General features: G+C 38.4%; 13 protein-coding genes, 1 non-coding gene and 1 pseudogene across 19 annotated transcripts in view; 9 read left to right on the top strand and 6 right to left on the bottom strand.

Moving 5' to 3' along the window:
- Nucleotides 1-3,072, top strand: part of prph2b (peripherin 2b (retinal degeneration, slow)) — a 5,340-nt gene extending 2,268 nt beyond the window's left edge. The window contains exons 2-3 of the mRNA XM_056395910.1: nt 664-910; nt 2,673-3,072. Coding sequence (XP_056251885.1) covers nt 664-910; nt 2,673-2,876 — 451 coding nt within the window. The 3' untranslated portion in view covers nt 2,877-3,072. The remainder of the gene's footprint in view (nt 1-663; nt 911-2,672) is intronic.
- A 19,746-nt stretch (nt 3,073-22,818) lies between these two features.
- On the bottom strand, nt 22,819-36,018 carry LOC130181605 (zinc finger protein 883). 2 transcript variants are annotated; one of them, XM_056395930.1, is made up of 3 exons: nt 35,703-36,018; nt 29,416-30,043; nt 22,819-26,996 (listed from the first exon to the last, which is right to left on the bottom strand). In XM_056395930.1, the coding sequence occupies exons 2-3, from the start codon at nt 29,991-29,993 to the stop codon at nt 26,054-26,056; spliced, it is 1,521 nt and encodes a 506-aa protein (XP_056251905.1). In that variant the 5' UTR covers nt 29,994-30,043; nt 35,703-36,018; the 3' UTR covers nt 22,819-26,053. The 2 variants fall into 2 exon arrangements, with proteins under 2 accessions (XP_056251905.1, XP_056251906.1); XM_056395931.1 differs by lacking the exon at nt 35,703-36,018 and adding an exon at nt 32,133-32,250.
- A 6,584-nt stretch (nt 36,019-42,602) lies between these two features.
- ncoa4 (nuclear receptor coactivator 4) lies at nt 42,603-55,079 on the bottom strand. Of its 3 annotated transcripts, none has more exons than XM_056395812.1 (11): nt 54,920-55,079; nt 48,819-48,948; nt 47,187-47,327; nt 46,733-46,824; nt 45,849-45,957; nt 45,663-45,743; nt 45,448-45,570; nt 44,578-45,333; nt 43,960-44,283; nt 43,749-43,841; nt 42,603-43,570 (listed from the first exon to the last, which is right to left on the bottom strand). In XM_056395812.1, exons 1-11 carry the CDS (start codon nt 54,955-54,957, stop codon nt 43,565-43,567), a joined length of 1,893 nt encoding a protein of 630 aa, XP_056251787.1. In that variant the 5' UTR covers nt 54,958-55,079; the 3' UTR covers nt 42,603-43,564. The 3 variants fall into 3 exon arrangements, with proteins under 3 accessions (XP_056251787.1, XP_056251789.1, XP_056251788.1); XM_056395814.1 differs by lacking the exon at nt 54,920-55,079 and adding an exon at nt 53,734-53,873; XM_056395813.1 differs by lacking the exon at nt 54,920-55,079 and adding an exon at nt 53,697-53,866.
- A 1,680-nt stretch (nt 55,080-56,759) lies between these two features.
- LOC130180894 (high-affinity choline transporter 1-like) lies at nt 56,760-66,494 on the top strand. Its single transcript, XM_056394535.1, has 11 exons — nt 56,760-57,229; nt 58,064-58,177; nt 58,273-58,428; nt 59,065-59,213; nt 60,059-60,202; nt 61,466-61,619; nt 62,185-62,402; nt 62,496-64,124; nt 64,666-64,785; nt 65,012-65,211; nt 65,310-66,494. The coding sequence occupies exons 1-8, from the start codon at nt 57,046-57,048 to the stop codon at nt 63,042-63,044; spliced, it is 1,668 nt and encodes a 555-aa protein (XP_056250510.1). The 5' UTR covers nt 56,760-57,045; the 3' UTR covers nt 63,045-64,124; nt 64,666-64,785; nt 65,012-65,211; nt 65,310-66,494.
- On the top strand, nt 64,681-69,925 carry LOC130181689 (proteinase-activated receptor 2-like). Its single transcript, XM_056396056.1, has 7 exons — nt 64,681-64,785; nt 65,012-65,121; nt 65,310-65,370; nt 66,704-66,875; nt 67,574-67,695; nt 68,258-68,457; nt 68,556-69,925. The coding sequence occupies exons 1-7, from the start codon at nt 64,681-64,683 to the stop codon at nt 69,052-69,054; spliced, it is 1,269 nt and encodes a 422-aa protein (XP_056252031.1). The 3' UTR covers nt 69,055-69,925.
- A 1,867-nt stretch (nt 69,926-71,792) lies between these two features.
- On the bottom strand, nt 71,793-73,509 carry LOC130181699 (G-protein coupled receptor 4-like). The gene is made up of 3 exons (XM_056396069.1): nt 73,193-73,509; nt 72,673-72,860; nt 71,793-72,533 (listed from the first exon to the last, which is right to left on the bottom strand). The coding sequence occupies exons 1-3, from the start codon at nt 73,424-73,426 to the stop codon at nt 72,026-72,028; spliced, it is 930 nt and encodes a 309-aa protein (XP_056252044.1). The 5' UTR covers nt 73,427-73,509; the 3' UTR covers nt 71,793-72,025.
- A 7,108-nt stretch (nt 73,510-80,617) lies between these two features.
- On the top strand, nt 80,618-82,096 carry LOC130181688 (ovarian cancer G-protein coupled receptor 1-like). The gene is made up of 3 exons (XM_056396055.1): nt 80,618-80,629; nt 80,747-80,934; nt 81,078-82,096. The coding sequence occupies exons 1-3, from the start codon at nt 80,618-80,620 to the stop codon at nt 81,580-81,582; spliced, it is 705 nt and encodes a 234-aa protein (XP_056252030.1). The 3' UTR covers nt 81,583-82,096.
- A 224-nt stretch (nt 82,097-82,320) lies between these two features.
- Nucleotides 82,321-84,339, top strand: LOC130181626 (ovarian cancer G-protein coupled receptor 1-like). Its single transcript, XM_056395974.1, has 4 exons — nt 82,321-82,497; nt 82,812-83,009; nt 83,150-83,337; nt 83,481-84,339. The coding sequence occupies exons 2-4, from the start codon at nt 82,827-82,829 to the stop codon at nt 83,986-83,988; spliced, it is 879 nt and encodes a 292-aa protein (XP_056251949.1). The 5' UTR covers nt 82,321-82,497; nt 82,812-82,826; the 3' UTR covers nt 83,989-84,339.
- Nucleotides 84,340-98,245: 13,906 nt separating this feature from the next.
- Nucleotides 98,246-99,731, top strand: LOC130181686 (ovarian cancer G-protein coupled receptor 1-like). The gene is made up of 3 exons (XM_056396054.1): nt 98,246-98,410; nt 98,535-98,716; nt 98,860-99,731. The coding sequence occupies exons 1-3, from the start codon at nt 98,246-98,248 to the stop codon at nt 99,365-99,367; spliced, it is 855 nt and encodes a 284-aa protein (XP_056252029.1). The 3' UTR covers nt 99,368-99,731.
- Nucleotides 99,732-100,226: 495 nt separating this feature from the next.
- On the bottom strand, nt 100,227-105,640 carry lhb (luteinizing hormone subunit beta). 3 transcript variants are annotated; one of them, XM_056395165.1, is made up of 5 exons: nt 105,591-105,615; nt 105,141-105,235; nt 104,699-104,820; nt 103,076-103,305; nt 100,227-100,241 (listed from the first exon to the last, which is right to left on the bottom strand). In XM_056395165.1, exons 2-5 carry the CDS (start codon nt 105,232-105,234, stop codon nt 100,238-100,240), a joined length of 450 nt encoding a protein of 149 aa, XP_056251140.1. In that variant the 5' UTR covers nt 105,235; nt 105,591-105,615; the 3' UTR covers nt 100,227-100,237. The 3 variants fall into 3 exon arrangements, with proteins under 3 accessions (XP_056251140.1, XP_056251141.1, XP_056251139.1); XM_056395166.1 differs by lacking the exon at nt 100,227-100,241 and having other exon boundaries at nt 102,980-103,305; nt 104,699-104,817; nt 105,591-105,640; XM_056395164.1 differs by lacking the exon at nt 100,227-100,241 and having other exon boundaries at nt 102,980-103,305; nt 105,591-105,613.
- On the top strand, nt 100,595-102,525 carry LOC130181215 (P2Y purinoceptor 8-like; annotated as a pseudogene).
- Nucleotides 105,641-106,370: 730 nt separating the features above from the next.
- On the top strand, nt 106,371-106,442 carry trnae-uuc (transfer RNA glutamic acid (anticodon UUC)). Its single transcript has one exon. It is a non-coding gene; the product is annotated as a tRNA-Glu (tRNA).
- A 1,170-nt stretch (nt 106,443-107,612) lies between these two features.
- LOC130181218 (cytochrome c oxidase assembly protein COX20, mitochondrial) lies at nt 107,613-110,284 on the top strand. The gene is made up of 4 exons (XM_056395167.1): nt 107,613-107,771; nt 108,340-108,454; nt 108,865-108,928; nt 109,016-110,284. The coding sequence occupies exons 1-4, from the start codon at nt 107,739-107,741 to the stop codon at nt 109,158-109,160; spliced, it is 357 nt and encodes a 118-aa protein (XP_056251142.1). The 5' UTR covers nt 107,613-107,738; the 3' UTR covers nt 109,161-110,284.
- A 906-nt stretch (nt 110,285-111,190) lies between these two features.
- On the bottom strand, nt 111,191-121,098 carry LOC130181214 (high-affinity choline transporter 1-like). The gene is made up of 8 exons (XM_056395163.1): nt 120,575-121,098; nt 119,600-119,713; nt 117,878-118,033; nt 116,479-116,627; nt 115,996-116,139; nt 114,972-115,125; nt 114,653-114,870; nt 111,191-114,493 (listed from the first exon to the last, which is right to left on the bottom strand). Exons 1-8 carry the CDS (start codon nt 120,756-120,758, stop codon nt 113,951-113,953), a joined length of 1,662 nt encoding a protein of 553 aa, XP_056251138.1. The 5' UTR covers nt 120,759-121,098; the 3' UTR covers nt 111,191-113,950.
- Nucleotides 121,099-129,229: 8,131 nt separating this feature from the next.
- Nucleotides 129,230-134,597, bottom strand: LOC130181575 (solute carrier family 22 member 7-like). Its single transcript, XM_056395885.1, has 10 exons — nt 133,800-134,597; nt 133,368-133,471; nt 133,045-133,199; nt 132,673-132,841; nt 131,847-131,970; nt 131,640-131,749; nt 131,327-131,541; nt 130,568-130,676; nt 129,666-129,872; nt 129,230-129,443 (listed from the first exon to the last, which is right to left on the bottom strand). Exons 1-10 carry the CDS (start codon nt 134,181-134,183, stop codon nt 129,359-129,361), a joined length of 1,662 nt encoding a protein of 553 aa, XP_056251860.1. The 5' UTR covers nt 134,184-134,597; the 3' UTR covers nt 129,230-129,358.
- Between the last annotated feature and the right edge of the window lie 8,013 nt (nt 134,598-142,610).

Here is a 142,610-nt window from a genome sequence, read left to right as displayed (position 1 = left end):
CTAGGGTTGCTGATACTATTTCCCATATAAATAAATGGTGTGTGCGGTTTTATGCAGATGATACTGTTGTCTATTGTTCTCCTTCATCAGCAGAACAAACCATTGACTTCCTGTAGTTTGACCGTGATGTTTAACTGAAAGGTTGTTTCTTATTGGTCGACAGCACCAAAGCATCAAAGTAAAAAAAAAAAAAGGCTGATTTATGTTAAAACCTTGAATTAATTTGCAGAGTATTGATTTGACAATTCGGCTGAAATTACTGGATTTAGCTGTTTTAAATGCAGCTGTAATGACGCCGTCTTTGTCTGTTCCAAATCAGAACCAAACAAATATTTTCAAAAGATAATCAATTCTGTCCAGAAGATGGCGCTAAAGAAAAGCTTCAGGGGTCACTGAAGGTATTTAAAGTTTATGGAAACCTTCTAATGGAGCCTCTATTCGAGGTGACTGTTTGCGTTTCCTGTTGGAAAGTCAATCACATGTCCTCAAAGAGACAAAAAGTGACTACAAGGAGATGTAAAACCACCTCAAACAGACACAGGCTGGGTGGTCTGGGTCTGGGGGTCTTGGTACTGCTCCTAAGTACTAGCCTGGCAGTGTGTGTGACCTTTGACCTCTCTGCATTATCCAGAAACATTAAACCTGACTGTCTCTGTCCTGCAGTCGTGTCCTCAGTAACGTGGAGGGGAAGTTCCTGATGGACAGCGTCCCATTCAGCTGCTGTAACCCCGGGTCCCCTCGGCCCTGCATCCAGCATCACCTGACCAATAACTCCGCCCACTACGACTACGATCACCGCACAGAGGAGCTCAACATCTGGGTCCGGGGCTGTCGCGAGGCCCTCTTCTCCTACTACAGTGGCATGATGAATAGCATCGGAGCGCTTGTCATCTTCACCATCCTCCTGGAGGTAAGAGTCGCACCCATAGCTGGCTTCAGCCAATCAGCATCCAGTCTGGTCCACACTGTCACTTAAAGGAACAGTTCAAATGTAGGTAAAATCCTCCTCCTGTCTTTCTCTGTGAGAGTCAGGTGTTCAGACCGACACTTTCATGTCTTTACAGGAAATAAGAAGCTACAGCCAGCAGCTGGTTAGCTTAGCTTAGCATGAAGACTGGAAACAGGGGGAAACAGCTAGCCTGGCTCTGTCCTCAGAAAAAAATCCATCCAGCTCCAAAGAGGAAACAAAACAAGCTGCAGTGTGAGGAGCTTTGAAAGCTAGCTAGCATGTCGGTAAAAGATTCTTGTCGTATTTGTGAGGAACATTTGTGCATAAAAGTCGCTCTTATGAATCCAAAACAGTCGGATCTCCATAGCTACCAGTAGCTCCTCCCTTACATATGCTGATTGGTCCAAACCTCTGTGGTTCAGCCACATGTGAGTAGCTTTGAACCCGGAAAGATGGATTCTCACTTGAGAAAAATCCAGCTGCATCACAAGGTTTGCCACCAACATGTTGATGATGGGGTGGCTGTTGGAAGGTTCATCAAGTTTTATATAAAAAAAGATTGAGCTTTTTGCTAAAATTAGGGTTAAAAATCGAAGGTTAGCAACACGGTGAAAACTCAGAGCTAAATCTGCCTCTCATCTGCTGATGTTTTTAACTTGGTAATTTGAACGAGTTGAGAATCTCGGAGGACTTTCTCCTGAAGGTGAATGCAGGATAAGCTTTTGATTTACAACAAGATAATCGCAGTAAATTAACTAAAGACCTCAAATGCACCAGGTTAACAGCATAATTGATTAGCGCGTGATTAGCGTTAGCGCTAAAGAAGAAGAGCTGATGTTTGTTCTGCTTCATGAAGAACAAAACCAGGTCCAGCTCGTCAGTCTGCACACACCAAACTGCATACACGAAAATTTAGTATTTTAAATATATTTTTGCAGCTTTGTATCATAGTAAATTTAAAGTCACATCTTTTTGTGTTTTAAGCTGCATTGTAGGCTGTAACAGCACCTCATGATAAAAAAACTATTTGTTCTCTCTCTCTATATATATAGAGAACAAATATATATATATATATTGTTTATATGAGTTATTTTACAGAAATATGACAGGAAACTGTGTCCGTGCAGCGTTCAGATGTTTCAGCTGTAGCTTGCGGTTGACTTGGGACTCGGCCGTAGATCGGGTGCCGAGGTGGCAGCGTGTTAAGCTGCCGAGCGGTGGTCAGGCTCACCGAGGATCAGTAACTATTTTTGGGGGGGTTAATCTGCCCGCAGCAGCAACAGGTTGCATTCTGGGAAGGTCAGGACGAGGAACAGTTCCTGAGAGTGAGAGGCGATTCAGTATCTGGGTCAAAACAACAAGTTTGACCTGAAGCGTGACGACAGGCGGCGGATTTAAAAACAACATCCTGAACTCAATCACTCAGGACTCGAAATGTTTGTAGGAACATCACGGACACTGGAGCTAGTCTCGGAGGCCTGGAGGAGTCAGATTTAGACTTTACTTTACCTGTAACTCCTCCCCCTGGTTTCTGAGAGCCCTCTGATTGGCTACTTACATTTTAATCCACTTGGACATCTGGATATATTAAAAGAACAGAAATAGGAATTGTCTGATTCTCCAGCTGCAGAAAGTTAAATTAATTCATGTAAATAATGATGTGATATATATGTACATGTTCTAACCCTGTGTGTGTGTGCGTGTGTGTGTGTGTGTGTGTCAGTCGACGGACATGGCGGGCTTGAAATACCTCTGCACGGCTCTGGAGACGATGGAGGACCCAGAGAACCCAGAGTGCGAGAGCGAGGGCTGGCTGCTGGAGAAAGGTGTGAAGGAGACGTTCGACGACCTGCTCTCCAAGGTGAAGACGCTCGGGAAGGGAAACCAGGTGGATGAGGGCGGGGACGCACCGGAGGCCACCACCTGAGAGCCCCGCCCTCCGCAATGGACTGAGGTCTACCCCATCTCCCCCCCATCCCCCTCTCAACTGCCGCCTCTCCCCCAGTAAACAGGGGGCGAGGAAGGAGAGGTCTTCTTCATGTGTTGTACATACGCCATCATACATGTATTTAAAACATGAATATCTCTCTCACACACACATACACACACACACACACACACACACACACACACACACACGTTCAAAGTGAACAAGTCATTTAAACTTACTGTGAATGTCGATATTTTCCATTCTGTAAATATGTTGAACAGAGTTTATTTTTAAACAGGAGGAACAGAAACCTGCTGCTGTAAATAAAACATCTGGGTTAGGATTCAAATTAAATTATATACAATCATTAAATTAATTTCCTGCCCCTCATCAATGCTTCCTGTCAGGCGGTCAGACCGTCGGACGCCATCAGGCCAGAAAGAGTCGACGCCGGTCTTCACCAGAGCCTGACCGATGCGTCATATCCAATATGTTTGAGACGGTTAAGAAACTGTTGCAGTTACACAGTTTGTCCAGCAGCGCGCAGAATATATAAAATATATTTTTAATTTGAGAGATTCTTGCCAAACGTGTTTGTTTATGTGAAGAATGAATTGTTATTGGCTGTTTGTGTCTCAGACGTCCAGCATCGGTCGGGCTCTGGTCTTAACTGTGGCTGTCTGACTCAGACATGGTTGGTTGACACGGAAACAGACAGCCTAAAAATGTTGGAGTGCTCAGTGCTGCCACTGCTGGTCAGTATGGGTACTGCAACAGTTGCAGTACCTCTCCTGGCCAGCAGGAGGTAAATACAGAGGTACAGTGGCGCTTGTAAGTTTGTGAACCTTTAAAACTGTCTATAATTCTGCATAAATAGGAACTTAAAACACCGTCAGATTTTCACACAACTCCCTGAAGTAGATAAAAGAACCCATCTAAACAAATGAGACAAAAATATTACACTTGGTCATTTATGTTTGGAGTAGACAAGTATGTGAACCTCTGGGACAAGCAGCTACTTTAAAGATGAAATTAGAGTCGCATTATTGCGATGGAGGCGAACAGGAGCCCCGTGAATTCTGAGAAAGAGTTGTTGATGCCCGTCAAGCTGGAAAACATTTGAACTCCACCAATCCACAGTCAGACAGGAGGTGTGCAAGTGGAGGAAATTCATTGTCACTCTGAGAGCGAGGCATGTAATAGTCAGTGAGGTCAAAAAGGAACTCAGGGTAAAGGCCTCTCTCATGACGATAAATCAGAGTCATGCAGAGAGATAACGACCCCAAGCACCAAAGGATGGTTAACGAAGAGTAAAGTAAATGTTTTGTAATGGCAAAGTCAAATCTCTGACCTTAATCCAACCACAGTGTTGGAAGGACCTGAAGCGAACAGATCCTGTGAAGAAACCTACCAACGTGCCAGAGTTGAAGCTGTTCTGAAATTCCTCCAAGTCCAGGACTGATCAGCAGTTACTTAGTTACACAAGGGGGTCACTCCCAGGGGAGAGAGCAAAGGTTCACATACTTGAACCAGTCACAGATATTCAATATTTAATCAGTTTCCTCAATGAATAAATGACTCAGTATAAAAAAAAAAAATCTAATGATGCTTGAGATCATATTTAGAAATATAAGAGGTTCTAAAGGTTCAAAAACTTGCAAGCACCACTGTCTAAACAGAGGAATATACAGGTATATACAGAATTATATACCAGTATAAACAGATGTGTATACCGGTATATACAGGTAATTACAGAGGTATATATAGAGGTATATACAGGTATATAAAGAGGTAAATACACATACATACAGGTATGTACAGAGGTACATATAGAGGTATATACAGGTACAGGTATATATAGGTATAAACAGAAGTATATACCGGTATAAACAGAAGTAATTACAGATATATAGGTATATACAGGTATATACAGAGGTACATACACAGGCACAAACAGGTATAAATAGGTATATACAGGTATATACAGAGGTAAATATAGGTATATACAGGTATGTACAGAGAGTGTATATAAGATTAATGCAGCTTCTTGAAATCCACTTGAACATCGTCTTTTTAACTTTTTAAATTTTTTAGTTTTTATTTTGAGTGCATGACTTCTATCTTCAATTCTTGACTTTCATACGTTGTGTTTTTTAAGGTTTGTCGATAAACTGATCAAGTCAAAGGAACGATAGCTAACACTCATGCTAACATCTGTCAACAGAGGTTGGTGTAGGGCTTGTTGGGGCAGGACTGAGCCTGGCAGACTGAGTTCAGGGTGAGAACATCCCACTTGGCCGTCTGGTTCCCTGTCAGAGCGACACTGGTTCAGACTGAAACGGGAACACTTTTTTACTCTGAAGTCGCAGCCCAACCAGCACACATGCTTTGATGAGCAATTTCATCAAACTTCATCAAACTGTACATTTACACTAGTCTTCAGTCGGTTCAACAGACAGGAAACTGCATCAAAGAGTGTGTGTGGATCTGGTCTGTGTCCAGTTTTACAGAGGTGAAGTCAGATCAGCTGTATAGTGAATAAAGAGTCAGTGTAAAGAGAAAATCAGCTTCAGTGACAGTTTGTAATATTTGTATGTTTCTGTTTTTTTTTTTTCTTTGTAACATGGAGAGTTGTGACGTTTTGTTGTGGGTTGGTCGGAGCTCGTAGTCGCTCCGCTGTGTATGATAAAACCTATAAAGAGATTGTGACTGACATAAACTGTGTGACTCATCTTTTATAGAACTCACCAACATTTCTCCCCAAGGTACATACAGGTGTATACACAGATATATAAAGAAGTGTCTATACGTAGAGATAGCTACAGAAGTATACAGGTGTGTACACAGGTCTACAGTGCATTCAGAAAGTATTCAGACCCCTTCATTTTTTTCACATTTTGTTTTGTTGTTATGTTAAAAGTAAAAATTTAAATATAACATTGACATATGTATTCAGACATTTTGCTATGACACTTGAAAAGTAGCTCAGATGCCTCCTACTCTACTGCCTGGATCCTTGGTTCTTCACCCAGGAACTCTGGAGCTTAGAGTGACCATCAAGTTCTTGGTCTCCTATCTTCTCCCCTGACGTCTCAGTTAGTCTGGGTCCAGCTCAAGAAGAGTCCTGGTTGTTTCCAGACTTCTTGGGAACCTTAAATGCAGCAGAAATGTTCCTTCATTCCTCCTCATTGTTTCTGCTGTGATCTGCATTGTCAGCTGTGAGACCTTATTTAGACAGGTGAGTGTCCAATCAGCTGAGTTTACCACAGGTGGAAGCCAATCAAGGTGTAGAAACAGCTCAAAGAGGAGACAAATGGAGGAAGCTGAACTAAACTTCAAGTGATGTCAGTGTGATATTTCAGTTTATTGTTTTTATTAAATTTGCTAAAATTTCTAAAATTCTGTTTTCACTTTGTCATTATGAGCTATGGAGTTTATTTTAGCATAAAACTGCAACATAAAAAGACGTGAAAAAATTGAAGGGGTCTGAATACTTTCTGAATGCTCTGTATGTAGTAGTATAGAGTATATAAAGGTATATGCAAGAGATGCAACAGGTGTAATTAATTTCACATGTACACATGTTTATGTTTATTTTCAATATAGACAAATATAACTTTTCATTTTGTTCAAATTGAGCTCGAACATGTTTCAAATTGGAAATGTGTTAAAATCTTTTTCAGAACATCTGGATTAAAGATGTTCTGAAAAGCGTCTTTGTGGATTCTGGAGAAAACTTCAGAAGAACAGGTGTTGATAAACCTCCTGTTGGTGTTTAGATATTAAAAATCAAGTTTGAGCGCTGTGACTCAAATGTGATGTTCATGCATGAGAAGAACAAACTGTTACCACTGATCTAATTCTGATCTGTTTGTTTGGTTCAGTTCATTTTAAATGAAAAAACTTTGTACAAATGACTCAGGTCCAGTTCCGCCGGGACCTTTTGAATCCAAACCATTTTACTGTGTTTTAGAGGGATTTGTGTTTTTACAGTGTGCAGGTCATTAACCAGCAGCTGAGCAGATCAACAGGTTTAATCAGCTCAGAGGAACGGATTAACCTGCTGGTGTCAGCTGACGGCCAAAGACAGCGGCCATGACGCAGGGAGGAACCCGGGGGGTCCTTTAAAGTACATGTTCACTGTGTTTGAACCAAGTCTTGTTAACGAAGCTGCAGTTAAACTCATTTATTCTCCACACAGCAGGAAGATCTGAAATCAGGTGCAGGTCTCTGCAGGTCCCTGCTGGGCAGCTTACTATGACTTTTATTTAACTTTTTAATGCCTTACTATACTATGACTTTTTTATGACTTTTTTATGCCTTACTATACTATGACTTTTTAAAAACTTTTTTTATGCCTTACTATACTATGACTTTTTTATACCTTACTATACTATGACGTTTTTATACCTTACTATACTATGACTTTTTTAAGACTTTTTTATGCCTTACTATACTATGACTTTTTTATACCTCACTATATTATTACTTTTATAACCTTAATATATTATGACTTTTTGTTTTACTTTTTATGCCTTACTATACTATGACTTTTTAAAAACTTTTTTGTGCCATAATATACTATGACTGTTTTATGACTATTTATGCCTTACTATACTATGACTTTTTTATGACTTTTTTATGCCTTACTACACTATGACTTTTTAAAAACTTTTTTTATGCCTTACTATACTATGACTTTTTTATACCTTACTATACTTTGACTTTTCAAAAAACTTTTTTATAATTTACTGTACTTTGACTTTTTTTGCATTATTGTATTATGACATTTCGTAAACTTTTTATGCCTTACTATAGAATGACTTTTATTTGACTTTTTGTGCCTTACTATACTATAACTTTTTTTATGCCTTACTATACTATGGCTTTTTTTGCATTATTATACTAAAACTTTTGTGCCTGACTATGCTATGACTTTTTCTAAAAACTTTTTATGTCTTACTATACTATGACTTTTTTGCATTATTATATTATGACTTTTCGTAAACTTTTTTATGCCTTACTATAGTATGACCTTTTTTTGACTTTTCATGCAGTATTATACTATGACTTTTTTTAATCCCTTACTATATTATGACTTTTATAACCTTAACATATTATGACTTTTTGTTTTACTTTTTATGCCTTACTATACTATGACTTTGATTTGACTTTTTTATGCCTTACTGTACAATGACTTTTTAAAAACTTTTTTATGCCTTACTATACTATGACTTTTCTTGCATTATTATATTATGACTTTTCGAAAACTTTTTTGTGCCTTACTATAGTATGACCTTTTTTTTGACTTTTCATGCAGTATTATACTATGACTTTTTTATCCCTTACTATATTATGACTTTTTTATTCCTTACTATACTAAAACTTTTTTATGCCTTACTATACTATGACTTTTTTATTCCTTACTATACTAAAACTTTTTTGTGCCTTACTATACTGTGACTTTTTTATGACTTTTTTAAGCCTTATTATATACTATGACGTTTTTATGCTTGACTACAATATGACGTTTTTATGCTTGACTATACTATGACTTTTTTATGACTTTTTCATGCCTTACTATACTATGACTTTTTTATTCCTTACTATACTAAAACTTTTTTGTGCCTTGCTGAACTATGACTTTTTTATTCCTTACTATACTAAAACTTTTTTGTGCCTTGCTGAACTATGACTTTTTTATGACTTTTTTATGCCTTACTATACTATGACTTTTTTTTTACTTTTTTATGCCTTACTATACTATGACTTTTTTATGACTTTCTTATGCCTTACTATACTATGGCTTTTTTATTCCTTACTATACTAAAACTTTTTTGTGCCTTAGTATACTATGACTTTGATTTGACTTTTTAAGCCTTACTATACTGTGATGTTTTTATGCTTGACTATAATATGATGGTTTTATACCTTACTATACTATGAATTTGATTTGACTTTTTTATGCCTTACTATACTATGACGTTTTAAAAACTTTTTATGCCTTACTATGCTATGACTTTTTTATTCCTTACTATACTAAAACTTTTTTATGCCTTACTAACTATGACTTTGATTTGACTTTTTTAAGCCTTACTATACTATGACGTTTTTATGCCTTAATAAACTATGACTTTGGTTTGACTTTTTCATGCCTTACTATACTATGACGTTTTAAAAAACTTTTTTATGCTTACTATACTTTGACTTTTTTATGACTTTTTTATGCCTTACTATACTATGACATTTTATAAACTTTTTTATGCTTTACTATACTATGACTTTTTTATTCCTTACTATACTAAAACTTTTTTATGCTTTACTATACTATGACTTTTTTATTCCTTACTATACTAAAACTTTTTTATGCCTTACTATATTATGACTTTTATAACCTTAATATATTATGACTTTTTGTTTTACTTTTTATGCCTTACTATACTATGACTTTTTAAAAACTTTTTTATGCCTTACTGTATTATGACTTTGATTTGACTTTTTTATTCCTTACTATACTAAAACTTTTTTGTGCCTTACTATACTGTGACTTTTTTATGCCTTATTATACTATGACGTTTTTATGCTTGACTATAATATGATGTTTTTATGCTTGACTATACTATGACTTTTTTTATGACTTTTTTATGCCTTACTATACTATGACTCTTTTATTCCTTACTATACTAAAACTTTTTTGTGCCTTGCTATACTGTGACTTTTTTATGACTTTTTAAAGCATTATTATACTATGACGTTTTTATGCTTGACTACAATATGACGTTTTTATGCTTGACTATACTATGACTTTTTTATGACTTTTTCATTCCTTACTATACTATGATGTTTTAAAAACTTTTTTATGCCTTACTATACTGAAACTTTTTTGTGCCTTACTATACTGTGCCTTTTTTATGACTTTTTTAAGCCTTATCATACTATGACGTTTTTATGCTTGACTACAATATGACGTTTTTATGCTTGACTATACTATGACTTTTTTATGACTTTTTTATGACTTTCTTATGCCTTACTATGCTATGACTTTTTAAAAACTTTTTTATGCCTTACTATTCTATGACTTTTTTATTACTTACTATACTAAAACTTTTTTGTGCCTTGCTATACTATGACTTTTTTATGACTTTTTTATGCCTTACTATACTATGACTTTGATTTGACTTTTTTATGCCTTACTATACTATGACTTTTTTATTCCTTACTATACTAAAACTTTTTTGTGCCTTGCTATACTATGACTTTTTTATGACTTTTTTATGCCTTACTATACTATGACTTTTTTTTTTACTTTTTATGCCTTACTATACTATGACTTTTTTTTGACTTTCTTATGCCTTACTATACTATGGCTTTTTTATTCCTTACTATACTAAAACTTTTTAAGCCTTACTATACTATGATGTTTTTATGCTTGACTATAATATGATGGTTTTATACCTTACTATACTATGAATTTGATTTGACTTTTTTATGCCTTACTATACTATGACGTTTTAAAAACTTTTTATGCCTTACTATGCTATGACTTTTTTATTCCTTACTATACTAAAACTTTTTTATGCCTTACTAAACTATGACTTTGATTTGACTTTTTTAAGCCTTACTATACTATGACGTTTTTATGCCTTAATAAACTATGACTTTGGTTTGACTTTTTCATGCCTTACTATACTATGACGTTTTAAAAAACTTTTTTATGCTTACTATACTTTGACTTTTTTATGACTTTTTTATGCCTTACTATACTATGACATTTTATAAACTTTTTTATGCTTTACTATACTATGACTTTTTTATTCCTTACTATACTAAAACTTTTTTGTGCCTTACTATACTGTGACTTTTTTATGACTTTTTTAAGCCTTATTATACTATGACGTTTTTATGCTTGACTACAATATGACGTTTTTATGCTTGACTATACTATGACTTTTTTATGACTTTTTCATGCCTTACTATACTATGATGTTTTAAAAACTTTTTTATGCCTTACTATACTGAAACTTTTTTGTGCCTTACTATACTGTGACTTTTTTATGACTTTTTTAAGCCTTATCATACTATGACGTTTTTATGCTTGACTACAATATGACATTTTTATGCTTGACTATACTATGACTTTTTTATCAATTTTTCATGCCTTACTATACTATGATGTTTTAAAAACTTTTTTATGCCTTACTATTCTATGACTTTTTTATTACTTACTATACTAAAACTTTTTTGTGCCTTGCTATACTATGACTTTTTTATGACTTTTTTATGCCTTACTATACTATGACTTTGATTTGACTTTTTTATGCCTTACTATACTATGACTTTTTTATTCCTTACTATACTAAAACTTTTTTGTGCCTTGCTATACTATGACTTTTTTATGACTTTTTTATGCCTTACTATACTATGACTTTTTTTTTACTTTTTTATGCCTTACTATACTATGACTTTTTTATGACTTTCTTATGCCTTACTATACTATGGCTTTTTTATTCCTTACTATACTAAAACTTTTTAAGGCTTACTATACTATGATGTTTTTATGCTTGACTATAATATGATGGTTTTATGCCTTACTATACTATGAATTTGATTTGACTTTTTTATGCCTTACTATACTATGACGTTTTAAAAACTTTTTTATGCCTTACTATGCTATGACTTTTTTATTCCTTACTATACTAAAACTTTTTTATGCCTTACTAAACTATGACTTTGATTTGACTTTTTTAAGCCTTACTATACTATGACGTTTTTATGCCTTAATAAACTATGACTTTGATTTGACTTTTTCATGCCTTACTATACTATGACTTTTTAAAAAACTTTTTTATGCTTACTATACTATGACTTTTTTCTGACTTTTTTATGCCTTACTATACTATGACATTTTATAAACTTTTTTATGCTTTACTATACTATGACTTTTTTATTCCTTACTATACTAAAACTTTTTTATGCCTTACTATACTATGACTTTTTTATGACTTTTTTATGCCTTACTATACTATGACTTTTTTTTATAACTTTTTTATCCCTTACTATATTATGACTTTTATAACCTTAATATATTATGACTTTTTGTTTTACTTTTTATGCCTTACTATACTATGACTTTTTAAAAACTTTTTTATGCCTTACTGTATTATGACTTTTTTATGACTTTTTATGCCTTACTATACTATGACTTTTTTTATAACTTTTTTATCCCTTACTATATTATGACTTTTATAACCTTAATATATTATGACTTTTTGTTTTACTTTTTATGCCTTACTATACTATGACTTTTTAAAAACTTTTTTATGCCTTACTGTATTATGACTTTGATTTAACTTTTTTATGCCTTACTATACTATGACTTTTTTATTTCTTACTATACTGAAACTTTTTTATGCCTTACTATACTATGACTTTTTTATTCGTTACTACTAAAACGTTTTTGTACCGTACTATACTATGACTTTTTAAAAAAAACTATTTTATGCCTTACTGTACTTTGACTTTTTTTGCATTATTATATTATGACATTTCGTAAACTTTTTTATCCCTTAATATAGAATGACTTTTTTATGAGTTCTTTATGCCTTACTATACTATGACTATTTAAAAACTTTTTTTTATGCCTTACTATACTAGGACTATTTAAAAACTTTTTTATGCCTTACTATACTATGACTTTGATCTGACTTTTTTATGCCTTACTATATTATGACTTTTTAAAAACTTTTTATGCCTTACTATGCTATGACTTTTTTATTCCTTACTATACTAAAACTTTTTTATGACTTTTATGCCTTACTGTACTATGACTTTTTTTATGACTTTTTTATGCCTTACTATATAATAAGACAATTTAATGACTTTTTTATGCCTTACTATATGATGACTTTGATTTGATTTTTTATGCCTTACTATACTATGACTATTTTAAAACTTTTTTATGCCTTACTATATTATGACTTTTTAAAAACTTTTTTATGTCTTACTATGCTATGACTTTTTTATTCCTTATTATACTATGACTTTTTATTCCTTACTATACTAAAAACTTTTTTGACTTTTTTAAGCCTTACTATACTATGACGTTTTTATGCTTGACTATACTATGACGTTTTTACGCTTGACTATACTATGACGTTTTTATGACTTTTTTATGACTTTTTTATGACTTTTTTATGCCTTACTATAATATGACTTTTTTATGACTTTTTTATGACTTTTTTATGCCTTACTATACTATGACTTTTTTATGACTTTTTTATGCCTTACTATACTATGATGTTTTTATGCTGTTACAACCCGGCTCACAGGGGAAAGGGAAGCAACACAAAAACCAGTTGTTGACAGGTGTAAAGTTGTTTATTGCAACATAAATTCGTGGAGGTAAAGGATAACAGGGACAAAATAAACCAAGGAAAAGGGCCGGTGGGTGATGTTCAAATCAAAACAGAATAGAACAAAAGGAGGACTCTCCATGAGCTACTACTTTCTTAGTTAACTAATTCATGTTAAAAGGAAAACAAAGGCTTACTACTAACGCTAACTAAGAACCAAAAACTAACCAAAAAACACAACAGAAGCAGCACCCCTGCACCTAGTGTGCTAACAAAAGCAGTGTGAACAGGTGGAGAAATCCGTAGTTTAGTCAGTATTTTATAGTCTAATCCTGGCCCCACTTCCAGGTTTTAACGAATACACAGACAGGACTTAACACAAAACAAGGTAACAATAGCTGTTATATATTCCACTTAATCTTAAATTCACCAGCTCTACAATACGACAAGGTGAGCTGACACCAACAGTCAGCCGCCCAGACTGACAGTCTGGCCGGGGCTTTATAGCTGGTGGTTCCTGATTGGGCGGCAGGGATTGGCCAGCTGCAAACGGGCCACACCAATCAGGCCAGAGAGGGTGGAGAATCCGGGGGGAGGGAGCAGGCAGCTCGGCAGGCAGCCTGGCAGAAAGGAAAATGAAACACAACAAAAATGGCCAGTGGCGGCCGTAACATATGCCTTACTATACTATGACTTTTTTATGCTTTACTATACTATGACTTTTTAAAAACTTTTTTATGCTTTACTATACTATGACTTTTTTATTCCTTACTATACTAAAACTTTTTTATGCCTTACTATACTATGACTTTTTTATGACTTTTTTATGCCTTACTATACTATGACTTTTTTATGACTTTTTTATGCCTTACTATACTATGGCTTTTTTATTCCTTACTATACTAAAACTTTTTTGTGCCTTACTATACTATTACTTTGATTTGACTTTTTAAGCCTTACTATACTATGATGTTTTTATGCTTGACTATAATATGATGGTTTTATGCCTTACTATACTATGACTTTGATTTGACTTTTTTATGCCTTACTATACTATGACTTTTTAAAAACTTTTTTATGCCTTACTATATTATGACTTTTTTATGATTTTTTTATGCCTTACTATACTATGACTTTTTAAAAACTTTTTTATGCCTTACTATATTATGACTTTTTTATGACTTTTTTATGCCTTACTATACTATGACTTTTTTATGACTTTTTTATGCCTTACTATACTATGGCTTTTTTATTCCTTACTATACTAAAACTTTTTTGTGCCTTACTATACCATGACTTTGATTTGACTTTTTAAGCCTTACTATACTATGATGTTTTTATGCTTGACTATAATATGATGGTTTTGTGCCTTACTATACTATGACTTTGATTTGACTTTTTTATGCCTTACTATACTATGATGTTTTAAAAACTTTTTTATGCCTTACTATACTATGACTTTTTTATTCCTTACTATACTAAAATTTTTTATGCCTTACTATACTATGACTTTTTTATTCCTTACTTTACTAAAACTTTTTTAAGCCTTACTATACTATGATGTTTTCATGCCTTAATAAACTATGACTTTGATTTGACTTTTTCATGCCTTACTATACTATGACTTTTTAAAAACTTTTTTATGCTTTACTATACTATGACTTGTTTATTCCTTACTATACTAAAACTTTTTTATGCCTTACTATACTATGACTTTTTTATGACTTTTTTATTCCTTACTATACTATGACGTTTTATAAACTTTTTTATGCTTTACTATACTAAAACTTTTTTATGCCTTACTATACTATGACTTTTTTATTCCTTACTATACTAAAACTTTTTTATGCCTCACTATACTGTGACTTTTAAAAAAAACTTTTTTATGCCTTACTATACTATGACTTTTTAAAAACTTTTTTATGCCTTACTATACTATGACTTTTTTTATGACTTTTTTATGCCTTACTAACTGACTTTTTTATGACTTTTTTAAGCCTTACTATACTATGACGTTTTTATGCCTTACTATACTATGACTTTGATTTGACTTTTTTATGCCTTACTATACTATAACTTTTTAAAAAACTTTTTTATGCCTTACTATACTATGACTTTTTAATGACTTTTATATGCCTTATTATACTATGACTTTTTTTATGACTTTTTTATGCCTTACTATACTATGACTTTTTTAAAACTTTTTTATGCCTTACTATACTATGACTTTTTTATTCCTTACTATACTAAAACTTTTTCATGCCTTACTATACTATGACTGTTTTATGACTTTTTTATGCCTTACTATACTATGACTTTTTAAAAACTTTTTTATGCCTTACTATACTATGACTTTTTTATTCCTTACTCTACTAAAACTTTTTTATGCCTTACTATGACTGTTTTATGACTTTTTTATGCCTTACTATACTATGACTTTGATTTGACTTTTTTAAGCCTTATTATACTATGACGTTTTTATGCTTGACTATACTATGACTTTTTTAAGCCTTACTATACTAAAACTTTTTTATGCCTTACTATACTATGACATTTTTTTATGACTTTTTTATGCCTTACTATACTAAAACTTTTTTATGCCTTACTATACTATGACTTTTTTTATGACTTTTTTATGCCTCTCTATACTATGACTTTTTTATGACTTTTTTATGCCTTACTACACTATGACTTTTTAAAAACTTTTTTTATGCCTTATTATACTGACTTTTTTATTCCTTACTATACTATGACTTTGATTTGACTTTTTTAAGCCTTATTATACTATGACGTTTTTATGCTTGACTATACTATGACGTTTTTATGCATGACTATACTATGACATTTTTATGCCTTACTATACTTTGACTTTGATTTGACTTTTTTATGCCTTACTATACTATGACTTTTTTTAAAAACTTTTTTATGCCTTACTATACTATGACATTTTTATTTCTTACTATACTAAAACTTTTTTATGCCTTACTATACTATGACTTTTTTATTCCTTACAATACTAAAACTTTTTTATGCCTTACTATACTATGACTTTTTTATACCTTACAATACTAAAACTTTTTTGTGCCTTACTATACTATGGCGTTTTAAAAAAAACTTTATGCCTTACTATAGAATTACTTTTATTTGACTTTTTATGCCTTAACCAAACTATGACTTTTTAAAAAAAAAATGTATGCCTTACTATACTATGATTTTTAAAAATCTTTTTTATTCCTTACTATGTTAAAACTTTTTTGTGCCTTACTATACTATGACTTTGATTTGACTTTTTTAAGCCTTACTATACTATGACGTTTTTATGCTTGACTATACTATGACATTTTTACGCCTTACTATACTATGACTTTTTTATGAGTTTTTTATGCCTTACTATACTATGACTTTTTAATTCCTTACTATACTAAAACTTTTTTGTTCCTTACTATACTGTGACTTTTTTATGACTTTTTTATGCCTTATTATACTATGACTTTTTTATGACTTTTTTATGCCTTACTATACTGCGACTTTTTTATGCCTTACTATATTATGACTTTTTTATGCCTTACTATACTATGACTTTTTTATTCCTTACTATACTAAAACTTTTTTGTGCCTTACTATACTGTGACTTTTTTATGACTTTTTTATGCCTTACTATACTATGACTTTTTAAAAACTTTTTTATGCCTTACTATACTATGACTTTTTTATGACTTTTTTATGCCTTACTATACTATGACTTTTTATGACTTTTTTATTCCTTACTATATTATGGCTTTTTTATTCCTTACTATACTAAAACTTTTTTGTGCCTTACTATACTATGACTTTGATTTGACTTTTTAAGCCTTACTATACTATGATGTTTTTATGCTTGACTATAATATGATGGTTTTATACCTTACTATACTATGACTTTTTTATGACTTTTTTATGCCTTACTATACTATGGCTTTTTTATTCCTTACTATACTAAAACTTTTTTGTGCCTTACTATAATATGACTTTGATTTGACTTTTTAAGCCTTACCATACTATGATGTTTTTATGCTTGACTATAATATGATGGTTTTATGCCTTACTATAATATGACTTTGATTTGACTTTTTTATGCCTTACCATACTATGATGTTTTTATGCTTGACTATAATATGATGGTTTTATGCCTTACTATAATATGACTTTGATTTGACTTTTTTATGCCTTACTATACTATGACGTTTTAAAAACTTTTTTATGCCTTACTATACTATGACTTTTTTATTCCTTACTATACTAAAATTCTTTATGCCTTACTATACTATGACTTTTTTATTCCTTACTATACTAAAACTTTTTTAAGCCTTACTATACTATGACGTTTTCATGCCTTAATAAACTATGACTTTGATTTGACTTTTTCATGCCTTACTATACTATGACTTTTTTTAAAAAACTTTTTTATGCCTTACTATACTATGACTTTTTAAAAAACTTTTTTATGCTTACTATACTTTGACTTTTTTATGACTTTTTTATGCCTTACTATACTATGACGTTTTAAAAACTTTTTTATGCTTTACTATACTATGATTTTTTTATTCCTTACTATACTAAAACTTTTTTATGCCTTACTATACTATGACTTTTTTATGACTTTTTTATTCCTTACTATACTATGACGTTTTATAAACTTTTTTATGCTTTACTATACTAAAACTTTTTTATGCCTTACTATACTATGACTTTTTTATTCCTTACTATACTAAAACTTTTTTATGCCTCACTATACTGTGACTTTTAAAAAAAACTTTTTTATGCCTTACTATACTATGACTTTTTAAAAACTATTTTATGCCTTACTATACTATGACTTTTTTTATGACTTTTTTATGACTTTTTTAAGCCTTACTATACTATGACGTTTTTATGCCTTACTATACTATGACTTTGATTTGACTTTTTTATGCCTTACTATACTATGACTTTTTAAAAAACTTTTTTATGCCTTCCTATACTATGACTTTTTTATGACTTTTTTATGCCTTACTATACTATGACTTTTTTTATGACTTTTTTATGCTTTACTAACTGACTTTTTTTATGACTTTGTTAAGCCTTACTATACTATCACGTTTTTATGCCTTACTAAACTATGACTTTGATTTGACGTTTTCATGCCTTACTATACTGACTTTTTTATTTCTTACTATACTAAAACTTTTTTATGCCTTACTATACTATGACTTTTTTATGACTTTTTTATGCCTTACTATACTATGACTTTTTTATGACTTTTTTATGCCTTACTATACTATGACTTTTTTATTTCTTACTATATTAAAACTTTTTTATGCCTTACTATACTATGACTTTTTTATTCGTTACTATACTAAAACGTTTTTTTGCCTTACTATACTGACTTTAAAAAAAAAAATGTATGCCTTACTGTACTTTGACTTTTTTTGCATTATTATATTTTGACATTTCATAAACTTCTTCATGCCTTACTATAGTATGACCCTTTTTGACTTTTCATGCCTTATTATACATGACATTTTTTTACTATATCATGACTTTTTTTTACCTGTTATCATACTATGATGTTTTTTTACTCTTTTATGCCTTCCTATACCATGACTTTTTTTTTAACTTTTTTATGCCTCACTATACTATGATGTTTTTACGTGTTGTTACAGTGCCTTATTTTACTATGACTTTTTTGTCTTATTATAGTATGACGATTTCATGCCTTACATATGTATATGATTTTGTAAATAATTTTTTATGAAATTTAATCATACATGTCTATCTTTTATATTTAAGAATATAATGAACATCTACTGACAGGCTTTTGGATCGATATATATTCTATAACATATATCTATAATATAAATGTATAAAATAAACAGCCGTACTAAAATCTATGTTTTTATTAGCAAGACATATATGTCAATACATGTTATTGTTCCAATTCCTAATAGATTTCATATGCAGTTTTTACACATATAGGTTATACTATATATACATATATAAATTCATTTCATATGGAAATATATTTCACATATGGAAATTCAACACATGCACATGTAACAAGTTTGAATATGGGCATTTCTGAATTTAAATTCAGATGTACAATGTTAATAATTTGTTTGGTTAATGGCAAAATTCAAAAGTCAATCATTTTGTTTTGGAGGGGTGGCAGGGTTGCTTCCTCTGTACCAATGTTGAGACCAAACCTACACCCTTGCAGAGAAGAAAGGTTCAAGTATGAGTAGATCAGACACGATGTAAAACTCTCCATGAACTGTCAATTTGTGACCACAGAGACCCTGCAGCTGCTCAACGGACCAATCACAGCCTGTTGCTGGGCAGAGTTCAGATTAGATCAGATTATCAGGTCACTGAGACGATCAAGTTAAACCTCTGAGCCAGAGAAAAACAGTGAGTCTGTTAGAGAAACACACTCAGAAACTCAGCTAACACTCCAACAGTCCTTTGATGAATCCTCACATCAAGATCCTCATGTTCAGTTTGGGTTTCACAATATTAATGTTTTAATTTATATTAATTAGGTATAGAAAAATAACACAGATCAATCACACTCTATGACACTGTTCTCTGTGTTTCTGCAGAAAAAATGTCAGCAGATGAATTTTATCTTAGTTATCTCTAAAACAAAAGAGAAACTCATGCAGGTTAAACCGAAGTCACTGAAGTCTGGAAATTCACCATTTAGTATGTTGGTAAGTGAATGCCTCACCTGCAGCCTGTCACTGTGATTAAAACAGTGTAAATAAAGTTTTGTGTGTATGAAAAATTTAATGGAGGCACACAAGTGTAAGTGTGTATGTGTGTGTGTGTGGGTGTGTGTGTGCGTGTGCATGTTTTCTTAGCAGCAGCTGTGATGAGATTAAACTGAACCTGAGGAGCAGATTAACACTGATCCTTTTAACACAGCACGCAACGCACACGCACGTACACACACACATACCCACACGCACGCGCGCACACGCACACACGTACACGCACACACATACCCACACGCGCGCGCACACACGTACCCACACACGCGCGCACACACATACCCGCGCGCACGCGCACACACACATGTACCCACACACGCGCGCACACACAAGAAAGAAAAAAGTAAAAAAGAAAGAAAGAAAAAAATCTAAAAAAAAATTTTAAATGAAAATTTAAAATAAATGTAAAAATAATAAAAACATAAAACAATGGAAACATATCAAAAATTTGAAAATAAAATTTGAAAATAAAAATAAAAAATACTAGTGTGGCTAATTTCCTTCAAGTTGTAAACCTTACATACATTAAAAAAGGTTAAATTTAATCACATTTAAAGCACAAACATGACCCTGAGTCCTTTGTTACCTTAACCTGTACTATGGAGAACTAGTGTCTGCTGAGATTGGGATTAGTGGAAAGAGGTTGTCTTATTATTTATGAACTGACAAACTAAAGTAAACATGTTATTCTTTATATGAGGAAAAATTGGAAATGTTATTTTTTTCTTTAAGTGAGTTAACTTTGTGTCTGTCAACGCCTGGAGAAGTAGGTGTATCAGTGCTGTGGTCAAATGTGCAGGTGACTCCATGGTGATAGGATCAGAGCGGCATCTGGGAATCCAAATCTCCAGGACCAGGACCAGGACCAGGACCAGGACCAGGACCAGGACCAGGACCTCCACCAAGGTCAACACCAGCTCTGCGTCCTGAGGCCCACCTGCCCTCCAGACCTGCAGCTGTAATATTTTACATGTAATACTGTTAATTTTCGTTTCATGACAGTGTTGATTAAAAATAAACTTAAAAATTTCACTGCATTGATTTTTTCATGTTTCATCATCTAAGAAAGTTACAAAAGTTATAAATCCGGACAAAACTGTTCACACCATCATTAATGTTACTGCTTCAGAGTTTGGTTTTTGCAGCAAAGCTCCACCTACCTGGTTAATTACCCAGACACCTGAGTGACGAGCTGTTACATGCAAGTAAGAGGTTATACCATGACATATGATATTATTGTGTTGTTATTACTGATTAATTAACATGTGAGCATCATTGTTTTGAGATGATGAGAATCCAGAGCTGGTTGATTTAACAAAACATCATATTTTATATGATGAAGAATCTGAAAAGTTACTCAGGTTATTTATCCAGTGAATGTGGTCGAGTAAAAAGAACAATATTACAAAGCGCCATAAAACGGAAATAGTGAAGTAAATTATCACAAACTTTTAAATACTGTGTCCACCACTGATTAAGAGGAAGATGAAGATGAACCTTAACCAGAACTGAGGCTGTTGCTCTAAATCAGGTGAAAGTTTCCTGACAACAAGATCCAAATCAGGCCTGAGATCAACAAGGCTTTTATCAGATCACTGATCAGACACACACAGATCTACTTTACCACTCACTTACTTCCTGAAACAGGAGCGATTAAACTGCTGTTTAACCCTGAAGACAACGTCTGAAGTCTGAACTATGGCGCGAAGAGTGACAGTGAAATCCAAAGATATTTTCATGTTTTTTGGCGACACCTTGTGGCCACTGTGTTTATCCAGATCTTGTGTAGGAGAGAAATGCAAAGAAATTCTCTATGTATTCTGATTTTTTTCATTGTATTCCGTATTGATTGTAACTATTTAACCTCATTCTCAATGTGTCATATCATGTACGTTTCTAAACACTAGGCCAGGAAAACTGTAGAAACCCAACAATGCAGGAGGGACAGTAAATCTAAGCTCATAGATCAGGGTTAGAAAACACTCTGACATCCTCAGCTGGCAGGTGGCAGCTGGGAGAATGTGTTATCACTCATAGCTAAGGTATTGTTAACAAAACTGGGAGGTTTGGCTCATCGCTCATCCTGGTTCGCTTCAGGTCTCTCAGGGGAGCCACTTGCTTGTTACATAGCTCAGTTTTAAAGCTCCTCCAGTGTAAAGGTCTGTGTCCATGTGTAGTGTGATTATAGATCAGCTCTAGCTTCTATATTAATACTGTGAAAGTATCAAAGCCTCAGTCCACAGAGAAATGCACACAGCCTGTATTCAGAAACTGAGACTTAAAACCAGCCGTCAGGACTTCTGTGACTTTGTGATGTCACAACAAAGCAGTCACCGCCCCCTCTCTCACCCTCTTCCGATCTTATGGATCAACACTTCAAATAAAACACAAGAGAAGTGTAAACTATGGAAACTTAGGTTGCAAGGTGCAGATATAATGGGAAATTGTAGTTTTTAAACAGGAGTGCTGAAAATCAAATTACATCGAATCCTATTTAAAAATTCAAAATCAACATCCGAATGTTGATTAAACTAAGGACGTTTCTCTGTTGCGTTTCATGTCGCATGTGTCACGTTCAAAATGATGCTTTGTGCACTGTCGCTATAGTAACAACGCTGCATTGAAGGGGTCCTAGCTGCAGAGGAAAAAAAGAACCTTGTCCAGTCGAGTCCATGAAACGGCTTAGGTCTCACTTCAGCCCCTCCTGGTCCAGCGGACTCGCAGACTCGATCCAAGGACTCTGCGGGTGAAGGTCTGGATCTGAACCCGGTTTACGGAGTGAACACACACAGAGGAAACTACTTTTAAAGGTTTATTACAAAACGCAAGACAAAACATGTCAACTGGGTTTATTCTATTCAAACACGATACAATGACGAACAACCTTCTATCTGCAGGTGAAGCTGAGAAACCACCAACCAAACGAAAACAAGCAACACAACATGGATCTAAATGCAAAACTCTGCTGTGGACAGGAGGAGAACGGCAGCTTCAAGGCCCGAAACGAGGAGAGAGAACCCGGAGCGTGGCGTGGGAGGGAGGGGGTGGAGCGTGGGGCACCGAGTGCTTCTTTTTCGTCTCTATGGGAAGTTTGTAGTGCGACTCCGACAACCTGCCGCCTACACACATTTATAAATAGGTCACCGTTAAATTAAGTCCAATCCAATTCACACAGGGAATCGTTATTCACAAACTCAGTGTCTGCCGCCGTCAGACGGCTCCACACGCAGGAAGCAAAAAGTTGTTGGGGGGGGGGGGGGGGGTTCAGGGTCCACTGACGTCCAAAGATGATGCTTTTATTTTGGTGAAAGCTGGTCCGTCTGTCAGGGAGGAAAAACTCTGAGACTCTGACTCGATGTTCCTTCATGTTTTGGTCCGAGACGTCCGACTCTGTAAAGAACCTCCAACAGTTTAAAGCTGACACCAGCCTTGACAGATGTTCTGTCACGTCCGCTTGAGTCCACATCTGTCATCAAATCACCAAAAACATTAACTTTGTGGAAACTCCTTTGTTAATACTTGTACCTTTGTCTTTTCAATGAACCAATAAAACAAAACAAATTCCCGTTTTGTTCCAATGTTTTTGCCCAAACGTCAGATTCAGACGTTGAAGTGTTTCCCCTGTTTCAGTCACAATTTCACTTTTGACTTTTTAACTCAAGCAATTTGTTTGGTCATTTTTGGTCCAGATGTTGTCTCAGACAGACGTGCAAACATCTGTCACCAAATCTCACAATAACAGCTGGTTCACAGAATTCACTAGACTTTGTCATTAATAAATGAGCTTTTGAAACATTTTGTCCAGATGTTGTCTCAGATGTGACGTCCACCTTGTTTACACCCGTACCTTCGTCTCTTCAATCAACTAATAAAAGCAACATTTTAATTTTTGTGTTATTTGACCGCTTGAGTCCAGAGGTCGTCTCAGACAGACGTCAACGTTCGATTCCAGATTTTCCCAAATCCCGTCTGTACTTCCTGAAAACTAAATGTAATTAATGAAACCAGTGTTTGCTCAGAAAATCTATGATTAAGTCGATGTTTGAAATCATTTTTGTCTGAATGTCGCCTCAGATTGTCGTCTCTGTTCGAGTCCAAATAAAATATCACACGTTCTTTATGGAAACGGCTGCTTTTTGTCAGACTGGGTTAAACTGAACTCTTGTTTGAACTCTTGTTTTGCTGAAGTCCAGATGTTGCCTCAGACAAACATCTGTTACAGTATTTTGTTAATGAACTGATTTGAAAACTTTAACTTGGAAAACGAGACGTCTGCTGAGTCTTTTCCTGTCTGCTGATGATGCTGATGATGATGATGATGATGATGATGACGATGCTAAACAATGAAGGTGACGGTGATGTTGCTACGGTAACGAGGGCAGCTAGGCCAGGCCTAGACACTCTCTTGATTTTTTTTTTTTTGTTTTTTTTTTTTAAACTTGTGAATCACATTTAAATACCATTTATATTTATATATTACAACATTGTTCCAAATTCATAAATAAGTAGTGCAGTTTCCCCGTCGACCTCCACCAACACCACCACTCTGCTGCTAAAACGAGAAACCCAAACATCAGACGCTGCGGATCGGTCATCAAACACACCCAGCTGAAAAACTACGAATATGGCCGACTAGCTGCAAGTAATAGTCTTCATGCATACATTAATGTGGAGGAACGCCAGCTCCGACCAATCGGCTCGTCTGCTCGGATTTCACATTTTAACCTTTTATAAAATGTCAAATACCAAAGCTATAACACAGTTAACCAATCAGAACGTTGTGCCAATAAGAACTTCAGCCAATCAAAATCACTCAGGGAGGAACTGGGCGGTGACATCCTAGAGGAAAACAAATTAAAAAAAAAAAAAAAGAGGAGAAAGAAAACAAACATGGAGACGAGTAAAGGAGCCGCTGCTCTGACGGGAACAAGATCGGACCTGTACGGAGGTTTATCAACGACAAAAATCAGCTGATTGTTGTTACTGTTCAGAAACATGGGAGAAAAAAAAATTCTGGTTCAGTTGGAAAATTATTTTTGCGCCGAAACGAAAAGTTGATCAACAGAAAAATTATCAATTAAGAATTAAATTCTAGAAAATCTTCAGATTCTTACTCTAAACTCTTCATAAGAGATCGAGGGCAAAGGGGACAAAAATAAATAAATAAATAACAATTAAAAAAAAAAAAAACACAAAAAAACAAATCCAAATTCTGAGAACCAAAAAAAAAATGTCTGAAAGTCTTTTTTCACGGTCCGGACTGATGATTCACTAAACTTTGAGAAAACCATAAACACAGAAACACAGAACTCGGGATTTCTCTCAAATAATAAAAATACTTTGTCGTTAATAAACTTCCATCAAACCAAACTGGCCTGATGTCGTCTGATCTCAGCTCTTTGATTATTAATCAGAAATATCAAACACAAACTGAATCTACAGGTTTCACTGTTGTTGTAAATCTTTTCTGTAGGGACTCAGTTTCCCATAATACTCTGCATGATGAACAGAGGTCCTGGGGCTGATGGGAAATGTGGTGGCAGGTGGGCGTGGCCTGAAACAGATGGACTAGCAGCTGACTCTGATTCCCAGCAGCTCTCCTCAGGTGGCTGATGGGAAATGGGGTGTGGACAGGGCAAAACGAAAGTGACCAGCGTCCTAACAGACAGGTGGAGGAGGGGGCGGGGCTGGGGGCGGGGCGGGTGGGGTTACACTTTAAATCTAATCCCATCCTGAAGAGCAATTAGCTAACGGTCAGTTATGACATGCCATACGACCATATATGGATGTCCTGCTGCTATCTACACCAGAGAAGAATCAACGTGTTCCAGTTCCCAAAACCTGGACGACCACGAGCGGCCCAGAATCTGTCCCCAACTGGTCCAGAACTGGTGGAGAGCTGGTCCAGAACTTTTCCAAATTAGAACTTTTCCAGAACTGGTCCCAAACCAGTCCAGAACCAGTCAATGCTGATTCAGAACCAACCCAGAACAGGTCCAGAACCGGTCCAAACCCTGTCCAGAGCCGGGCGACGTCACTCGGAGTCGGACTCCAGCGGGGCGGTCTCGTCTAAGATAGGTCTCTTCCGGCGTTTGGCGGCAGCGGCGCGGGCCCGCTGCTCCTCCTCCATGTGCGCCTTCTTGTGGCGGGAGAAGCTGGATGAGTGCATGAAGGTCTTGTTGCAGGCCGCACAGGTGTAGGTCTTGGTCTTGGCGGCGGGGAGTCCGGTCTTGGCGAGAAGCTGCTTCTGGTGCTGCTGCACCTTTCCCCGCCCGCCACCGTCCCCCACCCTATGGGTCTGCTGGTGCCGCGCCAGGCTGGAGGCGTGGCTAAACCGCTTCCCACACTGGCTGCAGCCGTGGCGACCGGCTCCTACTCCACCTACTCCTCCCACTCCTCCGTCTCCTCCTCCCCCCTCCTCCTCCTCAGAGGTGGCGGGGCCTCGTTTACCGGCCCGGCCCCCCCGGCGGCGGCGGTTCTTCTTACAAAGGGTGTAGAAGTTGGGCTTGTCGCGGGAGCAGAGCTTGAGGCGGATCTTGAGGTCGGACGAGGTCTCGCCCAGGTTCTCCTTGCCGGGCGTGTAGTTGTCCAGCAGCTCCTTGACGTGGGTCACCTGGTGTTTTGACAGCTGCGTGGACGTCCTGAAGCTCATGTCGCACTGCGGACAGGCGTAGAACTTATCGCCGCCCTGACTCTGAATGATGGCGGCCGCCATATGCTGCTGCTGCTGCTGCTGCTGCTGCTGCTGCTGCTGCCGCTGCTGCCTCTTGGTCTTCTTGTTCTTGCCGCTCGCCTTCAGCGAGTGGCGCAGGGCGGCCACGTTGGGGCCGAGGGCGACGTCCTTGGGGATTCCTTTTCCTTTCTTGTGGATGAGGCGGTGGCGCGACAGGCTGGAGCTGTGGTTGAACTCCTTCCCGCAGATGTTGCAGGGGTGGATCCGCCGCTTCCCGTGCAGCCGCAGGTGACTCCCCAGCATCCTGACAGGTGAAACAAACAAACAAACATTACATCAGTTAGCTGTAACGAATCATTATTGAGTAATCTGCAGAGTAATCAACAAATCATTTCATCTATGAACCATTTTTGTTTGAAACTGATTAATTATCAAAATAGTTTCAGATTTATTTTCTGTCGACCGACTGATTGATCATCACAGCTCCACTGATTTAAACCCCAAAGAACCAAGACGCATCGAAGAACATTATTCTGATTATTAAAATACACAGTGATGCGTCAGAAGCAGCAGTAATAGAGGGAACAGAGTCGAGGCTGCGGTTATCGTCCCAGATGTAAATGTAATGTCAAACAAAAGAGTCAGTAACAACCTGCCAATATTTACAGAGGAACTGTTTTAACTCTAAACTGGTTTTAATAATGTTCAGGTTCTAGTGGAACTAGAAGAATTAGAAGCAGAGCAGGAAATATCTCAGAGTATCTTCAGGAGTCATTATGAAATTCATCTGGGTTCAAGAACATTTGGGGTGGAGGGAAACAACAAACACTTTTGTTTCTATCATACACACTGTTTAAAGTTTAACCGATGTGTATGGTTTTAACCATTAAACTACCTAAAAAATATGTTTTCCCGTCATAGGAAATAAAAAAAGGGAAAATTACATTTTCAAAGAGCCAAATAAAGGAATAAATAAATAAAGGAACATTTCCTCAGTTGGACTGACTGAGGAATACAAAGTCATTTACCTCTGAAACTGTTTTCAACTTCACAATGAAGTAATATGAACCTTCAGTCTGAACATGAGGAAGCAAAAGAAAATGCAAATGCACCATCTACTGGTGACCGACAGTCATGTCATACAATCAGTAACGAAAGTTACTATTTTTTTTTAAGTATATTTTTTTGGGCTTTTTATGCCTTTATTGGACAGTATAGTGGAGAGAGACAGGAAACGGGGAGGCAGAGAGAGGGGGAATGACATGCAGCAAAGGGCTGTCCGATACGGGATTCGAACCGGGGACTACTGCAGCGAGGACTGTAGCCTCTACACATGGGGCGCCTGCTTAGACCACTACGCTACACGACGCCCCAGTAACGACAGTCACTATTAACATTCAAAAACCAAAAGTAGATGCCATTACAAAGATGCCTGTGTAAACCAGGTACAAGAGCAGAAGTGGGAAAGTTTGCAGCGGCAAAAATATTGGTATATATTGTCATTATGTTATGGAGGCTTTAATTTTGAAATTCAACAGACTGTCCTGATGGTGTCTGAGTGACACACTGAGGTGGTCTGCTATTATTCTGAAGGGAAACTGGTCTAATGTATTATTTATTATTCAGTTTGATTAATTATTCACACAATTTAAATCATTAAGTCTTGATTTTATTTATTTAATATCTATGAATTTTTTTTTATTTTGTTATTTATATATTTATATATTTATATATTTTTTATATATTTTTATTTATCTATTTATTTTTTTATCCACTTCTAAGTCGAGTCAATTAAGTTTTATTTATGGCACCAAATCACAACAGATATTTTACGTTTTATTAATAGAAAATCTGAGACGAAAATGATCAATGAAGATTTTAATTAAATTTATATGATAGATTTTCAAAATAAAAGTCGCTAGAAAATAAATGGATAGTAATCATTTCCTGTTCGACCCGACTCATCTTTAGACTCGACAGATTGACATGGATGGACATGAACCTACATCCAAACCATCTTTAAAACTTGCTCTTTCTTCAGTCAGCTCATGATCTTCACTGTGACCAGAGCTCACCTGAGCGTCTGCAGCTCACCTGTAGCAGCAGCCAACCAGGATCCTCCTAAATATAATATGAGCTGGCTGATGTACGTTTTTTTTGATTCTGCTACGTTTGAAATATTTAAACTATAAGTACTAACTTCATACAGATGTTCTTTCATCCCTGTCCAGACTCTGATCTCATCTGATTCTCAGACTGAACGTAAATGTAGATTAAATCCTTAAACAACAGCTGCAGAACCTAAATCTGACACAACTGATTTTACATGATGATTGATCAGTTTAAATGATTGATCTGATATGAATGAAAGTTTAACTGCTCCTGAAACTGACCTGAGATCAGCTGATGGTTTATTAGAGAGGATGTCTCACTCTGTTGAAGTTGTTGAAATACAGAAACACTCTGGTTGTACAGCGGTGTCACAGAGTGGAGCTTCTTCCCTCACAGAAGGTCTTTGGTCGAGTTCAGACAAGTTTCATTCTCCAGTTAAACTTTGATTCATATCAGATCAATAACTTTATAGATTAGAATCTGCAGCTGTTCTGTAACAGGTGCAGATTTAATCTACATCAGATCAGACTGGACCAGCAGATATTAAAGGACTCGGATCTGGATCAGGACAATGAACTCCACCGTGCAGAGGTGGAACAGAGAGTACGGACCTGCTGCCTTTGAAGCTCATCCCGCAGTGGGGGCAGGTGTAACGTGCATCCTGATGCGTCGGCTCCAGTGCCCGTTTGGCGGGCGGCGGCGCCCCGGTGCTCTTCCCGGTGTGCGTCTGCTGGTGGCGGTACAGGCTGGAGGCGTGGCTGTAACACTTCCCGCAGTAGCTGCAGCGGTACTGCCGCTCGTCCGGCTCGAAGTCAGCCTGGTCCGAGTCGGCCTCGCCGTCCAGCTGGCTGCTCCCTGCCTCCACCAGCACCTCGTGCTCCTCCTCGGTGTCTTCCTCATCCTCGTCAGAGTCTGTCTTTATCTCCACGCTCTGCTCCGTCACCTCGCAGGGGTAAACCTCCTCGTACGGAGCGAAGAAGGCCTCGTCCGTCTCGATCTTCAGCTGGTCAGCAGTCAGGTCCGACGGGTCGTCCGAGTCCTTCTTCACACAGGAGATGGTGAACTTGGAGCCGACCTCGGCCCACTTCACCACGTACTCGATGGGCTGCGTGTCCAGCTCCACCGTGATGAAGTCGGCTCCCAGGGCGTCCGACTCCGACACCGTCAGCTCCGTCTCCGTGTCCTCCATCCTGTACCGAGGTGGAGGAGAGGAAGAGCTTCAGAGGAGCAGCCACAGGCCTGAGGAAGAGGAGAGGGGGGTGGAGAGAAAGGAGAAAGAGGAGGGAAGAGGAGGAAAGAAAAGGGGAGAGGTCAGCATGTGCTGTCACCGTCCCTCTCTCAGATACTCAGAGCAGTTATATCACTGATCAGCTGATCAGTACCCAGAGTAGCGCTGTCAAAATGTTTGATTATTCCCTGTAAAGAAACACACAGGTTCCAACCATCCACTACAACAATTAACAATCACCAGCACATATGATAACACCATTACCTCTGGGTATAACTGTTATTATACAGCTGTTCATGGTCCCTCTCTCTCCTGCCCCTTTCTCGCAGATGGAACTGTTGCTAAGCTAACTGTGGCTTATATTGTTTTCTTTATCTCGAGGTTTTACAGTTTTGTGTCTACTGACTAAAATCTTACAGGTCTTTTTAGATTACTTTTTTGTGGTTGAGTTTGGGTGTGAGCTCTCTGCCGTCATAACCACACGGTTGTTGTGAAATCATTCGCTTGTTTCAGCTTGAGTTAAATTTTAAAATAAGGACAGTGGCCTTGTGTGACTCCTGTCTGTTCTGCATTCATTGCAGCGGACCAATCACAATCGAATGTTTGAATTTTTTTCTTTTTACATTCAATTTTATACAGTCATTCTGTTCAGCAAAGATATCTGTGAAGGACTGGAACACTTCCGTTATTCTCCAAGAAAGACATTTTTATATGAGCTTCATTTTCATATTAACAGTTTTAAGGTGCTTGTACTTTACTGGAGTATTTCCTTTTTCTGCTACTTGCTGTTTGCACTGCAGCACATTTCAGCCTCCTAACACCCTGAAGAAGCAAGTGGTGTTTTTGATTGATAAATGAATGAAGTTAATCGATCGACTGATCGTTTCAGCTCTGATGCTATGACTGTCCCACATCTGATATTCTCATGTTTGGTACAAAATCATGAAGATAATTAATCGATGAGTTAATTCACAAGATATTAAATCAATGACGATGTTGGATTCTGCAACGTGAGGCTTTAATTCTTTTCTCGGTTTTACCTCAGAGTGATCTGAGCATCTGTCAGCCTGAGTCTAATCTAATGAACCCACACGTATGACATCACTGTGACAGTAAAAGATGAAGGAATGTCAAAATAATCGATCAGTATCTGCAGCTCTGTTTACTGCAGCAACTACAGTAATCCGTCATAAGATATCATTAATGATCCAGAGAACAAACACGTCACTGTCATTACCGCGGACTGACACCAACATCCATATAAGGTCACCACTCTGACGTATCTGCACATCATAAACACAGATGACCTGTGACCTCTGTCAGACACAACAGCCGCCAAAAGGAAATGTAACGTTTATATAAATTTTTAATATGAGATTCATCAGAAGCAGCAAAGACGTTTCTGCTGGAAACTGATCAAATAAATAAATAAATCAGATTAATAAAAAAACAAACAAAAAAAAAAAACCCCTCCGGCTCCTCTGCTACACATTCATTCTTTCTTTTAACCAAGACAAACCGTCTCACCGAACTCCGTTCACAAATCAGTAATTTTTAATGTCTCCGAGCCTGCCGGGAGCCCGACATACGTGACAGGCAGACCTTTCCTTTAAACCCGATTGTTCCCCCAATATTGAGTCTTTGGCGCATTAAATAAAACAAGCTGCATCTATTCGACACTGAATATCAACATAGATGAAAGATTTCTTCATTATTCCCGCGATTATTTCCCACTAAATATTCCCGCGGAGGGCGGTTGCTAGCAGGGCATCCATTATTAAAGATGCCCTTTCTTCCACATTTTCAGCTTTTCAGTGTCTTATCTGAGCGCCGAAATTATTACATGAGTCTTTGATTACGCAAAACTTTTTAAATTTTCTTAAAAATGATTTTATCTTTGATTTAAAAAGAGGAGGTTTTAAATGGTGAATTTTCTGAGCGGAGTTCCGGGGCTCGGCCGAGCTCAGTCTCAGTGATGAGGAAGCAGAGGAGGGATTTTCTCTTCCTTCAACCTTAACTGTCAAAGTAAAAGATCAAACCGCCTAATTAACGGCGATAAACGGATTTGGCGGTGAAACGTTTCGAGATTCGGTTACTCACCGATCTTTAACGGCGGCACAGCGGAGAAAACGTTAAATTTTTACCGGTGGAGACGGTCACAATAAACAGGAAGCAGGGGACGTGGACACAAAGCATTGTGGGAAAGGATTAAATGGTTGCGAAGAACGGAAGTACGGTAGATTGGCTTTCACAATAAAGCATCGTAAGATAAAATAAAATGAAAAAATATCTATAAAATTAAATAAAGTAATGTTTAACAAGTTAAGCATAAAATAAAAATTAAAACACAAAATTAAATATAAAATACAATAAAACTAAAGTTAAATGAAAAAAATCTTCAATTTCTTTCTCTTATTTGATCTAAAGACTATTAGACTTATTAATGACTTATTGCTGTCACTCCCGGATAAAAATGAAAAAAAAAAATGTTTATACAAGCTTACGTGTAATGACAATTTATAGTCTATCTATTTATTAATTTTTAAAATCAGTGAGTAATATTACTCAAAAGAAATATTACAGTTAAAACTCAGAAATCTAGTGTTTTTAATGGGATTTTATTTTGAATTTTGCAAACAAAAGAAGCTCTTTACTTATTCTGCTCAGCTTGACAGATTGTCCTCTGTCTATCTGTCCGTAACTGTCTCTCTATAACTGTCTGTCTCTCTGTAACAGTCTGTAACCATCTGTAACTGTCTCTCTGTAACTGTTTGTCTCTCTATAACTGTCTGCCTCTCTGTAACTGTCTGCCTCTCTGTAACTGTCTGTAACCATCTGTAACTGTCTCTCTGTAACTGTCTGCCTCTCTGTAACTGTCTGTAACCATCTGTGACTGTCTCTCTGTAACTGTCCGTCTCTCTGTAACAGTCTGTCTCTAACTGTCTGTCTCTCTATAACCATCTGTAACTGGCTGTAACTGTCTCTCTATAACTGTCTGTCTCTCTGTAACAGTCTGTAACCATCTGTAACTGTAACTGTCTGTCTCTCTGTAACTGTTTGTCTCTAACTGTAACTGTCTGTCTCTCTATAACTGTCTGCCTCTCTGTAACTGTCTGTAACCATCTGTAATTGTCTCTCTGTAATTGTCCGTCTCTCTGTAACAGTCTGTCTCTAACTGTCTGTCTCTCTATAACCATCTGTAACTGACTGTAACTGTCTCTCTGTAACAATATGTCTCTCTATAACTGTCTGTAACCATTTGTAACTGTACCTGTCTGTCTCTAACTGTTAATGTCTGTCTCTCTGTAACCGTCTGTACCTGTCTGTCTCTCTATAACTGTCTGTAACTGTCACTCTCTCTGTAACCGTTGGTTACTGTCTGTCTCTCTATAACTGTCTTCCTGTAACCGTCTGCAACTGTCTATCTCTCTATAACCGTCCGTAACTGTCACCCCCTGTAACCGTCTGTAACTGTCTGTCTCTCTATAACTGTCTCTCTGTAACTGTCTGTAACTGTCTATCTCTCTATAAACGTCTGTAACTGTCTGTCCCTCTATAACTGTCTCCCTGTAACCGTCTGTAACTGTCTGTCTCTCTATAACTTCCTCTCTGTAACTGTCTGTAACTGTCTATCTCTCTATAACCGTCTGTAACTGTCTGTAACTGTCTGTCTCTCTATAACTGTCTCTCTGTAACCGTCTGGAACTGTCTGTCTCTCTGTAACCATCTGTAACTGTCTGTCTCTCTATGACTGTCTGTAACCGTCTGTAACTGTCTGTCTCTCTGTAACCGTCGGTTACTGTCTATCTCTCTATAAATGTCTCTCTATAACCGTCTGGAACTGTCTGTCTCTCTGTAACCGTCGGTTACTGTCTGTCTCTCTATAAATGTCTCTCTGTAACCGTCAGTTACTGTCTGTCTCTCTATAACTGTCTCTCTGTAACCGTCTGAAACTGTCTGTCTCTCTATAACCATCTGTAACTGTCTGTCTCTCTATGACTGTCTGTAACCGTCTGTAACTGTCTGTCTCTCTGTAACCGTCGGTTACTGTCTATCTCTCTATAAATGTCTCTCTATAACCGTCTGTAACTGTCTGTCTCTCTATAACCGTTGGTTACTGTCTGTTACTGTCTGTAACCGTCGGTTACTGTCTGTCTCTCTATAACTGTCTCTCTGTAACTGTCTCTGTAACCGTCAGTTACTGTCTGTCTCTCTATAAATGTCTCTCTATAACCGTCTGTAACTGTCTGTCTCTCTATGACTGTCTGTAACCGTCTGTAACTGTCTGTCTCTCTGTAACCGTCGGTTACTGTCTATCTCTCTATAAATGTCTCTCTATAACCGTCTGTAACTGTCTGTCTCTCTATAACCGTCGGTTACTGTCTGTAACCGTCGGTTACTGTCTGTCTCTCTATAACTGTCTGTAACTGTCTCTCTGTCTGTCTCTCTGTAACCGTCTGTTACTGTCTGTCCGTCTATAACTGTCTCTCTATAACTGTCTATAACTGTCTCTCTGTAACAGTCTGTAACTGTCAGTCTATATATATATATATATATATATATATATATATATTCTTACAATAACTGTATATAAAGATGGACATCACCCCCTGGTGGCTGGCTGCAGTATAGGTCATAAAATAAACCCCGCCCCCTCCATTCAAGCGGATGGGACATGGGCCAAACTAAAAATTCAAGGTACAAGTCAAATTCATTTTTCCCAAAGATGAGTTTCTGTCATTTTAGGTACAGTTGGAGGAAACAGGAAGTGAAATGATCTCCATTTATGGCAATAATATATGTTTTACTGTTTTACTGACTGACACAGGATTTGGGAGGTAAATTTGAGATTTGAATATATATATTTGAAGACAATCAAATCTATTCATTTTCCTTATCTGTAACACAACATGTTACATCAGTTTAACTCATCGTTTATCAGCTGACATACACACAGCTGATATTGATCGATATCTATCAGCCCTGTGGATCAATTCTGTATCTGTTTATATCTTTAATCTCATTTTTAGTGACAGTGTTATTAAAATATTACAGATCAGACACTTTACAGCTGGACATGTCTGCATAGCCGGCATCTTCATCATCTTCATCATCTTCATCATCTTCATCTAATCATATGGACTCTGTGGGTCAGATTATAATTTATTGTCTCAGTAGATTTGTCTTTATCACATTCAATATGAATATTTGTAGGTGATGGAAGTAGGTTTCAACACAGGAGGAGGAGGAGGAGGAGACGAGAGGATGAAGAGGAGGGGATGAGGATGAAGAGGGTGAAGAGGAGGAGGAGAAGAGGAGGAGAGGATGAAAAGGAGGAGGAAAGAAGGAGGAGAGGAGGAGGATGAAGCGGAGGAAGATGTAGAGGAGGAGGAGGGCGGTAAACCCTCGGGCCTCCGGTGTGTTGTCCGCTGCAGCGTCACCGTTTTTCTCTTAAATCGACATTTTGTGAACGGAGCCTTAACCGGGTTTGTCCCAATATTTCTCCACAGGATAATCATGTACCTCCGCGCGCGCGCGCGCCCCACACACACACACACACACACACACACACACACACACACACACACACCGCCGCTTTACCAGACACGCGCTGCGTTTCAGCCTTTCACCGCTTAAACCACCGAGATAATGTTCAACATAAGCACTTACGATTCAACCCGGAACGGTCCCCCTTCTCCCGGTTCGTCCTGGATGAGGTCTGGGTCTCGGTAGTCTACCGCACCTCTGTCACATCCCAACCGGAGAGCAGCGGCAGCCTGTCGACTAGCAACCGCTGCTGCGGCACGGAGCGGCAGGTCGCTGGGCAGAGTGGATCAGTCGCTGCGGGAGAGAGGCGGCGGGCGGCGGACCGCGCGGATCCTCTCTGATCTGTGATTGGCTGTGCTCCTGCGCAGCCTGCTCGGTGCATCCAATCTGATTGGACGGCCGCAAACTCTGCCTGCAAATGTCGCGAGGTGTCGTGAAGTTTCAGAACCGAAACCGGACGATTTCAAACTTAGAAAAGTTCATTTTTCCGGATTAATTTGTTTTTAAAGTTAAACCTTTCGCTACTGTGTCACATCAGGGTTTTTATTTCTGTATTTCTGCCTCTCAGATTATATTGTGTCTTCTCTCATTTACTGAAATAAACACCCTTGTCTCATAGGCGGAGCGAGGGGGGCGGTTTGTGGGGCTCCAGCCCCGGATGTTTTCCCAAAAGCGTTTAAAATAACATTATTTATATTTACATGGATATTTTAATGCAGCTCTATTAGAACTGTACTGGGGAAATAGCCATTTATTTTATTATTTATTTTTGGCGAGCTGGGCGAGTCATGAGGGAAAATGAGTAAGAGAGCGAGGGGACAGGACAGGACAACCTGTGGACCAGGAGAGGAAGCAGGAATAGAAAGGTGTGGAAAGCTGAAGTAAAGAGAAGAAGAGAGGAGAAAAATATGTGATGAGGAACCAGGAGGAGAGGGGTGGAGAACTGGTGGTAAGGAGACGGAACAGGAAGTCTGGATTTGAAGAGTGAAGAAGAGAGTAGAAAGGGAGGAGTGAGAAAGGAAGGAAGGAAAAGAATGAAGGAGAGAAGGGAAAATGAAGGTGCAGGTGAAGAGAAAGAGGGACGGGTATGGACGTAGAGTTTGTCTCAATATTATTTATGTGAGTAAATGTGTGATCTGTAAATATAAAACACCTTCCACAAATACAAAACATACATTTGTAAACTCACAAAAAATATCTTGCAAATATAGAACGGATCTACCAAACAAATTAAACAAATAAAAATATAATAAATGAAATGAAAAGCATTAGTAAATATCTTCTTAATATTTACAACTTTCAAACAAACATTTTTGAATCATTTCTTTACCATTGAGTTTATTGTAATCATTCAGTCCATTTGCTGTTCACAGCATAATTGGTATTTTCATGTATTCTGGCAAAGACTCGGCCGGGTCTGGGCCCAGAGATCCGGCTCATGTGATGTGATATCCACATGGTTTTCGGAGTCCAACAACCCACAACCAGGCCTGAAGCACGCCACCCGTGCTGGACGGCCATTACTGTTCTGGCGGTGAGCCTGAACGCTGTTTATTAATTTCCTGCTATTTTCCTCACGCCAGCCCTTCACTTAGATGCAGGATGGAATCAGATCATATAACATGCTGTTTTATTAAGACACATTTACACAACACAAGTACTCACATTCTCATGGACACGGAGTAAACCAGCGCGAAGTCCACAAGCAGCAGCAACAATCAATAAACTGCAGCTGTAAGTCCACCAGCAGCTGTGCACAAAGTTCAAGTTACTAATAAATAATAATCACAATGTTCATAAACGTACGGTTCATTAAATAGAAAGTAATTTTGACTAAATAAAAGGCTTAAATGTCGCATGTGTTACTCCAGTGCTGAAGGACAGTTAAATCTGAATTATCTGTCCTAAAGATAGAAATCACAGAGAATCCATAGATTAACACGAGGGGCAACAGAGTGATCCGCAGTAGATCAAATAAAATACTGTCTGATTATATTACAGTACATGTCCATGTTGTTTATCCTATGATGCTATTCTTTAAAGAAATGTAATATCATTAGAGTAAATGTTCTTCTGTTGGCCTAATAATCAGTTCAGAGTCATGAAGACATTTACTGTGTCAACTAAAATGTCAACTTTCTTTACTTGAGTTACTGCACTACCCGACGTTCCCGCCCTCCGCTGCGTCACTTATGGCTGAGGAAAATTGTCCATTTGAACATGGAAGATTGTTCTTGACCCTGAGATCAGAAAGTTTGACACGATAATAATGAGCTACTTGTACTTAACTAGAGTATTTCCATTTTATGCTACTTTCTATCATACTTCACCACATTTATCTAACTCTAGTCACTTTGCAGATTCATATCAATAAATAAAAATATAATACATCAACAAATTATGATGTAATTATGATGTATTAAAGGTTAAAATAAGGTTAAAATAAGGTGATACTCATTTATTTAGTCATTTAAATCCGCTCCATCTTCATCAGCTGCAACATTAAACTGATGAACACGCTGTCAGGGAGGGGGGGTCAAAGGGTACAAGCCCCCCCCCCATTATTTCGAAAATGGTACAGTCGAAACACTTGGCCAGTGAGATGTGCAGAACTCACATTTGCCGCGAACAGAGTAGCTGAGTCACCAACAATTAGTGTCATAAAAGAAAAGATGCAGTAAAGACAGAACAAGACAATGAAAGCAGAGGAAATTAAAGGCAAAATTTTAATTAAATCTATCAATCATAAAGCCATCAATAATCAATCCATCAGCACTTTGCTTTAAGTGACTCAGGTGTTCACAGTATCCTGGTTTTGTCCTCCAGGAACCAGATCCAGATCATAAGCAGGACACCAGTGTGAATGTAAACATACTCGGTAGTGTGAATGTGTGTGGTCAGCCAGGTCCAGGTCCAGGTCCAGGTCCAGGTCCAGGTCCAGGTCCAGGTCCAAGTCCAGGTCCAGGTCCAAGTCCAGGTCCAGGTCCAGGTCCAGGTCCAGGTCCAGGTCCAGGTCCAGGTATCAGTAACACCTGAACACAGTTGGGTGTCAGTCAGAGATCAGTTGTAGTGAGTCTGAGTGAGCAGCAGGTGGAGCTCTGTCTTCACTGTTTGTTTCCACAGTGACGACAGCTTGCAATGAATGCTGGGAAATGAAGTCTGAATGAAACTTAGCAAAGTCTCAGTTTGTTTGACTGGAAGAACTGAGCTGCTCAGATTGAAAACCCAACACACACACACACACACACACACACACACACACACACACACACACACACTGGTGTTACAGGTGAAAATGAGAAGGTAAAAATAATCAAATTAATAAAAAAAATACATAAATAAAAAGCTTATGTAATATTTGACCTAGTTCTGGTCATAAACACAAAACAAACAGCTGATCAAAGGTTCAAAATGATATAAGAAACAAATCCATAAAACTTTAAACATCAATAAACTCAGACTGGAAATAAAAAACAGGATAGAAACAAGAGTTCAAATCCAAAATAAAAGTCCATGTGCACACACGTGTCAGGTGTCCTCCTCTCTGTTCAAACACAGCTGTGTCCACTGATCCTCAGCGCTGTGTTGTCCCGATGACACTGAAGGACACGCACAAACACAGCTGTGTTAACTCACCTGAGTCTGGGCCGGTTGGAGGTCGAAGGTCACAACAGAGCTGAGCTGAACTTCACCTGAAGGAATATTTCCACAAATCTGACTGGGGTGATCAAATGTACTCAGCAGGTAAACAGGTGAACAGGTGATGTCTTCAGGTACTGTGACAGAAAACAGACAAACAGAGAATCTGACAGCAGAGGATGAAGCTGTTTCTGATTAATAAAATATTGATCAGCTCATCAATCGATCCTCAGAGTACCTGAGACCTGGGCAGAGTGTGGACCTGAGACTTGACTTGTAACTGGTCTCGGCTGACGTGTCTTCATTGACTTGTGCTCAGGACTTGACCCTCGACCCGTCTCGACCCAGGACTAAATTTAGACTTCTCATCTAACTAGATTAAGACTTAGACTATCGACCAAACCTGAGACCTGATCTGGACTCGTCTTGACTGACTTAAAACTTTACTTATGACTTGTCTTTATTGACATGGACTTAACTAACCTGAGACTTGGACTCTTGACCAAACAGAGACTTGACTTGAGACTCGACTTCTACTGACTCAAGACTTTACTTGTAACCTGTCTTTATTGAAGTGAACTAAACTCACCTGAGACTTGGACTAACCTGAGACTTGGACTTGAGAATTGGGACTTGACCATGACTCACCTCGACTGACTCAAGAATTTAATTGTGACTTGTCTTCGTTGATGAGGACTAACCTGAGACTTTAGACTCGATGGAGACTTGGTTGTTATAGAAACACAATTGTGACTCCTGTGGATAATAAACTGATATGTGGACAGAGTTCAGCTCTTTCACCTTCAGCTCAGTGTGAATGATCCCGGTGTAAACTGTCCTGAGGTCAGTTAATGATTCTCAGTAACAGGCTGTTGGCCACGTGTGGATCATCGCTCTGTGTTGAAGATCTTTGACCTTCAGACTTACCCGGACCTGTTTGATTGACAGCTGTAGGTAAACACCTCATCAGGTCAAAACAACAGGTTGTTTTAACAGGAAGAAAAACTGGACTCTGATCCCAGGTCTGTGTTTTCTTCAGAACTCAGTTGAACCTCAGTCGTCTATCTTTCATTACTGCGATGATAGAAACACAGAAGATCAGCAGCTCCACTTTCATTTCCTTTGGTCATTTCCTGTCTGTCTGTGGTGGTTTGTGTCTTTGTGGTGGTTTTGAGTCTCTTTCCTGTGGTTTTGTGTCTTTGAGGTGGTTTCTGTGCAACTGAAATATGAAGAAACACTTCAAAATAAACATTAATTGAATTCGGTTGCAGATGATCTATATGAACTTGCTGATCCAGATCAGGACCTTCATACAGGTCCCCTGACCCCTCAGGGTCCTGGTCCTGGTCCTGGTGGACCCCTTCACATCTTAATGTGAAAAGTAGCTGCAGCTGTTTGACGGTTAGTGTAAAGTAAATGTTCTCAGTTACTGTGGTAACTGGCCTCTGGGGCTGGGGGTGTGGTGAGTGAGGTCACAGTGATGTCATAACTCTGTCTATCAGTGTCCTCCTGGTGGTGGGTGTGACCTCGTCAGCTGCAGTAAACAGGAAGTTTATCAGCATGTTATCAATGTGTGTGTGTTCAGTCCATTTTAACTTGTTAATTAATTTAATGTGCCTGAAAGTAAAAAACAAATGAAGCAGAAAAGAAGAAACTGAAACAGTCAGTAAGAATGTGGAGGTGTCAGTGTTACTGGCATTAGTGGTTTCACTTGTGGTTAAACTGGTTTATGTCTGGATAGGATGATCATATTTTATAATAATGTGAAGAGTCATCAACAACATATATGAAGACTAGCGTCTCTGGTCCTGGTCCTGGTTTATCCAGGATATGGTTCATGTCTCTGTATCACTCTAACATGATCCAGGTTTTACCGAGCTGAAGGTTTTTCTCAGAGCTTGACTTTTGGTTGATTTAAACACATTTATGCTCCAATATTAAGTGTATGTGCGTCACAGTGGATGTGTTGTTAGTGAGACTCTCCTCAGCCTCAGGTAGCAGCAGGTTACAGGTGTGACTCACCTGGAAAATTTCACAGAAAAAGAAACAAAAGAAAAATCTGCAGCTGGTTTTTGTTACCGTCATGTTACAATGGACGCCTGACTTCAGAGACAATAAACTTCCTGCTCCTCTTCTGGTCTGGAAACTTCAGAATAAATTCCCCTTCAGTGTAATGGAAACTTATTTATTTCCTTCACCAGAAACCAGAATCTACTTCCTGTTTGATTCCAGTATAACATCAGCTGACGAGAACCAGCTGTACAATTACTGTGTTCAGGTAAAGGCTCACCTGACAGGAAGCAGCTGATTTTCAGTCTAATGTCTTTGTCTCTTGAGTGTTAAACTGTAGCAAAGTTATGATAATCCAATTAGTTGCGTTAAGTTTATTATTGACCTTCACATGACTCCATCCTCTGGACTAAATGTAGTTTAAAAATAAAATTTTAACACTGAATCATTATCATTAATATACTATTAATTTCAACTGTTCTACTAAATAATGTTGAAATATGGTCATTAATGCTGTTGGGTGAGAATTTCAAATGTTAATTAAGAAGAAAAAACGTCTGAAGTTTTAACCGGGAGGCTTTTTCAACTGGAAAACACCAAACTCTTTATTCCTGGTTCAGACTGTGAGGTTACAATAATTTAATCATTAATCAAATGTCTTCTCTGTTTGATCCGTTTCTTCATCTGCTGCAGCACAACTTTGTCCCATCAGGTCACAGCTGAATAAACATTTAAACATTTCAAGATCAAATTGCTGAGTGCTGTGGTTTAGTGGAGTGAGACGAGGGCTCTTCTCATTATTTACCCGTTGCCGTGGTGACTCGTTACCCAGGAGCTCCACTGACGACGACTGCCTTTTCTTTTCATTCAAAGCACGAACCTCAATCAGAATGAACCGACTCTGATCAGCTGTTCTCAGGGAGAGTTCAGGGTTCAGGATTAGCGTTGTGTTAGCTTAGCATTGATCCCTCTGTAATTTACCAAATTATATGATTCTTTCCAGGAAACTTCCAAAGAGGTTTTCTGAAATAAACTGGAATTTTCAGACCTGTCAAAGTGTTGCTGTCAACACTGCGGCAGGTAGAGGGGGTGGAGTCAACAACCTGTTTCTTCCTGTGTCATTAAAGAGTAAAAAGAGCAGAGTTTCCAGCTGCTCTTACGTTACAGATTCTGATCATTGGTACTCAATATAATCAATAACTGATGAGCTCCTCCTAAAATGATGAACACACGAATGGACGCAGAGTATTTCTACTTTACTGCAGTGAAAGATCAGAGTGATGTCACAGACACCGACATGATGTCATTATGTTTTATTACTGTAGGGAATCACAGACCACAGCAGAGAACTGATGACATCACAGAAGCCACCCCCCCCCCCCCCCCCCCCCAAAGACCACAGCAGAGCTTCAATAAAAAGCACCAATCGCTGCTGACAACAGAGTCATGACACCCGTCTGCTCACAGACTGCAGGCCGCCTCCACACAAGGCATTCTGGGAAAGGAAGTTCTTTCTCTTTGATCCTGTACATTTTCTGATTCAGGCTGTTAACGATGCCGCGTCACATAGAGAGAACAGGCATCGTCATGGAGACTAAAATCACATTTAAACTGAAGCTCAGACGGCGGCCGGCAGTCTGAGCAGACAGGAGGTGGAACTCTGAGGTTCCAGCAGGTTCACAGGAGAACGAAAGAAAAGGAATAAAAGTCTCTTAAAAACAGCTGTTAAAATAAGATCCATTAAAATAAAGGCTACTATATATATATATGTATATTTAGCTTTAATCCCACCCACCCCTGAGTTACCCCGCCCATTCTAGCATTAACCCCGCCCCTCTCCTCCTGTCAGGATCAGCTGATGACAAACTCAAAACAAACCTCAGCTGTCACAGATGTTTGTGACTTGATTAACTAATTAATAACTGATTTATAAGTAATCACTTAATAATAATAATCAGTTAAAGGGCTTTAAGCAGGACAGCAGATAATTATTTTCACTAATTATTAATCAGCTCATGATTTTCTGGATGAAGTGAACGAGGCTCAGTCCGTTACTCACATTCTTATTCTAAAAGCTTTTCCTGAGCTTTCAACCACATCAGTTCTGTTTTCCTTCCAGATGAAGACTGTGAGACGTGGTTGAAAGCTCCGACAGAGGTAAGGTTATTTAATCTCCACAGTTTGTATCTTAGTGTCCTGATCAGTCTGATCCTGATCGGAGGAGAGCAGCGGCTCGGCGTTGTGATGTCACAGGAGGAAGGCGATGGTTAGATTGTTATTGTCGTGTGCGCTGATCAGCGATCAAGTGAGAAGAAGAAACATCGTCATCGTCGTCGTCACATCTGGAGGGAAAGCAGAGACATGAAGGATGAGAAAAACCTGTTCTCACCTGTCGAGTTTCAGCTGCTCAGACACCTGTGCGCTATGACCAGAGAGCATTATACTGAGAGCTGTGCCTGTACAGGTGTGTACAGGTGGGATCATGTGTGTCTGATACACCGCTCTGTATTTTTAACTCACCTGTACAGGAGCTTTGTGCAGCCATTTTTCTTTGTCCCCGCCCACCTTCATACAGGAGAACAGGTCACAGACTGTAGGTAACGCCAGACGCTCCTGAGAACAAAGAACAGTCAGAACGGTCTAAACTGTGGAGCCTGAAGCTCAGACCCAACAGATCCAAATCCCTCAGTGAATTTTTCCGTTGCCATGACAACTAGTCTGGTCCTGTTACCTGAGCCTGACTCCTCTTCTTCAGCAGCCACTTGTCTTCCTCCTCGGCGGGGTGGGGCTGACCTCCTGACCCCGGAGCAGGAGTCTGAGTCTTTCCTGGGAGGACCCAGAGCTCTGGATCCAGAGGGCACTGGAACAGGGAGGAGGAGGGCTTGAAGTCAGAGCTGTGGTCCTCCCTGCTGGCCTTCTCCGTCTCAGGAGCCACCCAGCCGGAGAGAGAGGAGGTGAGAGCCTTCAGAGGAGTCCTGCAGGAGGAGGAGGAGGAGGAAGAGGAGGAGGAGGAGGTCTTGGTGGGGTGGAGCCAGGCCTCCAGGATAGCTTGAACCTGAGGAGAGAAGAGTCCACAGTCACTCTACAGTCATGTGGATCTGTTCAGTCTGAATCAATCGAACTTTACAGGCAGGAAGAGCTTTTTGATGTTGAGGTTGTTTTCTACACCAGCGTGTCACATGTGGGATGGGTATCGGTAAGACTTTAACGATAATCTATCAATACCACTTATCGATTGGGTGTTTTAATAGTTCTCTTATCAGTGAGAAAAAAACAGACAAATGAAGAACAGAATTAACATTGCTTATTTTTCTCATATGTTCTCAATTAACATTAATACCGTCGTTACCTTCTGCTCCTGCTCTCTGTGGTGCAGGGTGGGTGGGGCTGTTTTCAAGGGTGTGGGGGTGTTTTTTTCGGTTGTGGGGGCGTTCTTGACCACGGGGACTCCGTTCTTGTCTCGCCCGTCCTGCTGCAGCAGCCAGACGTTCAGAGCTTCTTTCCCACAGTTCTCCTCACAGACGCACTCCGAGTAGGCGGAGCAAAGCTCGTTGGCCCTGCAGGTCTGCTGCACCGGAACCGCCTGCTGCAGCCACGCCTCCAGGGCCGTCACCGGGGCGACCGCAGGGGGCGCCGGGGTGGTGGGGCTTGAGGCGGGGCTGGTGGCAGGCGGGGTCTTCAGGCACTTGAGCTGGCCCAGGTTCTCGATCTCCAAGGCTTTGGTGGTCTGACAGCAGGAGGAGCAGTCGCCGGCCGGGGGGCTTGACCCCGCCAGCCAATCAGTGCACGCCCAGCCGTCCTCGAAGGGCTTCAACACCTGCCGCCACCGCTCGGCGTCTGAAATGGCCTCCATGGCTACAGTGGGTGGGGTGATGAGCCAGTCGTTCAGCTCCTCCTCCCCCCCTTCCTCCTCCTCCTCCTCAGGAGTGACGGTGAACTCTGATTCGTCGATCTTCTCGATGGAGAAGGAGGAGGAGGAGCTGCAGCTGCTGCTGGTCCTCTCCCTGCTGACGGGGGCTTGGTCCCGGAGCAGCCACGCCTCCAGGTCCCTGAGCTGACCCCAGGCCTGCAGGAAGTCCACCGAGGCCAGGACGGGACAGGAAGTCTGCACAGACGCACAGGAAGTAATTAAGTAATCAATTATCATTCTCTGCCTCAAACTGATTATTAGTAACTCTTTATTTCATGGGTTCAAACCTTCTGACGACGTCTCTCTCACCTTGCTCTCCTTGTGTGACATCAACCAATCCTGAGGGTTCTTGCTGGACTGGTAACTAATAGGAGCGCTGCTGGTTGGACGGGTTCCCAGCAGCCAGTCGCCCAGAGCTGCGACCTCGGTCTTCTGCAGAGACACAGATCCACAACGTCAGATCAGACTGATCCAAATCACACACAGCCACACTTTTACTTCATCTACCTGCCGGGTGGAGTTACCTGTTTCTTGGCTGCGATTGGACAAGTCTGCAGCTGACCTCTCTGGTGGGCGGGGATCTGAGAAGACATACCCTCAACAAGCTGCAAACAGGAAGTAGAGAAAATACTTAGTCAGGATCACAGTCTACAGAACACCTGTGTGTGTGTGTGTGTGTGTGTGTGTGTGTGTGTGTGTGTGTGTCTTACCTGTGCAGTGATGCTGCCGAATGAGGTGATGGCCTGTCTCAGAGAGCGAGTGTCGGCTTGGAAACTCATCTCAGGTGTTTCCTCTGGTGTCAGACTCAGAGAAGACAACCTGCACACACAGGAGGAGAAAACAAACACACCCATCAGTTACACACACACACACCTTCATCATCATCATCATCCTCTACACTAGCCCATTGCATCAAGTTAGAAACACCTGGTTTTCTCACCTGCACTGAACAGTCTCATGTTTAGTCTGTATCTGCGCACACTCAGTCAAACTGTCCCTTTAAGAGCAGCCGAATCAGCTGGGATAACTTCCTGTTTGCAATGCATCATGGATGTTCAGACAACCATCACTGAATTACTGTGATACTGAAGGAAACAGCTTCTTTTCTCTGGTGTCTAATTAGATTTCTGGAGCTTCATTCTGAAGGGACGTCAGAGATAATGACATCATCAGGAAGTGGAATCTGCAGCTATTTTGGTGTTATTATTAATATAATATATATATAACATTATGTTCTATGATAACCAGGTCTAGGTCTGTATCCTGCAGCTTTCACCCACACAGGGTACAACTCTTGTTTTAGTGTCTGGACGTGTCTGAACAGAGTCTCTGCAGACGACAGACTTTAACTCCAGACTGATGAAAACAACAAGATGAACATTTACAGATGAGTGTGTGAGGACTGTAATTAAGAACAGAGAAACAGTCATTTAGTGAATCCTCCCTCATCCTTTGTGTTTGGTGTTGCTGTCTGAGGGAGGTTCATGGATTCACTGCTGTGGTTCAGTGTAGAACAGAAGGAATGTGTGTGTGTGTGTGTGTGTGTGTGTATGTGTGTGTGTGTGTGTGTGTGTGTGTGTGTGTGTGTATTTACTTCTCCATGCAGCTGGTCAGCTGGTTGTTCAGGTCGTTACTGCTGTTGGAGTTCTGCAGCTGATGAGCGATGATGTCAAACTGACCCCGGAGCTGAAACAGAGCAGAGAGTCAGGACCAGAGACATGAAGAGGAACCAGAACTCAGGACTTCTTCTGACAGACTGAAATGTGTCCGTATCACTGAGGATCAAAGACGTATTTCAGTCATGATTTCTCCAGTTTTACAGTGTTTTATTTAGAGCATGTTCTTGCTCCACTCTTTGTGTTCCTATTACCACATGTTCTAAATGTTTCACGTTCTTGTGCTGGCTCTGGTTATGATGAGCTGAAGCCAGTTTTCTCTGGGATCTCTGACTGAACTTGTCGTGTTAAGTTTCTTTGGATATCTTGAAGACATTCAAATAAAATGTGTGATAATTAATATTATTGTAATGATTATGATTGTTCAATTACCCAGTGCAGTTGGTGCAGCTGCTGCTGCAGAGTTTCAGCCTTGAGTTGTTCCAGCAGCTCGATCTGACCCAGCAGCCAAACCTCTCTGCAGCGCAGCGCCTCCTGCTGACGACTCACACAGCTCTGCAGCTCCGAACGCACCTGAGACACACAGGTGAGAGACACAGGTGAGACAGGTAATAATAAGGCTGAGCTGAGGAATTCCTAGAGAGGTTCTATAACAAAACAATGACTTGAGAAAATAATAAAGAACAAAAACAGGAACAAAAACAGACACGGGATCATCAGAGGAACTTCACTGCTGATCGTAGCTCTTCAGTTGCTGACCAAAGTCTCTTAACTGCTAACCTCCGTGTTCTACTATCACACACTCAGCAGATTAATCAGTGAAGAAAATAAGTGTTAGCTGCAGCTGCAGTCACATGACACAGTGCTGAACAATCAGCTCACACCGCGACATCACAGACAACAAGGTCTTTGTTTTTAAAAATGACAGTGTGAGGTTTCATTTACCTGTGAGCTCAACAACACTGAACTGAACCAGATCACAGAGTCCACAACACCGCACTGAAACAGATCACAGCAGAGTCCACAACACCGCCTGAACCAGATCACAGCAGAGTCCACAACACCGCACCGATCCAGATCACAGCAGAGTCCACAACACCGCACAAACCAGATCACAGCAGAGTCCAGAGTCCAGTAACTGAAGCAGTTCTCAGTCCATCAGTGATATGAGCTGGTCTCTCTCTCCTCCACTCTTTTATATTCTGACTCTACCACACCCTGCTGTCTCTCTCTACGCAGTCTTTAATGTGCTGACTCTACCAGCTCCACCTCCGGTCACGTTTCTTTATCACACACACACACAACATGATCCGACCTGTCAATGGGTAATGGAGCCTGGATTACCATGGCAACCGCAGGTGGAGGACAGAACAATGTGAGGACTTATGTAGGTGTTTCTGTGACCACACACACACACACACACACAGCGTGAGTCAGCAGTGATGAGGGGAGGCTGATGAATGTCTGACTGATGGAGGATCAGACTGAACCAGAACCAGCAGCAGCTTCAGCTATTGACGTCACCCAGTTCTAACGCTGCGACCCGGTTTCAATGAGCTAGCAGATTAGCTACAGGTTGTCGGCATTAATTAGCTTCATTAACGGTAATGGTGAGGGATGTCAGCTGATCACAGACCTGAACTGAAGCTTTATTTAAAACTTTATTCGCCAATAAATGATGAAAGTTGAACTTGATGAGAGTCAGTTCAGATTTACCGACACGTGACGTGAACAGAGAGTCAGCTGGTTCAGCTCCTGAACCTGAGACCATCACCTGTGTTTACAGGCTCTTATCAGCAGCTGATTCAGCAGCACAGGAAGGTACAGAGGCAGATACAGTTTCCTATTGGCCGCTCACTCTCGTTAATTTCTCTTTTTACTGCAGCTTTTTCCATTTTCATTTTCTTCTCCAACAAGTAAAACGACATGTGACGACAGCAGCAGCTGGAGTTTAAAAACACAGCATCTCCGCACGCTTCATCCAACTCTGATCAGCAGGTTTACACATTTGATTACAGACAGTGAGACATTGATGAGGATGATGAGGATGATTAAGGTGCTCACCTCTCGGGCGTTTTCTCTCAGCTGCTGCTCGGCCTTCGTCACACCATTGATGGCATCCTCCAGCTGACCCTGGGCCTGCCGGCACTGCTTCAGCCCGCTCGCTGCTGCTGCCGCCTCCACCGACGGCATCCTGGACAGGAAACAGGAAACAGAAAGGACACAGTGTCAAAATAAAAGAGGTCAAACTGGATCTGGACTCAAACTGAGACACAGACCTAAAGGAGACTCAAAGACCAGATTCCTCCTGAAGGTCATGTGACATTTTTCTGCTAAATTTACCAATTACTGTTTTAGTTTGTTTTAATTTAGTAAAATTGATCCTGTGATTGGATCAGTGAAACAGCAGCATGAGGCGGAAACTCAGTGCTTCTGTAAATAAATGTGGTGTTTGAGGGGATTTTACCAAAACTTCAGCTCAACACAAAACAACCTCTGTGTCCAAATCCCCTCCGGAGTTTAGAGTTAAAAGCTTCCTCTCAGTTCTCTCGCCTGAATGCTTCATGTTGTAATTTCTGTTTTCAACACTGATGGTGAAACAAAAAGGGGGAAACACGAGGAGAAAGTTTCTACTTTCTCTTCTGTTTTCTTGGCTAACACTGCACTCTATCCTCCTCCTTCACTTCTGCTCTTCACTTTATTTTAGTCAACATAAATATTATTTACAGCATCACCTGATTTGTTTCCCGTTACTGGCTCGCACGTTACTTTCTGCATTAAGAGTCTATCTTTTGTATTATGCCTCCACATATATGTATATCACAATATCTCCACCCTGAGCTACAGTGTTGAATGATGGCCGGAAAGTGTTTTTGGAGAACATTGTGATGTCACAGCGATGTTGACATTTGACCTTTTTGAATATAAAATGTCACTTCATTGTTTTATCCTGTTAAACATAAATTGTGTCATAATTATCAAATTAATTCTTAAGTTATGGCCAAAAAACATGTTTAGTGAGGTCACAGCGACCTTCATCTTTGACCTTTGACCTCCAAATTTTAATCAGTTCACCCTTGACTCCAGGTGAATGTTTGTACCAAATTTGTAGGAATTCACCCGAAGGCGTTCCCGTGGAAACGCCTTCAGGAGAACAGGACTGACGACCTGAGAACAGACGTCACATGATGTTTTTAGGGCGAATGAAAACTGATGATGTCACTGTGAGGTCACGTGATCACAGGCTGAATCCTGCGGGACTGAAACTTCAGCGCCTGTTGTGTTCAGGTTTTTCTGTCCTCACACTGCGACTGATCCAGCTGACCACAGATCAGTCTCAGCTGACACTCACGATGTTTGTAAACACAGCTGCTTTGTGCTCTGTGACTGGTCGGAGGACGGGGTGGTCACCAGGATCCACTGGGATTAAACCAGTTAAACCACTAAACTATTTTCAGACACGGTTGGTCAACGGTCCTCACTAATATAGAAACATCTGACAACGTCCAGAGACACTGGTTCAGTACTGCACAATGTACTGTCAGACATCATGAAGTACAATAGAAACATAATGGAGTACTACACAGACACTGGAAAGTACTTACAAACACGGTGGGGTACTTCCAGAGATACATGGTGGAGTACCTCCAGGTGTGGTGGAGTACTTGGTGACAAAGTACTTCAAAGACAGTGATGTGTTTTCAGACATGATGAGGAAGTACTCCAAGTGTCTGTAAAGACACAGTGAAGTACTTCCAGATACTGTGTACTTCCAACACAGTGAGGTACTTTCTGATATCGTGGAGTACTTCCACACAACTGAAGTACTTCCAGGTACCATGGAGTACTTCTTGAAGTGAAGTACTTCCAGATACCATGGAGTACTTCCTGAAGTGAAGTACTTCCAGACACCGTTGAGTACTTCCTGAAGTGAAGTACTTCCAGATACCTTGGAGTACTTCCACAGACAGTGAAGTACCTCCAGATACCATGGAGTACTTCCAGACAAGTGAACTACTTCCAGATACCATGGAGTACTTCCAGACAAGTGAAGTAATTCCAGATACCATGGAGTACTTCCACAGACAGTGAAGTACTTCCAGGTACCATGGAATACTTCCTGACAAGTGAAGTACTTCCAGATATCGTGGAGTACTTCCACACACAGTGAAGTACTTCCAGATATCTTGGAGTACTTCCACAGACAGTGAAGTACTTCCAGATACCATGGAGTACTTCTTGAAGTGAAGTACTTCCAGATATCTTTGAGTACTTCCACAGACAGTGAAGTACTTCCAGATATCTTGGAGTACTTCCACAGACAGTGAAGTACTTCCAGATACCATGGAGTACTTCTTGAAGTGAAGTACTTCCAGACACCTTGGAGTACTTCCACAGACAGTGAAGTACTTCCAGATACCATGGAGTACTTCCTGAAGTGAAGTACTTCCAGACACCGTGGAGTACTTCCACAGACAGTGAAGTACTTCCAGGTACCATGGAATACTTCCTGACAAGTGAAGTACTTCCAGATATCGTGGAGTACTTCCACACACAGTGAAGTACTTCCAGATATCTTGGAGTACTTCCACAGACAGTGAAGTACTTCCAGATACCATGGAGTACTTCTTGAAGTGAAGTACTTCCAGATATCTTTGAGTACTTCCACAGACAGTGAAGTACTTCCAGATATCTTGGAGTACTTCCACAGACAGTGAAGTACTTCCAGATACCATGGAGTACTTCTTGAAGTGAAGTACTTCCAGACACCTTGGAGTACTTCCACAGACAGTGAAGTACTTCCAGATACCATGGAGTACTTCCTGAAGTGAAGTACTTCCAGACACCGTGGAGTACTTCCTGAAGTGAAGTACTTCCAGATACCTTGGAGTACCTCCACAGACAGTGAAGTACTTCCAGATACCATGGAGTACTTCCAGAAAAGTGAAGTACTTCCAGATACCATGGAGTACTTCCTGAAGTGAAGTACTTCCAGATACCATGGAGTACTTCCACACACAGTGGAGTACTTTCTGATACTGTGGAGTACTTCTGGACACAATGAAGTACTTTCTGATACCGTGGAGTACTTCCACACACAGTGAAGTACTTCCAGATACCATGGAGTACTTCTTGACAAGTGAAGTACTTCCAGATACCGTGGAGTACTTCCACACACAGTGAAGTACTTCCAGATACCATGGAGTACTTCTTGACAAGTGAAGTACTTCCAGATACCGTGGAGTACTTCCACACACAGTGAAGTACTTCCAGATACCATGGAGTACTTCCAGACAACTGAAGTACTTCCAGACACTGTAGAGTACTTCTTGACAAGTGAAGTACTCCCAGATACTGTAGAGTACTTCCTGACAGAGTGAAGTACTTACAGATACCATTGGGTACTTCCAACACAGTTAAATACTTCCAGACAGAAGCAGTGAGGTACTTCTAGACTACTACTACATCTAGTACTCCACTGTGGTTGTACTGTCTAGGGAGTATGGAGCAATTACTTTCAGATGTTTTGAAGTACTTTTATATATCTCATTTCCTTCTTATTTATCATCCAGCTGTTGTCATTAACATACATTTGTCGATCTGTTGCTATGGAAACTACACTGATATGAAACTGATCAAACACATTGAATAATGTGTCTTGGCGGTGGTTGGTCAGTGGGGAGGAGGGCTGAGGGTGCGGTGGTGTTTCAGTATCAGCTGTGAACAGAGTCGGTCGGCAACTAAACGAGCCGCTGATAAGAACCACGCTTCACTTTCTCTGAGGGAAAACAACAGGCTGACCTTTGACCTCCACGCTGTGTTTACAACAGTGAGCAGATTAAACTGAAGGCTTGTCAAGCAGAGAAGGAACTTGAACTTTTTCCACTGTCACACTGTGAATAACAGAAACTCAGCAGGAACATTAACATCTAAAATTATTCATCAAGTACATTATTTTATTTGCAAAAACATCACATCTATGTCCGTACTTTCCAGCTGTGTATCATAATTATTCATAGTAATGTCATTTATCAATTAATGTGATCTGTAAAAATGTTTGAGCCCTTTGTAAAAGTTATTTAAGAATTTCTAATTCCTTGAAGAAACAGAGCTCAATGTTTTAAAGACATGAAAACCTGCAGACGCCTCGTTAAAGCCAAAACACAAGAACAACGACACAGACGCCTGGAAAAATGAAAATCGCTCAGAATACTTTTACAGATTAAACCTGTGACTAACGACGAGCTTTGATTCTGGTGAATCTTCAGATTATTTTCTATATTCTTCATGCAAAAGGTAAAAACACCCAAAGCAAATTCCCAGAAGTTTTTTATCTGAGTATTAACAGTGACAAAGTAACCGAGTACATTTACTCCAGTGCTGTACCCAAGTACACTTTACTTTTAGTACTTCTATTTTCTGCTACTTTATACACTTATATTTTATCTGACAGCTGGAGTTACCAAACCTGTAATTATTTCATAAACATGAAGCAGTGTTATAGATTAAACTAATTAACAGTAAATATAGCAGTTAAAATCACCTCCACCAGCTTCAACAGTACAGTACTACTTACACAGTACTGCATCCCTAATGATAACACATGATAACATACTGTACACTGTCACAGCACAGTTTGCTGATAACACCGGATCTTTACTTGTATCAGAGTATTTTGAGCTCAGTGTTTCTACTAATACCTAAGTAAACACTAGCTCAGATAATTATAAGCTTTATTTTATTTTAAACTTCAGTTTGAAAGACGAAAATCACATTATTTTCTGTCTCACAGCAGAGTTTCCCAATAACAGCACTGCAGCAGGTTCATTTTCTATCTTATCTGCATCTTATACAATCAATAACTCCAACAACAGAGCCATGTGGAAGCTAACCCGGCAGCTAACCCGGCGAATAAAGTCGGTAAATCCTCCGGTACCGTACCTCATGTTGCTGGTAAAAAAAATCACCTGGCACAGACCGTGAAAACAGACGCTTGTGTCGGATCCGGTTTCTGCGGCGGACACCGATATATAACCGGTCTTTGTTTGGTTTTCTTCAGTCGCGGTCAGAGTTCAGAGGAATGAGGAAACCATGCTCCGCCTGTCCGCCATCACTGCCTGTCGGCCCGCACGTACTCTCACCGGGGGGAGGGCCCAGCTGGGGGGGGGGGCGGATAACAGCGTGAACTCTTCAAGTATATTCAAGCCTAACATTAACGCCCATATTACATATGTTAGCGATTAGCTAAGATATGACAGAGCCCGGTGTATATAGCTGATAACTCTGCTGCACATTAACCCAGAGTGAACGTGACATGCAGCTGTCTCAGTTTCAGCTCGCAAAACTCCATACAAAAACTATACACGTTTATTTTTGTCAGGTTTTTCCGACAGGGTGCACAGCTGGAAGAACAACTGCACACTTTCCCTAAGTCTGAAAGGTTCCCCCAGTAAATTCGGCATACACATTATCCACCAGGAACCACTTTATTTATTAAACTTTTACAGCCAAAGTGCATGTCCCTTACCAAGGTCTCTGACTCGGGGTCACTTATCAGCTGTGAGTCGTGGTGGAAAGCGACAGAGATGAGGAATCAGACAGTAAAGGTGACATCTTTTTACAGAGTGCCGAAATACAGAGTGGATCCAAGTTATTAATAAAATAATTTTAAAAAACTGCTGTTACACCAAGCAAAACCTCCCCGATCAGCAGGGGATGCAAATGTGAAGATTTTAGAGGGAGTTTGGTTTCGGACTCCCACGTAACGAGAATGTGTGTATCGTGTTAAACCTGAGACAAAAACTGAATAAGTACCGGAACAGGAAGATTAAAACCGTTTTGATGACAGAAAATCTAGTTTATCACGAAATGTTTTGTCACCAGCTGGAGGTCACGCCGTATGTTTAGCTAGGTTAGCTCAGCGATGCTACATCATGGACTTTAGCAGTCGACAGGGACGTTATTAAAACTTAACAACAACTAAACACGGTGACATCTTGACTCTATGAAGTCAAATGAAACAGCATGGCTTCCTAAAGCTGGGGAGGTTCTGGTTCTGTAGCGGTCAGAGTTAGCGGCTAACTAACTAGCTAACTAAACTAGCTCCGACATTAGCGGCGTCACCGGAGCCGTTTTTTTTCTGAGCCGCAGCCGGTTAAACTCACCGCGTGCCTCTGCTGTGGACTCTCGACTTCGATGTCATTAATAATCCAGGTGAGATCTGCGACACGTTGAACTGAGAAAAACCTCCGTTTTGTGCCGGTTTTGTTTCCACCGGCCGGAACCCAATGTCACGATCACGTCAAGGAAAAAAAACAAAACATGGAAAGAACCACACAAACGAGGCGGGGAAGTATCGCGAGAACTGAAGCAACGTCTCGTTATTCAGTGCGAGCCTGCCCCCTGCTGGTCATCGGCTGCAGGAACATACTATTGAAAATAACCCAATACATTTTATACAAAATATTTATTATTTATATATATATAATTTTGAACGTTCCTTTACTTGCAGCTGAAGTTTTTGGATTTTGTGTATTTGCAGATCCGTTTTATGTTGGCAAGATATTTTTGTGAGTTTATATATACTTTTTTTGTATTTGTGGATACAGATTACACATTTACACACTGATTGTCATTTTGTTCACACAAATAATATTGAGACAAATCTACCACCATACTCAACAGTTTAATTGAACTCCACAAAAACACTAAGGCAGATGATCAATTTTTAGGTGTTTCCTTATACTGTAGGAACTAACAGATACAGCGGTAACACTGTATCTGCAGGCTCATCCCCCACAGCATTAAAAAAACAAAAAGAAATGTCGCTTTACAGGGGTTGCAGGATTTGTACAGCTTCAGCTGAACTGGGCAGATAAACTGAAAACAAAACTGAACTGTCACTGATGTTTATAACTCATATCTGCCTGGTACTAATATGCAATCTGTATCTGGATATCTGGATTAGGGAGTGCATGTTGATGCAGTAGTAAATGCACACGTCCGACATCAGATCAGACACATCTGGAGATGGTATCATGGAATTGTTTTACTTACAGTTACAACATTGCTCCAACAAAGAACACAAATGTCAAACATGCAGCTAAAAGTGTGTCACCAAACAGGCCTGAGTAACAACAATAACCTAAAAAAAAGGGCAAAACAAAAAATAAAAGTGTTGCTTTTTTTCTAGACAGATGTTATTTTAAGGGTAATATTGAAATCACAAGTAAATTTCATTGATATTTCATATTCTACAAACAAAGTATTGTTGACATATTGTATTTAATCTTCTGAGGTCGATGGATGTTTCTATTAAAATGCCTTTGCGATATAGAAATATGGTTTAAATGTTGTTAGAGTCTGTAGACTCTCCACTTTCCTTTACATATTCTTGCAAAATCAGTCGTGACTCATAGCCCTTTAAAATTTGGTTAAAATACAACACTATGACTCAGTGGTATTACAAAATGTCATTTTAGGCATTTATTATCCATTTACCTACTATTTCACCAATATATTGCAGTGTTTTTATGAACCTACAGACTTTGGTGAACACATTTCAAACACCAAAATAATGCATAAAGGCATGTTTTCACAAGATATTTTAAGAATTTAAAAAACCAGGCTTCAATTTTTCAGCATTTGGGGCAAATTATGTCTTTGCTCTGACAAAAACGGGCCTCATTATAGAAAGAGCTGGGATCGTTCTGAAAATTGTGACATAAAATACTCGGGTATAGTGTTATGTGTGAGAACCTTTTAAAGGTGAGTTTAAGACATAATGTAGAAATCGAGAAAATGCCCTCAGACCTTCACTCATTTCTTAGTTTGCTAGATATTAAATTTCACTTTATGTCTTTGATACGTAAGTATAAATATTGTTGGTTGATCTGTGTTTTCAACATTTAATCCATTCAGTGTGGAAAACAGTTTATTTATACCTCATTTATTTATTAGTTATTGAAATAAAAGAAAAATGAAACACACACACACACACACACACACACACACACACACACACACACACACACACAGTCCAGCCAAACGAGGTTTGCCTGGTCTTGTTCTCCTTTGTTTGTCCAGACTCCTGAGAAACGACATGAAGTGGGGGCTCAGCTTGACAATCATTCTTCCGCCCGGGGCTCTCTCTCAGCCACACCCGCCCCCGCTCACCACAAAGACTCTGGGCCAGCCAGTTCTTTCAGGTTGAGTGAGCTGCATAGCCGGTCTGCATGCTGCCTGGCTGTTGTCTGCACTGTGTGCTCTGCGCTGCTCCTGGACGGTCAGCATGGCTCTCAACGTCCCGGGACTGATAGTCACCATCATATTCTACCTGCTGGTGCTGGGGATCGGTATCTGGGCTTCCATCAAATCCAAAAGGGATGAAAACAGGACGCAGGCAGACCATGCAGACATGGCCCTGCTGGGGAACAGAAAAATCAGCCTGGTAGTTGGCATCTTCACTACGACCGGTGAGTGTGGGTCTGTGCTGCACCGCAGCAGCTGCTACCTGCAGGTTCGGAGGTATTTTAAATGAGCATCACAGGATGGGTTTGATTAAGTAGTTATTTTGAATTATTTGTATGAGGTCGATGTATCATGCTGATGTCTGCAGCTGATTTTTTGTGTCTGAATAATCGAGCGATCGACCGTGTGGATGACTAGACATGAACCATTCATTCATTCATTCATTCATTGATTGATGCCGACCATATTCCTAAATAATCTCTTTACAAACACAAACACGCCTTGATATATAACTGCAGGGAAGGACGAGGAAGCTGAGCAACACTGAGTGTTTCTCAACGGCGCGGTTCTGTCCCGCGGGGCCTCAGGAAATGTCACAGACCGTTGGAAGCAATACTTTTGACAGTTTAAGGTGGAATTACACCAAAGATTAACAAGTTGAAACTTGCAACTTCTTGCAAAAGTATTAGGTCTGCAACATTAAAACCAGCTGGTGGCCAGGTGTACTGATCTTTCAGACATATTTAGCAACTTTTTAAAGCCTCCAGCGATAAATCTCTCACTTTTTGAACAAACCTTAGCTTCTTTTGTTGTTTTGTCAGAAGACGTTATGGTTATAAAATCAGGATCAATGCAGCATGACATGAATTTTTGGCCATTGAACAACAACTTGTGCCTGAAGGAACAAACTGTGGCTGTGATCACACCCTCAGAGGTGAAACCACAACACTAATTATAACTCATAATTCATGATTAACACACAAGAACAACCCGACTCTCGTGTTTTTGTGACTCTGACAACTTTTCTAACAAGTTTTTTCAAATTGTGCACCGTGCAGCCACCTGGGTTGGCGGGACCTTCATCATCGGCACAGCGGAGACCGTGTACAACCCAAAGCTGGGCCTGATTTGGGCCGTGATGCCGTTAGCAGCAACGTTGGCCTTCACTGTCGGTAAGACAGGAGGAAGTGTTCAGGGTCTAAGTAAAGTCCAGCTGTGAAAACCACGGTGTCACATTTGACCCCTTCTGACCTTTTTCCCTCCCCAGGCGGCCTCTTCTTCGCCGAGCCCATGAGAGACAGGAAGTATGTGACCATGATGGATCCTTTCCAGATCAAGTACGGAAACGGACTGAGCGGACTCCTGTCCGTCGCCCCGCTCATGTCAGAAATCATTTGGGTGACTTCAACGCTCATAAGTTTGGGTGAGAATTTGACAAACTACGTCTCGAGCTGTCTGGACACGTGTCTGTGTCAATGTGCTTATGTGTCATTGTGTATTTATTTATTTATTTATTTATTATTTCTTTTAACTTGTTGGCCGTGTTTGCCTGTGAAATGCAGGATTGCTGTTTATTGGTCTTATTCCCAGATTCCCACGTGTTTCTGGAAAACGTTAAATTGTCTTACTGTCATTATTTTTGAACCACTAGTAACTTTACCCAATTGTGTCTTTTAGATCGATGCATAAACGCATCAATCACAAATTCAAATTCAATCCTGAACAATGACGTATTTATCACTCCCTCTTGTGTGCTATTGTTTTTATACAACAGTTCTATGACGCCATTTTAGTTAAATAAGCAACAACAGATGATTTGTTTGATTATTTCATCCTTTATTTGGCAAGGCTTTGCAAAATTGATTAACAGTTAATTGAACACCTGTGAAGTGGACGTGAAGTTAAAAGTCCCAGTGCTGTTATAACGTCCAATCAGATCACTTGGTCGGAGCTAACAGTTGTATAATATTCCGTGTTCCCTGAATGGGAATCCACATGCATGTGTGTGTGTTGGTGTGTTTTCAGGTGTGCACGGTAACTGCATGTGTATGTGCCATAGGTGTAACCATGAGTGTGATCCTGGACTTGTCCTACGCTGTGTGTATCTGGATCTCTGCAGCTGTGGCCATCACCTACACTCTGCTGGGAGGCCTCTACTCTGTGGCCTACACAGACATCATACAGCTCTCTCTCATTTTTATCACCTCGGTGAGTTAGTTTGGATTATCCCTCTGGAGTCCATTTTTATTTTATTTTTTTTAGTGCATTAAATTCTGTCTTTGTGTTCCACCTTTTGTTTCCTTTTTTATCCCGAGATACATAAAATATAACACGGGTACCTGTGAAAATGTTCATATCTTTAGTCATAATCAATTAAAATATCATTATAGAAAAGCTTAAAGTTGCAAAAACTATTGTTTTACTATTTTTACACACTAATATAGAAGAAATATGTAAGAAATGAAACTTATTTTTGTTCCTGTTTCATTGAAATGATAAATTCATTGTGAATCATGGAAAATATCAACAATTCAGATTCTGTGTGATCATGTGTAAAAGTCCCACATCAGCATTTTGAACGGATTTCCTCAGCTTGTCTCTACATGACATTTACAGTTACATAACTGTAAATAAAACAGTGGCCACAGACAGACTCGAGGTTCAATGTGAAATTTACCAAAATTTACAATTACAATTCAAAATTCAAAATATGTTATGAGTGATAATACACTCGATATTATCATTATTTAAAACATACATTTGTTTTCAAGGCCTAAACATTTGGAGAAATATAGATTTGTTGGATATATGTTGTGTAGTTATTTATCCAGGCAGAGATAACCCCCTGATGACATCACTATGACATCATCAGGGGGTTATTTCTCAGACTTTAGAAATCTGCTTCTGGAGCCACAGCTGACTCCATGTGATTAAAATAATTTCTATTGTTTCTATTTCCCAGCTCTATGGGATAGTAGAGGTGGGCAATAGAAACACATTAACCTTCTGTGTGTGTGTGTGTGTGTGTGTTAAATATCCCTCTCTCTCCTCAGTGGCTGTGCGTCCCTTTCGTCCTCATGAACCCGGCGTCCGTCGACATCACCACCACGTCCTTCAACCACACCTTCCAGGCTCCGTGGGTCGGCTCTCTGACCGCAGACAGAGCCTGGAGGTGGATCGACATCTTTTTGCTCCTGGTAAAGTCACGAAAAGCTTCAAGATTAAATCAAGACTGATGCACATGCTCAAAATATGTTTGATTTCAACTGAGATGTGCAGCCGTGGAAAAGGATGACTTAAAAGTGACAATGTTAATCTGATGTTTTAGGGGAAAATCGTGACGTTCAGTTTTATTCTTCTCTTCAAAAGACTCAGTAACTACATTGATGAGACACTAGATTATATATTTTCATTAAACAGCCAGAAGATGAGAGGAAGAGTTTCACTTCGCCTCTGGTTCAGTCTTAACAACCTCAAATTCTGGTTTCAATCAATACAGGAATTTTGTGTCTGAATTATTATTTATGTCCGATTACTGGAATTTAAAATTACAATATTCTGCTAGTATTAAAAAATAAAACTAAATTCCCCTCCTCGTGGTTGTCTGCCTCCGCTACTCAGACTAGTTTCAGGTTACATCCAGAGTCATTTAAAAGATTAACCATTAGTGTGAAATTTTGTCATAATTTCTGTGTGAAGTCTTGAGCTATGGCTTTGACCTTTGACCTTTGACCACCAAAGTCTAATCAGTTCATCCTTGAGTCCAAGTGAAGGTTTGTGCCTAATTTGGAGGGATTCCCTTGACGAGCTATTGCGTTCACAAGGCCATAATCATGTTTTGTGAGATCATTGACCTTTGACCTCTGGCCACCAAATTCTAAGCAGTTCATCCTCGGGTCCTGGTGAATGTGTTTACCAAATTTAAAGAAATTCCCTCGAGGCGTTACAGAGATATTGCAAGGCCAAGACCACGATTTGTGAGGTCACCGTGGCCCTGACCTTTGACCCCGAATATCTACTCAGTTCATCCTTGAGTCCTAATGAATATTTGTGCCAAATTTGAAACATTTCATCGAGGTGTTTCTGAGATATCGTGTCCATGAGAATGGGACGGACGGACAACCTGAAAACAAAATGGCCGCCGGCCCTGGCCATTGTTCAGTGGTTAAAGTGAATCTTTAGACATGTTATTGTAGTTTAATAATCTCGGTTTGAGTTTGTGTCTGTATCTAAAGTGAGTTTCTTTTTAACAAACCTTATTTTTTAATTATATAAATGACCCAGCTGGTCATTAATGGAGTAACTTTTCAGATTTGAAAACTTTAATATAAAATTTGTTATGGATGAAAAACTGGAGGAAAGAGTCACTCTCCGTTTGAATATAAGGTAACGGAGGTTTTTCTATACTGCGTACAGGATCATCGACACCCTCACACATCTCTGTTTCCTGCTTCTCCCAGAGTATAGGAGACCTCGGTTTTCAGGACTTCCACCAGAGGACGCTGTCGGCCTCCTCCTCAGCCACGGCCAAGCTGCGATGTTACGCTGCCGCAGTTCTCATCCCCACCTTCGGAATTCCTCCTGTGCTCATCGGGGCAGCGGCGGCATCGACAGGTAAACAGGTGAAATAATTTTACCATGAAATTTAAACTTAATTTTTATTGCATCAGTTAGTGATTAAAGGAAAGTAAGTGTTACTGAAAGAACTAGTGGACCTATATTTGGTTTACTGTACAGTAGGTAGCTGTAGTGAAGTTCTCAGTGAAGTCATTTGTTTTGATTTGTTTTTTTTATTCCTCGGCAGCCATATTGTTTTTTTTAGGTTGTGTGTCCGTCGCATTCTCGTTGACACGATATCTCAGTAAAACCTTGAGGGAACTTCTTCGAATTTGGCACAAACATTCACTTGGACTCAAGGATGAACTGATTAGATTTTAGTGGCTAAAGGTCAAAGGTCAAGGTTGTGGTGACCTCACAAAACACGTTTTAACCATTACTCAAGACTTCACACAGCAGTTATGTAGTTAATATTTTATGACTGTGGATAAACAGGGATGAAACCTGGAACTTGTCTGAGTGGCGGAGGGATACGACCAGGAGGAGGTGATTCTGTGTTTTATTTAGAGATGATACGTCTGACATTTCATTGACATAAATCCCGTCCTTTTCTATTTCTCAGACTGGAACGTGACCTCGTACGGATCGCCGCCTCCGTTTGAACGAGGTCAGACAGGTCTGATTTTACCCCTCTCCCTGCAACACCTGACCCCGCCCTACATCTCCGTCGTCGGCATCGGAGCTGTGGCCGCCGCCGTGATGTCATCAACGGACTCTGCCCTGCTGTCTGCGGCCTCCATCTTCTCCTCGAATATCTACAAGAAGAACCTGAGGACCGAGGTGAGGGTGCAACAAGACAATAACACAAGCAAGGGAGGGAATAACAGATTTCTTTGCTGCTGCTTTCATTATGATGGTTCGTTTGGTTTGCAGGCGTCAGAGAACGAGATCCGGTGGGTGATCCGAATCGCTGTGGTTGCGTTCGGCCTGGCGGGTACGTCGCTCACCTTCCTGCACACCGGTGTTATGGCTTTCTGGGTCCTGGGTGGAGAAATCGCCTACATTATGATGTTCCCGCAGCTGGTCTGCGTGCTCTTCTTCAACGTCTCCAATGGTTACGGTGCCACTGTGGGATTCCTGGCCGGGTTTCTCTTAAGACTTCTGTGCGGCGAGCCGTTGCTAGGGCTACCGCCTGTCATCCACTTCCCAGGATGCACCCTTGAAGAAGGTGTTTACGTTCAGTATTCCCCCATCAGGACCATCTGTATGCTGACGGCGTTTGCCACCATTTTGCTGGTCTCCTACCTGGCTTCTCTGCTCTTCAACAAAGGACTGATACCCGAGCAGTGGGATGCGTTTAAAGTCATTGCCCGACCACAGACTCAGATACCAACAGGTGGCGCCAGCAGCAATGAAAACAACTTACAACCTCTGTGTGAGAACGGAACCGCCTCAGATCCGATGGTGGAATCAACGTGTTGAAAAACACTAACTTAACACTAACAACATGTACCTCGATAAAACTATATCATGAACAGATTATAAAATATGATGGATTGTGATAAATTACACTATGAACAAAGTTGGTTTTCTTTGGGATCAAACAGTCCAGATCTCCTCATGTTTACAATAGAAAAAAATGAAGAGGTATGCGAACACTAACTCACAATATTAACTAAATACTGTTGCTTCATTAATCAATTTGTGCAGTGGAAAACAACAGCTGTATGGCACTGTCAGCTGTCACGTCACTCAGCTGTTGGTGGCTGCTGGAGTTAACACCAACATGTCCAGTCACATCATCAATTGCAAAAAAATAAACACCTTTTCTTACCTGAAGCTCTTCGTCAACGTCTTGCAGGTCGCACACACCTTTAACTTCACTTCATGTTTTTAGCAGCTTAAACTTTCTGTGGCGCCAGAGATGTGAGGAGACAAGACAAAGTGTGTCCCTTTGAATGGTTCATTAATGATTTAAAATGTAGGGTTTTCATCTCTTAGATTAATGCACTGTGGCAAAGCAAGGGGAATGTGTAAGGATATATCTCACTTCTTGTTGTTGTGATGTATATTTCTCCCCCTTCGTAGGTCAAAAGTACAACGATGGAGTGAATTGATGGTAAACTCTTTTGCAGTTACTAGTCTTGCCGCTAAATGTCGCCAGCTGTTTGCTCCTTCGTTCCTACGTTCCACCTGTGGGTGGGTGTACCACTCTAAGCGGTCCGACTATAATGTTGTGAGCCACATTAGTTCCAGCTTTCGCGTCAGCGCCGTATCGTCGCAGATAATCAATTATGGGCAGGCTCAGAGTTACAGGGGCTTTTATATCTACCCATCCATCCATCCATCCATCCATCCATCCATCCATCCATCCATCCATCCATCTACTAACTGCCGAATCGGAAGCTCCTTCAGCACCATTAAGCGAACTGATGATTTTATGAAATGCTAAAAGCAGTGAGGGTGATGTCATCAACTTTGTGAGGCTGGTGTGTCCAGCTGTTTAGAGCAACAACAGGAGTAAGAGACAGGGCTGTTTGAGCCGCAAGAACATACATCCAGGTTGGTAGAGTTTTTTTTTTAATTCTTATGTTTTTAAATGTGATTAAAGATCTAAAAACTGCTGGTTCATAATATTTATTACATGTAATAGTAACTGACAGTTGTCTGTGCAGCCAATGGTGCAAAGCAGGAAGGAGAGCTAATGCTAATGTACTGCACTGTTCATCCACCCAGCAGCTTCAGGTTGTTTCCATGTTGTAGGTCTGAGATGAATCCATTTGAATTGGCTTTAGATTATTAAGTATTGTGCCCTTATTTTATTTTTTCCTGTCATCTGATGCCTATATTGTTATAATTTAAAGCACAGGGTACAATATCCACTGGATCTCACAAGACTATTTATGCAGCAGAGTCGGAGCTCTTAACTTGAAAATATTGTCTGGACATTTTCACACCCAGATTTTGCCTCTTCATCTTGCTCATCCATAATTCCACATTAAAGCTCAGTTCGAACAAGAGGGTCCAAAAAACAGTGTCTGTTCCTCTGTGTGTGATGTCTTACATGGTGTGTGTACTTTATTTATGGGAACTTGTTTCACAGGAAACCAGCCGTAAGATGACGTCTGAATACCCCACTGATTTCTTGGCTGTGTTGTTCTGGATGAACATCGGCGCTGGCATTTCTTTGACTTTACTGGCCATCTGTTCTCTGTGTTGCCAGGTATGTAAATAATGACTTACATTTATGTGTCTGTCTCTGTGTGAATGATTACAATAATTCAAATTAAGGGAAATGCCTTAATCAGTGTCCTTTGCTGTGCTGAAAATACAAAGACATTACAAGCACCAAGTGCTTCCTGAGACAGGACAATATAAAATAATTACATGGAAGGAGTTAAAGTTAGAATATGTTAGAAACTTATCTTTTTCATGAATGTTTCCTGCAGCCTCGAAAGGATCAGCTCCCCATCACCTATGTCGCAAACCTCCTCATCTCCAATCTGTTTCAAATGTGCTCCACCATCCTCTGGGAGATACAACTCCCAGGAGAGGCTGGGTTTTGGATTTCACTGATGATCTCTGTATTAATTTTGTGCTATGGTGTCCTGACCAGTTTCTGCTTCAGGATTTGTGTCGCGCTGGAAAGGTAGCTGTCTGTATTTCCAGTATCATATTCTGAATCATCCTGAATATAAAATACTGTTCTGTGATAATCCAGAATATCTGTCTCATCTTTTCTTGCAGGTACATGGTGATCGCCTTTCCAGAACAGAACTGCATCAGACGACTCAGGACTTCTGTGTTGGTCTGTGCCGCGATCTGGATCCTTGTATTTTTCATATTTTTTTTTGCCATTTCCTCCTCGCAATATTTGATCATCCCCTTCCTCATCCTCGTACCTTTCCCCGTGTTCATCGTCTGTCTGGTTTTGACCCTCAGAGCGCTGCCTGCTGCCACCTATGTGCCCGCTGAGGAAAAACAAAAAATTGTGGGAGTTTTGGTTCTGTTGCTGGTTAATTACACTCTGCTGATCCTTCCTGCAATCATTATCCTTATTTTAATGATTTTGGATCACTCTAATATTTCAGGGTTCGTTCTGCCCCTGATTCAGCTCAGTGTTTATTTGGACTTGATTCTGGTTGTTCTCATGCGGGAAGGGCCCGTCAACAAGTTGCTGGCGCGCCTGTGCTGCTGCAGGACGGACGACGTTGCAGAACGTTCTGGTCTGAGGTTCCCTGGTGGTGGAACAAACTACCAAACACTGCCAGAGGAGGAGCGATCCTCTGCATCATCAACAGTCTCTTGAAGACTCGTCTCTTCAGAGAGCAGCTCGTCTCCTAACAGCTCTAACATTCCTAACTAGCTCTGACTTTGCACTTTCACTGCCCTTCTTTACTTGATGTCCTTGCACTTATTAAATAGATGTAGTACTCAGTACTTACGCCAAGGTTTCTTACTGCACTGAGGCTTTAGTGACGTCCCTCACTTGTAAGTCGCTTCGGATAAAAGCATCTGACAAAGTATTTGTAATGTGCATGTCAGTTCATATGCATATTGTTTTGTTTTCAATGTGCAAATATCAAATAATTAATAACATTCAATTTGTTAATTATTTTTTATTTTAGTGGTTTTGCTTTTTCATGTTTGCGAGCATGAGCTGTGTGTCATTTTTGTGGATGCTGGACCCCAGAACACATAAAGAAGGGGCTGGATTGAATTGTGTCGGCTGCTCTGCAGTTTGAATCATAATTTTGATATTTGTTATTATTCAGTGAATGTAAAGTAAATATACAAAAATAAAAGATTGCACCTGGAGAAGATGAAACGTGGTTAAGTATTTGCTTTCTGAAATATTGGTTGCTAATTCAAGAATAATTAAACGGGGGAAAAAAAATCTCATTCACTTGCGTTCCTGCACCATTCAGGTATCCTGGGAAATAAGAGAGCAGATAAACTGGCAAAGGAAGCAGTTAAAAAAAAGAAGCTGTTGATAGGTTGATAATAAATGATCGGGGGGGGGGGGGGGGGGGGGCTGCGCTGGAAAAACGCACTTAAAATGAATATCTTATAATAGTGAGGGGGGGTCAACTATAGGTGGTAGTAATGAGACACTTTGGATGCCAAGTAAAAGGCCTTAGAAGCAGCAGAGGAAGAAGAAGCAGCAGAAGAAGAAGCAGCAGAAGAAGAAGCAGCAGAAGAAGAAGCAGCAGAAGAAGAAGCAGCAGCAGGAGAGGCGGGGTGAGCCTGGTGTGTACACAACTCCGGGATTCACAGAGTTGTGTAGTTTCAGTTACGGGAACAGACGCTCAGGTTCGTAGAGGTTTTTATTTTATTTTATTTTAATTATTTTTTAATACTAATGTTTTTAAATGTCTTTGAATGTGTTAAAACTCAGTGTTTACAGCTTCAGTTTAGGAAAAGCTTGAAAAACAACAAGAACAAGTAGAAATTAAAACGTAACTGTATTAAAACAGCTGGAAATGCGTCTAAAATAAGTGTGTGTAATTATGAAATCAAGTAATTAGGAGGAAAGATGAAATAATTACGCTGCTGAACTTGCCTGAGAATCATCAGGTGTTTTAAGATTTATTAAGTTTCATAGTAATTCACTGACGGAGCCATTAAAAGCTATTAAAAGTAATGTGTCTTTATATATTTCCTCTGGTTTAATGTCAGTATTGTTATAAATTAAAAGCGCAGGATACAATATCCACTTGATGTTGAATATGAGGTTGTAGCTCGTTGTCTGCGTGAACACGGGAGGAAAGAGGCGTCGTCTCTGTTACTACACTGTTATTACACCATCCTTCACCGTTATTACTTATTGAGCCGGGAAGTTCAGATCAGAGAATTTATTTTACAACTTTACCCAAGTTTTCTCCAGGTAGTTTCTCGTTATCTCGGGATTAAGAGCTCTGTTATCTTCACATAACGGGATAAAAAAAAGTATGTTAGTTTTGGTTTTCCCTCATTAACAGGGATTTGTCTCACAGCTTTTCCCTCCACAGGAAAAACCAGCGGTAAGATGCAGCTCCACAGCCTCGATGATGCCGCTCGGGTTTTGTTCTGGATCGACGTGGGCGCTGGCCTTCCCTTTACTCTGCTGCTCCTCTGTTGTCTGTTCTGCCTGGTGCGTGAATAATGACTCATATTTATGTGTCTGTCTGTCTGTGAGTGAGTTCAAGGATTAAAACACGAAGTCATTAATTTGATGCCCGCGCACAAAATCAGTTGTTCTAATTTTAGACCTTTCAGATACATCTGACCTTTTTTTTGTAAAAGTATTAAAGGAATAGTTTGACAGTTTTCTGAGATGTAGATGTGAAGATCGATACCACTGTTATGTTTGTCTGTTAAATATGAAGCTGGAGGTGATCAAGTCCAGTCAGTGTCCTTTAAACTAATATAATATGCTGCTTATTAGTATCTCCACAACATTTGATGTAAAGATTTTTATTGTTTCAGCCAATGACTTTCGGACAATGTCGCATGTTTACTGCTCTGTTAATGTTAATTCTTATGATAATGAACTTTTATTCAAGAAATGCAGCCTCGAGTCCTGAAAATACAAAGACATTACAAGCATCAAGTGCTTCCTGAGACGGGACAGTAATAAAATAATTACACAGAAAACAAAGAGTTAAAGTTAGAATATGTTAGAAACTTATCTTTTTCATGAATGTTTCCTGCAGCCTCGAAAGGATCAGCTCCCCATCACCTATGTCGCAAACCTCCTCATCTCCAATCTGATTCAAATCTGCTTCTTGTGCATCTGGATCTTCTCTTTTCATGGATATAGCATGATGCTGATATTCCAAATAATCTCTACATTTGGTTTCTTCTGCGGTATGACGACCAGTCTCTGCTTCAGGATGTGTGTCGCGCTGGAAAGGTAGCTGTCTGTATTTCCAGTATCATATTCTGAATCATCCTGAACATATAATACTGTTCTGTGATAATCCAGAATATCTGCCTCGTCTTTTCTTGCAGGTACATGGTCATCGCCTTTCCAGAACAGAACTGCATCAGACGAGCTGGGACTTCTGTGTTTGTGTGTGTCGCGATCTGGGTCCTTTGTGGTATCATTATTTTTTTTTGCCTATACATGGTGCGTTTTTTATTCATCCCCTACCTCACCCTCGTACCTTTCCCCCTGTTCATCGTCTGTCTGGCTTTGACTCTCAGAGCGCTGCCTGCTGCCACCTCTGTGCCCGCTGAGGAAAAACGAAGAACTGTGGGAGTTTTGGTTCTGTTGCTGGTTAATTACACTCTGCTGATCCTTCCTTCAATCATAATGATTATTGTAATGTTAACGGATGCCACTGATTTCCCAGGGGTTGTTCTGCCCCTGATTCAGCTCAGTGCTTTTCTGGATTTGATTCTGGTTGTTTTCATGCGGGAAGGGCCCGTCGACAAGTTGCTGGCGCGCCTGTGCTGCTGCAGGACGGACGACGTTGCAGCAGATGATTGTGGAGAATCACAAGTGTGACTGATGTAGAATGTAGACAGGTGGGTGCATGTAGGCACAGAAAAAAAGAAAGAAAGAAAGAGACGCAGGGAAATTAAAATCAAGGCAGCATCTTTAACAGATGATGTTTGCATGTGGACACCTGACTGAAAAAAGGAAGCGTTTATGATGTTGACTGTTGGACACTGAAAATGAAAATGCAAATTTTATAATTACAGAAAGACTCCAGATATTATTTACATGTTTAACACAGAGAGAGAATCTTAACAAGTCTCAGCACTCCACCCACCTCTTAGTCCAGGCCATGGTTCTCTCTCACCTCACCTCCCTTCATTCACAGTGAAACCCGAATAGATAACAGCCCGTCTGGTCTTCGATCAGCCCGAAAAGTAACGAGTCACTCCTCTGCTCATCGACCTCCACTGGCTGCCCATGGCTGCCTGAATCAGATTCACGTCTCTAATGCTGCCTTCAGAGAGACTTCTGACTCCATCTACTTGAACTCAATCAGCTTTATGCTCCTCCTCAACCACTGCGTTCCTCCAGGGATCGTCGTCCGTCACAATCTCTTGGATCCTCATCTCTTCAGAGAGCAGCTCGTCTCCTAACAGCTCTAACATTCCTAACTAGCTCTCACTTTGCACTTTCACTGCACTTCTTTACTTGATGTCCTTGCACTTTTTAAATAGATGTAGTCCTCAGTACTTACGCCAAGGTTTCCTACTGCACCGAGGCTTTAGTGACGTCCCTCACTTGTAAGTCACTTTGGATAAAAGCGTCTGACAAATATCTAAATGTAAGAATTTGTAATGTGCATGTCAGTTCATATTCATATTCTTTTGTTTTCAATGTGCAAATAATAAATTCAATTCAATTTGTTTATTATTTTTCATTTAAGTGGTTTTGTGTTTACATTTTGTCTAGTATAACTCAATAGATTTTTGTTCAGGCATCTTTAGTTGCCACAGGAGGAATCCCACTGAGGTTGGTTGTTTGCTTTTCTTTTCTTTTCACCACGAGCAGTTTGACTTTTTTGTGGATGATGAATTATAATTTTGTCCTTATTCAGTGAATGTGAAGTAAAAATATAAAAATAAAAGCATGTGGAACTTCAATAGATAGATAGACAGGGTGCACTTTGGCTGAGAGTAAAGGAAATAGATGTGAACTTGTGTGTGTGCGTTTGTGTGCACGCAACATGGGATCCTACAGAGAACGAACTGTCTGAGCGGTGACGTGTGATGTCATCAACAGGAAGTGGTTCTGAGGCGGGTAAGTTGTTTTTTGTTTTTTATGCAATTTTTTAAAAAATGTGATGAAACTCAGTGTGTATAGCTTCAGTGTCGGGATGGCCTGACGAACAAGTAGGAATAAGAAGTTAATGGTAGTTAAAACAGCTGGATAAGCTGTGTTAATCTCTATACCCTTGGCTGTCTCAAATCAGTGTTGCTTTCACAGAAGAACTGTAATTATGTAATGTAATTCTGAGATCCAGATCTCATCATTAGGAGGAAAGATCTCATAATTATGCCCCAGAACAGTTTCGTAGTAGTTTCATTGTAATTCACTGACAGTTGTCTGTACACCCAATGGTGCATAGCAAAAATTTAGCTCTTAAAAGATAATTCAGTTTAGTTCATTTTCAAAATGTAAACAAATATAAGCTCAAGTTGTAACCCACACACTGTATATCCACTCAACAGCTTCAGCCTGCCTGTTTCCAAGTTGTAGATCAGAGCTGAATCCATTTAAATCACAAAGTATTGTGTCTTTATTTTATTTTTGCTTGTGTGATGTCTTAAAGGGTGTGTGTACTTTATTTATGGGAACTTGTTTCATAGGAAACCAGCCGTAAGATGACGTTTGAATACCCCACTAATGTCTCTGACGTAACATCGGCATTCCCTTAACTCCACTGTTTTGCCTCATACGTAAAGAATGACTCATATTTATGTGTCTGTCTCTCTGTGAATGATTTGAAGAATTAAAATAAGTAATTACTTTGATGCCTGTGTGGCACATGGGATAATTATGTAATATTATTCATTAATTTAGACATGTGTATGAGCTCATGTTCCAGTAGGTGTCACAACCTCACTGTGCTGAGTGCTGATGGCACCATGACGCTGTCCTTGGTGCTGAAGTAACAGACGGATTTGTACAAACATATTATTTGATATTAACTTGTCCTCTAAAACAGAGGCTTTCCAAGTCTGTGAAAGTGAGCCTCCCCTCAGAGAACATCTAGTTGGTCACCCCCCCCCCCACCCCCCTTTCTTTTGGTACACCATATGTCGTAATTTGTTAAAACACATTTTTAACATTTTTTTTAATAATTTCTATCTTTACTTTTTGAACATCTTTTGAACACAGTTCCATATCATACATTGTAAAGCTATTTTGCACAATTTTACTTCAGTCAAATTACTTACAAAGATCGAAGTAAGTCTTGACACCAAATGAAATCTTAACTGCACATCATTCACAGCGTTGCTTTTCATATCACTGTCACAGGTAGTTGAGATTTCTTATACAACGGAAACTGTTTCAACTTTATGTGTCAGGTTTTAATTAAACGAGCCAGTTATTTTTTTTTTTTAATCTAGAAACAGATTTTTAATTCAATTTTAGGAAAATGTACAATTTCATATTAAAAACACACACACACACACAGACAGATGTATTTGTATATGATACTGAATACAGATAAACATAGTATGTGCTGATTATCTCAGCTATTAAAATAATATAAGGTTTGTTTTTGTGATTAAAGCGTAATAATGATATACATGAACTTTTTATAGAACATTTTATGTACATGTCTTGAAGCTTTCACAGTGCACCGCAGCAAGTGAACCTACAGTTAGATGTGTTGTAGGAAATCATGTGAGAAGACGACAGTATCTGTCTTGTCTCTATTTCCTACATTTCTTCTTCTGTTTTTCTCTCTTTCTCTGACTACATGGAGCGAATGTGTATAAGTTGTCATCATTCATGCTGTTGGTCTGTTGCTATCATCACTGTCCATCCTGCAACGACACAGAGAGGCCAACAGCTTGTCTACAGCTCCTTTCCTACTGAAAACATACAGGAACACGTCTGCAAGAGGACTGAACCTTACAAACATGAAAGACACAACATCGAGGGCATCATTACATTGGACTTCTTCTACAAGGAACCAAATGATGGAGGGCAGGAACAACAGTGTGTAAATAAGTAGAACCAGAATCAAAACTGCCACAATTCTACGTTTTTCATTGAGAGGGACACTAATGGCTGCAGACAGGGCTTTAACGGTCCCACCCAGGAAGAATATGAACAGAGGGAAGGGAAGGAGGAAGAAGACTGCAAAGGGGATTAGCATGTCGACTAAATCAACCAAGAAAACCATAGGGAGAAAAATCAAAAGAGGAAGGGTCCAGACCACGACACAGACCACTACAGAGGCCTTGATGGTTCGTCTGAAGTGGTAGCACAGCGGCCAGGCGATGACCAGATACCTGTGATACAACATAGACACACAGATTCTTTGTAGAGCATCTGAATTATATCATGTATAATACAAACACTATATACAGTATACATATATAAAATGGTCAGACATGTAGCTTCACAAATACTGAATAAACTGATAGCTACCTTTCCAGGGCGACACACACCATGAAGCCAACACTCGCCATCAGACCAAAAATGTAAATAAAAAGGAAGATTTCTGTGATGATCAAATCTTCAGGTTGTACCACTTCAACGATCATGCAGCAGAGTTGAAGGAAGTCAGAAATGAGAAGGTTGATGATGAAGATTGGCGCCGTGTGATCGTTTCTGACCTGCAGGAAAACAGTGGTAAGAGTAAACACAGCAGTTGGAAACATGTTCTGAGCTGATGACATGTTGTCTTCTTGCTCTGACAACAATTGCAGTCAGAACCATGAATGCATATTCTCATCAAACTCTCATGAGTGCTGTCAGAAATATCAGATATGACACAAACACATGCTGATTAACAGGTTTTATGTCTTTCTGAAAAGTGCTGTACAAATAAAGTCTGATTGATTGTTGGATTGAATTTCACACGTTCTTTGAATTTTGTGGTGGGGAAAGAAACAATGCAACAAATAATGGCTAAAAAATAAATAAATCTCATTCATCATGTACTCACCAGAGAACAAACTCCATGGATGGCCAGGAGGGTCAAAGGAAGGCCGATACCAATGATAATGCATGTCACCACATCCATGATGAATATAACTTTTTCATTATAGTCATCTTCATAGTCACTGTCATCGTAGCTTCTGTTCTGTGAGGTGATGTCAATGTAATCATAGTCATCTTCATAGTCACTGTAATTGTAGCTTCTGTTCTGTGAGGTGATGTTAATGAAGGAATCTTCCATTCTTCACTGTGAAACCTGTTGTTTGAGAGATCAACAAGTGTTTTAACATTTACCTCACATTGTTCAGTGATAATACTAAAGCTGTGAAGTGCTGTTCACACAAATACAGTACAACTATAGTTCAGGATAAATCTGAGTGATCCAGCATTTTAGCACAAATCTCAAGTTACTGGTATTTAAGGCAAGAGAGGGTAAAAACAGAGACTAAAATACAACTGTAGATTACTGCACAGCTACAGTCCAGTCCCCTTGTTATGTATCAACACCTTTACAGTTTTAATGTATTAGGTTAAACATCGATGGATATAAATAATACAACACAAACTTTACCTTTGACAGCTCTTGGACCACAAAGTGGACGTGTTTCTTCTGCCCGGATCTGTAATTTTGTGTAACAAGTGTAACCAGATATGACATGGAAGAGGTTCCTGTTTATGTGATCTGTATTTCTAAGAAAGAGAGGCGTGTTTTTCTATAGAACTCATAACTGTGCTATTCTTGGTATAAACTATGCACGTTCTTGTTTTCTCTGTGCCCCTGTCTTCATCTGTTATTTTTATTGACCAACAATATATATTGTAACCAAAGCTTATTTGTTAATTGCCATTAACTGCCAACCTGCAGGTAAGATTTAACAAAGAGAAATGTTGTCAGAAAGGTGTGGGGGATGAGTGGGTGCTCAACCATCTGACAAGCAGTTCAGATGACAGTGATCATACTTTGCTCTGAGTGTAGCCACTCTTTTAAGCGCTTTTATGTAAAGTGGGAGACCACATTAAAGCTTCAGTGCAGCATAAAACAGTAACACAGTCTTTACAGTGTTTTACTTGTCTAACTAAAGCTGTCAAATAAATTTAGTTGAGTAGAACATACAATATTTCCTCTTGAGATCTAGTGGAGTGGAAGTATAAAGTAGTATAACATGGAAATACTATAGTAAAGTACAAGTACCTCATAATTGTACTTAAAAACTGTACTTAGCCTTCAGCACACATGGATTTTAACATTGTTCAATTACCCAAACAGGCTCAATCCAGTTCAATTCTATTTGTATAGCACCAAATCATACACACTCTTCAAATATGTATGAGAGCAAGGCCAGTCTCTCTATCTCTCTCTCTCTCTCTATATATATATATATATATATATACTGTATATATATACTGTATGTGGTGTTTATTTGCTGTACTATAATTGATGCTATATTCCAAGTTCGATTGATTCCGACGCATAATTCCATGTCTATGGTTTTGCTTTCCTCAGCTACAGCAGTTACATTCGCTACACATAAATCCAAAAATTGCACACAAAATGCAAAGTGCCACAAATCTGCTGCAAAATGAAAATACCATTGAAAATATCATAAAAACATCTAAAAATCAACAGCTCTTCTGTTTTCCATAGAATTGCATATACATTTCCACACAGTGTTCTACAGCGACAGGACAGTGATCTGTTGAGAGGTTGAAAACAGAACATAGTTATGTTTTAACATGTTACTGCTGTAACTGCATTACAGTGCTGTGTCTGAACATTTTTTACTGTATATTTTCAACAGTTCTTTTTCGAAAGTCAGTCAGGTTTTTTATCAAAACATCAAAACATTTGGCGTCTAAGTCTTGAAGCTCTGCAGCATCAGCTGTAGTAAATAAAGATTGTATCATTTACTAGGCAAAGAATTACGTCTCTATTTCTTCTGCAATTAAATGTAGAGAAAGGAAATATAATAATAGTTTTATATTATTATCATATCAATCATATGGTCAATAGTAATAATAATGATTAATTGTTCTATTAAGATGTTCTAAGAATAATATATAATATTATTTCTGAGAACTTAAACAGGAAGAGAGTCACTCCTATGGTTATCAACAAATTACTTGTGCGGTATAACACAACACAGATCTCATCTGTCCGAGGAAATGTTTTGAATGTTAAGAGGAAACAGCAGTTAGAAGACTAACTTCCTTACTGCAGTTAAAAAATAGGAACTCATAGGAATTCATGTCTATTTTTCCATCTTTAACTGGTCATACACTGCTCTCCTTGCTTGTCCTGACAGCATGCCACTACTACACAGAACAGACTTCTTCAGCATCTATCTGGCTCACTTCTTCCTCTCCTGTCATCCTGCAACAACACAGGGAGGCCAGCAGCTTGTCTGCAGCCCCTTTCCTCATGAAAACATACAGAACCAAGTCTGCAAGAGGACTGAACTGAAGGAATGATAAGTATACGCATGAATCATCGGCAATGTAATGTAAATGAACAAGGGCAGGAACAGCAGTGTGTATTTCAGCAGCACCAGGACTAAAGTTCCTAAGATTCTCTGTTTTTCTTTAGGAGTGACAGAAATGGCCGCAGACAGGGCTTTGAAGGTACCAGCCGAGAAGATGATCAGCACCTTTCCAGATCACAATGCATGAAATCATGTGGGAGGCGCTCGGCCCAACAATTTGCCAATTGTTCATGTTACGAAAGTCAAACTCTTCGAACATGTTGTAATTCACAAGGTCATAAAAATAGTACTCATAGGTGTAACTGAAGTGGGCAAAGTCGTTGAGGTAGAAATACTCCATCCTTCACACTTTGACCTGTTGTGTAACAGAGAAAACAGCAGCAGGTGTGTTACAGCTACTCATTTCTTCCTCCTCAAACCGCTGGAACAATACTATACAGTCAATGGTCATTACTACCGTTACTGCGGCAATATGACAATCAGTGACGGAAGAAATACTCTGATCTTTTACTTAATATGACAATGCAGAAATACTCAGTTGTAAAAGTTGTACATTGAAAATTTAACTTGAATAGAAAGAGCAATACATTTTATTTATAGACTTTCAAGGCACTCAAGGACTCCTTACAACACACAGTGAAGGAAGTTAAACTAGTACAAAGGTATTAGTAGGGAATTTACTTTAAGCAGTACTCATCGCAAAATAATACACATATATAATTGTATTATAATTATTGCTGCAGTAAAGTGTAGGCAACATTTGCATTTGCAGCTAGAAATGGTGTGGCTGTTTTTATCCTTTCTATACTGCCTGGTACCTTAATCTATAATAGTTCAACAGAATGTAGTTACTGATTATATTTTGTATAGCTAGATTATGCAAATCTGAAAAATTACTAATAAATAACCATGGAATTACTATTTAACTTACTGGTTAAGTGCCGCTGTACCACCAATGTAATGTGTTCCATGTACCATCGACTGCACTGTCATCTGCTTCTGAAAAGCTCTTACACAACTCAACTTCCCCTTTTTTTCTTTTGAGATCTTAAACACGATATGATTGGTTCGATAGATCCTGTGTGAGAACCTTCTTGATATTTAATGATTAATTTATTCCAACTTCTCAAATTCTTTGAGAAAATATGCATGTTGCAGCTGTTTGACACCAACTCTGGGAAACCTTTCATTAATCATATTGTCATTGAAGGAAAGATCAGCAGAGTGTAATTAAGCAGCAACAGAACCAAAAACCCCGGTTGAACGCGGTAATTTTTCACCCTCTTTACTGCAGTAACTTCTTTCAGATCACAGACCCTGTAGACACACCTGCCACCTGTCCAGCGCGGTGCTGTTCAACCAGAAACACAGCGGCTACACTGCGCACCGGCGGGGAAGAGTTAGCAGAGATTCAGAGCAAGTTTTCATAGCACACAGTAACTGATCGAAGTGTCTCACACGGAGGCTTCGGCGCGTTTTACAGTAACACAAACCCGGAGATGAGACCTGCCAGATCCGTTTAACCAGTTAATACGGCGGCTAGCAGCTCAAGATCAATGCGATTACAGCCGCATTAGCTAGCGTGCTAACAGCTAGCGTGCTAACAGCTAGCGCGCTAATTGCTAGCGCGGTAATCTTAAATCAACAACACTCACAATTTAACCTGGATTAACAAACATGTTCACACTTACTTTTTATCGGAGATGCACAGCTCTATATACAACTCACATAACTGGCTACTCACTCACTTCTTAAACTTGTAGCTGTGGCCTTGAACGCAGCATTACTAACCGGTGACGGGGATATTGAAGAATACATATGTTGGTCAGGGGAGACATCTATCTACAAGCTAGATTCATTCAGAAAAGCTGTGAAAAAATAAAGGCTTTTTACAACCTAAACAGAGCACGTCATTATGTCTTAGACTCACCGTCTTCCCGCCTCTGCCCTGAAGTGACGCCTCCATTTTGTTCTCAGAAAGATGACAAACAAGAGCAGACCCGCCAACGCAGCTGCAGATGGAGCATCACAGCGAGAGAGAGAAGTGAGGGAAACTAGTCTCTCGGTGGCTTTGGACTTTATCATGATGATATTCAAAACCTGGAACACTTTTATAAGGAAACGGTTTTGATGTTTGTGATCTGTGGACCTTGCGGACTAAAGGAATACAAGCAACGGAGGAATGGAGTGAGAATCGGACTTCTACACGTCCAAATGGTAGGTAGTCACCACGATGCTGGTTAATAAATTATATTTATTTAATATGGTTAGCGCATAATGAACGGAATATTTGAATTCTAACGACTCTAACCGATCTAAGGAGGAACAGCCTGTTTATATTGACAAACGTCTAACGGTCAGAACAGGTCAGAACCTTCTAGTGGCCCGTGCACGAGCCAGCAGGTTAGTAAGTGGGAGGCGAAGAACTAGAAGCAGCTCTGCTGTTAGGATCCCTAATGAGTTGACAGCACTTTGTGTAATGCTCAAACTATAAAGTTGTTGTGGAGTACATAAAACCACTCTGTATCATCCATAGACTGTAGATAAAGTTGGACCTAGCTTCCATAACATTACCCATAGGTTTCTTCACAGCGGTTTTGAAGTTCAGAATGCGCCGATTCAGTCGTCGCCATTTTGCCAGTTACCTGACTCCGCTGAATTTGCGGCTAATCCAGAAATGGGCAAAGAGGAGGGGCTCGTGTCCAGTTTGGGTGCATGCCGACTGGTGGCAGGCATACCCTCACCCGCCTGTCACTCAAGGCGGCACGCCCTCAATTATAGATAACTTTGAGCCTTAATAAAAATTTAATTTATATGAAAATTCAAAATAGATAGATACTATATTTATCTCCATAGGGGAAATGCATGTGTCCATTGGCTCATTGATGATAATAATAAAAGCAGTTGATGATAAATGAACAATAACGATTTATTTAATTAATGTGCATTTTCAGTTGAAATAACAGTGACACAGAGAAGCAATGCAACCCCATAGTTTATAGCATTAATGACACATTTAAAGCAATGACTAAAAAAAACTTTCTTCCTTAGAGACATATATTAGATCATAAGAGACTTCCTTCATGTCATATCTTGCAACATTGCTGCATTAGACAATATTAAACTGTGTGTACAGCAGTAGAAGAAGCACATCCAGATTGTGGTCCACCAGCTTTCAAAGGTAAAGTTTTTGTTACATTACTTCTCTCCATCTATGTATAACCTAGTACATTAAAACTGTAAAGGTGTTGATGCATAACAAGTGGACTGGACTGTAGGTGTACAGTAATCTACAGTTGCATTTGTTTTTACCCTCTCTTACTTTAAATAAAAATCATGTGATATTCATGCTAAAATGCTGGATCACTAAGTTTTATCCAGAACTATATTTGTACTGTATTTTTTGTGTTTTGTTGTTGTAAATTTATTTTCTAATGAAGTAAATCCTGCTTGTTCACCTTTACTCAATGTCAATTTTCTGTTTATAGCACATATAGTAAATTGTTTTGCAGGTCTCACAGTTTTGAACTAATATAAACTAACTAATGGCGTCACTACACTCAGAGCAGAGTATGATCACTATCATCTGAACTTTCTGTCAGATGGTTGAGCACCAACTCATCCCCCACACCTTTCTGACAACATTTCTCCTTAAAGCTTACTTGCAGAAAACAAGTTTCGGTTTTACATTCTCAAAAAAAAAAAAGAAAAGAGGAAGAAATTGGACACAGAGAAGTCATGCATCTGAATATTAATAGAAAGGATGACACAGCAATGAATTCTATACAAAACCACATCTTCTTTGGTCTGTTTTCTGCAAGTTTTACTTTTTCCTGGTTATAAATAGTGTCCAACCACAACTGTATTTTTTTTTGTGGTTTGTTGTAAATTTATTTTTTAATAAAGTAAATCCTGCTTGTTTAACTTTATTCAATGTCAATTTTCTGTTTACAACACATATAGTAAATTCTTTTGCAGGTCTCACAGTTTTGAACTAATATAAACTGACTAATGGCATCACTACACTCAGAGCAGAGTATGATCACTATCATCTGAACTTTCTGTCAGATGGTTGAGCACCCACTCATCCCCCACACCTTTCTGACAACATTTCTCCTTCTTAAATCTTACTTGCAGGTTGTATTCAAGGAACCATTAGAACACAAGTTTCGGTTTTATATTTTCAATTAAAAAAAAAGAAAGAAAAGAGGAAGACATGGACACCGAGAAGTCATGCATCTGCATATTAATAGAAAGAATGACACAGCAATGAATTCTATAGAAAACCACATCTTCCTTAGAGACAGAGATCACATCATCAGGAACCTCCCTCGTTTCATATCTTGCTACATTACTGCATTTCACGACACTAGACTGTGGATACAGAGGAGAAAACAGCCGACTCTGGTGAAAGAAGCACATCCAGATTGTGGTCCACCAGCTTTCAAAGGTAAAGTTTGTGTTACATTATTTCTCTCAATCTATGTTTAACCTAATACATTAAAACTGTAAAGGTGTTGATTCATAACAAGGGGACTGGACTGTAGGTGTGCAGTAATCTACAGTTGTATTAAGTCTTTGTTTTTACCCTCTCTTGCCTTAAATACCAGTAACTTGAGATTTGTGCTAAAATGCTGGATCACTAAGATTTATCCTCAACTATAGTTGTACTGTATTTGTGTGAACAGCACTTCACAGCTTTAGTATTATCACTGAACAATGTGAGGTAGATGTTAAAAAACTTGTTGATCTCTCAAACAACAGGTTTCATAGTGAAGAATGGAAGATTCCTTCATTAACATCAGCTCACAGAACAGAAGCTACATTAACAGCACCACCATCTCTTACGATAATGAACCTTTCATGTACGTGGTGACATGCATTATCATTTGTATCAGCCTTCCTTTGATCCTAGTGGCCATCCATGGAGTTTTTTCTCTGGTGAGTACATGATGACGGAGAAAGTAGGAACCAATGAGAGTTTGATGAAAAATACATCTGACTGTAAATGTTGAGCAGAGTAAGATGACAACGTGTCATCAGCAAAGATCCTGATTTTTTCTACCAATGTTTTCCTGCAGGTCAGAAACGATCACGTGGCTCCAATCTTCATCATCAACCTTCTGATTTCTGACCTCATTCAACTCTGCTGCATGATCGTTGAAGTGGTACGACCTGAGGATTTCATGATCAGAAGTCTCAATGTCAATATTTACATTTTTGGTCTGATGGCGAGTGTTGGCTTCATGGTGTGTGTCGCCCTGGAAAGGTAGCTATCAGTTTATTCAGTATTTGTGTAGCTACTTACTTATCAGACCTTTTTATATATGTATACTGTATATAGTGTTTGTATTATACATGATATATTTCAGATGCTCTACAAAGAATCTGTGTGTCTATGTTGTATCACAGGTATCTGGTCATCGCCTGGCCACTGTGGTACCACTTCAGACGAACCATCAAGGCCTCTGTAGTGGTCTGTGTCGTGGTCTGGACCCTTCCTCTTTTGATTTTTCTCTTTGCATTTCTTGTTCGTTTTCATTTCATGCTCATACCCTTTGCAGTCTTCTTCCTACTTCCCCTCCCTCTGTTCATATTCTTCCTGGGTGGGACCGTTAAAGCCCTGTCTGCAGCCATTAGTGTCCCTGCTGATGAAAAACGAAGAATTGTTGCAGTTTTGATTCTGGTTCTACTTATTTACACACTGTTGTTCCTGCCCACCATCATTTGGTTCATGTTAAAAAGCGTCAAAAATAACATTACATTTAGACATGTGTCCTACACTTTCATAAGGTTCAGTCCTCTTGCAGACGTGTTCCTGTATGTTTTCAGTAGGAAAGGAGCTGTAGACAAGCTGTTGGCCTCTCTGTGTCGTTGCAGGATGGACAGTGATGATAGAAACAGATCAACAACATGAATGATGACAACTTATACACATTTGTTCCATGTAGTCAGAAAAAGAGAGAAAAACAGAAGAAGAAATGTAGGAAATATAGACAAGACAGATACTGTCGTCTTCTCACATGATTTCCTACAAGACATCTAACTGTACTTGCTCACTTCTCACTTGCTGCGGTGCACTGTGAAAGCTTCAAGACATGTACATAAAATGTTCTATACAAAGTTCATGTTTATCATTATTACACTTTAATCACAAAAACAAACCTTATATTATTTTAGGATAATCAGCAGCATGATCACTCTGCCAGTATAACCACATCTCTCTCATTCTTAGATCTTTATTTGGTCTGTTTTCTGCAAGTTTTACTTTTTTCTGGTTATAAATAGTGTCTAACCACAATTGTATTTTTTTTTCTTGTTGTTTGTTGTTGTAAACCATTCTAATAAAGTAAATCCTGCTTGTTTACCTTTATTCAATGTCAGTTTTCTGTTTACAACACATATAGTAAATTGTTTTGCAGGTCTCACAGTTTTGAACTAATATAAACTGACTAATGACGTCACTACACTCAGAGCAGAGTATGATCACTATCATCTGAACTTTCTGTCAGATGGTTGAGCACCCACTCATCCCCCACACCTTTCTGACAACATTTCTCCTTAAATCTTACGAACAAGTTGTATTCAAGGAACCATTAAAAAACAAGCTTTGGTCTTACATTGCATAATAATTGCAAGAATGACACAGCATTGACCTCTATAGAAAACCACATCTTCCTTAGAGACAGAGATCACATCATCATGAACCTCCCTCGTTTCATATCTTGCTACATTACTGCATTTCACGTCACTAGACTGTGGATACAGAGGAGAAAACAGCCGACTCTGGTGAAAGAAGCACATCCAGATTGTGGTCCACCAGCTTTCAAAGGTAAAGTTTGTGTTACATTACTTCTCTTAATCAATGTTTAACCTAATACATTAAAACTGTAAAGGTGTTGATACATAACAAGGGGACTGGACTGTAGGTGTACAGTAATCTACAGTTGTATTTAGTCTCTGTTTTTACCCTCTCTTGCCTTAAATACCAGTAACTTGAGATTTGTGCTAAAATGCTGGATCACTAAGATTTATCCTGAACTATAGTTGTACTGTATTTGTGTGAACAGCACTTCACAGCTTTAGTATTATCACTGAACAATGTGAGGTAGATGTTAAAACACTTGTTGATCTCTCAAACAACAGGTTTCACAGTGAAGAATGGAAGATTCCTTCATTAACATCACCTCACAGAACAGAAGCTACGATGACAGTGACTATGTGTACGACTATGAGTATGATTATTACGATAAAGAACAAAAAATCATGGATGTGGTGAAACGCATTATCATTTGTATCGGCCTTCCTTTGATCCTAGTGGCCATCTATGGAGTCTGTTCTCATGTGAGTACATGATGACTGAGAAAGTAGGAACCAATGAGAGTTTGATGAAAAATACATCTGACTGTAAATGTTGAGCAGAGTAAGATGACAACGTGTCATCAGCAAAGATCATGAGTTCTTCTACCAATGTTTTCCTGCAGGTCAGAAACGATCACATGGCTCCAATCTTCATCATCAACCTTCTGATTTCTGACCTCATTCAACTCTGCTGCATGATCGTTGAAGTGGTACTACCTGAGGATTCAATCATCACAACATTCTTCAATGTTATTTACTTCTGGGGTCTGATGGCGAGTGTTGGCTTCATGATGTGTGTCGCCCTGGAAAGGTAGCTATCAGTTTATTAAGTATTTGTGTAGCTACTAACATATCTGACCATTTTATAAATGTAAACTGTATATACTGTTTGTATTATACATGATATAATTCACATGCTCTACAAAGAATCTGTGTGTCTATGTTGTATCACAGGTATCTGGTCATCACCTTGCCGCTGTGGTACCGCTTCAGACGAACCATCAAGACCTCTGTAGTGGTCTGTGTCATGGTCTGGACCCTTTCTCTTTTCTTTGTTGTATTTGTCTATTTCTTGCCATATTCTCAGGTGACACAAACCATCTTTGGCGTCTTCCTCCTCTTTCCCTTCCCTCTGTACATATTCTTCCTGGGTGGGACCGTTAAAGCCCTGTCTGCAGCCATTAGTGTCCCTGCTGATGAAAAACGACGAATTGTTGCAATTCTGGTTTTGGTTCTACTTATTTACACAGTGTTGTTCCTGCCCCCCATCATTTGGTTCCTTGTAAAAAAAGCCAAATATAATGATGCCCTCAGACATGTGTCTTTCATGTTTGTAAAGTTCAGTCCTCTTGCAGACGTGTTCCTGTATGTTTTCAGTAGGAAAGGAGCTGTAGACAAGCTGTTGGCCTCTCTGTGTCGTTGCAGGATGGACAGCGATGATAGCAACAGACCAACAGCATGAATGATGACAACTTATACACAGTCGCTCCATGTAGTCAGAGAAAGAGAGAAAAACAGAAGAAGGAATGTAGGAAATAGACACAAGACAGATACTGTCGTCTTCTCACATGATTTCCTACAACACATCTAACTATAGGTTCACTTGCTGCTGTGCACTGTGAAAGCTTCAAGACCTGTACATAAAATAATATAAGGTTTGCTTTTGTGATTAAAGTGTAATAATGATATACATGAACTTTTTATAGAACATTTTAAGATATTCAGCAGCATGATCACTCTGCCAATATAACCACATCTCTCTCATTCTTAGATCTTTATTTCATCTGTTTTCTGCAAGTTTTACTTTTTCCTGGTTATAAATAGTGTCTAACCACAGCAGTGTGTTTTTTGTGGTTTGTTGTAAATTTATTTTTTAATAAAGTAAATCCTGCTTGTTTACCTTTATTCAATGTCAGTTTTCTGTTTACAACACATATAGTAAATTGTTTTGCAGGTCTCACAGTTTTGAACTAATATAAACTGACTAATGGCGTCACTACACTCAGAGCAGAGTATGATCACTATCATCTGAACTTTCTGTCAGATGGTTGAGCACCCACTCATCCCCCACACCTTTCTGACAACATTTCTCCTTAAATCTTACTTTTTTACATTTTCAATAAAAAGTAACAGAGAAAGACACGGACACAGAGAAGTCATGCATCTGCATATCTATGGCAATAATGACACAGCATTGACCTCTATAGAAAACCACATCTTCCTTAGAGACAGAGATCACATCATCATGAACCTCCCTCGTTTCATATCTTGCTACATTACTGCATTTCACGTCACTAGACTGTGGATACAGAGGAGAAAACAGCAGACTCTGGTGAAAGAAGCACATCCAGATTGTGGTCCACCAGCTTTCAAAGGTAAAGTTTGTGTTACATTATTCATCTTAATCAATGTATAACCTAATACATTAAAACTGTAAAGGTGTTGATACATAACAAGGGGACTGGACTGTAGGTGTACAGTAATCTACAGTTGTATTTAGTCTCTGTTTTTACCCTCTCTTGCCTTAAATACCAGTAACTTGAGATTTGTGCTAAAATGCTGGATCACTAAGATTTATCCTCAACTATACACTGTAAAATAAATCGTAAAAAAACAGTCAAATGACTGGCAGCAGCGGCTGCCAAACAAAAAAATTAAAATTAAAGTAAATGGTCCCAATTCAAATAAAGTGTAAAAACAATAAATTTAAGGGAAGTTTCATTAATAATTCTACAGCGAAAAACTGTTATTTTACAAACTTTTTCCTAATAATAAAATTAAGTGTCAATCAAGGAAATATTAAGAGATGTTTAATTTTGGAAAGTAAACCTTTTGTTTTGGAATACAAAGTAAGAAATACTGTGTAAAACAGATTAAAATCATCTCAAACTTACAGTATTTGTTTTAACATTTAATCTTTAAGTTTGTAAAATAATGTTAAAAACCTGTAGAAGCACAATATAAATACAATATTTAATGATTCAGATTCAGATTAATTTTCTTACATTTCTCATAAAATATAATATACTGAAGAATTGCAAATTAAATTGTTAAGTGTCTGTATGTAGTCTTTCAACTAAAGTTGGGTTGGAAACTTAATCACAAATAACATACACACCACTATTGACTTTATAACACTTTTATTTAATATATTCAGATGTCAATTTACAATATCAACCAATTATTCACAAATAGTTCTTCAGAACCCCGGGATGATCTGAAAAACTAAAACTGGCATTTCTCCATTGGTCTATCTGCCTGTTATGGTTCCTATAATGAGGAGGTCATGATGTCACCTCTGAAAGAGGGGGGCTGTGGAGCTGAGGGGGGGGGGGGGGGGGGGGGGGGGCTGTTGTTTTTTAGCCTGTATTTTCCAATTCAGTTTTATCTTGTTTTCCACAGTATTCTCCATATAGTTCTGACAACATATGTGGACAAACATTATACTAACTTTTATGTCAGTATCCCAACTATACAGTGTATTAATAAGTCAAATCAAAACATACCACAAAGATCTTGAATCTTTACCAGAAGTGACGGAGCAACGTAGAAGATGAAGAAAAATCCACCTTCAAACTGCCAGTAATCAGCTGGATCCTTGGAGCATCGGGGGGGGGGGGGGGGGGAATAACAGGAGACACTAAGATTCACTGTAAAGTCCTTAAAAAGTATGATTTAATTATTTTTTTGTTTACCATTACTTTAATAAAGCTTAAACAAATGTTATTTAAATGATCTGCACCGACAAAGAATGCTCTGACCTTCTGTGGCTGCTTTCTAATGTTCCACCGGACTAAACATCAAACACCTGAAGCTCATCTTCACAACTCTGCTTGTGTTAAGGAGACCCACCTATGTAAAAGCATATTGACAATGTGCCCTGAAAATAATGGCCAAATATTGTTCCATTTACTTTACGACCAGGTTTCTGTTGGTCAATTTAAACAACTGGCTATTTAAACAATGTGTGCACTGGATGGAAAAATTACAACTGCATAAGTCGGAAACTATTGTTTTCAGAATACAATTGAAACAATCCTCCTCTTGGTCACAAAGCAGCTGCTGGTCTGGCTTCACAGTACATCTCAGACATACTGTTAGTTTACAATCCCAGCAGATCACACGCTGGAAATCTCCATGTGTTAGCATCAAGACTATGTTTTGCTAGCCAAAATTAGCCTCCCTGTTGATATATCAGTTCAGGTGAAGATGCACCTTGCTAACCAAGCTAGCCAGCTAGTGCTAGTGTTAGCTGATAACCTGTGTCAACCTGGGTTAGCCCATGGAGGTGTTCAGTCAAAGCCCAATAAAAAGGTATATTTAATCGACGTTAATCTAACAACGTTTGGTTTGTGTTTTGTGTGTGTTAATGCGCAGCGTTAATGTTGGTTAATACATTGTCAATAAAGACGTCGTTATAGTTCAAGATAATGTGACGTTTACAAAATGTGTAGACAAATATTTGACATATTGTTCATTTAATACTCAAACCAGTCCTCAACTGAAGCAGACATTCATGCACCTATCCTGACAGTTGATAGATATTTGTGATTAACTGTGATTAACCGCATCTTAACTTAAGTGTTTGTCTTTTATTGTCATTTGAAAGGTTTCCACACTGTGAAAACAATGATCTGTGCCAACAGAAGGAGGACCTCATGTACAGAGCAGCCCATTAGTTTCAATTCATCTGGTTGTGGAGAAGGGAGACTGCATGGACATCCTTAGTTCTCTAATGTGCTGTGATGATGATGATGATGATGATGATGATGATGATGATGATGATGATGATGATGATGATGCTAGAAAACCTCCCAGTTCAGCTTCCTCTGATGAAATGACAGACTAACTGCTGATGAGTTTGTTTATTATTCTCTGTCTTCAGTATTCACAGGTTCAGTTTCTTACCTGCAACTTCATTTCTGCAGTTGTTGACAAGTGATGGTAGCAACACTTTTAAGATCAGAATTTATAAATATTAAACTGTGATTAAGTGATGGATCAACTCTAGCACTGTGACCACCTCCACAGGTGAAAGTATTTACCTGTTAACATCAGCATGTTATTTGATCCTTCATTGTCAGTGTTGTCAGACAACATTTAAATATTTCTAGTATTTATGTTGTAAAGTTAACATAGAAATAGTCACACAATGCTGTATGTGTTACTGTTGTGAACATTCATAGCAGATGTGCTCTATAAAAACCATCAACAAAGTTAAAGCAAGAGCTTCACAAATAACGTTATTGGACATTATAAAATACATTAATTTAAACAATTTACAACACTGGAAACATATAAATGGATTAATTAAATACTGTAGTGTACAATTTATAATCAACCAACTATTTAAAATCAAAAAATAGTTGTGGATGAAGTGAAAGCTGAATTTCACTGTCATATGTAAGTTTGCTTAATGAAGGAAGTAGTTGAATCAACAGCAACAGAATCTTTAGTAACAAGTATAATAATTATTCATCATGAGTCCTAATGTGTGAGAAAGTTAATATTAATTTGCTCCAGTAACAATCTCCCTCTAAATAAGTGATGCTGTTGGAACAGCACACTGATATTAACTATAATGGCTGAGGAATATGAAATATGAACTCTAATGTTTTAAACTATTGACAATTTGTTACAGCTACAGTGGAAAAAAATACAGTGGGAAAAGTAACCAAAAGTCATGTGATTGTATGTCTGACATAGGGCAGAGAGTGTAATACGACAGTGAGGGTGTAGGGAACAAGGAAGTGATAGTGGAACTGATAAGACTGAACAATGTTTTGGCCACCAATGTAAAATTAAAAAAATACTATATTATCATATAAGACACTGTGTTTATGTTTGGGAAGAGAAGATCTTCACGTGTGGACACTGCAGGTGGAGGTGGTGCAGGGCCTCCATCATTGATGCAAGAGGTTGTAGGTGTCCAGGAATCCAGACTTTGGCTGGATGGAAAAAAACATTATAATAATAAGAGAGAAATCAATATCATATTGTAAAGTTTAGAGAAAAAGATAAAAGAAACAGCTCTCTGATTGGATGATCACAGATATCTGAAAATACATTATTCCCTCGTCTTAGTTGTAATAAACAGTCGGCTGAACCGTTTTACATTAAATAACAATACAATAGAAACTAATACTCAGTTTGGTGTCATTGTGCAGGTGCACATGTCATGATGGTTCTCAGCTCTCAGTGATGTTCTTTATTCTGACAGAGACAGAATCATTCCAACAGATGTTTTGACTCCTGTCATCAATAATGAAATGAACTAGAGCTGAAAACTAGCCGACTAATTCACTGACAGTTGTCTGTACACCCAATGGTGCATAGCAAAAATTAACTATTAAAAGATAATTCAGTTTAGTTCATTTTCAAAATGCAAATTGTAAATATAGGCTCAAGTTGTAACCCACACATTTAAATCACAAAGTATTGTGTCTTTATTTAATTTTTTCCCCTGTCATTTAACGTCAATATTGTTATAATTTAAAAGCACAGGGTACAATATCCACTGGATCTCACAAGACTATTTATGCAGCAGAGTCGGAGCTCTTAACTTGGAAATATTGTTTTGACATTTTTACACCCAGATTTTGCCTTTTCATCTTTTTCATCCATAATTCCACATTAAAGCTCAGTTTGAACAGGAGGCTCCAAAAAACAGTGTCTGTTCCTCTGTGTGTGATGTTATTTATTGCTTTATTTATGGGAACTTGTTTCACAGGAAACCAGCCGTAAGATGACGTTTGAATACCCCACTAATGTCTCTGATGTAACATTGGCATTCCCTTAACTCTACTTGTACTGCCTTATCAGTCAGTTACTTTCATTTGTTAAATAGCACCTCCTGCTGTTGGGTTTGTATAGCAGTCATTTAGGTCAGGTAATCCGTGTCTCTAGTTAATGACATCATCAGTAAGTGTGTCTAGGTAGTTCTCCATGTCAGAGCAGAGGGAAAGTTCATGCCTTTTTTATCGGACATCATCCAGACGTTCAAGTCTTTGAAAGCATCGTCGGTATGTACAAATAATCCTTTAGTTTATCATTTATTGATGTATATGTATATTTTTACAAAGCAGAGACATTTTAACAGATTGTGGGCAGATAACTGTACAGATTCATGTCGGCCACATGTTCTGGCTTGCTTTAAGTTGAGAGAATATGCATACAGAGACAATGTATGTAGTATATACTTACCAGTAGCCTGTCTTTATGTTTTAGATATGTTTGTAGTTATTTCAAATACAGTTATATTGCATTTATACATTTACATGTACATTTGGGCCTTATTTGGACATTGTGTATTATTGGTATAACTTGTGATATGCTTAATCTCACACACAATGGAAATCCGAACAGTTTTAACTGTATGTTTTTTCTTTCTGTCAGTTTTACCCTACTGCCAGTTGCTGCATTAAAGAAGTCAACTTGAGCCTCTTTGTCCGTGTAGTAATTGGGGATGGAGTTTATCTACCTGTCAATTCATGCAAGGCGTGTGAAGAGGACAGGAAACTACTGTTTTGCCTGGTACGTAAAGAATGACTCATATTCATGTGTCCGTCTCTCTGTGAATGATTTGAAGAATTAAAATTAAGTAATTACTTTGTTGCCTGTGTGGCACATAGGATAATTATGTAATATTATTTATTAATTTAATTGCCCACTGTGTGTTGTTTATATGTTGTATATGTTTTCTGCTCCTCTGGATGTCAAGACTCACGACTTAATAATCTCTTCTGTTTTTTTCTTCTGTGGTGTGATGGCCGGTCTTTGCTTCAGGATGTGTGTTGCGCTGGAAAGGTATCTGTCTGTATTTCCAGTATCATATTCTGAATCATCCTGAACATACAATACTGTTCTGTGATATCCAGAATATCTGCTTTGCATGTAGGCACAGAAAAAATAAAGAAAGAAAGAAAGAAATTAAAAGCAAGGCAGCATCTTTAACATGATGTTTGTATGTGGACACCTGACAGAAAAAATGAAGCATTTATGATGTTGACTGTTGGACATTGAAAATGAAAATACAAGTCTTTTCTATCTCTTCTTCACAGAAAGACTCCAGATATTATTTACATGTTTAACACACAGAGAGAATCTTAACAAGTCTTTAGGGTTTGTTTTCTTTTATTGTTTTCTCATTAACGTTTTAATAGTTGTTCAATAGTTGTTCTTGAAGACTCATCTCTTTTGATAATTTGACAGATTTTTCCAGTTTATTCATAGACATGTGTATGAGCTCATGTTCCAGTAGGTGTCACAACCTCACTGTGCTGAGTGCTGATGGCACCATGACGCTGTCCTTGGTGCTGAAGTAACAGACGGATTTGTACAAACATATTAATTGATATTAAATTGTCCTCTAAAACAGAGGCTTTCCGAGCCTGTGAAAGTGAGCCTCCCCTCAGAGAATATCTAGTTGGTCACCCCCCCCCCTTTTCTTTTGGTACACCTTATGTCTTAATTTGTTAACCCTTATGCCCTCCTCAAATTTACTACCCTCTGGACACCTTCGTGGCCAAAAATGTACACGCACAAAAAACTTTAAATCACTTTAAATCATCATACATCAATATTTTTTTTAACTTTTTTTTTCATAAATCAAATAAACAACTTCAAACTTGCTCAAAACTACCAAACATTCAATCATTTTCAGGATTTTAACCCTTTAAATACCAGTTTAATTATTTGAATTATTAATTATTTATAAAAAAAAACCACCAAAATTTAGTTATATTCCATATAATAAATAGTACGAGGATGAGGCTTTGGTGGTGATTAGAGTCTTGGATATGTCAAAGATTAACAACAAAATTGATTTGATTGCATTAGTATTTTTTATGTAGTGCGAGATACTCCCTCTGGACACCTTTGCGGCCAAAAATGCCTCATTGACTTCCATTAAAACCACATTTTTTAATCTCACTGCCATTACAGTATAAAACCATGCATTCTGTAATGTCAGCGTTTCATTTTGAAGAAAAGTAGTTATATTTGACATTTTTACTGTATTCCACCAGATTCAACCATTTTCCCATTGTAGGCCAATGCATGAAATTCTTGAATTTTTACCTGTTATATTATGGAGCCATGTGACTACCAGGGGGCCCCAAGAGTTTCTTTTATGTGTGTGTGTGTGTGTGTGTGTGTGTGTGTGTGTGTGTGTGTGTGTGTGTGTGTGTGTACGTGTGTGTGTGCGTGTGTTTATGTGTGTGTGTTCGAATGCAAATTCCCGCAGTACATGCCCAGCAAGCCAGCGAAGTACGGGCTGAAAATCTGGGTCCCTGGTAGTCACATGGCTCCATAATATAACAGGTAAAAATACAAGAATTTCATGCTCATGACTGCGCACCAGTGTTTGCTAACATTAGATCATATCATCATCAATTACATTTTATTGGTAATGAAATGACAAGCTAACATTGGAAATGAAAAGGCATGCTATCAGCTAGCAAACATTAGTTAACTAAACTGTAACTTTAGGTTAAAGTTAGACACCAGCTAACATTAGTTAACTAAACTGTAACTTGAGGCTAAAGTTAGACATTAGCTAACATTAGTTAGCTAAACTGTAACTTGCGGCTAAAGTTAGACATTAGCTAACATTAGTTAGCTAAACTGTAACTTGCGGCTAAAGTTAGACACCAGCTAACATTAGTTAGCTAAACTGTAACTTGCGGCTAAAGTTAGACATTAGCTAACATTAGTTAGCTAAACTGTAACTTGCGGCTAAAGTTAGACATTAGCTAACATTAGTTAGCTAAACTGTAATTTAAGGCTAAAGTTAGACACTAGCTAACATTAGTTAACTAAACTGTAACTTGAGGCTAAAGTTAGAAGTTAGACAGTAGCAAACATTAGTTTACTAAATTGTAACTTAAGGCTGAAAATTTAGCGTTCATCCATAGATACTTGACACAATCTAATTCAGAAACGCAGAAGGTAAGAAAATAGAGTGTATTAAACAAGCTAGGTAGTTAGCTTCAGCTTTTTATATTAGAGTGTCTGAGCAACGCATGGGAGCACAGACATGAGGAAGCGAGATCTACTGATGGAGTAAGGCAGGTGGACGAGACCTTCAACTAACAACAACAACAACAACAGGGGTGTCTTCTTCAAGGCATGAATATGGGAAATTTATTGTAATATTTAATAATAACAAGTCTTAATCAGCGGGGTCATACCCTGTCAATCCCCCCGTAATTCAAACCCTGACTAAATCTATTCAATGATGTGAAGTGTAACTTTGCTTGAACTTATTAGACATTAAAATGGAATAAAACTGGCAGCTGAATGTTGCCATCTTGTGGCCAAACGTAAAACCATGTGTAGCTTCATGGAATAACTGGCTGTAAGTTACACTATTCAAACTATTTGTTGCTGTACTTTACAGTTTTTCTCAGTCGCTTTGGTACATTTCTCGAATCATCCTCGACATTTGCAAAACAGTAAGTGAATTTCTCAAAACAATTAGTACAAATCGCAAAACACCATGGATTACCTGCAAAAGCCAGTCTCTTGCTCAAAATCCTTAGTTCATCTCTCAAAAGGAAATATCTGTGTCAATGAACATGTCACTGCCATCAGAATGACAAGTCCTTGTGTTATTGTGTACGGATAAGACAGTCAAATTGCTTAGTCGTGTTGTCAATATAACAGTCTACTCTGGAGGGATGTTCTGATGTAAACTATGGCTAAAGTTTTGATGACAATTATTGTAAATTGTAAGTTACACCTTAGTGTATGTGGGAGATTGATTGCAAGAGACTGGACAAGATTCACATTTACGCTTTTACTGTTTTTATTTATTTGTTGACAGACCATGTCATTGTGATACAGAAAAGAAAAAGACAGCACTGCATTGCACAAAGAAAAAAACAAAAATAAAGTAGAAATGTGAACATAGGACAATCTCCTTAGGGAAAACTGTACATGCAGTGCTGTAGGAATTACAGTGCAGTCTTCCTACACCTCCTGACGTTCTTGTCTGTTGGGCCACAATATATCTTCTCTTGCGATGCAGCGTGGAAAGAATCTTTTAGAGTGTCTTATCCAGCCTCTGCAGGCATCTGCTGTGATGTCATCAGAAGCTGCATCCATGGCGGCCAGAAGGGTAAATCTGTGTATGTGGCTGGCGATCATATACTTTCCATCTCCATGCTGAGAAAAATTCCTCAATGGGGTTAAGGAATGGGGAGTAGGTTGAGAGGAACTCCATCAGCATCCTGTTGTGGTTCGCAAACCATTGCCTGATGATGCTGGAGCGATGGAAACTGACATTGTCCCAAACTATCACGTACTTTGGCAAGTCATCTCCAATCTGACCCCTCTCTTGTTCAGGGATGAGATCCCTGTAGAGAGTGTCTAAAAAGGTGACAAGACGCTGTATGGCCCAATAATGGGAATATGCGTTAGCACACCATTCTCAGAGATAGCAGCACCCATGGTTATGTTCCCGCCCCGTTGGCCTGGAACATCAACTGTAGCTCTGTGGCTGAAGATATTTCGACCACGCCTTCTGCGTTTCGTTAGGTTGAAGCCAGCCTCATCCATGTAGATGAAGTTGTGTGGTGGTTCACTTGCTTCCAGTTCCATTATACGCTATATCCAGAAGACACAAAATGAGTTTTATGAATTACATACATTTTCATTTTGGACAAGATACAATTACATCAAATGTATACAGCACATATTGCAACTTCTTTTCTACAGCCATAGCAAATGTGTAAAGGTCACACTTACTGTACTGTATATCACTATACGATATTGTACTGTTTACTGTGAGGTACAGTTACTGCATGCTCATACATGTTTTACCTGTACATACTGGTAGCGCAGCTCTTTCACCATTTCTTTCAAATGGAACAGTGTACAGTTGCTTCATATTCATTTGCCGTCTTTTCAGCACCCTGTCAGTGGTTGAGATGCTGACTGTTTGGATGTTTTCAAAGATGTTGTTGTCCTCTATAATGGCACTCTTTATCTCCCTTAGTCTTATGGCATTGTTTTCTACAACCATGGTGCAAATAGCCTCCTCCTGTTCAGGTGTGAAAAGGGGCCCTCTGCCACCCCTGTGAAGTTGTCTTGCAGTCCTATGTGGAAAAAATATAGTAATACAAAACACAAAATTGAGTAAGATAAAATGTCACTGTATAAAATATACTCACTATATACTGTAAAATGCAAGTGGAATACTGTAATATTGTATGAAGCATTACAGAAAGTATACAGTATTACAGTACAGTTCCTATTGTTAGATTACATACCTGTTCTGTCGACGAAAAGTCTGAATGATTGAGGACACAGTTGTTCTCCCAACATTTGGCTGCACCCTTCGACCAGCCTCGGCCATTGTAAGCCCATGATTGAGAACGTGGTCTACAAGTGTGGCTCTTATCTCATCAGGGACACGCATATGTCCTCGGCCTCTTCTGCCTCTTCCTCTGTTTTGCCTCCCAACTCCTCCGCCACGCAGCCTCACTCCTCTTCCTCTTCTTCTTCTCTCTGGCTGTTGACCCCGTCCAATTCCTTGTCCTTCCATTGTCAGACATTGTAACATTGTGTTGTGTTCCGGCTATATATATATATATATATATATATATATATATTATATATATATATATACTTGCCAGTTGATGGTTCATGAGATGCACCTTTGAGCTATTTCAGAAAACTGGTTGATCGTTCGTTGATCTAATGCTTCACACATTTGCCTTCGTTAGAGAAAGTCAAGATTCACCTGAGAGCAATTTACCAATTCAGGACAGATTTAGAAAAAAAAGTCTAATGGAAATGTATAGAGATATGCTTGACATATTATGACAACTTGTTCAACCATTTTGCATGTAAAGACTTATGCGATGAACTAATGCCTAAATGTTGTGGGGTGTGAGACTATTCAACAGAGACCCATTATAATACACTTTGATCAACATGACATAAGCAATTGATAATGTAGGAAATTGTACATAATCATTTGCATGGATGTACCAAAGCATTTGCAACTTGTTCAAAGAAATGAGAAACTACTTTTTTGATGTGCACAAGTGACACAATGATGTGAAGATTGAACAATTAGTTTTGAGAATTTCAATTCTGATCTGAGAATTGTACCAAAGCGACAGAGAAAAACTGTAATTGACAAATTTGGACATGACTCATGACTCATTTCCAAACCAAAAATAACAGAACTGACTTGTGAAAAAGTTGTGAAATGTCTTGTAAAACAAGAACAAATCAGTTTGAGGGTCAACCTCACTGTGGTAACTTTAGTTTACACAAAGGGAGCAATGCACTGTCAAAGGAAAATTCTCAATGCCAATTAAACTGTCTTGACAAAATAAAGATATTAGAGACAGCAGTTCTTAGCATGACTCATAGCTGGGGCTCAATCTTTATCACTGGCTCGTCTATCATCTAATATCAGACACAGCTTTGTAATAGGTCTGTCCAAAACACTTGTCTTTGTCTTTATACAGACCTGACGAACAAGCCCTTTGCTGTCTGGAAGCGACTCAATGATTCTCCCCATAACCCAAGAGTTTCTGGGAGCAGAGTCATCGACCAGGAGAACAATGTCCCAAGGAGTGAAGTTTCTTGATGGTCTTGACCGCCTTCGCCGTGTGTGAAGCTGTGCCAGGTACTCCTTAGTCCGACGTTTCCAAAATAGTTTGGCAATATACTGAACCTGCCTCCATATTCGTTGAGTGTAGAGGTCATCCTGGTGAAACAATCTGGGTGGTAATGCTGGTTTGGCCTTCAGCAGTAATAGGTGATTTGGTGTGAAGGCTTTTAAGATCGTTCCGATCATTAGATGCACTTGTGATTGGTCGACTGTTTATTATGGCTTCGACTTGGCAGAATTCCTTCAGAGTGGAATTTAGAGCCTTCCTCGCTGATCTAATGAGCCTTTCCCAGGCTTGTCCGTGGTGAGAGCCTGTTGATGGATTAAAGGTCCATTTGATTCCATGTTGAAGAAGGTAACCTTGAATCTTTGTATGATTCATCTCATCGATGGATGTCTTCAGCTCACGTCCTGTCCCAACACAGTTCATCCCATTATCTGAGCAAATCACCAACATTTTTTCCTCTCCTTGCTATGAAACAACATATGGCGTTGATACACAAGTCGATATCCAAGGAAGAAGCAACTTCAGTATGCACTGCCCCTGTGGCTAAGCAGGTAAAGATTGCACCGGATCTTTTTATTGTGCTTCTGCCTCGTTTCACTGTAAATGGTCCGAAATAATTAACGCCATTGCTGCGCTGGCACTGGGAATCCAATACTTTTGTCGCACTTTTGATAGCATATGGTTCCTTCCTAAGTGTCCTGTGTCTTTGTGAATCTTGCACAGGAGTTAGTTGGGGACGTGATGGTCTTTGGGGATTATGACAGGCTTCTTACAATCCTCTGGCAAAACAGCTCAACTGAGTCGTCCTCCAACACGTAAGACTCCATCTTGAAGTACAGGGTTTAGCCTAAAGAGTTCTCAGTAAGATGCATGTTTTCCTTCCACTGATTTTAAGTTGGTTCATTAATGTCTCTGTGCAAAAGCAGGCAGTACTTCCTGGATCAAGAAAGGCATACGTCTCCACTGTTTTATTTCCTGTTGTCTTGACTTGGACAGGAACTATTGAGAGTATACACTTGTCTTCACCGGCCCCAGTACCTGCATCACTGACCATTGCACTGGTGACTGCAGGACTACCATGATTAGCTGTATTGTCAGCAGCCTTGATTTCCTGTTCATCTCCTTCATTGTGTCTTTTCATGTGCAGGAGTGTGGGAGTGTGGGAGTGTCTAACCACAACTGTATTTTTTTGTGGTTTGTTGTAAATTTATTTTTTAATAAAGTAAATACTGCTTGTTTAACTTTATTCAATGTCAATTTTCTGTTTACAACACATATAGTGAATTGTTTTGCAGATTTCACAGTTTGAACTAATATAAACTGACTAATAGCGTCACTACACTCAGAGCAGAGTATGATCACTATCATCTGAACTTTCTGTCAGATGGTTGAGCACCCACTCATCCCCCACACCTTTCTGACAACATTTCTCCTTAAATCTTACTTGCAGGTTGCATTCAGGGAACCATTAAAAAAGAAGATTTGGTTTTTACATTTTCAATAAAAAATGACGGAGGAAAAAATGGACACAGAGAAGTCATGCACCTGCATATTAATAGCAAAAATTACGAAATGACTTTTGTAGAAAACCACATCTTCCTTAGAGACAGAGATCACATCATAAGGAACCTCCCTCGTTTCATATCTTGCTACATTACTGCATTTCACATCACTAGACTGTGGATACAGAGGAGAAAACAGCAGACTCTGGTGAAAGAAGTACATCCAGACTGTGGTCCACCAGCTTTCAAAGGTAAAGTTTGTGTTACATTATTCATCTTAATCTATGTTTAACCTAATACATTAAAACTGTAAAGGTGTTGATACATAACAAGGGGACTGGACTGTAGGTGTGCAGTAATCTACAGTTGTAATTAGTCTTTGTTTTTACCCTCTCTTGTCTTAAATACCAGTAACTTGAGATCTGTGCTAAAATGCTGGTTCACTAAGATTTATCCTGAACTATAGTTGTACTGTATTTGTGTGAACAGCACTTTACAGCTTTAGTATTATCACTGAACAATGTGAGGTAGATGTTAAAACACTTGCTGATCTCTCAAACAACAGGTTTCACAGTGAAGAATGGAAGATTCCTTCATTAACATCACCTCACAGAACAGGAGCTACAATGACAGCACCACCATCTACTTTAATACAGAACAAAAAATCATGTACGTGGTGACATGCATTATCATTTGTATCGGCCTTCCTTTGACCCTAGTGGCCATCCATGGATTTTGTTCTCTGGTGAGTACATGATGACTGAGAAAGTAGGAACCAATGAGAGTTTGATGAAAAATACATGAGCAGAGTAAGATGACAACGTGTCATCAGCAAAGATCATGATTTTTTCTACCAATGTTTCCTGCAGGTCAGAAAAGATCACGTGGCTCCGATCTACATCATCAACCTTCTGATTTGTGACCTCATTCAACTCTGCTGCATGATTGTTGAAGTGGTACGACTTGAGATTTGGATAAGAAGCTTCCATGTTATATTCTATTTTGGTCTTATGGCGAGTGTTGGCTTCATGGTGTGTGTCACCCTGGAAAGGTAGCTATAAGTTTATTCAGTATTTGTGTAGCTACTTACATGTCTGACCATTTTATATATGTAAACTGTATATAGTGTTTGTATTATACATGATATAATTCAGATGCTCTACAAAGAATCTGTGTGTCTATGTTGTATCACAGGTATCTGATCATTGCCTGGCCGCTGTGGTACCGCTTCAGACGAACCATCAAGGCCTCTGTAGTGGTCTGTGTCGTGGTCTGGACCCTTTCTCTATTCTATCCCCTCTCTTTCTATTTCTTGAAGGATTATGGAGTGATACAAACCATCTTTGGAGTCTTCTTCCTCCTTCCCTTCCCTCTGTTCATATTCTTCCTGGGTGGGACCGTTAAAGCCCTGTCTGCAGCCATTAGTGTCCCTGCTGATGAAAAACGACGAATTGTTGCAGTTTTGATTCTGGTTCTACTTAATTACACACTGTTGTTCCTGCCCTCCATCATTTGGTTCCTTGTAGAAGAGGTCAAAAATAACGGTACCGTCACACGTGTGTGTTACATGTTTTTAAAGTTCAGTCCTCTTGCAGACTTGTTCCTGTATGTTTTCAGTAGGAAAGGAGCTGTAGACAAGCTGTTGGCCTCTCTGTGTCGTTGCAGGATGGACAGCGATGATAGCAACAGATCAACAGCATGAATGATGACAACTTATACACAGTCGCTCCATGTAGTCAGAGAAAGAGAGAAAAACAGAAGAAGAAATGTAGGAAATAAAGACAAGACAGATACTGTCGTCTTCTCACATGATTTCCTACAAGACATCTAACTGTAGGTTCACTTGCTGCGGTGCACTGTGAAAGCTTCAAGACATGTACATAAAATGTTCTATAAAAAGTTCATGTATATCATTATTACACTTTAATCACAAAAACAAACCTTATATTATTTGAAGATAATCAGCAGCATGATCACTCTGCCAATATAACCACATCTCTCTCATTCTTAGATCTTTATTTTGTCTGTTTTCTGCAAGTTTTACTTTTTCCTGGTTATAAATAGTGTCTAATCACAATTGTATTTTTTTGTGGTTTGTTGTAAATTTATTTTTTAATAAAGTAAATACTGCTTGTTTAACTTTATTCAATGTCAATTTTCTGTTTACAACACATATAGTAAATTGTTTTGCAGATTTCACAGTTTGAACTAATATAAACTAACTAATGGCGTCACTACACTCAGAGCAGAGTATGATCACTATCATCTGAACTTTCTGTCAGATGGTTGAGCACCCACTCATCCCCCACACCTTTCTGACAACATTTCTCCTTAAATCTTACTTGCAGGTTGCATTCAGGGAACCATTAAAAAACAAGTTTTGGTTTTACATTTTCAATAAAAAATAAGAGAGGAAGAAACGGACACAGAGAAGTCATGCACCTGCATAATAATTGCAAGAATGACACAGCATTGACCTCTATAGAAAACCACATCTTCCTTAGAGACAGAGATCACATCATCATGAACCTCCCTCGTTTCATATCTTTCTGCATTACTGCATTTCACGTCACTAGACTGTGGATACAGAGGAGAAAACAGCAGACTCTGGTGAAAGAAGCACATCCAGATTGTGGTCCACCAGCTTTCAAAGGTAAAGTTTGTGTTACATTATTCATCTTAATCAATGTTTAACCTAATACATTAAAACTGTAAAGGTGTTGATACATAACAAGGGGACTGGACTGTAGGTGTACAGTAATCTACAGTTGTATTAAGTCTTTGTTTTTACCCTCTCTTGCCTTAAATACCAGTAACTTGAGATTTGTGCTAAAATGCTGGGTCAGGGGCGTCGTGTGGCGTAGTGGTCTAAGCAGGCGCCCCATGTGTGGAGGCTGCAGTCCTCGCTGCAGTCAGCCACGATTCAAGTCCCGCATCGGACGGCCTTTGCTGCATGTCATTCCCCCTCTTTGCCTCCCCATTTCCTGTCTCTCTACTGTCCTGTCAAATAAAGGCATAAAAAGCCCAAAAAAATATACTTAAAAAAAAAAAAATGCTGGATCACTAAGATTTATCCTGAACTATAGTTGTACTGTATTTGTGTGAACAGCACTTCACAGCTTTAGTATTATCACTGAACAATGTGAGGTAGATGTTAAAACACTTGCTGATCTCTCAAACAACAGGTTTCACAGTGAAGAATGGAAGATTCCTTCATTAACATCACCTAACAGAACAGAAGCTCTGATGACAGCACCACCATCTACTTTAATACAGAACAAAAAATCATGTACGTGGTGACATGCATTATCATTTGTATCAGCCTTCCTTTGATCCTAGTGGCCATCCATGGAGTCTGTTCTCTGGTGAGTACATTATGAATGAGAAACTAGGAACCAATGAGAGTTTGATGAAAAATACATCTGACTGTAAATGTTGAGCAGAGTAAGATGACAACGTGTCATCAGCAAAGATCATGATTTTTTCTACCAATGTTTTCCTGCAGGTCAGAAACGATCAAGTGGCTCCAATTTACATCATCAACCTTCTGATTTCTGACCTCATTCAACTCTGCTGCATGATCGTTGAAGTGGTACAACATGAGATTTCATCATCAGAATAATCTTCAATGTTATTTACCTCTGGGGTCTGATGGCGAGTGTTGGCTTCATGGTGTGTGTCGCCCTGGAAAGGTAGCTATCAGTTTATTAAGTATTTGTGTAGCTACATGTCTGACCATTTTATATATGTATAATGTATATAGTGTTTGTATTATACATGATATAATTCACATGCTCTACAAAGAATCTGTGTGTCTATGTTGTATCACAGGTATCTGGTCATCACCTGGCCGCTGTGGTGCCGCTTCAGACGAACCATCAAGGCCTCTATAGTGGTCTGTGTCGTGGTCTGGACCTTTCCTCTTTTGATTTTTGTATTTGTCTATATCTTGCTATTTACTAAGTTGACACAAACCATCTTTGGAGTCTTCTTCCTCCTTCCCTTCCCCCTGTTGATATTCTTCCTGCGTGGGACCGTTAAAGCCCTGTCTGCAGCCATTAGTGTCCCTGCTGATGAAAAACGACGAATTGTTGCAATTCTGGTTTTGGTTCTACTTATTTACACACTGTTGTTCCTGCCCTCCATCATTTGGTCCCTGGTAGTCATATTCAAATATGACAATGCCCTCAGTGTTGTGTCTTTAATGTTTGTAAGGTTCAGTCCTCTTGCAGACGTGTTCCTGTATGTTTTCAGTAGGAAAGGAGCTGTAGACAAGCTGTTGGCCTCTCTGTGTCGTTGCAGGATGGACAGCGATGATAGAAACAGACCAACAGCATGAATGATGACAATTTATACACAGTCGCTCCATGTAGTCAGAGAAAGAGAGAAAAACAGAAGAAGAAATGTAGGAAATAGAAACAAGACAGTTTCTGTCTTCTTCTCACATGATTTCCTACAAAACTCAGCTCCATTCAACTTTATTTATCCATATAATAAGAAAGAATTCAATATCATTTTATCTAATATTCTTTTTTTTATATTGTTTTTAATACTGTTTTCTTATTATTAAAAACAGTTTTCTTTAAAATGTTACCAAGAAAAGGAAGATTAGAAATGGTAATAATGTTGTTCAAATTTGATTTCTTTGAGGAGAGGTTTGATCATTGATGTTTTTAAAGCTTCAAGACTGTTTTTGTTTAACTAAAACATTGTCAGTAGTTTGTAGTTTGTAGTAGTATGTGTCTTTTTTTTAACCACAGTAAGTTAATCTTTAAACCACTTCTCCCCCAAAACATCCAGCCTCTATCAGACAGATTCGATCTCTATTGCATTATACCACAAGAAAATGGTTTATAACCCCAGTAGCTCTGTTCCTGTTTAGGTTCTGAGAAATAATAAACATTAGAAGAACGTCTCTAAAAGTTTTCACTGTTTTCTTTCTGCATCTACACCACACTGGACCAGGTCCAGATCAAAAACTACTACACTCAGACTTGTCAAATCTGGACTACATACCCCAGAGAGACTAAAGAGTCTTTAAAACATTCTGTCTGACTTGTGAAACCGTATGCTGTTCATGAAAATGAAAAAAAGTCATTTCACAGCTTTTTTTGCATCTAGACAACATTGGATCAGTTTCGGATCAAAAACCAAGAAACTTAAACTTGTCAAATCTGGATTATTTTCCTCCATACTGCACATTTGATAGGTTTACAGTCGGTTCATACATACACACACACACACACACACACACATACATATGTGTATATATATATATATATGTATATAAATGAAACATAAGACTTTGCACTGGTAAAGGCAACAATCTTTATTTACTACAGTTGATGCTAAATGTGAGGGCGGCTCTATGTTCTATGTGTTGTGTGTCTGAATGTGGTTTTTTTTCTAGTAGTAGAAAAGTATGTCATTCATGCAGAAGTCGGGTTGCAGGCTCTCAAAGGTGCAGTCAGATGTGTCCATCGCACACCTGCCGCAGTGGCAGCTCAAAGCCACCGGGTAGGTGACGGTGGGGTTCACATCAGGAGGACAGTCAGGAAGGTCGAACGTCCTGTAATACAAGTCCCGGTATGTGCACACATGCTGGTACACGTTACTGAATGGTATCTTGATGACAGGGTCCTGGAGAGAAGCAAAAACAAGGAGTATTATCTGTGAATGTAAAGTCTGGTATATCTGATTCCTCTGAGCCATACAGCTCCATCATCGTTCCCAAAAACTTTTATCAGTGAGTCACACACGTGGTTTATTATTAGCCAAATCCCACACACACCATCCTGCTGCCCCAAATTCTCACTAGAGCACCAATTGTGTATTAATCCACAGCTGAAAATAGTCCCCAACACATGTACTATTTAGTCTTGTTTGAGCAACATTTGCTAAAAACTGTAGCCTCAATTACTGAGACTATTTTGAAAAAATACACATATAGGCGAGTAACGTTTGATTAATGTTTTCTAAAAACTACAGTGATCAGCTGTTATCAAAAACTTTTGAGACTTAAAAATTAAACTGTGTATTTGTGTGCTGATTTTAAAGATTTACGCTGAGAGCCGCAGACACGGCAGGGAAGTCATTTTCATGGGATCTACTGAGAGGAAATGAATAGATACCAACCTAATTATTTAGTCTTAATCTTTCATGGCAATATTGCACATCCAGAAAACGTCCTTTTCCATGGATTCCACCATAAAAAAAAAAAAAGTTTACCTCCATCAAAGCATTGATGCTTTGCTTCTGCTAAGAATGTACTAAATATATATTAGATTTTATTATTCCTACAATAAAATCATATGTCCTCACAGCTTTTTGTTACTATTACAATTTATCATCTAATTCAACTCAAGCTTTTTGCCTCTCCCTGCACTGTATGCTATTTGTTTTTCTTTGTCATTCTGTATGTATTTTAAATTGTGCAAAATAAATAAACTAATAATAAATAAACTAATGAAATAATTAACTAATTAAGAGGTGATTGTAGTCACATTGGGTTGAATTATAAATGAGTTGATTAAACCATTATCTTACCAGGTGAAAAAGACGAGACATTGTGAAAAGAAAATGAGTGTTTATCTGAAAACATAAAACTGAATCTATTTTTCATGTGAGCTCAATACATAGATTTTATTAACCTGCTATTGCTTGTTATTTACAGTATATATTATTGATAATTCCTTTTTTATTTTGTTATTTTCTTGCAAATTTTAAAATGGTTGTTTGGTCAATTTTTTATCATGATTTACCATTTAAATAATTTCTGTTTTCACTTTATTCAAATAAAATATAAATTGAAATAAAATTTTGAATATTTAAACTTGTTATCATGTAACTGAAGTTCAGTATTATATATTTAATAAATATTGCTTTTTCCAGCCATAACTCCAAATAATAGTTACCAAAATTATCAAAAATATTTGGCGTTCCAAAATAGAAAATTTATCTTTTTTTATTATTATTTTCTTTATTTGACCCCCATCCTCTAATTCCCTCCTTCTCATTTCTTTGGCCAGAATACCTTGGTGATGCAGTGACCACTGCAGATGGTAGTTTCCACTGCGTGACACTTGGGGCAGCCCTCCTTCTCCAGAGACACCGTCTGGTTGATGAGCTGGCAGGGCGGCAGCTGGAAGGCCGCTGCTGACGGAAAACCATGCAGTTTGGTTCAGATGTGTCACAAACTGGAACTCTGTGCGTTTTCTTAGCAGAGCAGACGCTAACGTAGGATTCCTACTAACACATTATAGTATAGATTTATTGCTCAGGCTCATGGGTCAAAAAGATGTTGATAAATGTCAAATGTTATTTAACATTATTTAATGTAAAGTCAAAAGAAGCCACTTTCTTTATTTTCAGTGAAAACATTCAGATTTCAATCAATAAAATTCTGAATTAGTTGCAAAATGTTTCTTTTGCATGAAAATAAAATAAATTTAAAACTGTCTTATTGTCTTATTTACCTGCAGGAGCCAGGGGCCAAATGGAAGATGGGGCTCCCAGAAACAAACTCAACATCAGGGGGAGTATCACTCTGGTGACCTGTGGAGCCGTCATCCTGTAGGAGATATATGGACTTCTATCAATAAACTAAGATCAATAAATGCTACATCATCACAGTCTGTGATTTTGATTGTGAAATTATCTATGAATAATACACAATCAGGGACTTTATTCAGCTTTAATTAATCAACAAAGAGCCTCTAATGGAGTGTTTGACCCCTGACCTTCTGGAGGGATCTGGGCCAATAACTATTTGATAATGACTTACTGCAGTCTTCATTGTTTTCTGTAAATGGGGAAAAATTACACAACCTGGCAACCCAGCCACAAACCACAGTGAAAAAAGAAAAGAAGAATAAATAACATGCAGAATGATTGAATGAATCGGCTGTTGATCGTTGGTAACTTACCTCTCCGGTGTCTGCAGCAGGTGTGCTGAGGCCAGCTGTCCAGCTCCGGCTTTATACAGCACAGAGGAGCCTGGTATCCAGGAAGACACTTGCTCATATTGGATGTCACACTGCTTCAAACCCGATCACCTGTTTTTGTTCAAAGGAGGGAACACAGGACAGTTTTAACCTTTATTTACCCAGGAGATTAATCTGTCTCTGTATCACTTTCACATCCTGTTACAGTGGACGTTTTAGAAGGAGGGAGGAGGAGGGTTTAAACTCATCCTCCAGATTGACCTGCAGCTGAACTGTGAAGGGGTTAATAAAAAGATAGAGATTGAATGATAGAATAATAGAGATTTATTATAGTATTAAATATTAATTTCTAAAATATTTGGTTTTGGTATTTGGTTTGTATTGCTTCCATCTGAATAATCACTTTATTATTGCTATGTTGGCCTCCCTTGTCTTCTCTACTGAGGCTGCTGGGAAGAGCTGCTGTCCTCAGACATGACCACCAGATGGCGGTAGCGCCCCTTTCACAGCCCTCACTACCTGTTCATTGTAAGCAGTGCATTCTATGGCTGTTATGTTACTTGTGTTTAATCGCAAGTTGATTTTAAACTTTGTGTATTCATGGGCAAAATGGTAAAATAGTGCGCACAAAATTTTTTTTTTTTTTACATGCATATGAAATGCAGAAAGTAAATTGAATTTATGAAGTAAAACAAATGTGTTGTTTTTCACATTGTCATGTGTTGATGTTTCACTGGCGGCAGCCTATGCTTGATTAATAAGTCCCATATGGTCTAGCGGTTAGGATTCCTGGTTTTCACCCAGGCGGCCCGGGTTCGACTCCCGGTATGGGAACTGGAGTTTTCCGTCTAACGCTGTACGTCACTGGCGGATATGAGACTTTATTCCAAAGCCATGCGTGTGGCTTGTTCTATAAGCTGCTGGTCGCATGAAATGACTGTTTGTTCATAAATGTGCACAAACTTCAGCTTATGAGACTCAAAGAAATTGCGTTATTGAATTTAGTGATGTTTGTATTTCCAGTATTTTCACGACGAAAATCAGTTAAATATGTTAAAAGAATATATAATAGCACAAATATATAGATATCCAGTTTTAGTCTCATTTTCATATTATATTATTTCTGCCTTTATTTTCTTTAAAGTTCTCAAACAGACTCGTAAAAAATGATTAGACTCATTATTGTATTCGGAAATAATATCCAACACGTAAACAGGATGAATGTTTGGCAGGTAGTAATCTGCTGCTGCCGGTGAAATAATCCTGTTTGATCGGTGTGGGATCACAGTGACATGCTGGTCTCCTGTTTGACGTGGTTTGTTTTACACCTTGATCCTGTAGCTTTTCTACAGCCATAATTCCTGGTTGCAGTTTTTAATGGGCTAATATGACACTTAGGTTCTTTTTTTCCCTTCAGTTTACTTAAATTTCATTAAGTGCTTCTTCTTTTCCACATATCATATAGATCACAACGTAAAAAAATAGGAAATTTCGGTTACAGAAGCAATAAAGACCGGGGAAAAGGCCGGAAACTCATCTGCAGCCTGTATTTACAACATAGAATAAAATGTAAGAAATACAGCCTCACCGTGTCTGTATTATGCTATATCTTAGATTGAGTCTGTTTTACTCTATTTTCAATTATGCTTGTTTGCATTTTATTGATTTATGAATTTATGCATCTCTAAATAAGGAATAAAAGCAGCTGTAAGCTATTAACCTAACCTTAAAATAAATGATTAACACAAAGAATTTAAATAAAATTATAACAAAAGTAATAAATATAATTAAAAAATATATATATAATAAATAGAAATAAAGGAACTAAAACTGACTTACTTGCTTTTTATTAATTTATTTTAGATTTATTTGTGAGATTTCTTTTACTTGAAAACTTTACATGTATTTACAGTATAGAATTTATCTAATATCATCATGTACATTGATCGGAACTATACAGCGGTAAACACCGTTTTCCTGTCGGCGATTAAAAGCGAACGGACCCATTCGGCAGCTACAGCGCATGCGCAGAAGAGCCCAATATGATTACGAGCATTGTCGTTACATGATGAGTTTTTTCGAGCTAAACTGGTTGTAAACGTTTCACAAGTAGCCGGACACAGTGGTGCAATGGCGGGAGAAGAGCAGGAGAGCAAAAACAAGGTAAGAGTCTAAATTAAATTCAACCGGGAAACGTATTTTAAATGGAAGATGTTTGCTAGGCTCCAGTTTTCAGAAGGTCAACAGCAGCTAGCAACTTTCAGAAACTGTTGACGTGATTCATTAGGTTATCACGGTTAATGTGGGTAAAGTTTTGTTATCTCAACTCATTTTAACACTTAAATTTCCCGCTTTAACAGAGATAACTTAAACTAGCACGCTAATAGCTATCCGTTATCAGAAATAGTTTGGTCCCCCCAAATCCCGTTCAAATATTTGATGATTAAAGTTTAACTTGTACACGGAAACGAAAATTATACCACAGGAAGTTACTGAGAAGTTTTTCAGAAATATGATATCCTACAGAAAATCTCGGCTCACAGATTATTAAACAAATAAAAATGGATTTCAATAAAACACGATACAATACATACAACAAAACATGTTTTAAAATAACTGAATAAAGATGGTATTTGCCAAAACAAGATGCACATTCAGTTCTCCATTATATTTCATGAAGGTATGAATTTTCAGTAGGTGTTAATACCTCACGTCCGACTCTGTCCTTCAGGGTTTCAGGCTGCTGGGGATTCTGGATGTCCAGAAGACTCCCTGTGCCAGAGAGGCCATCCTGCATGGAGCTGGAGGTTCACTGGCTGCTGGCCTCCTGCACTTTCTGACCACCAGTGAGTTTTAATTAGGCTGTCTGTGTGTGTTTGTGTCTTTTCATTGTTCGTTTAGTGATTGTTTTACTTTGCGCTGTGTTTAGTTTTTCACAAATTGAATCTTGAATGACCTGTAAAATTAAATGGACAATGTCACTGGAGTCTGTCCCATCCAGAATATGAGAGTTTAGCCTCCAGGGAAATAAGGGGATTGTGAACTAAAGTAATAAACTAAGGGGAAGTTGATGATGGCATATTGAAACAGACACAAAAGATACCGGTATGCTAAAAAGAAAAATTACTCTCAATTTTGACCTGCAGCTGCAACCTAAATATGAGACGTATGAAACGATCTGGATTTAATCCACTTCATTTTAGTATAAAATAAAATAATGTCAAGTAATGTCATAAGTCTGTCCCGTTGTCCGCAGGTCGAGTGAAGAGGTCTTTTGACATCGGATTTGCAGGCTTCATGCTCACCACGCTCGGGTCCTGGTAGGTCTTCACACTGACTGACACTTCATCTTTTTCTGGTCTATCTCTCTTGTAAGAGAAATGTTCCTCCTGTGTCTCCCTCTCCAGGTTTTACTGCAGGATGAACAACGCTAAGATTCGCGTGCAGCAGAGGATAATCCAGGACGGCATCAAGAACAAGGTTGTGTACGAAGGATCTGGTCTAGACCCCACAAACAAACCTGGAGCAGAAACAACATCAGGGCCCTCATGATCTCCAGCACCGCAACTCATCTCCCTCCCGTATGAGGGCGTGGAGAAGAGAGGACACTGTCAGGGTAAACTGACGAAAAGCCAGTATTTAAGGATGCTTTTTTTTTGTTATTGTTGTTTTGGTTTGGTCCAACAACTTCTCAAGCAAGTTCGCAGTCTGTAAAGTGCCTGGTCTGTCAGTCACATCACGGAGCAGATGAAGTCTTTCATCATGTAAAAACACCAATTCTAGATCACTCACTTTCAAATTCCAGCCCCCTCAAACAAAATCTCTTTTGAATTTGATCGTTTTTACAAGTCACACTTATTGATCAGGTAGATTTACCACTCCCTCAAACTCTGATGCATAAATTCCTGTAATTTCAGTCATTTATTTCTCTTGTCTGAAAGTCAAACCACTAAATGGTGTAAAAAAATGTTTTAAAGTGACACATCCCTGCAAAGCTCCAAAAACTGAGACGTCGTCTTTATTGGGAACCGTGTTAAATTGCATGTTGTTGGGGAAAAATATGTATAAGACAAACAAACTGTGTGCTCGTGTTTATTTTACTTGTAGTTGACAACCAGATCTCTGCTGTGTTATTTCTTTATTTAAGAATCACTGATAAGGTGGCTTCGAAAGGTAAATCAGTGCTGGATTTATACTCTTTTACATTTCACTTGAGTTACTTGTAATGTGTTGCTAAAACAAATCAGAGCCCAGTGGGTGTTTTCATCCCCCACTGAGCCAGAATCAGAATCAGCAGTTTCCTGTGATCCAGTGCTGAATCAACCTTTCACTTCACCTCAAACCAACGACTGTCAATATGTTAATGTTAATATTTAAAACTTGACGTGGAAAATAAATTTTGTGCTGATGTAAAAAAAAAAAAAAAGTGCAATCGAGGATGTCGTCGTCATTGTTGCTGACATTGTGAGTAACTGTTGCACCTCTACCTTCAGCTAGTCTGTAATTAGTCATCAGGAAATTGATCATTTTGATATTTGTTGTCGGGTTAAATTAAGTTAATTGGCCACTCTGAATTGCCCGTAGGTGTGTTTGGTTGTTTGTGTCTAAGTGTCAGCCGCCACTGTATATGATAGCGGTGTGGATAATGAATAAAGTATAAATGAATGTTTGCTTTATATTGTTATACTTGCTGCTGCTTTTTTGGCTGCTGATCAGATTCAAGTGAGAAAACGAAGACACTGGAGAAAAAAAAAAAGAATTGTAAGTTGAATATTACGTTTGTTAATTCATTAATTGTGAGAATAATCATCAGTAGCAGCCTCACTGAACATGTGCTGTCCCGTTTTAGAGGATGAAGCAGAGCTGAGAAATGAGCGTCGGTACAGTTTGAGCCACAGAGGAAACAACCGTCCAACTGACTCAAAGTGAAGTGCCCATGAGCAAGGCACTAAATCCCTTCAACCTCCAGGTAGGTTGTTCACAACTTGGGTGTGATGGTGGACATTAACTTTGTAAAACTGATTATGTATGGTGGCCCTGAGAGGTCAACGTACTGCAATTTAAGAAAACAAACATGCTGCAAATTCAGTCCTACAACAGAATGGAAGTGTTTCCAGGGGACACTAAAAAGTGATGAACCTGGCTGGGACTTGTTCAATGCCCAGTTGTGACTTATGAAGTTAAAAACATTGAATAACACGTGCATCCCAGCAGGCTCATCACTTTTTAGTGTCCCCTGGAAACACTTCTGTTGTGTTGTAGGACCGAATTTGCAGCATGTTTGATTATTTGCATGTGTTTTCATTAGTTGTGGTGTGTTGAGCTCTCAGGGCCACCGTACGTATGTGCTGTATGCTGCGCTGGCTGCTCCACTAAAATGTGAAAAATGCTGTTGTACCATCAGTGGGCCAGCAGATGTCACCACATCCACATCCTGTGATTGAACTTCCCGTCCAGTCACACACTTCCTGTACCTGACACATGTGACATAATCCTCCAACAGAAATGAACCGTGGTAGATTACATCAGCAAGATGTGACTCGTTCACTCTGCTATAGAACAAAAACGAAAGCCAACTCTCGTGAAGTGCATCTGTTTTTACTGACAGCAGAAGCCAAATCATTTCACTCCTGTTTGACAGTTTATCTCCTTTTACAACCATTTTCTTTGTTTGTTTGTTTGTTTATTGCTCCAAGTGAAATTCTGCAGACTTGTCTTTATTTACCTCACTCACAGAGAACAAATACAACAGATTTTACACCTATTTGAGAAGAAAACTTTGTGCATCAAATCCTGATCCACAAAACTTTCTTAGTTGGTGCACCTAATGCAGACACAACAGTAGCCACAGAGTTTGTGCATTTAGCAGCTGGAATGTCACTGTTTATTCTGCGTTAGAATTTAATGGATTAAACTATTATGTTTTCTACATCAACTCAAAGATTTAATAGGAAAATACTCAGATTATTGTTCTATCTACACTGTTGTGCCAAAACATGTACATTGCAGGGCCGTAAAACGCCCTGAAACTGTATTGAAACCATTATGAAATTCTCCACTCAAATCTGATTTAGTGGCAGAGCAACATGAGTGAAATGTAAGGCCTTTAGCAGAATCATTTTCCAAACAAACATTAATTAATTTAACATGCAAATAAAACAAAAAAAAAAAATCATATAGAAGTATAACTCGTTATTTTGGAGCTTTGCAACTCAAATAATGTCAAATTGATTTATTAATCCAACACTACACATTCACTACCTAGTTAGTGCACACTTAGACTTTGCATTCTGAACCTCATCGTCGACTTAACCATCAACTATCAAACGAAGGACACAGGAAGCAGCCGGAGCAGCGTCCTCTTGTGTGGTCTTATTTTAGAAGACCTTTATCTCGGTCAGCGTCTCTGTGTCCTGTGGGACGATTGTTCCACTAGAGCTGTTGGCACGAGTCAGGAGCGAGATGCCACCTCATATAATACCACACTGATATATTGTTGCATGACTTAGACTGACACAGACGTGGGGGAGGGAGAGAGAGAGCGAGAGAGAGGGGGAGGGAGGGAAAGAGGGAGGGATTGTCCAGACATCTGTCACTACCGGACATGCCACACAGTCCCATGCTGAATTATGTAACAGAGGATGGTTATTTTTGTGTGTCATCATAAGCTCATAGGACACATGAAGTCAGGTTAAGTCCAGTGGACTTTAAGCAAATTAAGGGTTTAATTCTAACACTGATTATATCCATGTTTAGCAATATATCCATGCAGATTTTGATAATTTTAAAACACAAAAGGTATCTGTCCTTACTAAATTGATTTTATTTGAAACTATCTAAAATCATTAACCCATTAACTGTTAAATTATGCCAACAGTCAATAGAGAAGAGTGGATACCTTATTTTTAGACAGATAAAAACAAGGTATCTGTATCTTAAAAGCAGTGCGAGAAAGCATGTTTAAAACATAAATTTCTGGTCACTTTGCCCTTTTTGCTTCCATGTTTATCTGTTTATCTCAGCTCTGGGTACAACATAATTTAATCAAGTTGGCCTTCAAGGCACAAAAGAACCTGTTAAATTAGTCCAGCTGGTGTTTCTCTGTATTTATTCACCGATCAGTTGTGCAGCATGTCGGCAGTTTTAATCAAACCACAGGTGAAGCCCTGGTTTTTAACATTTGCAATACTTTACTGTTGACAGCCACTGTTTTTTTTTTTTAAATGCTGAAGCTGCAATAAAACCAGGACCAAAAGAACCAAAAGAAGAATGGTGTGCAATCAAATATAAAATTACTTTTAAAGCACGGATGGATCATCTTATGAGCCAACCAGGCACAGGCGCAGCCAGGGGCCCTTAAACCAGAGTCTCTGTATTAAGTGGCAGTGATTGATATTAAATTCAAAGAGCTCATTTAAAAGTAGGGATGTTATATTCATGTCCTTTTGCCCCTGATCCAAATCCATGTCCATTAATTTTACTATCTGCGTGCCGCAGGAGTGTGTACTAAAACCCGGAAATAAGTTAGCATTTTAGCACTTCCGGTTCCCTCGTGCTCAAGTCTGTGGGTTTTTTTCGTTAGACGATTAAAATAACATGATCTGAGGATAATGTACGATCACTATATATTCACGTTTTGTTGTACAACATAAAATATGTCAGTAAATAAACCAGTCGTGATTTATTTAAAGCTTTTACGTCTCTTTAAAAAAAAAGCCGGTTGTGTTGTCGGGGACGTTAGACGTCATCACATAGGACACGAAAGCCGATCTACTCACATGTCCGTCTTTACAGCATCGTTGTGTTTATACTAACTTTAAAAGAGGAAAGGCCTTTTTGTAGAAGAGGTCAGAGTTAAATCGAATTACAAATTTGGAAGTTCAGCAGCGGTGACGTTGAAGTCATGTGACCGTGGTGAAGTTAGTTTGTAGCCTAACGTTGGCGTTTCACTTCTAGCTTCAAACAGTCAAAATACGAGGGAACCAGGGTGATGCTAACTTCCGGGTTGGCCTACAAAAATACGTCATCCCTGCGTCACTCTATACCTATAGTCTGATCTGATATTTTATTATATTTTTTATGTGTCTGTGCTCTGGGGTCCATTGTCTTATAATCCGTCAATGCTTGAAAGTATCAATGCTGCATAAAATTGCAGAAAACATTCTGAGCTCTTATAACAAAGAGCATAGGTGTGATGTTTTTTCCATTTATGCTGCATATAAAAGTATACAAAACGAAAATATACTGTACTATAATTAAAAGTGTGCCATTACACAATACATACATTTGTTCTCAAACCAGTCAAAACAGATGAAACATGTATTTCAAATAATTTTTCCTACTTAACATGTTGATTCTAACATTGGTTCACACGCTTCATTGTTCTCGTTCTGTTCTTTCAACTTCTGGTTCGATTTGGCGTCACCTTGTGTTTGTGACGAATACGTAGCTTTCACATTAAAAACATCCCATTTCTCAGGAATCAGGCCTCTGTTAAAGAGCACAGACGCCAGGTAGGAGAACAACAAGATGGCCGCCACAGCAGACAGCATGCAGATGGTTCTGATTGGGGACTGCTGGACGTAGACGCCGTTTACCAGGGTGCATCCTGGGAATTTGATCACAGGTGTTATGCCTAGCAGCGGCTCCCCGCACAGCACCCGCAGCAGCATGCCCACCACACAGCCCAGGATGGCGCCGTAGCCATTAGAGACGCTGAAGAAGAGGACGCAGACGAGCTGCGGCAGCATGAGGGTGTAGGTGAGGTCGGAGCGAAGCAGCCAGATCATCAGGACGCTGTTGTCCAGGAAGGTGAGAGATGTGCCGGCCAGGCCCACCACCACCACCGAGACCCTGATCACCCACTGGATCTCCTGCTCTGACGCCTGGAGGGAAGAAAAGAAACAAGAAACTTTTCTGTTTATTTCCAATGACCATTTTTAGTAAATGTTTTGGTTCGCCTGAATGGATGAGTAAAATTTTTTTGACAATCTTATTGTCAGACCTTCCCCTCCCCTCACTCGCCTCCTCCTCCTTTTCCTCACCTGTGTCCTCAGGATGGCCCTATAAATGTTGGAGGTGAAAATGGAGGCAGCAGACAGCAAGGCAGAGTCAGTGGATGACATCACAGCGGCGGCCACCGCCCCAATACCGACGATGGAGATGTAGGTCGGGGTGAGGTGCTGCAGGACGATGGGCAGGACAAGTCCTGTATCGCCACGCTCAAGCGGAGACGGAGATCCATAAGAGGTCATGTTCCAATCTGAGGAACATTAAGGCAAAAATTCAACTAATGCTAAGTTAAATGTCAGCTTAAAATAAGATAGAGGAAATAACATTAAAAAGTTTAGATTTATTCCGTACTTGTTGATGCAGCCACTGCACCGAGCAGTATGGGCGGGATGCCTAAAGTGGGAACGATGAACGCGGCAGCGAAGCAGGTTATCTTGGCTGTAGCCGAGGAGGCGGCGGACAGCGTCCTCTGGTGGAAGTTCTGAAGACCCAAGTTTCCCAAACCCTTGGATGACAAGAAAAATGTTGTCAAGGCAACATCGAGTACAGAAAAAACGTACCCAGCTTCAACCTTTGCCCGTCTGTTTTTTTTTCTTTTTTGTTTTATTTTGAAAGAGTTGCATCACTTCCAGTTACCATGTCTGTGTGGACTCTTTGGCAGAATCCCCAAAGAGTCTTTGGGGATTCTGCAACATCTTTCACCCGAAACCTCTATCACCCTCTAAGGAATCCTGTAGGTCTCCCGGGCATGCTGCAAAATATAGTCCTTCAGTGTTCCCCACCCAAGCTTCCCAGCTGCAAGTCTTTGCAGTGACAAAAACAAAACATTTCCTAGTTGTTTAAAGGGGCTATTTGTCATTTTTTTTCTGCCACCGATCGTAGCTTCGTGCCAGGAAGAGGTGGTGGTGACTGTCGCTTCAACTGTCGTGTTTACATGACAAGAGGTTATAATACGTCCTCTGAGCAACGCTAGGTCTTCAGGGCAAACTGGAGGCTACAGTGAGCCGCTATCAGGAAGTGACGAGACGAGCCTGGGGCTAGCTCGTTAGCGTGCTAACTTAAGAGGAAGAAAAGACGTGATAGAGACAAGAGTTAACATTGGCAATACTTTGAAGTTTGATGCCGAACTCGCAACGTTTCTTCTAGACTGGTAAGTAAACAGCTGTTAATGCTAACGTTAGCTATGCAAAACTTACAAATAGCTCCTTTAAGTCCTATTTAGAAACAAAATCATATCATCTGAAAATTAATAAATGAAAGTAAGTCCAGTAACCTCATAGCTGTGTATGAATTTTAAAAAACAATAGGAGAGGCCTGGAACAGTTAAACCTTGAATCTATTTTTTGATGTGAGGTTTTCTATTTTCCATCCTTACCAGCAGTAGAAAGTTGTCGATCCACCTCCAGGCTCTGTCTGCCTCCAGAGTACCGACCCATGGGGACTGGAAGGTGTTGTTGTAGGCCGTCTCCGTTATGTCCAACACAGCGGGGTTCATCAGGGCAAAAGGGACGCACAGCCACTACGAAGAGACAATGATGCTCAGTAAACAACAGTAGGCGAACTGCTAACCCTTCACACTGACTGCAAAGTAATAATGTTAGCACTCTCGAGTCTGGAGCAAGAGCTAAGATTATCTTAGTGTGGCATGCAGGCTGGAAATAGGGCAGCTAGGCTTTACGCTAGGCTAACTGCCTACATATAAACACAGACTGATACGAGAGTGGTATTAATCCTCTCATCTAACTCAAAGCAAAGGAGCTTGTTGCTAATGTTGAACTATTCCCCTGATGTGTTTTTTAATAGCTGCCCTCGGGACAGTCAGGGAGTAAATTGGGCAACAGGAAGGGCGGCAACTCACCAAGCTAATGAAGATGAGAATGAGCTGTATGATGTCTGTGTAGGCCACAGAGTAGAGGCCTCCCAGCAGAGTGTAGGTGATGGCCACAGCCGCAGAGATCCAGATGCTCACAGTGTAGGACAAGTCCAGGATCACACTCATAGTTACACCTTAAACACACACTTTTATGTTTTAGACATAATGTTTATATATATGTAACAGTTGAAAAATAAACTTGTCAGTGCTCTTTGGTGAACAACTACAGTATGTGATGGAGGCACTGCAGCCAATATATATCAGACCAGGCGACTGCAAAGAGCACAATTTACGCTATAATTTGAGACTTTAAAGGTCCCATATAGTATAAAGGTAGATGTCTATGTGTAGTTTGATTATAGATCAGGTCTAGCTTCTATATTAATACTGTGAAAGTATCAAAGCCTCAGTCCCCTGAGAAATGCACACAGCCTGTATTCAGAAACTGTGCCTTAAAACCAGCCGTCAGGACTTCTGTAACTTTGTGATGTCACAACAAAGCAGTAACACCTGAAATGATATCTTAGTGATCAAAACGGCCCATATTTTACACTTTTACTGTGTTTTATTTGAAGTGTTGATCCATAAGATGATATATTTGTGGTTTTAAGAACCAAAAACCATGAGCTTGAAAATTAGTCGTTGGGACTTCCTGTAACTTTGTGATGTCACAACAAAGAAGTTACTGCTTTCAGCCATGCCCCAAGCCCCGCCCACCTGGACCCACCATCCAAAACCTTGCAGGATTTGCTTTCTCTGAGTGTTTTTACTTGAAATCTGCTATATTTTTATTGGATCACTCAGAAAACAGTCAGCCAATCAGAAGAGAGGCTCAGAGCCTCCTCTCTTCTGATTGGCTCACCGACCTGTTGTTACTAGAGCTCCAGAGAGAAGCCTGAGAGAGGAGATGTAAAACTACACTGAGATGGTTTTTGGTTCTTAAAACCACAAATATATCTTCTGATGGATCAACACTTCAAATAAAACACAGAAGAAGAAGAAAACATTGTTGCTTAAACCAGAAATTCCTACAATTTCATTACACCCAAATCTAGTGCAGAGGTCACCGCCTTAGCATCTTTACAGTGGATTTAAGACTTGACTTGTTGCAGACACAGGAAATTCAGTGGTTGGTAATTATAATGCAGTATGTTTATGTACCACCACACACTGTAGCTTTCCCATGTGGCTACTGGTGCGATTTAAGGTCTTGTGCCCTCGTGGAGTTATTTCAGACCAACCTTACAATTAGACAAAGGCTTGTGTTTCACACAGCACCTCAGCAAAGAGCTGCGATCGACAGCTGCTCGGCTGCAAGGGTCAACATGCATGGATCAGATGCATCGCACATATGCTCTCATGTACATATAGAAAACATTCTTACCTAATCCTATGAGTGTCCCTGTCACCCACATGATCTCTGATATGAGCGAAGCCAGCGACAGAGCGGCCGTCGGTACTTTTCCGTATTTGATCTGGAAAGGATCCATCATGGTCACGTATTTATTGTTTCTCATCGGCTCGGCGAAGAACAGGCCACCTCAATGATGAAACAGGGAACAGATAGATTTAGGGTTATTGGCTGAATGTATTATTTATCACTTCAATGTATGACAGGTTTGCTATGATGAAAAAAAAAATCAGCTTTTGACTTAAAATGCTATTAATTAGGTTGATTTACCAGATTTCTATAATGATTTCTTATTAAAATATTCTATTTTTTTACATTTCCCCTTTTAGACTACAGCCTAAACAACAACACACTCCTTAAACACATGTGATTTGCTCTTTTCCTCTTAGTATGAAATGTTTTATTTCATAAAGCACAAAAAAAAAACTCCACAATACAAACAGTCTCTTCATAAAAAAAACCCCTACAGTCAAATATTTTGTCAGTGCCGTGAACCACATTTAGTCACTGTACGTTCATCAGGGTTTAAGAGGATAAATCTTTCTTTTCTCATGTGATTTTCACGTGGAGCAGGAATGTTGTTTTTTTTTTTTTTTTTTTCCGCTAATCTCCACACACAAGGGAAGTCGTGTAACCTGTTGTGTTTCCTCCATGTTTCCATGTTTAAGGGAAATAAAGGTGTCAGGTTATTATTACACTCTCGGCGTCACTGTTTTGTGACAATTCGGGAGATAAATGTCCTTTCTCAGGAGACTTTTCAGCAGTTTCCAGAGAAAGGGAATGTGTGAAATGAGGTGAAAATACAACAATGACAATCCCTGAATAGTCGGATTACAGATTCTTAAGAAAACCGTCATGTTTTCATGTAGTAGTACCTGTGAAACTAATGAATGGACGGCCCTGTCGGTTTCTGTTTTATGTTGAAACAAAGTCCTGATCCCATCAGCCTGAGTCTGAGATGTCCTGACTCACAGCCACGGTGCAGCGGATAAACCTGTTTGATTTACACGACTCTCTGAAAAAATACCTTTGTCAACAATAGGAGTGTTTTCTGATCTGGTTAAATCTTAAGCAGCCAAAACAACTTGGTTGAGGTCAGAGAAAGGATTTAAGAGGAAGCAGTGGAGAGAGTAGATTTAAAGGGTAAAAATCAGACAGTTCATTGAACCATCCACCTTTACATCCTGTGGTGCTGCAGACATGTCACTATCGGCAGCCCGCCCATGCTGTAGATTTTCACATTCTTTGGTTTTGAGTTAGCTGGGTGCTTTTGTGGTTGCTCTGCTGTCAGTTCCCCATTGTGTCTTGCCCATTTAATGACTAAGCACCCTCCTTTTAGATGGGCACAGTCATATAGTGTGGAAAGCTATCACTGACTCAGACTCAGACCCAGTTTGAACTCGATGTTGAAACAGAGGACGGTTATTACTGATGCTCACAGGAGGCTGCAGGGGCCATTATCATTATCGTGATTATTTCAACAATCTGCAGAAACGCTGTTGTTTTCCCGGTGAGAACGGCCTGTCCTCAGGACAAACTTTTACATTTCTGCCCCGCAGAGTCTAAGAATAACAGAGGTTTCTGTCTCATTTTTGCTTTAGTAGGACAAGATCCAGGTGAAAATGAAAACCAGTGACCCTGAAGCGCCCCGGCTCTACTGTTTCTGTTTTCAGTTACTTTAAAAGGAAGTCTTACCGATGATGAAACACATGGTTGCTGTGATTGGCATGACGGCCCAGATCAGTCCCATGGAGGGGTTGTACACCGCCTCCGCTGTGCCCACAATGAATCCGCCTCCAACCCATGTAGCTGTATGACACACACACACACACACACACACACACACACACAGATTCACATACAGGCACACAGACCGGCTGCTACTCTTGCACCTGCCTGTAACCCGATAAACCAGCCTGTCTACTGTAACTTTGATAGGGAATTAAATTTAAATAGGAATTTACTGTAAATTTAATGACCAATTACTTTGAAACATCAGTGTTCTGGCGGTTGTTGCCTGACACGTGATTTTCTTTGGGCAGAGAGGCATGATACATAGGATATGAAAGCATAAGAATAAAACACCTTCCCTGTATTTTAATGCTGTCTCAGCTTATGTTAAAACCATATGAGTTCCTCTTATCTTATAAGCTTCCTGTTTTGTTTTTTGTTTTAAGTTTTTCTGTTTTTTGCTCCTGAAATAAGACAATAATTCACTTGTCAAATACTCTAAGTCTTCTCCTCTGTTTTGTTTCACCATCCGTTATTGTCGGCCAATAAAATATCTACATATACATAGGCCTATATATATATATTTTATATAATCTCTTGTAGACTAAAATGTTGTTTCGTAGCCTCATTTGTCACGTTACGATTCATAATGTCGCGTAGTTATCGCTGTAAGAAAATCCTTAAAACTGCGCTGGGTTTTAATTTATTCCCCTTTATTTTATTCTCTTCTATTTTACAAAGAAGGTATTTTAAGGCTCAACACAGGAAATCGATTTAACGTTATGTAATTTAGAGCGCGGGGACAGAAACTGTAGGCCTGGAAAAAAATAGAAAACCTTCCACTAAACACCGGTTGATTTTTACAGGAAATAAACGCAGAGCCGATTTAAAGAGATGATTTCCCGGTCGCCTGCTCCTCCACCGCCGCGTGTTACTCGCCTGTCATGGTGAAGATGCCGACCACTAGGTTGATGCCCCGGTTGCCCAGCAGAGCCATCTCCGTCTTATCCCCCTGGCCCTTCTTGGCTTCCCTTTTGGACTTGATGGAAGCCCAGATGCCGATCCCGAGGACCAGCAGGTAGAAGAACATCATCACGGCCACTCCGGGGATGTTGAGAGCCATGATGGAGCTGCAGGATTCCCACTGAAGGACGGAGCGTCTGCCGGGCTGCCTGGATGATACAGCACATCCCTCCGCGCTGCTGCTGCTGCTGCACGAGCACAGTCATGGCACAAATGCTCTGAGAGCTCAGTGGAGGCGCGTGGAACTGCACCTGTAACCCACAGCAGACAACCGTCAAGGTGAAACACGCACGCATATGGCACAGCACTATACTACAACTATAAAGAGCTGCGTGTGAAGCAGTAATTAGTGGGAAAGTCATTCATTTGTGTTAATTTGATCAAGAAAAAAATATATAAATATATTTGGGAATATACATCCTTAATATTTCCACATAGTCAGGCCTTAATTTAATAAGGGCGTAGCATTTGAAGCTATAGCCACTTAATGTATTTATAGGACATAAGCTTGTAGTATTATGGGATTCAGCTTGCCTTCGCATGCTGGAGGATTCATAATCGGGCTGCATGTAATACTGTGTTACTGTTTCTAATTATATCTCACTGGCATCAACCTCTGTCATCACCCAGCATTCACTGCGGCTTCACATTAAAAATACTGAAATGGCGACGCATGATGTGGCTTTTATTGTGAAGCGGCGACAGGAAGCGGAAGCTCCTTTTTCACCGAGGTTACTTTAGGTTACTGACTGCGATAGTTCATGTAAAGCTGCAGCTTCAAAACAAAGACAGAAGTGGATGTTTGTTTTAAAAAAAAAAAGGGGAGTCATAATTTTGTGAAATAAAACTTTAAATGATATAGATGTTTAAAACGTGTCTTAAGGTCAATTTACTACCTTTTTCCAGAGCTTTCAACTGCATGTAATGGTCTTAATCAGCAGATGAAGTAAGGGGAGAAAGTGGGGACAAACTGTTTCCCTACATGCAACCACCTGTGGTCAACATACAGTTTAAAGCTAATTAGAAAATTGCTGATTTATGTAATCAAAACCATAATTTTAACTCTCAGAGGGGGGCTGCCATGAGAGGACTCGGAGTCAGAGTCTGACTGACTGATAGAAATTACAGATTGGAGAACAAGTCTCTATCAGTGTTGCTACATCTGTGCTTCGTGCCTATCCAGACTTTCTTGTTTGTGTATGGCATCTCAAGGGCATGACGAAGGTCGGCACCCTGCAGTCTGGATCCAGTGATGTTTGGATGAACACCGTCTGGTTCAAAGCGATCTTTACAGTTCCAGAAGATACTGAAATTGTCAATAAACTTAATCATATTATCGTTAGCCGAATGTCTCGTCAATTTGCCTCGGCCCAATTAGTGTTTAGTGTCTCAGATACATGGGCCAGACGTGGCCATCAAACAGACTGGGGGGGGGTCTGGCACCAAGTAGTTCCTAGAGAAGAGGAAATGTGCTCACAGTGAATGCAGAACTTGTCTGCTGCTGCATGATGGGATGTGCAGTCATCTTGAGTGATGTAGCCTTGTAGTATCATGGCTGTGATATCAACAGTTGAATCATCACCTTCAAGTGACCTGTGGAGCTTTTTGAAGCAACAAGGGAACCAAGTTTGATGGAAATTGAGATTGTAGGTAAATGTAAGTAGCAGTAGCCACTTACTTACTTACTTAATACACTTTACTTACTTACCTTCTGAGTTCTGAATTAGATTGCGTCAAGAATCTATGGATGGGCGCTAATGTTAGCTAGTTTTTAACTTTGGCTTTACGTTACAGTTTAGCTACCTAATGTTAGCTGGCAGATAGCATGCCTTCTTATTTCCAGTGTTGGCTTGGCAACATTGGTTTAGTTAGTCTTGTGGTGGTTTAGTTAGTCTTATACCTTTCTGATATTAATCGTCACCCCCCTTTATTTTCACTCCTGAATTCAGGAGTTCCACGTTGTCGGGTAATTGAACAAAAATAAAATACATGTGTACTGAAGGCTTAGTAATTGTATTAGCAGTTATGGAAAGTAATTAAGTAAACTGTAAGTACTGTACTTAAGTGCAATATTGAGGTAGTTTTGCTTTACTTCAATATTTACATTTTGTGCTATTTTATACTTCCACTCCATACGTTTCAGAAGTTTTACTGTAAGGACTGTAACACTACAATTCACTGAAGCATGTGCTGCCCTGTACTGAGTTTCCTTTCGCCCTGGAGAAAAAGTCGACCGCCCTGATTTTCACTTTATAATTCGCACTCTGCTTGGAGTCATAAAAAACACACACACACACACACACACACACACACACTCACACACACAAAGGAAGAAAAGATAAACACACAAACCTACACACACAAAAATAAATGAAAAGCTTACAAGTAAATAAAAAAACTCACAAGCTTTTAATAAAGACAGAAATGGAGTGAGAGAAAAAGGAAGAAGAGTAAGAGTGGGTCCTTTGCTTCCCGTTAATAATTGCTATTTTTGACATTTAACATTATGCCCCTTGTGTATAAACGTGCAGTAACATGACCTCAGTGTTTCTACAGTCCTGGCCGTGACCCTGCTTATAATCTTACTATGATCAGACAAGATACTGGTTAACATAAGAAATATGACCAAAGGAAAAACATAACAGGACACAGACTCTGCACGATTTATTTTATCAGCAAATATTCTAAACACACCTCCACCAACTTCATGCTGTCTTTCCCATAATGCAAAGCAACATGCTCAGGCCTTCTCACAGAAACAATAGCTGCGTTCACAGCGTGCTGCCGGTCACAGGTCAATTTTAACAAGACCTGAACACATCATGTGTAAAGACGGACTGAAAAGAGCCGAGGGGAGCCCAACGGATTTTAAACTTTGTCTCACAGCTCGACGAGCGAACGGTGAAGCAGAAGGACGATTCTCTTATGTCTTTGAACTCGGCTGAGAGGACGAGCGGCCGCTGATGACCCCAGTATGAGCGCTGTCAGGGCAATTTTTACAGTTTTCTTTGATTTACATTCATTACCTATACCCTGTACACCAGGACGACACCGACACATTAACATAATGTTGGGCTCATTTTGCTTCAGCGTCAGCGACAGTCATTATGTTTTCAGTTCGTCCTCACGTCCCATGTTTTTTCGTGGACACGCTATCTCAGTAACGCCTTAAGGGAATTTCTTCAAATTTGGCAAAGATGAACTGATTAGGGTTTGGTGGTCAAAGGTCAAAGGTTAAGGTCACTGTGACCTCATTTTTGTAGCCTCGTTTTTGGCCATAACTCACTTATTTATACACTAATTATGACACGATTTAACACAAATATCTAATAAGATAAAACGAAAAAGTGATGACATTTTATATCCAAAATTCCTAAAAACACTTCTGGCAATTATTCAGCGCTTTAACTCAGAAAGGGGAAATTGTGACGGCAGAAAATTACAGTAATAGATATTAATTATCATAAGGATAATTATCCTTTTCGCTCTTTTTTTAACACAAGCTTTATGTTACGACAGACTCATTATCACATAGAATTATATTATTTAAAACAAATTATTTTATCACTTTGTTAACAGAAATTTCCAGTCAGACGAGGATCATGTGACACATTAATTTTGTGTCAGGAAAACTGATAACTTTCATGTTACTGTAATAAATTATTAGTTAGAGTGTGATTCAGCTGAATAATTAAAAATGTTATGTTAATTTGACTTTAAAGTTCCAACATTTAATGTTGTTTGTGCATAAAATAACTAAGTTATGACACATCATTTTGTTTGTGTTTAATAAAAATAAAGATAAACATTCATCAACTCAGTAATTTTATACCAAATAAGATATTCCCTGTTAATATGATGTAGAATTAATGCTCAAAAACCTTTTTTTGTTGCATGATTTCAAACAAAAAGGTTGAACCGACTGTCATTTCCAGTCAGACGAGGTTTATGTAACACCTTTATTTTGTGTCAGGTGCTCTCATACTCATAACGCTCATGTTATTGTGCTAAACTAAAAGTTTGTGTGCGGCCGGTTCCAATACACATTTAAGTTGAGTGAGCAAATGAGGATTTACATGAGGCGATGCTGCTCGGTCTTTCTCTATGTACTAGCTGTTGTGATTACGCAACAGTTTGAATTCTTCATCCCTTTTCCCCTTTTTTCCATCTTTTGTTACGACTTCAGCTGCTTCTTCTTACAAATTCAAGCCAGAAACACAACTCGGCTTCAGCTTGTGCAGAAGCAACAATCCCACTGTGATTCCTGCAGAAATTGCATTTTCTAATTTAAGAATTGTAACATGTTTTTTTTCCTAACATGATCCCAATGGTCATCCATAATGATTAACTGCAGGATGTATATTTACAGGTGTATTCATAGTCTGGTATGTCCTGCATGTATATGAGGACGTTCCATTAATGGCGGTTTAACGTTCATGTGTCTGAGCGACGCTGTCAACAAGACAAACAGCTGTGAATTTACCCTTGTTTATTCAGGAAAGTTTCACTGACGGCCCAGCTGTTGCTTGATCACACCTGGAAGCTGTCCAGTACGACCACAGTCCGAGCAGCTCCACTGGAGCAGCTCGGGTTAGCGGCCTTGCTCATCAGCGCCTCAGATGTCATCTGAATTATGAGTCACTGTTCCACCGCAGGAAACAGTGTTCGGTGATTCAGTTGTCAGACACTGAAGCCGACACCCTCAGTACTTAACTGGTGAGACGCCACTCTCAGTCCACTGTCACATTCTTCAGATTACAAAGTACTTTAGATTACAGACCAGCATCCCGGTGTCACAGACGACCTGAAGTGTTTTTTTTTGTCCTGTAGCCATTTTAATTTGTCAGAACTTGGGTCTGTTTGTGTTCGACACTGTAAAAAGAAACAGCCACACAAACACACAGGAATAAAGTTAAGATAAAAGCAGTTTCAATATGTTGACATCAGTCTTTCATGCAAATCTTTACTTCCCGCATTATCATGAACACACAGAATGAGCCGTGTGAACCAATGGAGAATATTCAGGTACATTCAGCTTCATTCAAAGCAGGCAGATCAACTCTGTGGAGATAAGGAGCCTCAGAACTGCAGCTATAAAATAAATGGCTTCCCAGAAAGAACCACATTAAACAACGCAAACCTGGACTTAAACGTCTTCACCAATACTCAGGTAGACACATCCTCTCCGGCTCTCCAAGTGGGAAATGAGATACTTGAACAGGATTCAACACCAACCTCAAACTATTTCAGCTGAGGAGTTTTTCATGGATGAAAGTTGACTCAGCGTTTATTAAAAGGTAAGATGATGGTTCAAGGTGATAAGCGTGCTTTGAAAATTAAAAAAAAAAAATTTGTTTTAAAACATACATATATATTACATGAGAAACAAACATGGATCAATTTGAATCTTAAACCTGCATTTATCTGTTTTTTCAATATTAACATCAATTTAATGAAGTGCTGAAAATCTTCACCCTGACTCTTTAACACAGTCACGCCAAAAAAAACACCTCAGAGCTCTGCAGAAGTGGTGTATTTAGCCATAAATTGATGACGCTTTTGTAGATATACTTTTATTTTGATAAAGAAGCATGATGTCGAGGGTGAGGGGACAGTGAGGACAGTTCACAGGTGTCAGATTAAATGCACAGACATCACACATCAGACATCGTGGGTGACAGATAATTGAGCACCATGTTGTCGGGCTTTACTCTGTCTACATTCAAAGCAAGAATACACGAAGCCTTTTATTTTAAGCTTCACAATTAAGTCATGTAAAATCATGTAGTGCTTATTTTGAGCTGATTCTGGTCTTTGTTTTGACTGTAACTAGGCTGACGTTGTCCTCATTACGACCCACTGCGTCCACACCATCAGTTGAGCAGCTCACTCCAAGGATCTGAATGATAATCTAAACAGCTGAACACATAAATAGCCACGGTGTGGCCTCTTATGGCTGACAGTAACGCGGTGACAACAACTGCGCCCCTCCTCATCAACGTCACAGGCAACACCTCCACACCCGCCACTGTGCAGGTGGCCAAGGTGATCAGCTGGTTGACCTTCACTTTAGGGCTGCCTGTGATTGGACTGGCCCTTTACGCCCTCAAGAATCTGTCCAAAGGTTTGTTCTGTGCTCTTCTCTCTGTCCTGTAACTTAAAGTATCCACCAATCATATGAAAACACACAATGATAATCAACCAATGTAGGGGTTTGCGCTAAGCTAGCTCTGTAGCAGCCCCATTTGGCTCACTAACCCTTCTCAATAGACAGTTTGTATGAACATTTTAGCAGCTGTGTGTTATTTATGTCATAAGAGATGAGAAAAAAAACCATAACAAACAAAAAATCTTTGATTCCAGTTCGTCTTGGCAAGTTTATCGTTTGATACACCTGCTATAAATAATCCATGTAAATACACTGTCATTTCAAGGTAAGCTTGAACATGATGATGTCACAGTGAAGCTGACCTCTACCTGTGTGGATACAATATGTCATCACTGCATCATAGACATTTGTGTTAAAGGGTCTATTTGTAAGTTTTCTCTGCCGCCGAACGTGGTTTCTTTCAGCCATCGTTGTGTTTACAAGACAAGAGGTTATAATACGTCCTCTGAGCAACCATACGTCTTCAGGGCAGACTGGAGGATATGTTGAGCCGCTAACGGAAAGCGACGAGATGGGCCGGGGCTAGCTGGTTAGCATGCTTACTTCAGTAGAAGAAAAGACGTGTTAGAGACGAGAGTTAACTTGGCGTTGTTGAGTAAAGGAATGAAGTTTGATGCTGGACTCAAAACGTTTCCTCTAGACTGGTAAGTAAACAGCTGTTAATGCTATCGTTGGCTACATAGCTAGAGCAAAACTTACAAATATCTCCTTTACGTTTCTTGAGTCTTGAGTTATGGCTAAAAGAATGCTTTTTCGGTTCATCCTTGAGTCCAAGTGAACATTTGTACCAAATTTGAAGACACTCCCTAAAGGCGTTCTACAGTATGTTTTAAAACCATCATACAAATAAGATGAAGAGAGACAAAAGTGTGAAAACTATCAGTATTAATAATTCGTCTTCCTATGTCCTCTATCCAGGTGAGAATAAAGTTCCCATGCACGTCATGTTTCTCCTGGTTTCCGACGTCATCAGTTTCTTCGGTCGCCCCACTGTGGATGTGGACATGGAGAACGGGACCTTCCTCTCCTCCAACGCCACCGACTTCATCTTCTATTTTGGCGTCGTCTCCAACATCACCCTCATGCTGTTCATAGCCCAGGAGCGTCACCTCCTGGTGGCTTACCCGCAGTGTCTGGGCTGCTCCAGAAATATCCGCCAGTCTCCTGCCGTGGTCTTGATAGCGTGGGCTGCTCCATTCGCCGTCCTGGCCCTGGCCGTGCTCAAGTACACCCTCTGGTTTGCAGTGGCTCTGCTCAGCCCTTTCCCCTTCCTCCTCTTCTTCGCTGTGGACTCCTGGAGAGCCCTGATGTGCTCCCGATCCAACCCTCCAACACCAGAGAGGAGGAGGACGGTGTGGGGGATCGCTGCTATCTGGGCTAATTACACCCTCCTTTACGTCCCCTTCATCCTCAGCGTCCTCCTGGAGGCGCTGTCCTTTAAGGAGGCAGTGCGCTATCTGGGGTTGGTGTCTCACCTGCTGCTCTACCTCAGTCCTCTGGTGGACCCCTTCCTCTATATATTCATGACCAAAGGACCCAAAGAGGTGCTGCAGGCACTGCCCTGCTGTCAAAAGTCAAAACAGAAAGAGAGCCGGAGACCCACTGTGGAAACTGTGGCTGAGACTGTGGAGACGAGACTTTGAGGAGGGACATACAAGATTCCCAAACGCACCCTTTGGTTGAGTTTGGGACAACTCAGACAGATACTGAAACCATTGTTCAGTCATGGACAATGGCGTCAAGGAATCAAATTATTGCAACATCTTCACGGCCCACAGGCTGGGAACCACGGCTCTAACTTTTCTTTATGCTGAAAATGTCTATACGGTCAACTTAGTACTTCCTACAATGCAATGTAATGGCTTTCTTCTTTTTACTCTGCAACATGCACTTTATCATATCATATCATATATCATTTCCTTTTTTTTGCACTCTTATTTTCGTGAACCTACTGAACTCTAATGTTAAGTGTTTTTGTATTGATGAGTTTTTTGTTTTGTGGGCCGCGAAGAAATGTTATTTCATTGAATATCCAGAGAGACTGACATATTGGCTAACAGTGATTTTGCCGCAGTGACTGTCAGCAGTTTTTAAGGTGACCCTGTGGAGCCCTGCCATGAAATTTGTCTTTAATCTAATTACATTTATGGTAGTTGATAACACAGCTGCATATAGTTTCAGACAATTTTATGTATATTTAGCTAATGTGAAATCATATTATTCCATTACATTACAGTTGGTGGTGTTTTTATCATTCAGATCAAATAAAACACAATTGTAGATGAACTGGTTTCAGATTTAATTTATTCAGTTTGTACCTTTATAAATAAATCATTTTCCATATTTGATATCTATATTGATGTGTACAAACCACACAAACAAAGATTTTGACCTGAGTTTTCTTGAAAAACATGAAGACGGCAGTCTCACTTTCACTGTTGACACTGACAAAGTCAAAAGGCAGTAAGGTCATGGCAGTTCAGCTTGATGTGTATGAACACACAAACAAAGTCCTTGCTCCACTCGTTCCGTCACTGCTGTTGTGGGTCTGTTGTGATCTTTGTTTCTAGGAAAACACCTGAAGACTCCACGGAGTGAGAGCAGATGGTGTTTTTACTGAAATGAAACAAACCAATGAAGCAAGTGAGTGTTTGGGTTTTTGAGCTGAGGTGCAACTTTTTATTAATATATTGTATTATATGATGTTTGTTACCAGTTTGAAAATAATCAGTCTAATCATTGCTGTCTCTCAATTCTACCACAAGATGGCGCCAAAGTAGCGACAAACTACATTCTCAAATACCACACACTGTGTCTCTCATGTATTAGTTTACTAACCTTGGCTTTTCAATGTCGTCGATGGTCTCTGGCAGCCTCACGTTGTGCGTCTCAGGGAGCAGCAGAGCCACCAGGCCGGACACGATGGCCACAGAGCAGATGATGATCTGAGGGAAAAGAGTCCACACGTCCTCCAGCAGCAGGATGAGAGGAGCTACCGACACTCCCAGACGACTCATGAAGCTGGTGTAGCCCAAACCGTTTTGTCTGGTGAGAGAGAAAGTCAATCATAAGCTACATGGTAAATGAGTTCATCCATTGCTGTTATTTAACTCTCTCTATGAGCTTTCTGCAGGTGGGAAAGGTTCAGGTTTATTTCATGGCCTTCGACTGAACTGATCACAAACATCCCGTTTCAGAAAATTCAATGATTAATATCAGAGTTTAATCAATCAGGTTAAAGTCAATCAGTCTCTAAAGTGTTTCCCAATCACATTAGAACTGAAATAATAGGCTCCCAACACAGACTAAAGTTGTAAAGAGTGTTAAACATGATTAAATACATCAGTATTAGTGATAGTTAGATAGAAAGAGCTGGTAAACTTAACTGATAAAGGGATGAAGTAAACAACACAACACAATACTGTTCTCTACCAATTAAATTAAAATCTAAAAAAAGAAATAAGAAAATCATTTTAGTTTTTACCACCTAAACTATAAAATACAAAAGCAGAAATAGAGTAAAGGGAAATTACAGCATTTTACAACTTTTGTTTACACAGTTTTGTCCATCTATCCTATCCTTAATGATAATATTTAATTTCATCTAAAAGTCCAGTAGGTAAGTATCATGTCACACTGGAGGGTAAACCACGACACAGAACCGATGTGAATGATGAGCGGAATTAGGACGTAAGGTCACGTCAGTGCAGCACATGCAGGACAGTTTGACAGTGACTGACCTGACGACTGTGGGGTAAAGCTCTGTTGTGTAGAGGAAGATAGTTGTGAAGGAAGCTTCTGATAGGCCTTTCCCAAGAATAGCAACGACAGCACGCACATGCCACAGACCTACAGACAACAAGTACAGTATACAGTGCTGTGCATGAGATAAGCCTGGATGACCATATGAGGCAACTTTTTATTACATAAAATGCAGATCAAAGTACTTTTACAAGAGGAGGTATTAAAAACAAAGCGACACATGCAGAAACATTAAAGCAATAAAAGACAATAAAGCAATGATAACCTGCTGTTGTGGGTGTGGCAGAGAGTTATGAGAAAAGATGATGCACCACACAAATGCCCTACTATACCTGAGTAAGTCATATAATTATTATTCATTTTTATATTATAATTATTATTAACCTTACTTTTATATGGTTATCATTGCACTGTGATAGCAAATATTGCATGGCCTGGTACAGGTCCACTGATGAGGGTTTGGATCCAATTTTAACAAAAAAGTAAATAAATCACAGAGAGGCAAGTTAATTTTTAAATGTTTTTCTGTGAAAAAAACAAACCCCATATGATCCATTCTGTTTTTTCAGCTGTGAAAAGATTCCTCAAGAGGCAAGTGAAATTTTTCCAACACTTGATTTTCGGGGCTTCCATAAAAAAAATAGCAGCAGTGGTTGTGTTTCCATTTATAAGTCACAATATCACAGTATCAGAAATCCTTCCTAAAACGTAAAAGCAGCTCTGATCTGCACCCTGACCTTTAGGGATGAAGATGTTTATGGCGATGCAGACTCCTGTCAGTAACAAGGTGCCTGCTTGGCATTTCCTGCGTCCAATGATGTTTAGGAAGCAGTAAACCATCAACTTGGCAGGAACTTCGATGGCTGCGTAGATGAAGTGTGTGAGGTACATATTCAAACCAAATCCGGTGATGTTCAGGCTGATGCCATAATACGTGGAGGCAACTCCATACCTGCAGCGAACAATGTGCATTTAAAACACAAATTCCCATCACTTTTGGGACCATTAACAGTAGTAATTTAGGTTGATGCTTTCTGAGGTGAGACCCACCACACAATCCCAGTCAGGAGAGTCAACTGTCTCATCTTTGGGGTCTTGATCAGGTCGAGGTAAGTGTAGTTTTTATCCTGTTTTTCCAGCATCTCGATGTTGGAGAGCGTCTGCACAGAGGCAGAGAAGTAACGTTAAGTGATACGTAAAAGTGGATTTTAAAAGGATAATAAAAATTAAACCCATTTAGTTATTCATTTATCTTACCTCCAGTTTTAATTTAGATGACAGTTTTTGTCTTTTGTTGAACTTTGCACATTTGTCGAGGTAAAATTGAGCTCTCTCCACTTTACCTTTCGCCAGAAGCCATCGAGCTGATTCAGGGATCCACCTGCAGTTACATTCAAATAGTTACACATTAATTAGGTCATAATTGAACTTAATATTTAATTAAATTACTAATTAGTTTTTTTTTTAAAGTGAAAGGTTGATTTTGGAGAAATGGATTAAATTAATTTGTCATTAAGTGAAAAATATATCTTCTATCTTTTTTTTAATGAAATAACACATGATGTCATATTTGAAATACATGTACATAAGAAGAAAAATATATATGTAAAAATCATGTATAGCCCATACAAATATATATGTTTATGTATGTATGCTTATATTATAGACATACTCTATGTAATGTAAATATTTATCCATCCCAAAGCCTGTCAATCTATATTGATATTACATAAGATAGACATGTATCTTTAAATTTAATAAGAAAATTAATATATAAACATAAAATTTGTACACGTATGTTGTCATAAAAAACTTTTATTTATAAATTAAATACATATCATAAACACACATATAAAATTTCCTTATATAGATATTTTTTTATTTAACTATATATACAAATTTTACTATGGGTATTTCATATATGTTATAACTTTATATCTTGACATATCCAGAGAGTGTATATATGTGATAATAATATATTCCTTTATAGGTGAAATATAGGGCAGCATCACTCTTCACTCTTGATATATGGGCATATATGTCATGTATAACATGTCTGTGTGGGTGCATGCACTTCACTTACCACCAGGTCAAAACTGCAAAACCCAGAGGGGCTGTAACAGTCATGATCAGCGTCCGCCAGTCCGTCACCAGCAAGGCGAATCCTGCCAGCAGCATGTTACCTACAGACCAGGCCAGGCTGCCAATCACACCAATAAATGACCTATGACCTATGTCTACCCACTCGATGCCTGCAAGGTGAGGAAAATGACAAAATAAATGAAAAATAATGATTTCTACATTTTGTTGTGATCAGGTTAGCTATGTAATTTTGAATTTGTGTATCTTACCTTTTGAAAAACTTTACCTGCCATAACTGATTTATTTGGCCAACAAGCACAACACATGATACATCATTACCTTTTAAGGTGATATGGTGAACTCGTTAGCTTACTGAGAACGATTGAATTGATAGTGATCCCTGTCAGTGCAAAGCCAGTGAGAAATCTCAGCACTGCGAACAGGACGTAGGAGTTTGCAAAAGCACTGGAGAAGCCGAACACAATCACCATGATGTATGAGGCCAGGAGAGTAGTTTTCCTCCCATACCTGAAAAAATGTAATAATTCATTTGTGAAACAATTTTTCTTTAAAGTGTCAACTCCTTCAAGGCATTGGAAATGTGATTTTAAATGTTTTTTATTAAAGTATAATGAACAAAAAGAAGTAAAATTAGTTAGTAAAAAGGGAAGAAGTTAGTTTTTTTTATACACGTACTTATCGCAGAGGAATCCAAAAGCTATGGCTCCCATCATCACTCCGAGGAAGAAGATGGTACCTGTGGTTTTTGTCAAGCTTTTTCTATCACATACTAGGTCCCACTGAAAATGCCAATCACAGAGAAAAGCTTCCTCAATAAATTATGTTGGTCCCAGATTTCTGCTACGACCAAAGGTACCAAACACAAAGTTTCACAAACAAAACAAAAACCTATTTTGTAGCTCAAATTATTCTTGTGTAAAGGGCTATTACTCACTGAAATTTCAATTCATTTATTTAGCTGTTAATACTTAACAATATGTCACATTATAAATGCTGTAAAGCTGTTTATGTTCGGTCTTGTGTTTGGTGTTTTTTTTAGTGTGCTGTACAAATATTATAACTAGACAGATTTCAATTGATAATTGATTTTAAAGCATCACTGTATACCTCTGTTGCCAGGGTGGAGGTGAAGGTGGAGTTGTCGTAAATCCATCCACTCTGACACTGAATTGTGGGAAGCTCAGCACTGCTGTTGGACCCATTGTATAAGATCTGAAACTGAGGCGATGAAAACATCTCACAGGATTTTGGTTTCCCATCTTTTTGTAGGGGAACGCTGACGGTCAGTCTCTGTTGCTGGGTTAAACTTCTGAAGAGTCTTCCATCATCCAGGGTGCTGACATCACACCAGTGAGGAGGCACGGCAGCGATGAAGTTGTTCAGTAAAAAGTGACAGGGAAGAACTATTCGAGGGGTGCAGAGCAGGACGATGATGAGGATTTGGAAAGGCCCAAAACCGCCGATTTCCTCCAGGATATTCTCAAACTTCATCCTCAAGAGCAAAGAAAATTTGCTTTAAGTTGACAGAAGTAAAACACGGAGTTATGCAACTTTGGACCAATGATCAAGACCATTAAAAAAGTTGAATTACTCACCTGTGTAGCTGCACTGTCAGGAACTGTTCTCTGCAGAGGAATCTCTGTTCACCACGTTGTTTTATGCCACTGAATTTAGGTTCTTCAGCCCTACCTGGCCATTTATCGCTGCATCACCTTTGGACATTGTAAAGCTGTAAAATATTACAAGGGACAAGTTAAAAAGATTACACATTACTATGTGGTCAACAGGCTCAGCAGCCCCCTCAACTCTCCTGTCACATGGTCACTTTGGGACCTGGCAGAAAGAAAAGCTACATCTTAGTCACCTCTTGGGCATATTTGTTTTTAGGGTCATAAAGACTCCCACTGTCATTGAGTTAGTAAAAACCCAAACACTCTCTTTGAGGACAATGTTCATTGATAACATGACACAGATTACAAAACAGAGTCTATGGAGTAACTTTTTTTGTTTGACTTTGTGCATTTTTGTGAACTTTAATGCTCAAGTGTTTGATGATCATAGCCCTGGATTTAAGATATTTCAAGTGATGACCGTTCGTCCTGAGAGGATGAAATAGTGGATTAAGCATTTGAAATAACTCCATGTTAGACCGACCCAAACTGAACACCTATTACAACATGATTTCACATTGTTAATTTGTAACTGTTACATGATATAATAATGTATACTAAATTATCATAATATAACATAGGTAATGCATTCTATTCTGTCATAACACCACCACAGTATTATTTTATTATTGTATTTGCATACATTTTACAAAATAATATTAGCATATTTTTTGTCATTAGATTTATAATAGTTATATTATTTTGATATCATATAAATTTTAATCATTATTATTATTATTTTATTATCAATATTACTAATGTTTTTTATTTTCATTTTATTATTTTAATTCTACCTACGATTATATTTGTATTATATTATTAATGTAAATAACTGTTTAGAAATGTTATACTATGTATCTAAATTGTATTTTAGTCTGTGTTTTCTTTTATTATTGTACTTTATTCTATTTTATATGTTTATTTATAATTGTATCCTTTTCTATTTCATTTGTACTTCTATTATTGTTTTATCTTTTTTCAAAGTGTTATTTTATCTAATTGTCAGCATTTTTACTTGATTTGTCCTTTTCTGTTTAGCTTATCAGTCATCAGTGAAACACTTTGAACTATACTAACCTGTATGGAAAAAGCTACAAATAAAGACTGATTGACTGATTGATTTATTACACCAAGCCACCCCATAAAAATGACATTGGATAATAAGGCATAGAAAGTCATTGTATAATAAGGCATGAAGACAACAAAAAATACAACAGGATAGTAAGGAATAAAAACGTCAAACATTGTTTTTATGATTTTTTATGCCTTAATATACTATGTTGTTTTTATGCCTTACTGTACTATGAAATTTTCAGGACTTTTTATGCCATACTATACTATGACGTTTTTATGCCTTAAAATGTTATGTTGTTTTTATGACCCTAAATTATGAAATTTTTTGACTTTTTATGCTTGACTATACTATGTCGTTTTTAAGACGTTTTATGCCTCAATATATTATATAATTATTCTGACTTTACTAACTATACTATGATGTTTTTATTACTTTTTATGCCTTACAATACAATGTCGTTTTTATTCATTACTATACTATGACGTTTTTATGACTTTTTATGCTTTACTATACTATGTCGTTTTTATGAGGTTTTTATGCCTTACTATACTAAGTTGTTTTTATGCCTTACTATACTATGACATTTTTATTGCTTTTTATGCCTCACTATACTATGTCATTTTTATGTCATTTTAAGTGAAGTTTTAATGACTTTTTATGCCTTACTATATTATAATGTTTTATGCTTTATTATACTTTGACGTTGTCATGTCTTTTTATGCCTTACAATGCTGTGACTTCTTAAGATTTACTACATTGTGACGTTTTTTTGCCTTACTACACTATGACGTATTTGTGACTTTTTATCCTTATGATACTATGATGGTTAAAAAGTCATGCATAAAAATTCAGTAAAACGACATAATATAGTAAGATATAAAAAGTCCCGAAAATGTCATAGTATAGTAAGATATAAAAACGACATAGTATAGTAAGGCATAAAAAGTCATAAAATCAACATAGAATAGTAAGGCATAAAAAGTCATAAAAACGACTACTATAGTAAGGCATAAAAACAAAATATAATATTAAGGCATAAAAAGACATAAAAAGTCATAGTATAGTAAGACATAAAAAGTCATAAAATCGTCATAGTATAGTAATGTATAAAAAGGTCATAGAATAGTAAGGCATGAAAAGAAATTAAAACAACATAGAATAGTAAGGCATAAAAAGTCATAAAAACGTCAAATTATAGTAACGCATTGAAATGACATAGTATAGTAAGGCATGAAAAATCATAAAAATGACATCGTATAGTAAAGCATAAAAAGTCATTAAAACGACAGCATAGTAATGTATAAAAACGTCATAGTATAGTAAGGCATAAAAAGTCATTAAAACGACTAGTATAGTAAGGCATAAAAAGGATAAAAACGATATAGAATAGTAAGGCGTAAAAAGTAAAAAAAAAAACATAAAAAGTCATGAAAACGACATAGTATAGTAAGGAATAAAAGGTCATAGTATAGTAAGGCATAAAAAGTAATAAAAAAAGTCATAGTATAGTAAGGCATAAAATGTCATAAAAACGACATAGTATAGTAAGATATAAGAACGTCATAGTATAGTAAGGCATAAAAAGTCATAAAAAGTCATAAAAACGTCATAGTAAGGCATAAGAGCATAAAAAGTCATAAAAACGTCATAGTATAATAAGGCATAGAAAGTCATAAAAACGTCATAGTAAGGCATAAAAGCATAAAAAGTCATAAAAACGTCATAGTATAATAAGGCATAGAAAGTCATAAAAACGTCATAGAATAGTAAGACATAAAAAGTCATAGTATAGTAAGGCATAAAAATTCATAAAAACGACATTGTATAGTAAGACATAAAAAGTCATAAAAACGACATAGTATAGTAAGGCATAAAAAGTCATTGTATAGTAAGGCATAAAAAGTCAAAAAAACGTCATAGTATAGTAAGGCACAAAAAGTATAAAAACAACATAGTATAGTAAGGCATAAAAAGTAATAAAAAAAGTCATAGTATAGCAAGGCATAAAATGTCATAAAAACGACATAGTATAGTAAGGCATAAAAAGCATAAAAAGTCATAAAAACGACATAGTATAGTAAGGCATAAAAAGTCATTGTATAGTAAGGCATAAAAAGTCAAAAAAACGTCATAGTATAGTAAGGCACAAAAAGTATAAAAACAACATAGTATAGTAAGGCATAAAAAGTAATAAAAAAAATCATAGTATAGCAAGGCATAAAATGTCATAAAAACGACATAGTATAGTAAGGCATAAAAAGCATAAAAAGTCATAAAAACGTCATAGTATAGTAAGGCATAAAAAGTCATAAAAACGTCATAGTATAATAAGGCATACAAAGTCATAAAAACGTCATAGTAAGGCATAAAAAGCATAAAAAGTCATAAAAACGTCATAGTATAGTAAGGCATAAAAAGTCATAAAAACGACATAGTATAGTAAGATATGAAAAGTCATAAAAACGACATAGTATAGGAAGGCACAAAATATAGAATAGTAAGGCATACAAAGTCATAAAAACGACATAGTATAGTAAGGCATAAAAAGTCATAAAAACGTCATAGAATAGTAAGGCATAAAAAGCATAAAAAGTCATAAAAACGTCATAGTATAGTAAGGCATAAAAAGTCATAAAAACGACATAGTATAGTAAGGCATAAAAAGTCATAGTATAGTAAGGCATAAAAAGTCATAAAAAGTCATAAAAATGTCATAGTATAGTAAGGCATAAAAAGTCATAAAAACGACATAGTATAGTAAGGCATAAAAAGTCATAGTATAGTAAGGCATAAAAAGTCATAAAAACGACATAGTATAGTAAGACATAAAAAGTCATAAAAACGACATAGTATAGTAAGATATAAGAACGTCATAGTATAGTAAGGCACAAAAAGTCATAAAAAGGTCATAGAATAATAAAGCATAGAAAGTCATAAAAACGTCATAGTAAGGCATAAAAAGCATAAAAAGTCATAAAAACGTCATAGTATAGTAAGGCATAAAAAGTCATAAAAACGTCATAGTATAGTAAGGCATAAAAAGTCATAAAAACGACATAGTATAGCAAGGCATAAAATGTCATAAAAACGACATAGTATAGTAAGGCACAAAAAGTCATAAAAACGTCATAGAATAGTAAGGCATAAAAAGCATAAAAAGTCATAAAAACGTCATAGTATAGCAAGGCATAAAATGTCATAAAAACGACATAGTATAGTAAGGCACAAAAAGTCATAAAAACGTCATCGTAAGGCATAAAAAGCATAAAAAGTCATAAAAACGTCATAGTATAGCAAGGCATAAAATGTCATAAAAACGACATAGTATAGTAAGGCACAAAAAGTCATAAAAACGTTATAGAATAGTAAGGCATAAAAAGCATAAAAAGTCATAAAAACGACATAGTATAGTAAGGCATAAAAAGTCATAAAAACGTCATAGTATAATAAGGCATACAAAGTCATAAAAACGTCATAGTAAGGCATAAAAAGCATAAAAAGTCATAAAAACGACATAGTATAGTAAGACATGAAAAGTCATAAAAACGACATAGTATAGGAAGGCACAAAAAGTATAAAACGACATAGTATAGTAAGGCATAAAAAGTCATAAAAACGTCATAGAATAGTAAGGCATACAAAGTCATAAAAACGTCATAGTATAGTAAACCATAAAAAGTCATAAAAAATCGTCATAGAATAGTAAGGCATAAAAAGCATAAAAAGTCATAAAAACGTCATAGTATAGTAAGGCATAAAAAGCATAAAAAGTCATAAAAACGTCATAGTATAGTAAGGCATAAAAAGCATAAAAACGTCATAGTATAGTAAGGCATAAAAAGTCATATAATAGTAAGGCATAAAAAGACAAAAAACAGTCATAGTATAGTAAGGCATAAAAAGTCATAAAAACGTCAAATTATAGTAACGCATTGAAATGACATAGTATAGTAAGGCATGAAAAATCATAAAAATGACATCGTATAGTAAAGCATAAAAAGTCATTAAAACGACAGCATAGTAATGTATAAAAACGTCATAGTATAGTAAGGCATAAAAAGTCATTAAAACGACTAGTATAGTGAGGTATAAAAACGACAGTATAGTAAGGCATAAAAAGGATAAAAACGACATAGAATAGTAAGGCACAAAAAGTATAAAAACAACATAGTATAATAAGGCATAAAAAGTAATGAAAACGACATAGTATAGTAAGGAATAAAAAGTCATAGTATAGTAAGGCATAAAAAGTAATAAAAAAAGTAATAGTATAGTAATGCATAAAAAGTCATAAAAACAACATAGTATAGTAAGGCATAAAAAGTCATAGTATAGTAAGGCATAAAAAGTCATAAAAACGTCATAGTATAGTAAGGCATAAAAAGTCATAAAAACGACATAGTATAGTAAGGCATAAAAAGTCATAGTATAGTAAGGCATAAAAAGTCATGAAAACGACATAGTATAGTAAGATATGAAAAGTCATAAAAACGACATAGTATAGGAAGGCACAAAATATAGAATAGTAAGGCATACAAAGTCATAAAAACGACATAGTATAGTAAGGCATAAAAAGTCATAAAAACGTCATAGAATAGTAAGGCATAAAAAGCATAAAAAGTCATAAAAACGTCATAGTATAGTAAGGCATAAAAAGTCATAAAAACGACATAGTATAGTAAGGCATAAAAAGTCATAGTATAGTAAGGCATAAAAAGTCATAAAAACGACATAGTATAGTAAGACATGAAAAGTCATAAAAACGACATAGTATAGTAAGGCACAAAATATAGAATAGTAAGGCATACAAAGTCATAAAAACGTCATAGTATAGTAAGGCATAAAAAGTCATAAAAACATCATAGAATAGTAAGGCATAAAAAGCATAAAAAGTCATAAAAACGTCATAGTATAGTAAGGCATAAAAAGTCATAAAAACGACATAGTATAGTAAGGCATAAAAAGTCATAGTATAGTAAGGCATAAAAAGTCATAAAAACGACATAGTATAGTAAGACATAAAAAGTCATAAAAACGACATAGTATAGTAAGGCATAAAAAGTCATAGTATAGTAAGGCATAAAAAGTCAAAAAAACGTCATAGTATAGTAAGGCACAAAAAGTATAAAAACGACATAGTATAGTAAGGCATAAAAAGTAACAAAAAAAGTCATAGTATAGCAAGGCATAAAATGTCATAAAAACGACATAGTATAGTAAGGCACAAAAAGTCATAAAAACGTCATAGAATAGTAAGGCATAAAAAGCATAAAAAGTCATAAAAACGTCATAGTATAGTAAGGCATAAAAAGTCATAAAAACGTCATAGTATAATAAGGCATACAAAGTCATAAAAACGTCATAGTAAGGCATAAAAAGCATAAAATGTCATAAAAACTACTACTATAGTAAGGCATAAAAACAAAATAGAATATTAAGGCATAAAAAGTCATAGTATAGTAAGGCATAAAAAGTCATAAAAAAAGACAGTATGGTAAGGCATTAAAACAACAGAATAGTAAGGCATAAAAAGTCATAAAACGATATAGTATAGTGAGGTATAAAAACGAGTGTATAGTAAGGCATAAAAAGGATAAAAACGACATAGAATAGTAAGGCGTAAAAAGTAAAAAAAAAGACATAAAAAGTCATGAAAACGACATAGTATAGTAAGGGATAAAAAGTCATAAAAACGACATAGTATAGTAAGGCATAAAAAGTCATAAAAACGACATAGTATAGTAAGACATAAAAAGTCATAAAAAGACATAGTATAGTAAGGCATAAAAAGTCATAGTATAGTAAGGCATAAAAAGTCATAAAAACGTCATAGTATAGTAAGGCATAAAATGTCATAAAAACGACATAGTATAGTAAGGCATAAAAAGTCATAGTATAGTAAGGCATAAAAAGTCATAAAAACGTCATAGTATAGTAAGGCATAAAAAGTCATAAAAACATCATAGTATAGTAATGCATAAAAAGTCATAAAAACAACATAGTATAGTAAGGCATAAAAAGCAAAAAAACCTCATAGTATAGTAAGGCATAAAAAGTCATAAGCATGTCATTGTATAGTAAGAAATAAAAAGTCACAAAAATGTCATAGTATAGTAAGATATAAAAACGTCATAGTATAGTAAGGCATAAAAAGTCATAAAACCGTCATAGAATTGTAAGGCATAAAAAGTCATTGTATAGTAAGGCATAAAAAGTCATAAAAACGACATAATATAGTAAGACATAAAAAGTCATAAAAAGACATAGTATAGTAAGGCATAAAAAGTCATAGTATAGTAAGGCATAAAAAGTCATAAAAACGTCATAGTATAGTAAGCCATAAAAAGTCATAGTATAGTAAGGCATAAAAAGTCATAAAAACGTCATAGTATAGTAAGGCATAAAAAGTCATAAAAACGGCATAGTATAGTAAGGCATAAAAAGTCATAAAAACGACATAGTATAGTAAGGCATAAAAAGTCATAGTATAGTAAGGCATAAAAAGTCATAAAAACGACATAATATAGTAAGACATAAAAAGTCATAAAAAGACATAGTATAGTAAGGCATAAAAAGTCATAGTATAGTAAGGCATAAAAAGTCATAAAAACGTCATAGTATAGTAAGGCATAAAAAGTCATAGTATAGTAATGCATAAAAAGTCATAAAAACGTCATAGTATAGTAAGGCATAAAAAGTCATAAAAACGGCATAGTATAGTAAGACATAAAAAGTCATAAAAACGACATAGTATAGTAAGGCATAAAAAGTCATAGTATAGTAAGGCATAAAAAGTCATAAAAACGACATAGTATAGTAAGACATAAAAAGTCATAAAAACGACATAGTATAGTAAGGCATAAAAAGTCATGGTATAGTAAGGCATAAAAAGTCAAAAAAACGTCATAGTATAGTAAGGCACAAAAAGTATAAAAACGACATAGTATAGTAAGGCATAAAAAGTAACAAAAAAAGTCATAGTATAGCAAGGCATAAAATGTCATAAAAACGACATAGTATAGTAAGGCACAAAAAGTCATAAAAACGTCATAGAATAGTAAGGCATAAAAAGCATAAAAAGTCATAAAAACGTCATAGTAAGGCATAAAAAGTCATAAAAACGTCATAGTATAGTAAGGCATAAAATGTCATAAAAACGACATAGTATAGTAA

The sequence above is a fragment of the Seriola aureovittata genome, chromosome 14 (assembly GCF_021018895.1).
Source record: "Seriola aureovittata isolate HTS-2021-v1 ecotype China chromosome 14, ASM2101889v1, whole genome shotgun sequence".
Taxonomy (NCBI): Eukaryota; Metazoa; Chordata; class Actinopteri; order Carangiformes; family Carangidae; genus Seriola; species Seriola aureovittata.
This window is presented reverse-complemented; position numbering and strand designations above follow the sequence as displayed.

Coding starts and splice junctions, on each gene's coding strand:
- LOC130181605 (XM_056395930.1), bottom strand. CDS start 29,993: ATGGAGGACACGGAGACGGAGCTGACGGTGTCGGAGTCGGACGCCCTG. Junction 26,997..29,415: donor ATGAGCTTCAAAGGCAGCAG/GTCCGTACTCTC, acceptor TTCACCTGTCAG/GATGCTGGGGAGTCACCTGC.
- ncoa4 (XM_056395812.1), bottom strand. CDS start 54,957: ATGACATCGAAGTCGAGAGTCCACAGCAGAGGCACGCG. Junction 46,825..47,186: donor AGCTGCACCAACTGCACTGG/GTAATTGAACAA, acceptor GCTCTGTTTCAG/CTCCGGGGTCAGTTTGACAT. Junction 45,744..45,848: donor TCGGCAGCATCACTGCACAG/GTAAGACACACA, acceptor TCCTGTTTGCAG/CTTGTTGAGGGTATGTCTTC.
- LOC130180894 (XM_056394535.1), top strand. CDS start 57,046: ATGGCTCTCAACGTCCCGGGACTGATAGTCACCATCATATTCTACCTG. Junction 57,230..58,063: donor TGGCATCTTCACTACGACCG/GTGAGTGTGGGT, acceptor TGCACCGTGCAG/CCACCTGGGTTGGCGGGACC. Junction 58,178..58,272: donor AACGTTGGCCTTCACTGTCG/GTAAGACAGGAG, acceptor TTCCCTCCCCAG/GCGGCCTCTTCTTCGCCGAG.
- LOC130181689 (XM_056396056.1), top strand. CDS start 64,681: ATGACGTCTGAATACCCCACTGATTTCTTGGCTGTGTTGTTCTGGATG. Junction 64,786..65,011: donor TCTGTTCTCTGTGTTGCCAG/GTATGTAAATAA, acceptor TGTTTCCTGCAG/CCTCGAAAGGATCAGCTCCC. Junction 66,876..67,573: donor TTACGGGAACAGACGCTCAG/GTTCGTAGAGGT, acceptor TTCCCTCCACAG/GAAAAACCAGCGGTAAGATG.
- LOC130181699 (XM_056396069.1), bottom strand. CDS start 73,426: ATGGAAGATTCCTTCATTAACATCACCTCACAGAACAGAAGCTACAAT. Junction 72,861..73,192: donor TCCATGGAGTTTGTTCTCTG/GTGAGTACATGA, acceptor GTTTTCCTGCAG/GTCAGAAACGATCACACGGC. Junction 72,534..72,672: donor GTGTGTGTCGCCCTGGAAAG/GTAGCTATCAGT, acceptor GTTGTATCACAG/GTATCTGGTCATCGCCTGGC.
- LOC130181688 (XM_056396055.1), top strand. Junction 80,935..81,077: donor GTGTGTGTCGCCCTGGAAAG/GTAGCTATCAGT, acceptor GTTGTATCACAG/GTATCTGGTCATCGCCTGGC.
- LOC130181626 (XM_056395974.1), top strand. CDS start 82,827: ATGGAAGATTCCTTCATTAACATCACCTCACAGAACAGAAGCTACGAT. Junction 83,010..83,149: donor TCTATGGAGTCTGTTCTCAT/GTGAGTACATGA, acceptor GTTTTCCTGCAG/GTCAGAAACGATCACATGGC. Junction 83,338..83,480: donor ATGTGTGTCGCCCTGGAAAG/GTAGCTATCAGT, acceptor GTTGTATCACAG/GTATCTGGTCATCACCTTGC.
- LOC130181686 (XM_056396054.1), top strand. CDS start 98,246: ATGGAAGATTCCTTCATTAACATCACCTCACAGAACAGGAGCTACAAT. Junction 98,411..98,534: donor TCCATGGATTTTGTTCTCTG/GTGAGTACATGA, acceptor TGTTTCCTGCAG/GTCAGAAAAGATCACGTGGC. Junction 98,717..98,859: donor GTGTGTGTCACCCTGGAAAG/GTAGCTATAAGT, acceptor GTTGTATCACAG/GTATCTGATCATTGCCTGGC.
- lhb (XM_056395165.1), bottom strand. CDS start 105,234: ATGACGGCTCCACAGGTCACCAGAGTGATACTCCCCCTGATGTTGAGT. Junction 104,821..105,140: donor TTGGCCCCTGGCTCCTGCAG/GTAAATAAGACA, acceptor GTTTTCCGTCAG/CAGCGGCCTTCCAGCTGCCG. Junction 103,306..104,698: donor GTGGTCACTGCATCACCAAG/GTATTCTGGCCA, acceptor GCTTCTCTCCAG/GACCCTGTCATCAAGATACC.
- LOC130181218 (XM_056395167.1), top strand. CDS start 107,739: ATGGCGGGAGAAGAGCAGGAGAGCAAAAACAAG. Junction 107,772..108,339: donor AGCAGGAGAGCAAAAACAAG/GTAAGAGTCTAA, acceptor TCTGTCCTTCAG/GGTTTCAGGCTGCTGGGGAT. Junction 108,929..109,015: donor CTCACCACGCTCGGGTCCTG/GTAGGTCTTCAC, acceptor CTCCCTCTCCAG/GTTTTACTGCAGGATGAACA.
- LOC130181214 (XM_056395163.1), bottom strand. CDS start 120,758: ATGGCTCTCAACATCCCCGGAGTGGCCGTGATGATGTTCTTCTACCTG. Junction 116,628..117,877: donor AGGGACACTCATAGGATTAG/GTAAGAATGTTT, acceptor TGTGTGTTTAAG/GTGTAACTATGAGTGTGATC. Junction 115,126..115,995: donor TCGACAACTTTCTACTGCTG/GTAAGGATGGAA, acceptor TTGTCATCCAAG/GGTTTGGGAAACTTGGGTCT.
- LOC130181575 (XM_056395885.1), bottom strand. CDS start 134,183: ATGAAGTTTGAGAATATCCTGGAGGAAATCGGCGGTTTTGGGCCTTTC. Junction 132,842..133,044: donor TATCAATTCAATCGTTCTCA/GTAAGCTAACGA, acceptor CTCACCTTGCAG/GCATCGAGTGGGTAGACATA. Junction 129,444..129,665: donor GACGACATTGAAAAGCCAAG/GTTAGTAAACTA, acceptor GTTTCATTTCAG/TAAAAACACCATCTGCTCTC.